The 114,427-nt window shown below is 43.6% G+C and overlaps 1 protein-coding gene, 5 non-coding genes and 1 pseudogene across 6 annotated transcripts; 1 reads left to right on the top strand and 6 right to left on the bottom strand.

Moving 5' to 3' along the window:
• Nucleotides 1-10,801: 10,801 nt before the first annotated feature.
• On the bottom strand, nt 10,802-11,008 carry LOC149461242 (U2 spliceosomal RNA; annotated as a pseudogene).
• Nucleotides 11,009-21,516: 10,508 nt separating this feature from the next.
• Nucleotides 21,517-110,303, top strand: MFRP (membrane frizzled-related protein). Its single transcript, XM_089678575.1, has 13 exons — nt 21,517-21,583; nt 34,379-34,542; nt 38,059-38,161; nt 41,854-41,967; nt 46,981-47,079; nt 86,021-86,228; nt 86,322-86,452; nt 89,116-89,241; nt 94,541-94,766; nt 101,063-101,190; nt 104,961-105,095; nt 105,226-105,353; nt 110,023-110,303. The coding sequence occupies exons 2-13, from the start codon at nt 34,396-34,398 to the stop codon at nt 110,245-110,247; spliced, it is 1,770 nt and encodes a 589-aa protein (XP_089534701.1). The 5' UTR covers nt 21,517-21,583; nt 34,379-34,395; the 3' UTR covers nt 110,248-110,303.
• Nucleotides 60,619-60,752, bottom strand: LOC149461241 (U12 minor spliceosomal RNA). The gene has a single exon (XR_016312929.1). It is a non-coding gene; the product is annotated as a U12 minor spliceosomal RNA (small nuclear RNA).
• On the bottom strand, nt 63,934-64,081 carry LOC149461240 (U12 minor spliceosomal RNA). Its single transcript, XR_016312926.1, has one exon. It is a non-coding gene; the product is annotated as a U12 minor spliceosomal RNA (small nuclear RNA).
• Nucleotides 65,882-66,030, bottom strand: LOC149461239 (U12 minor spliceosomal RNA). Its single transcript, XR_016312928.1, has one exon. It is a non-coding gene; the product is annotated as a U12 minor spliceosomal RNA (small nuclear RNA).
• LOC149461238 (U12 minor spliceosomal RNA) lies at nt 67,195-67,342 on the bottom strand. The gene has a single exon (XR_016312924.1). It is a non-coding gene; the product is annotated as a U12 minor spliceosomal RNA (small nuclear RNA).
• On the bottom strand, nt 71,002-71,149 carry LOC149461237 (U12 minor spliceosomal RNA). Its single transcript, XR_016312927.1, has one exon. It is a non-coding gene; the product is annotated as a U12 minor spliceosomal RNA (small nuclear RNA).
• Nucleotides 110,304-114,427: the final 4,124 nt, after the last annotated feature.

The raw sequence follows: 114,427 nt of genomic DNA, 5'->3' as shown, positions 1-114,427 counted from the left end.
TAAGTGTGGTATTTACATTTGGAATCTATTGCTGTGAACCTACATCATGAGTTCAAAGGAGCTGTCCATGCAAGTGAAACAGACCATTGTAAGGCTTCAAAAAATGAAACAAATCCACCAGAGAGATAGCAGCAACATTAGGAGTGTCCAAATCAACAGTCTGGTACATTCTGAGGAAAGAAGAATGCACTGGTGAGCTCAAAAACATATAAAGGTATGGACGTCCATGGAAGACAACAGTGGTGGATGATTGCAGGATCCTCTCTATGGTAAAAAAAAAGCCATTCACAACATCCAGGAGGTGGACGTATCATTGTCAAAGTCTACAATCCAGAGAAGACTTCACGAGAGCAAATACAGAGGGTTCACCACAAGGTGCAAACCATTCATAAGCCTGAAGAGTAGAAAAGCCAGATTAGATTTTGCCAAAAAGCATCTAAAAAAGCCAGACCAGTTCTGGAAAAGAATTCTTTGGACTGATAAAACTAAGATTGATCTGTACCAGAATGACAGAAAGAAAAAGTGCGGAGAAGGCTTGGAACAGCTCATGATCCAAAGGACACAACGTCATCTGTAAAACATGGTGGAGGCAGTGTGTTGGCATGGGGATGCATGGCTTCCAGTGGCACTGGGTCATTGGTGTTTATTGATGATGTGACAGAAGACAGAAGCAGCCGGGTGAATTTTGCAGTGTTTAGAGATATACTGTCAGTCCAGATTCAGCCAAATGCAGCAAAGTTGATTGGACGGCACTTCACAGTACAAATGGACAATGATCCAAAACACACTGCAAAAGCAACCCCGGAGCTTTTGAAGGAAAAGAAGTGGAATTTTCTGCAATGGCTGAGTCAATCACCTGATCTCAACTCAATTGAACATGCATTTCACTTGCTGAAGGCAAAACTAAAGGCAGAAAGACCCACAAACAAAGAACAACTGAAGACGGCTACAATTAGAGCCTGGCAAAGCATCAGAAAGGAGGAAACCCAGTCTTTGGTAATGTCCATGGGTTCCAGACTTCAGGTAGTCATTGCCAGTAAAGGATTCTCAACAAAATATTAAAAATGAACTTTTTATTTATGATTACATTCATCGGTTCAATTACATTTGAGCCTCTGAAAATGGAGGGACTGTGTATAAAAATGGTTGCGGTTCTTATAATTTGTACTTGATATTTATGTTCAACCCCCTGAATTAAAGCTGAAAGTCTGCACTTCAAATTCATTTGAATTGTTTCATTTTAATTTATTCTGGTGGCATACAGATCCAAAAGCATGAAAATTGTGCCTGCATCCAAATATATATATATATATATACAGTTGTGTTCAAAATAATAGCAGTCAGATATCACTAACCTGATCAATCACTGTTTTTGGTAGATATTGATATTTCTACATGGCAAATAATTTACTAGCAGGTGTAGTAGAGTAATAGAAATCCAACAGACCCAACAATCATGACATGCATGCTGCTGATTCTGTGTAATTGAATCACTAATTGAAAGGGGCATGTTCAAAATAATAGCAGTGTGCAGTTCTATTAGTGAGGTCATTCATTCTTTGAAAAACAGGTGGCAATTATTGCCCTTATTTAAGGAAGGAAGGCAGCAAATGTTGTACATGCTGGTTACAGTGCATTTCTCTCTGACATTCTGAGGAAAATGGGGATGTTCCAGACATTGTTGAGAAGAACAGCGTACCTTGATTAAAAAGTTGATTGGAGAGGGGAAAACATATAAAGAAGTGCAGAAAATGATAGGCTGCTCAGCTAAAATGATCGCAAATGCTTTAAAATGGTAACCAAAACCTGAAAGACGTGGAAGAAAGCGAAAAATTACCATTCGAATGGATACAAGAATAGCCAAAATGGCAAGGACTCAGCCAACAATCAGCTCCAGGAAGATCAAAGAAGGTCTAAAGTTCCCTGTGAGTACTGTTACAATTAGAAGACGCCTATGTGAAGCCAAGCTATCTGCAAGAAGACCCCACAAAGTCCCACTGTTGAAAAAAAGACGTGCTGAAGAGGTTACAATTTGCCAAAGAGTACATTGACTGGCCTAAAGAGAAATGGCGCAACATTTTGTGGACTGATGAAAGTAAGATTGTTCTTTTTGGGTCTAGTGGCCGGAGACAGTTTGTCAGACGACCCCCAAACACTGAATTCAAGCCACAATACACTGTGAAGACAGTGAAGCATGGTTGCGCAAGCATCATGATATGGGGATGTTTCTCATACTACGGTGTTGGGCCTATTTATCGCATACCAGGGATCATGGATCAGTTTGAATACATCAGAATACTTGAAGAGGTCATGCTGCCTTATGCTGAAGAGGAAATGCCCTTGAAATGGGTGTTCCAACAAGACAACGACCCCAAACACACCAGTAAACATGCAACATCTTGGTTCCAGACCAACAAGATTGACGTTATGGAGTGGCCAGCCCAATCCCTGGATCTTAATCCAATAGAAAACTTGTGGGATGACATCAAAAATGCAGTTTCTGAGGCAAAACCAAGAAATAGAGAAGAACTGTGGAATGTAGTCCAATCATCCTGGGCTGGAATACCTGATCACAGGTGCCAGAAGTTGGTTGACTCCATGCAACACAGATGTACAGCAGTTCTCAGAAACAGTGGTTACACAACTAAATATTAATTAACCATTTGCCGCCTGCCCTATGGCCGAATGGCGGGCGGCAAATGTCATCCGCGTTCCGGGTGGATGCCATATGGCGTCCTCCCGCACATGCGCAGATTGCGCTCCTGCAGAGTGGCGCAGCGGCGTGATCTGTCACCGGCCGTGTACCTCGGACACGGCCAATGACAGATCTGAGTATCGGCCCCATTGCCGGTACCATGTGACCTGCTGTGACCAATCACAGCAGGTCACATGACAGTTGTATACAATGGATGGCTTCATTCATGCCATCCATCCTATACTAGTGTCTAGCTGTGAATGGTCACAGCTAATCATATGCACATGTCATGTGATTAGCTGTGGCCAAATCACAGCTAAGCACAAAAAAAAAAAAACCCTGAATGAATCGATGTTATTCAGGTAAATGCTTGCTTATAGCAAAGTAATTCTTTGCTATAAGCAAATTTTGTAAAAGAAAAAAAAAATAATCCTGATCACTTCCCCAAAGTAGTACAATGTTACTATGGTAACATTGTACTACTTTGGTCATAGTAAAATATGAAAAAAAAAATCTTAAAAAAAAGAAAAAAAATGTAATAAAAAATAAAAAAATATATATGTTTTTTTTTCATACTGTCACCAGTCATTGTCCCTGATCACCGCCATGCCAGTTATATGATGACGCTGTACTGCACTGGTGACAATATGTTAAAAAAAAATAGTGAAACAAATTTTTTAAATTTTTTTATTTTCCGAAAAATTATGACAAAAAAATACAACTTCAAAAAACTTGCCATGCCTCTTATGAAGTACGTCGGACTGTCTACTTTACAAAAAGGGGTCATTTGGGGATATCTGTACTGTTCTGACATTCTTGGACCTCAAGAAATTAGATTGGCTGTCAGTACTTCAGGATTGTTTTGATTTGGAATAGAATGTGTAGTGTTCCCAATGCATTTGTGTGTATGGAAAAAAAAATATTAGAAGGATTTTGAGCTTTATTCACTTTTTTTCAACACACTGCTATTATTTTGAACACAACTGTATATATGTTGGACAATAAAATTAAAACACTACATGATTTGCAGGTGTAAAAGCGGCAACATGTTTTGCGTTGAAAGTGGAAGTGATGTAACATTCTTTTGCTTTCACTGTGTGATGAGACACCTAGCTAACAGGTGGGAAGCCTCACTTTTGTCATTCACTGCTGCTAAGTAATACGGAGTCATATCAGAGCTTACTGAACCTCAAAGAAGGCAAATTGTTGGTGTCGCTTAGCTGGTGCGTCTGTGGCTAAAGTTGCCAATATATTTGCCCTGTTGTGAGATACAGTATAAAAGGTTATGATGGCATATACAGTTTCTGGGAAAATGTTGTCTAATAAGCATAAGCACAGTTGCCATGGTCAGCTGACCGAAAGAGACAATAGGACATTGCGCAGAATTGTGACCCTGAATAAGAAAACAACTGCTGCAAAAGTGACTGCAGAGCTCAATCCAGGTCCCGTCAGATGACGTTTTCCTGGAATCTGTATATGCCGTCATAACCTTTTATACTGTACTTCGCGACATGGCAAATAAATTGGCAACTTCAGTCACAGAGGCACCACCTAAGTGGGCACCAACAATTTACCCTCTTTGAAGTTCAGTAAGCTCTGACATGACTCCATATTACTAGCAGCGCACACAGTGAATGACAAAAGTGAGGCTTTCTGCGCTATTATCTAGGTGGCTCATCACACAGCAGAAGTAAAAAAGTGTTACATCACTTCTGCTTTCAACTCAAAAGATATTGTCACTTTCACACCTGCAAATCATGTAGTGTTTCCATTTTTTTGTCTAACCCCTGTATGTACTGTATAGGGCAAATGTATGGTGAGTGGAAATTATGGTGGGGGGCGAGTGTGTCCCCCAGGGCTGTCTTGCTGAGCAGGCTCAGAGCTTAGGCTGGATTTGTCATTGGCAGTGGGAGCTGTCAGACTGCTCAATAGCTGAGAGCAGTGAAAGCAAAGCAAGGAGTGTGTTCTGTGATCTCTGCCTCCCCCTAGAGTGCAGTACCCGGATCTGTGAGTGAACAACGAAGTACTGCAACTTTTTATGGGGGGGGGGGTGTGTGTGTGTGTACGTGTACATGTGTGTTTGTGTGTGTCTGTGTATGCATGTACAATTGTACATGTGTCTGTGTGTATGTACATGTGTGTATCTGTACATGTGCCTGCGTGCATGTACATGTATGTGTGTGTACATGTGTCTATGTGTGTGTGCATGTACAAGTGTGTTTGTGTGAATGTATGTACATGTGTCTGTGTGTTAATGTGTCTGTGTATGTATGTATTTGTGTCTGTGTATGTATGTACATGCGTCTGTGTGTATGTACATGTGTCTGTGCATGTGTATTTCTGTGAATGTACATGTATCTGTGTGTATGCGTGTCTGTACGTGCCTGTGTGTGTATACATGTGTCTGCATGTGTGTGTGTGTGCACAGGTGTCTCTGTTTGTGTGTGTTTGTTGGTGACGAGTAACTCTAAGGCCTGGCTAGTAGCTCAGGACTTGAAATTTTAAGCCCTGTATATATATATATATATATATATATATATATACACACACACACACAGTGCCTTGAAAGAGTATTCATACCCCTTGAAATTTTCCACATTCTGTCATGTTACAACCAAAAATGTAAATGTATTTTATGGGGATTTTATGTGATAGACCAACACAAAGTGACACATAATTGTGAAGTGGAAGGAAAATTATAAATGGTGTTCAAATTTTTTTAATATAAATATCTGAAAACCGTGGTGTGCAATTGTATTCAGCCCCCTTTACTCTACTACCCCTAACTACAATCTAGTGGAACCAATTGCCTTCAGAAGTCACCTAAGTAGTAAATAGAGTCACCTTGTGTGTAATTTAATCTCAGTATAAATACAGCTGTTCTGTGAAGCCCTCAGAGGTTTGTTGAAGAACATTAGTGAACAAACAGCATTATGAAGGCCAAGGAACACACCAGGCACAGGTCACGGATAAATTTACCAAGACATGGCCGTCCACCTAAACTGATAGGCTGGGAAAGGAAAGCATTAATCAGGGATGCAGCCAAGAAGCCCATGGTAACTCTGGATGAGCTGCAGAGATCCACAGCTCGGGTGGGAGAATCTGTCCACAGGACAACTAGTAGTCGTGCACTCCACAAATCTGACCTTTATGGAAGATTAGCAAGAAGAAAGCCATTGTTAAAAGAAAGCCATAAGAAGTCTTATTTGCAGTTTGTGAGAAGCCATGTGGGGGACACAGCAAATATGTGGAAGAAGGTGCTCTGGTCGCATGAGACCAAAATTGAACTTTTTGGCCTAAAAGCAAAACGTTATACAGTATATGGCAGAAAACTAACACTGCACATCACCCTGAACACACCATCTCCACTGTGAAACATGGTGGTGGCAGCATCATGTTGTGAGGATGCTTTTCTTCAACAGGGACAGGAAAGCTGGTCAGAGTTTATGGGAAGATGGATGGAGCCAAATACAGGGCAATCTTAGAAGAAAACCTGTTAGAGTCTGCAAAAGACTTGAGACAGGTGGATGTTCACTTTCCAGCAGGACAACGACCCTAAACATATAGAAAGAGCTACAATGGAATGGTTTAGATCAAAGGATATTTATATGTTAGAATGGCCCAATCAAAGTCCAGAATCTGTGGCAAGACTTGAAAATTGCTGTTAACAGATACTCTCCATTCAATCTGACAGAGTTTATGCTAGTTTGCAAAGAAGAATGGTCAAAAATGTCACTCTCTAGATGTGGAAAACTGGTAGAGACATCCCCAAAAAGACTTGCAACTGTAATTGCAGGGGGGCTGAATACAAATGCACGCTACACTTTTCTGATATTTATTTGTAAAAAATGTTGAAAACCATTTATCATTTTCCTTCCACTTCACAATTATGTGCCACTTTGTGTTGGTCTATCACATAAAATACCAATAAAATACATTTACGTTTTTGGCTGTAACATGAGAAAATGTGGAAAATTTCAAGGGGTATGAATACTTTTTCAAGGCACTGTACATATAGATATGGCATATATTTATTTTAATTGGAAAACATTTAGGGTGTCTTTTGTCACCAGCAGTTGTAGAATGATTAAAGGGGTGAGAATTCTTTTCAGCATGGAATTTATTGTTGTCAAACACATAACCTTGCAGTTGTAAGGTCTGTATCTTACAGTTCTTTATTCCCAAGACTTCCCAAGGTACAGTGGCCATTCCTGTGGATGGAGCACATACTACACCGTGTTCCAAATTATTATGCAAATGATATTTTTCTCATTTACCTAAATAATTGATGTAAATAACAGTCAGCATAATTCTCATGTTATCAACTATTAAGAGTACAATTCACATTTTATTGAACAAACCTCCTAATGATAACCGTATTTTTTTTTAAACATATAAAACTTACAATGACTGTTCCAAATTATTCCGCACAGTAAGTTTCAAAACACTTTATAGGTTGTAAAGAACTGAAAATTGTCATTTGTTGTGTTTGCAGCATATTTACTGAAATCAAAAGCTATTTCAATCAAACTTTTAACAACATTTTAACTTTTTAAACATTTTAACAGGTCACGTTACATTGTAACATAGGACCCCTTATTTGATAGCAGCTTCACAAGTCTTGCATCCATTGTGAGTTTTTGGACAGTTTCTGCTTGAATTTGTTTGCAAGATGTCAGAATAGCCTCCCAGAGCTGCTGTTTGGATGTAAACTGCCTCCCACCCTCATAGATCTTTTGCTTGAGGATGCTCCAAAGGTTCTCAATAGGATTGAGGTCAGGGGAGGATGGAGGCCACACCATGACTTTCTCTCCTTTTATCCCCATAGCAGCCATTGATGCAGAGGTATTCTTTGCAGCATGAGATGGTGCATTGTCATGCATGAAGATAATTTTATTACAGAAAGCATAGTTCTTCCTTCTGTACCAGGGAAGAATGTGGTCAGTCATAAACTCCACATACTTTGCAGAGGTCATCTTTACACCTTCGGGGACCCTAAAGGGGCCGAGCAGCTCTGTTCCCATGATTCCGGCCCAAAACATGACTCCACCACCGCCTTTCTGACGTTGCAGCCTTGTTGGAACAGGGTGGCTGTCCACCAACCATCCACTACTCCAGTGTTTCTCAACTCCAGTCCTCATGGACCCCCAACAGGTCATGTTTTCAGGATTTCCCTCAGATGAAACAGCTGTGGTAATTACTAAGGCAGTGAAACTGATCAAATCACCTGTGCAAAATAATGGAAATCCTGAAAACATGACCTGTTGGGGGTCCATGAGGACTGGAGTTGAGAAACACTGCACTACTCCATCCATCTGGACCATCCAGGGTTGCACGGCACACATCAGTGAACAGGACTGTTTGAAAATTAGTCTTCGTGTATTTTTCTGCCCAATGCAGCCATTTCTGCTTGTGAGCATTGGTTAGTGGTGGCCGAATAGAAGGTTTATGCACAGTTGCAACACCCTGGAGGACTCTACACCTTGATGTCCGTGGCACTCCAGAGGCACCAGCAGCTTCAAATATCTGTTTGCTGCTATGTAATGGTATTTTAGCAGCTGCTCTCTTGATCCAATGCATGGATCTGGCAGAAATCTTCCTCAATGTGCCTTTATCTGCACGAACCCGTCTGTGCTCTGATTCAGCCACAAATCTCTTAATAGTGTGATGATCACGCTTAAGTTTTCATGAAATATCTAATGTTTTCATACCTCGCCCAAGGCATTGAACTATTTCACTCTTTTCAGCAGCAGAGAGATCCTTTTTCTTCCCCATATTGCTTGAAAATGGTGCTCTGCTTAATAATGTGGAACACCCTCCTTTAGTAGTTTTTCCTTAAATTGGGCTCATCGGCCAATCTAATTATCACAGGTGTCCGAGACTGTTTTCAGTGATCAAAAGAGCCCTGACACACAATGCCATCCATGAGTTAAACTGAAAAACAAAATATTTAATCTTTGTGACACTTAAATAGAATTTGCATAATAGTTTGGAACAGGGTGTACTGTTAGTTTATGTTTGTAAGCAACTGCCAGCCGTTGACGTTTTGCTGCAGATGCAGCCCTCTCTCTGTGTCCCCACTTGCTTGTTTTTTGGTGGGGGTACAGAGCAAAGCAGAAAGATTGGGACCATCATAGTATAGGAAACTCTAGTTGGCAGCCGTGGCATTTTGGTTGGCAGTGTTCCTGTGTCAGTAGGACATTTAGCGGTGAAGAGTTCAGTGGGGGCTCGCAGTGTTTGGACTGGACTAACAGTGTAGGCGAAAAACACCAGGCAAATTCCTGATTTGTTATTAGCAGAATCTTGTTGGGAAATTAAGTCTTGACAAGGCTGAGACTGCGCTTTGAAATCCCTTATTAAGTAGCAGAGTTTACCTGCCTGGTTTTCTTGGCAACGGGAAAGGCCTAAACAGACTGTTTGCGTAGTTTCTGCATTTTTCACTTGGAGCCAAAGTGCTCAGTTGAGAACTGGCTGTGCTAATCGCTTGTTTATGTTATGTTTTCACTGAACCACTTTGGGGCTATGGATGGAAATAACAAGGTAACAACATGCACTCTCTACAGTTCTTTTGCTGGTTTGCAAAAAAAACTTAAAGAAAATAATTTTTAAGTAACAAAGGAAAGGAGAGACTTTATAAGGTGTTAACTGAATTTAAACTGGCTTTCACTTTAAGACCTCATGCACAGGAATGTCTAGAGGCTCAAAAGTGCTCAAGCATAAAATTCCTTGTGTTTTTCTACTTCTGGGGAGCAATAAGTGTCCCGTACAACCGGCTACAAAAGTGAATGGCTGTAAGCAGCAACCTTCAATGTTCCTGTGCATGTTTTACCCACATGTGCTTGTACAGCAAAATTGCATGTTCAGGGAAATATGCTCTACAAGCTGATGCTCAAGATCATGAACATTTAAACCAGTACAGTAGCATACAGCCATTCACCTGTATGGCCAGCTGTACTCGATACCTGCAGCTCCTTGGGCATGGCACCAGGAATTTTATGCTTTAGCACTTTTGTGCCATTAAATGTTTGTGTGCATGAAGAGTAACGAAAAAAAAATATTGCTGACTGGTATAATGTGCAGCGGCCTCTAGAGATGCCTTTAAATTCCCGCATCAGCTTTCAGCACACTTTCTTTGGACGCCCAGCCCTTAAGATCAGGCAAAGCTCCAGGTCCTCTATCACTCCCCTATTATTATGATGGCTTGCCTCACTAGTCAGTAGGAAAGTACGGGAGGTGGGTAGGGTCAGGAAAGCTACAAAACTATGGCCAGGTTCATACTTCCTGCTACACTAGGTCAGATGTTTTATGTCACTCCTTCCTCCCCAGGTAAACTGGCTAGTCTTAATATTAGAATAGTAAAATTCTCCTGCACATGAGTGAGAAGGACTATAGGCCACAATCCTGATTGTATCACATGGAATAGATTTTTTTTTTTTTTTTAAGTCCGCAAACGTGTAGGGGTGTGCTTTGTCCTTCCACCGAAGGGGATGGACCTCTACCCTGATCCCCCGGGGCATGAAGCTCCTGACAGGGACAAGGTTCCCATTTGGTCCACCTAGCCAAAAGGCCAGGCGGACCTCCGTTCCTTGTGGCCAGCCAAAGCCAGCCACTCAGTACTTGGCCAGGGGGTTCTCCCGAAGAGAAAACTCCCTAGGGACAGGGGAGGAAGGAATCAAAAGGCCACACATCCTCCCCCTAGACTTCAGGGCAGGCCCAAGGACCCACACCCTCCATCCTGTGAGAAAATAAAACACACACATAAGAGTGAAAGTGAAAAAACGTGGGAGAGTAAATAAATTAGATAAATAAAAAATAAAAAAGTGGTTGTGCCATATTGTGCACAGACCAGGCCCTGAGGCCTGTAGCAAAAATTGCCCCGAACTTAGCCAAAAGGCCTGGTCCTGAGGGCGCTGTGCAGGAAAAGTGGTAAACACAGTGGCCATGTGCCTTTTCACACTGTGGGGTCCCACACCCAGGTGTTACTAAGAGCACCCCTGAGGCGACCACTCAGGGGGCACTGGTTTGCTGACTTTCTGCCTTCCCGTCCCCTGGCCAGACAAGGTAGATCTGCTCAAATCAGGAGGTACTGGGCCCTTCTGGCGTTCCAAAGGGTAATTACTCCCGGGCCCCAACTCCAATGGGCACCACGGTTTCTGTTCCCCCCGTATTAACCATCAGGACCCCCATCATACCAGCAGGGGTACTATACAACCAGTCATCCCCGCAAAGCTATAATGACCGTGGAGCACCCCTGCTGGACACTGATAAGAACAGATACTACACTTAATCTAAGCCAAAAGGTCGAGAAGCGAATAGATGAATATCTATATCTAAGGAATAGATGAATGACGAAAGTAGACCAACGGATATGATAGGCCTTGCTGTTCTCATAGACGACTGGAGTAGTCCAACATGGCAACTGCAAACAAAGAAACAGAGAGCGCACCGACCTAGTGCATTATCCAAGGATCAATTTATTAAGAATAGGATAAAAAATACACAAACATTTCCTGTGAACGCTCACAAAACAAATGTCACTACATGATAAAAGTACGCTGAGACCCAATGGACCCTATAACTCCTGCAGGACCAAGGCTAGGCTGATGCGTTTTCAAGGAACTCCCTCTTCCTCAGAGCCAAAAAACAGGAGCCTATCATCACAATATATACCCAGCTAATCTCAGCATGGTACACCTAAACTCCACCCACATCCCACAACCAGGGGGGAGGGGACAAGTAAATGAGCATTGCTGTAAATAAACACACACATATAATATATATGTATGCATACACCCAACCAATGCATCCACACATGCATACAGAGAACAAAAAAAACAGTGCATAACGCTTTCATAGCGCCAGTCTTGCCTTGGTCCTAAACGGTTCCTTCAGGCGTTATAGGGTCCATTGGGTCTCAGCGTACTTTTATCATGTGGTGACATATGTTTTGTGAGCATTCATGTTTGTGAGTATTTTTTATCCTATTCTTAATAAATTGATCCTTGGATAATGCACTAGGCCGATGCACTCTCTGTTTATTTGTTTGCAGTAGTAGTAGTATATTACACAAAGGTAAACTTTATAGCCACATAAGCATATCAGGGAACTTTCTGGCTTTTTATGTGTTACCTGCTCTCCGGTTTGCAACTTAAATGCAGGAGGCAGATTAGGAACATTCCATTTAATACAGCGGTTCTCAACCTGGGGGTCGCGACCCCTTTGGGGGTCGAACGACGCTTCCACAGGGGTCGCCTAAGACCATCGGAAAACACATATTTCCGATGGTCTTAGGAACCGAGACACCGCTCCTCGCCGCCTCCGCCGCCGCCACCGCCGTCTCCAGGTGTGGGCGGGATGACATGCCGCCCCTGTCATCTGGACACACCTCGAGATCAATCCTCGCCTGTGATTGGCCGCCGGCACTGTAGCTCAGGAGAGGCACACAGGCGGCCAATCACCGGCAAGGAGGTGGAGCTTGGAGAGGAGGAGCCGAGCGGCACCGCGAAGATCGAGCGAGTGAAGAGGAGGAGAGCGGCCGGAGAAGGAAGACATCTGACAGGTAAGTGTCGGTACCATGGGAGAGGGAGGGAGCGAGCGAGCCCAGGCTGGAGCAGGGGTCTGCAAGGTAAGTATCATTGGTGTCAGTGGGAATAGTGCCCCATCATTGGTGTCACTAATACCAATGATGGGGCACTATTCCTCCCACTGACACCAACGATGGGACACTATTCCTCCCACTGACACCAATGATGGGGCACTATTCCTCCCCCAAATGACACCAACGATGGGGCACTATTCCTCCCCCACTGACACCAAGGATGGGGCACGATTCCTCCCCCCACTGACACCAACGATGGGGCACAATTCCTCCCCCCACTGACACCAAGGATGGGGCACTATTCCTCCCCCCACTGACACCAACGATGGGGCACAATTCCTCCCCCCACTGACACCAAGGATGGGGCACTATTCCTCCCCCCACTGACACCAAGGATGGGGCACTATTCCTCCCCCCACTGACACCAAGGATGGGGCACTATTCCTCCCCCCACTGACACCAAGGATGGGGCACTATTCCTCCCCCCACTGACACCAAGGATGGGGCACTATTCCTCCCCCCACTGACACCTATGATGGGGATGGGGCACTATTCCCCCCACTGACACCTATGATGGGGCACTATTCCCCCCACTGACACCTATGATGGGGCACTATTCCCCCCACTGACACCAATGATGGGGCACTATTCCCCCCACTGACACCTATGATGGGGCACTATTCCTCCCCCCACTGACACCAATGATGGGGCACTATTCCTCCTCCCACTGACACCAATGATGGGGCACTATTCCTCCCACTGACAGCAATGATGGGGCACTATTCCTCCCACTGATACCAATGATGGGGCACTATTCCTCCCACTGATACCAATGATGGGGCACTATTCCTCCCACTGACACCAATGATGGGGCACTATTCCTCCCACTGACACCGATGATGGGGCACTATTCCTCCCACTGACACCGATGATGGGGCACTATTCCTCCCACTGATACCGATGATGGGGCACTATTCCTCCCACTGACACCGATGATGGGGCACTATTCCTCCCACTGATACCGATGACGGGGCACTATTCCTCACACTGATACCGATGACGAGGCGCTATTCCTCCCACTGACACCGATGACGAGGCACTATTCCTCCCACTGACACCGATGATGGAGCACTATTCCTCCCACTGATACCTATGATGGGGCACTATTCCCCCCACTGACACCAATGATGGGGCACTATTCCCCCCACTGACACCTATGATGGGGCACTATTCCTCCCCCCACTGACACCAATGATGGGGCACTATTCCTCCTCCCACTGACACCAATGATGGGGCACTATTCCTCCCACTGACAGCAATGATGGGGCACTATTCCTCCCACTGATACCAATGATGGGGCACTATTCCTCCCACTGACACCAATGATGGGGCACTATTCCTCCCACTGACACCGATGATGGGGCACTATTCCTCCCACTGACACCAATGATGGGGCACTATTCCTCCCACTGACACCGATGATGGGGCACTATTCCTCCCACTGATACCGATGACGGGGCACTATTCCTCCCACTGATACCGATGACGGGGCACTATTCTTCACACTGATACCGATGACGAGGCACTATTCCTCCCACTGACACCAATGACGGGGCACTATTCCTCCCACTGATACCAATGACGGGGCACTATTCCTCCTCCCACTGATACCAATGATGGGGCACTATTCCTCCCACTGACACCAATGACGGGGCACTATTCCTCCCCCCACTGACACCAATGATGGGGCACTATTCCTCCCACTGATACCAATGATGGGGCACTATTCCTCCCACTGATACCAATGATGAGGCACTATTCCTCCCACTGACACCTATGATGGGGCACTATTCCCCCCACTGACACCAATGATGGGGCACTATTCCTCCCCCCACTGACACCAATGATGGGGCACTATTCCTCCTCCCACTGACACCTATGATGGGGCACTATTCCTCCCACTGATACCGATGATGGGACACTATTCCTCCCACTGATACCGATGATGGGGCACTATTCCTCCCACTGACACCGATGATGGAGCACTATTCCTCCCACTGATACCGATGACGGGGCACTATTCCTCCCACTGATACCAATGATGGGGCACTATTCCTCCCACTGACACCGATGATGGGGCACTATTCCTCCCACTGACACCGATGATGGAGCACTATTCCTCCCACTGATACCAATGATGGGGCACTATTCCTCCCACTGACACCAATGATGGGGCACTATTCCTCCTCCCACTGACACCAATGATGGGGCACTATTCCTCCCACTGACACCGATGATGGGGCACTATTCCTCCCACTGACACCGATGATGGGGCACTATTCCTCCCACTGACACCGATGATGGAGCACTATTCCTCCCACTGATACCGATGATGGGGCACTATTCCTCACACTGATACCGATGATGGGGCACTATTCCTCACACTGATACCAATGATGGGGCACTATTCCTCACACTGACACCAATGACGAGGCACTATTCCTCCCACTGACACCAATGACGGGGCACTATTCCTCCCACTGACACCAATGATGGGACACTATTCCCCCCCACTGATACCAATGATGGGGCACTATTCCTCCCACTGACACCAATGATCGGGCACTATTCCTCCCACTGATACCAATGATGGGACACTATTCCTCCCACTGATACCAATGATGGGGCACTATTCCTCCCACTGACACCAATGATGGGCACTATTCCTCCCACTGACACCAATGATGGGACACTATTCCTCCCACTGACACCAATGACGGGGCACTATTCCTCCCACTGACACCAATGACAGGGCACTATTCCTCCCACTGACACCAATGACGGGGCACTATTCCTCCCACTGACACCAATGACGGGGCACTATTCCTCCCACTGACACCAATGAAGGGGGCACTATTCCTCCCACTGACACCAATGATGGGGCACTATTCCTCCCACTGACACCAATGATGGGACACTATTCCTCCCACTGACACCAATGACGGGGCACTATTCCTCCCACTGACACCAATGACAGGACACTATTCCTCCCACTGACACCAATGACGGGGCACTATTCCTCCCACTGACACCAATGACGGGGCACTATTCCTCCCACTGACACCAAGGAAGGGGGCACTATTCCTCCCACTGACACCAATGACGGGGCACTATTCCTCCCACTGATACCAATGATGGGGCACTATTCCTCCCAATGGCACCAAGGAAGGGGGCACTATTCCTCCCACTGACACCAATGACAGGACACTATTCCTCCCACTGACACCAATGACGGGGCACTATTCCTCCCACTGACACCAATGACGGGGCACTATTCCTCCCACTGACACCAAGGAAGGGGGCACTATTCCTCCCACTGACACCAATGACGGGGCACTATTCCTCCCACTGATACCAATGATGGGGCACTATTCCTCCCACTGACACCAAGGAAGGGGGCACTATTCCTCCCACTGACACCAATGACGGGGCACTATTCCTCCCACTGATACCAATGACGTGGCACTATTCCTCCTACTGCAAAATTACAGTTATGAAGTAGCAACGAAAATAATTTTATGGTTGGGGGTCACCACAACATGAGGAACTGTATTAAGGGGTCGCGGCGCTAGAAAGGTTGAGAACCACTGATTTAATAGGTGATATAGGCATCTTATCATATGTCAAAAACAACAAAGAAAAATTCTCAGCACACTTGCCAGCCTTCAACAAACCAAATTGTCCTGTCTAACAGTTCGCGTCAAAACCAGGGTTTTGTGTCCACGCATTTGCAAATATATGTGTAAGTTGCAGGGCCACTTCATGCATCCTAGTGTACTGCAGTCCCAACTCTATAAACTTTGAGAGTCTCCAAAGTTGGAGCACCTACAGTAAAGGAAATAAGTATTTGATCCCCTGCTGATTTTGAATGTTTGCCCACTCACAAAGAAATGATCAGTCTAAAAATCAAATGTTAGGTGTATTGTAACACTGAGACAGAATAGCAACAAAAAATTCATAAGAAATGCATGTATAACAAATTGTGCACTGATTTGCATGGTCATTGAAGGAAATAAGTATTTGATCCCCTTCACAAAACATGACATAGTACTTGGTGGCTAATCCCTTGTTGGCAATCACAGAAGTCAGACGTTTCCTGTAGTTGGCCACCTGGTTTGCACACATCTCAGGAGGGATTTTGTCCCACTCCTCTTGGCAGATCCTCGCCAAGTCATTAAGGTTTGGTGGCTGACGTTTGGCAATTCGAACTTTCAGCTCCTTCAACCGATTTTCAATCGGATTAAGGTCTGAAGACTGGCTATGCCACTCCAGGACCTTAATGTGTTTCTTCTTGAGCCCCTCCTTTGTTGCCTTGGCCTTGTGTTTTGGGTCATTGTCATGCTGGAACACCCATCCACGACCCATTTTCAATGCCATGGCTGAGGAAAGAAGGTTCTCACCCAAGATTTGACGATACATTGCCCCGTCCATCGTCCCTTTGATGCGGTGCAGTTGTCCTGTCCCCTTAGCAGAAAAACACCCCCAAAGAAGAATGTTTCCACCACCATGTTTGACAGTTGGGATGGTGTTCTTGGGGTCATAGGCCGCATTCCTCCTCCTCCAAACACGGCTAGTTGAGTTGATGCCAAAGAGCTCGATTTTGGTCTCATCTGGCCACAACACTTTCAACCAGTCCTCCTCTGCATCATTCAGATGTCCAGTGGCAGACTTCAGACGGCCTGGAAATGTGCTTACTTGAACAGAGGGACCTTGCGGGCACTGCAGGATTTCAATCCTTGTCAGCGTAGTGTGTTACCAATTGTTTTCTTGGTGACTGTGGTTCCAACTGCCTGGAGATCATTGACAAGATCCTCACATGTAGTTCTGGGATGATTCCTCACTGTTCTCATGATCATCGACACTCCATGAGGTGAGAACTTGCATGGTGCACCAGAGCTAGGGAGACTGACAGTTGTTTTGTGTTTCTTTCATTTGCGAATGATTGCACCAACTGTTGTCACCTTCTCACCAAGCTGCTTGGTGATAGTTTGGTAGCCCAGTCCAGCCTTTTGTAGGTCTACAAACTTGTCCCTGACATCCTTGGACAGCTCTTTGGTCTTTGCCATGGTGGAGAGTTTGGAATCTGATTGTTTGATTGCTCCTGTGGACAGGTGCCTTTTATACAGGTAACAAAATGAGATTAGCAGCACTCCCTTTAAGAGACTGCTTCTAATCTCAGCTTGTTACCTGTATGAAAGCCACCTGGTAGCCAGAAATGCTGCTGAATGATAGGGGATCAAATACTTATTTCCCTCATAAACATGCAAATCAGTCCATAATTTGTTAGACATGCATTTCTTTTGAATTTTTTGTTGCTATTCTGTCTCTCAGTGTTACAATACACCTACCATTCGATTTTTAGACTAATAATTTCTTTGTGAGTGGGCAAACATTCAAAATCAGCAGAGGATCAAATACTTATTTCCTTCACTGTATATAGTAATAAATAGATGAAGGGCAGGTATGCCTGGAGGGAGCCCACCCCTCTTTAAAGGTAGAGGGATGCTGGACATCCAGCAATATGTAAATGCATTAAAAACATGTTGTTTTGTACAGTCACATACTGATTGCCAGTCTGTAATCTGTGGGCATATGAAAATATTAATGCATTTAGAAAAACTGTATCTGAGGGAGTGATACCTGCACCACTGTAAACATTCTGGCATGCCCTTGACTGCTCCTCATATTCCTTGATTTCAGTTAACACCCTCCTCAGGGACTCAAAAAATGGTATCATGACAGTTGTTTTGGTGTTCAATGGGTTAACTGCATAGTTAACCAACCCCAAAGTTGATCACTTTTAGTATGATTGCAACTAAACAGTGGTCCTCTGAGCTATACAATCTCTCTGCTGGATGAGGCTGAAAGGCTTGAGGCTTGTTACGTATTGGTGGGAGCACAGCTGTGATCTGACCCATGTATTTGTCCTTAATGGTCATACTCATTTGCTCTTTGCGCTCTTTTCCTGTTTCACCTACAGTGAATGCTACAGTCATCCAGGTTACCTGTGCCTCCAAGTGGAAGCTTACCCATGCCAGCCAAGAGGCTACCGCTGCACCCTGTACAAGACGTCAAGCCCAATACTTCCTGCAAGAAGTGTAGTTCAACTCAAGGTTGAACCTGTCACCAACAACATTTGGGGAGTTTTACTTTGTCCTCATCCTTAAAGTGTTACTAAACCCACAACAGGAAAATCAGTCTGTATATCTGTATATGCAGTAAAGCATGCTTGTTATACTCACTGTGGAAGCTAAGGGGTTAATCCTCTGCATTTTTAACCAGGATTTACCCCCCTTCAAGACCAGGCCATTTTTTGTGTTACGGCACTGCGTTACTTTAACTGATAATTGCACGATCATGCAATGCTGCACCCAAATTAAATTTATGTCCTTTTTTCCCATGAATTAAGCTTTCTTTTGGTGGTATTTGATCGCCTGTGCAGTTTTTATTTTTTTTTTGGCTATAAAAAAACCTGACAATTTTGAGAAAAAAAATATTTTAGACTTTTTGCTATTAAACATATCCGGTAAAAAAACGTAAAAAATCAAATGTCGTCATAAGCTTAGGGCAAAATGCATTTTGCTACATGTCTCTGCTAAAGAAAAATCCCAATACATGTAAATTAATTGGTTTACGTAAAAGTTATAGTGTTTACAAATGGCGGTATATATACTGGGATTATTTAAATTTCGTAAAATTTTTACTAGTAATGATGGCGATCAGCGATTTATAGTGGGACTGCGGCAGGCATTCTGACACTGGGGGGAACTGACTTGGTGTCACTGACATGCCCAGCGACACCCATACAGTGACCAGTGTTAAAAAAAAGCACTGACACTGTACTAAGGGCACTGGGCAGGAAGGGGTTAACATAAGGGGCGATCAAAGGATTAACTGTGTGCTGTTTTACTTGTGTCTGCGTGTGTGTGCTTCACTGTAATCACACTGCTTTGCATGGCTGTGCTGTGCACAGCCATCCAAAGCAGTGTGCACGAGCTGCCAGGAAGGAGAACTGTATTGTTTACATACAGTTCTCCTCCCCGTCAGAGAGGCTCAGCAATCACTGGGCGCCAGCAAGTAATCACCGGCCAGGACCCGGTGATTGACAGCTGTGGCTGAGAATGGCAGCGCGGGTAGGGCGCACGCCTCGAGAGTGCCCCCTACCTGGCAATGCAAAATCACGTTTATATATGTGATTTTGCACACCCGTTCTGCCCTGTAGCAGTATATCGGCTATAGGGCAGTCAGGAAGTGGTTACAAATGCTGTTTGATTCTGACTTCTCTGATCCTCCCCTTCTTCCAGTGTCTTCCTCTTATCTCCTGATAAGGCATATGGTGTGGAGACACTCTGCACATGCTCAGTTTAGTGTGTATTGCTAGAGTTTTTTTTCTTGGGAGAGTGCATTTGATCAGCACAGCAAAATGACTGTGTTTCCTTGTTCTGTGTACTGTGGGAGATCAGATAGAGTGAATTCAGGGTCTTGAGTTTAATAACACTTTAAGGGTTTTCCATTTTCTTTTGCAAATGGTTATTCAAATAAAAACATGCCTTCTCTGTTAATCCATTTGTTGCCATCTGTGGAACCAAGAGCAATAAAATCTATTTTATATCTACTGGCAAGACCACTCCACTCCACTCTACAGCAGCGGAGAGGACACAGATCTGTCATTGCTTAGCGGAGATCAGCTGAGAGATCCCCTGCTGAGCAAACAGATCCACCTAGTCTTAAAGGGGCGTAAAACTCCTATAACTAAAAGAAGTCTTGACTATGTCTCATTAAAGTGGAGTTCCACCTGAGAAAAAAACAGTCAGCAGCTACAAAAACTGTAGCTGCTGACTTTTTAAAATACAGCCACTTACCTGTCCCTCGGTCCAGCGGTGTCCTCACCACCTCTGGATTCACCGGATGTCTTCTCTCCCTGGCACCAGCATCTTCAGTGTGAGCACCCAGCTGTGACAGCTTGCGGCTTCACATCCAGGTGCCCACTGCACATGCACAAGAAGCACTGCGCTTTGTGAATGGCCCCGTAGTCTTCTGGGACCCACGTGGGGGGTAAGACAGCTTCCGCTTCCGATCACCTAGGCAATCGAAGTTAGAGTGGGTTCCTGTCAAATTCGGTTACGCCCCCCCCTGCTCCCCAAAGGTGCCAATCCTTAATGGGGAGCGGGGGACAAGGGCTTAAAGCAGAACTTCCCCTTTTGGGTGGAGCTCCGCTTTAAGCACAAATATTTAGTGACTGTAATAGTCTGGATGTGTTGTGCTTATTATCCATATATAGTTATACAGTATATATTGATAACGATGACGAATGTATTTCAATGCCAACTCCACCAGTTAACACACTCACCTTCCTTTCACTTTCCTGTCACTCTATTCAGCCACCAGGAGCCAGGAAGCTAGAATGTAGTATATTTTGTTTTTTTGCGGACTATTGTGATTTGTTTCTTTTGTGACATTTCTTTTGACCTCTACCCTGTATGTATCTTTTTACTTTTGCACTGTGATGTCATTACTATGGAGTGTTGTTGGCGGGTGGGACTTTAGGTTTATTAGCCTGTTCACCTCCCTGTTTTAGTGTTTTGACAAAGAGAGGCTGAGCTCAGTCAAACCGTTGACAATAAAATGCTGTTGCTTTTGATATATCTCCGCTGCAAGACCCAAGAGTGGCTCTAAATCTGTTTTGTATTTTTGGATCTATATGGATATTTCTTCGTGGGTGAACACTCAGGCATCTATCTCATGCATAGAGTGCTGTGGCTACCCTTTCATCTATACAGTGTATATAAATATACACACTAGACAAGTTAAACTGAAAACACAAATCACACATATCAAGCATAACATCCTGTTTGTTTCTTTTTCATTTTTGTAAGTTGTCACTTTATGTAGAAATGTCAAAACTTGTGTCATGTGTGCAAAAGAATCATTAAAAAACTTTAACTGGACACTATTTTCTCTGTACATGCATTCTGCATAATTGTAAACCCTACATCTGAGCAATTTATAATGTGCATATTGTAATGTTATTCCTTAAATAAAGCTTGTGTTTAAAAAATGAATTTAAAGTGCTTGAGGTGGATTTGTTGGCGTTACGGGGAGGGTCACTCACCTGACTCGGATTAAATTGTCTGGCACATTTTCTAGCAGGCCCCCTCTCTGCTTTGGCACTCTGCTTCAAGCTTACAAAGTTTCACAACAGGAAAAAGAAACACTTGGAATCACAACAGGTATGTAATCCGCATGCTGCAGTTTTAGTGCACTGTAATACATGTTAATTCTTTGCAATACTCAACACACAAAACTGTTTTGTTGTACTGTGTAATTCTGTTTAACTGTGTACTATAGGATAACTGTTTTAAAGGGACATGTTATTATGTTGAACTTTTATTTGTTTCTTTTCTATTAATTCTATTATTCACAGTTGCACCTTCAGTAATGTAAATGCATGAACAATACAAGTTGCTGCTTTCATGGTGAAATTGACCACAAAATACAAAACTAAAAGAGTTAACTGTATTACATGAAAATAAATAACAGCAAATTATATAAAACTACCCACACTGGTCCAGACATTGAAGCTCAGCAGTAAATTTTACTGGATGACAGATACAAGTTTTGTGGATGATTAGCTCTGTAGACTTTGCTCGTTGGAAGTGCAGCAGTACAGAAGTGCAGCAGGATAAAAGTGCATAGTTTGAACAGCAGTCTTTTGAAAACAACAGGAGTTTGGAAACAGCTAACTATCTTAGTATTTGTGTTTGAATTTAAGTAAATCTTTTTTAAAAGTCTGGTTTGGTTCAGTGCAGCACTTGTTTGGCATTTGTTTTTTGTGGTGCCCTTTGAAAGCTGGGATGCTGCCCCATTTGTATGCAGATTTCTCGCCTAGGTGATGACATTGTTTGTCTAAATTCACTGGTTAGTGCCCTGCAGTCCGAGATCAAGAGGCTGTCTAAGCCAATTTCTTTTGTTGAGCTGCCCTGCAGAAAGCCACCTCTTCCTAAAAGACTGTACAGGAGAAGAGCAATGTGGACAACTGTTGGGTCAGGAAGACTGAGGCCTCTGGACCATAAACATGTAGCTTTTGGTGTGACGCTGCATAACAAAGGTTGCAAACGCAGCTGTGAGTATAAGAAGGAGGACCCTGACAAAAAATTGCTTTGCCAAAAATAAATGTTTTATTTGAGGTTTCATTCCAGGCAAGTGTTGTGGAAAAGGCTCCTAAAAGGTAAAGCCATCTTCTTGTTGGTGATTCAATTGTAAGAGGTGTTTATTTAGGAAATCATGTGGAAGTGTCAAAGGAAGTTAGATGTTTACTCAGTGCTACCTGTAGGAGAGATAAAAGGCGCATTTTAATAATTGTCAAAAAGCTAGTGAAAGGTGCAATGTTGATGTTGTGCACCTTGGCACAAACGATTTGTCCCGTAATGATGTGTGTTCTGTACAGAAGGATTTTCAGTATTTGGGGCATGATCTTCAACAGTTAGGCTGTACTGTTACATTTTTGGAGGTCTTACCTGTGCATAATGGACAACAAGAGAAAGTACTTTGTATAGCAAAGAGTTCAATGTTTGGTTATAGGATTGGTGCAAAGCTGAAGGTTTTGCTTATGTTAGTCATGATGCTATCAGGTGGTCTGACATTGAGCTGTACAAAAGAGATTGTCTGCATCCCTCACACAAGGGCGCTGTGCTGAGTATGGAATTTAGCAGTTTTTTGGACATGCATTTAAACTGAGAAATGGGGGCAGAGATGTAATTATTGAGGAGCATTTCTGTCCCCAGCAGGTTGAACCAAATGTGAGGGTTTGTGTTGCTAAGGACTGGGCTGATGGGCTGGGCACTTCAGTTAAAGTTTCTGGTGGTAAAGAAAAAGCAGTAGAGGGAGGGCACTCGAGAACAAAACCCATGATGGCCGCTCGGTAGGCGCGCTCCTCTCCCACAGCACATTGGCCAATTTGACAGCTCTCAGGGGGGTCAGCCAGCTGCTCACTGACCCTCCCTGGATCACTGCCTCCCCAGCCGCTCTGATGGTGAAGAAAACCGGGGCCGCCCGTACCTCCAGTGCTTGGCAAGCCACTCCGGAATTTGCAGCCTACTCAACAGAGGCCGCAAATGGATCACTGGACTCGATTTCGGGCCCGCCACTGCCCGCGGGTACACCGGATCCCGCGGATGTGATGGGCACTAAGCCAGGGGCACCCCTGAAATCCCCTGCACCGACCATGCAAGATGTGGAGCTCCTGAATCGTTTCAAGTTGATGCTGCACACCAAGTTGTCCTCTGCTACTTCTAAACTGGCAGAACGCCTCTCATGAGAGCAACCAGACGAACTATCTCAAGTATAAAATCGATGCTGCGGCCATTGGTCATTGAAAGCCATGAGCAGGACCTGTGCAACCTTAAGAAAGAATTGATGGATGCGCTGCTTTGGTTTGAAGATTTCGAGAACCGATCCCGCCGTGGTAACTTACGCTTACGGGGTATTCCGGAATCCGTTACGGATCTCACCTCAACCTCTACTGCCCTGTTTCAGGAGCAGACCTCCGCCATTCCCATTGACCGTCTTGAATTTGACCGTATACATCATGCATTGGGTCCCAAACAGCTGGCGAGGGCTCCAAGAGACATTATTATCAAATTCACCTATTACTGCACTAAGGAAAACATTTTTTTGGCGGCCAGGAGCAACCCAGACCTTAGCTTCCAGGGGCATCATTATCAGCTCTTCTCGGTCCTTTCCCAGATCACTCTGCAGAAGCGCTGCCAGTTTAAGCCCTTCACCTCAGTCCTGGTAAATCGTAGAATCAAGTAAGCATGGGGCTTTCTGTTCTGCCTCACCTTCGACTACCAAAGCCATAGCCACTCATTTGCAGCGCTCGGACGGAGCCCACTTTCTCCTAGAATCCTTGCATCTTATCCCACCGGGAGGTGCTGTACAGAGTCTTTCGCATTGATCTGGATCTCAAGCGGGGCCACCTCATCTGGGGCAGCCTCTGGGAGAAGGCATCTAACTGGAAGAGGGCCCTTCCTCGGACCCCTCTACGGTCGAGTCCAACCTGTTCTTCACTGGGATGAAGTTGTATCCGGGACTTCCTTCGTTGTGCTTCACCGCTGCAGCCTTTTGACGGGACCATGAGTTTGGCCTTCTAGGCATCCCCAATACTGATGATGTTATGTGATTGAGCCCTGCCTGGCCGGCCCCCTTGGGGTTCGGTCTGCGGGTGGGGGATCCCATCTGGACTTGCAGTCTGTGACTTTTTGCCACTGTTGAATACCATGGGTCTTTGCGAGTGGCTGGGTTCATGTTGATGGAACGGACCGATGACTCCCTTGGGCTCTAGGAGGGTGGTTGGTTCAAGTAGGCCCTTGTTTGGTGCTAGGGTGATGACCTTGCTGGGGCGCTGGGGTGGGAGACCGTCTGGGCTGTGGCGTTGGGTTCCTTAGCGGCCTGTAGTCATCTCACTGGAGGGGGCTGGGCCCCTAGCTTGGCTGGGCTTCTGGGAAGGGGTCTCCATCAATAGGACCTACTTCCTGGGGACTCATATATTTACTAATGTGGGTACCTTGTTATGTTATGTTTGTTTTTGATGTATTTATTTGCAGCCATGTGTTCGGTGGTAGAGACACCCCCAACTGGTATCCTTTGAATATAGGATGCATTTCACCATATATGTAATATGGCTATGCCATTGTACATAGTCTCTGTGTTTCCTTTCTCTTTTTTTTTTTTTCCTGTCCTTTTGTTTTTTTCTGGCTTTTCTGTTCTTGGTTTCTGCAGGGTTTCGGGAAGCCATGGACCGGTCGTCCTTGGGAGTGGACATTGTTGGTCGACCTATACCTTTTCTGCTGAGCGGATTACGTCGATCTCACCATGGATTCACGACCTTTGAAAGTACATTCACAAAATATCCAAGGCTTTAATTTGCCTCAGAAGCGGTCTAAAGTTTTTCATCCCCTCAAATCGCAACAAATTGACATGGTATTCTTGCAGGAAACCAGGTTTTCCCAGTCCTCCATATCTTTCACCTCATTATCCCACTTTCTACATGGCCTCGGCTCCTGAGAAATGATGGGGTGTTCTGATAGCCTTCAAACACAATCTCCCTTTTACCTGTGCTCGGAATGTAGTGAACCCCATGGGCAGGTACTTGCTCCTGCAGGGCACCCTCTGGGATCAGGAAGTCACTTTTGTTTCTTATTACGCTCCCAATCTCTTTCAGCACACATTCTTCTGACATCTTTGTACCATCATTTCCTGGCACTCCAAAGCCCTTCTTCTTTTGGGGGATTCAAATGTTACCTTAGATTCTGCTCTAGATAGGTGATAAGCTCGGGGGGACGGCCCCTTCTAACGACTTGGTGCAGGAGGAACACGTGCTCTCTCCTGCAGTCTTCGGGGCTGGCAGATGTTTGGAGGGAACTTCACCCAACTGAGCGTGACTTCACGTTCTACTCAAATCCTCATAGTAGTTTTTGCAGAATCGACCGCGTATTTATGCATGTTCAACAGCTCCCTTTAGTCAGGTGGATATCTATCCCTTCCTCGCCCTGGTCAGACCATGATCCCCTGGTTCTGCTTCTTACACTTTTGGGGTTGACACGGCACCATTTTCACTGGCACATTAACAAGTCCTTATTGACCACCCAGGTCACTGGCCAGCAAATTGAATCTTCCATACAAACTTATTTTATGGAGAACTTGGGATCGGTTTCTTTGGCAGTGCCCCTGTGGGAGGCACATAAAGCCATGGTGCGGGTTCACATTATACAGCTGGCTGTGGCACAGGAGCATCATCTTTCAGACCTTCACTCTCTGCTAGCCTCTGTGGATGTTCGTTGGAAGTCTCACCTGTCCATGGCCCATAAACAAACGCGGGATTCCCTGGTGGCAGATTTGTACTTACTTGCTTCTTCAGAGATGGAACGGACCCTGCGTTGAACCAAACATAAATTTTATACCTGTGCTAATAAACCGGGCCTGATGCTGGCTAAGAAACTCAATTCTATGGGGAAACCCCATAAACTGGTCTGGTTGCAGCTCCCTGCGGGAGGCTACACCTCCAATCCCCAGCAGGTCGTCTCACATTTCGCAGACTTCCTTTCATGCTTATACGCCAAACCGGATCCCTTTCTGGTAGCTCAGGCGAAAGCATTCTTTCAAAATCTACAACTCCCTGGATTGTCTGTAGCGGTGCGGGTGGCCCTTAATGCAAGTGTAACTGTATCAGAAGTGCTTCAAGCTATCAAATCTTTACGGTCCACCATGGCCCCGGGTCCTGACAGCTTTTCAGGTCTCTATTATAAGAAATTTGCAACCCTGCTGGCACCCTTTTTGGCTAGTTATTTTAATGAATTGTGACAGGGTTCTTTGCCTTCTCTGGACACGCTTAGAGCTCATCTCAATGATTCCTAAGACAACGAAAGACATCCAGGAACTGCAAGCCTTTCAGCCCATTTCTCTTCTTAATGATTATCTGAAGATACTGGGCAAGATTCTCAGTCTTCGTATCAATAAATATTTGCGGAGCCTGGTCCACAGGGACCAAGTAGGAATCGTCCCTGGGAGGCAGGCCGGTGATAATGTTCGTAAAAATTGTTCACCTTATACCCCTTTTCCAACAGCGCAAAATTCCAGGATTTCTATTGTCTTTAGATATATACAAAGCTTTTGATTCCCTATCCTGGGAATATCTGCGGTTTGTGCTGTCCTGTTGGGGCTTTGGGGATTCTATCCTTTCTTGGATCCAGGCCTTGTATTCTTCCCCCTCGGCTTCGGTTAAGTATGCAGGGTATTTCTCAGATCCCTTTCCCATTTGGAGAGAGATGAGAGAGGGATGCCCTTTGTCTCCAGAGGTCTTTGTCCTGGCGCTTGAGCCACTGGCTTTGGCGCTCCGGGTGGATTGTAATATATTGGCTTTACCTTACACGGGACAGGAATTTAAGTTTAAACTTTTTGCGGACGATGCCTTCTTGACTATCACTAATGCTTTGACAACGTTCCCAAACTTACAACGCGTCCTTGCGTGTTTTTCATTGATTTTGGGTCTCCGTATTAATTTGGATAAGACTGTCGCTCTCAATATCACTTTGGCCTCAGATTTGGTTTCACGCCTGCAATCCCACTTCCTTTACAAATGGGCTTCCTCTTCCCTGGAATACTTGGGCATTCGCCTGACCCCCACTTATGGCTCTTTGTTTACTGCAAATTATTATCCATTGCTTCGCTCTGTGTCCTCCCTTATGCAGTCTTGTCAATTCCTGAACCTGTCCTGGATTGGACTGGTTAATTTGGTGAAAATTACTATCCTGCCTAAATTGTTGTATTATTTATTGTGACAACACTTCCATGAAAATCCTTCACCCATATGCACTCACCAGAACTCTGGTAAAAACAGGCCTGTAATATCACTCCAAGCTGTGACAGCACCCTTCACTGCTTCCTCCGCATGGGTCTGACCAGAGGCCACCAAAATGTACCTTAATAAAGAGAGCAGGTTACATTGCTTCTTCTCCATCGTGGTTTTTGTTCGTGGCTGGGATCTCCCTGAGCTTTTTTTATTCTCTTCCCCACCACGTAACACACTGCGTCAAACTACACCTCTGCCGCTCCTCTCTCTCTAGTGATATTACAGGCCTGTTTTACCAGAGTTCTGTTGAATGCATATAGGTGAAAGATTTTCACGGAAGAGTTGGCACAATTGGATGCATGTCACTGGTCTACACGTGCATTGAAAATTGTGGACTATTTGATTTTACACAAACTGTTTATATTTATTTGGCACTAAGAACTTTTTTGTAACTTTATTTGGTGTTTATTGTATATATGTTTGTGCATATTATATATTATTATACAGGATTTAGATAGCGCCAACAGTTTGCTCATTACATTACAATATAACGGGAGACAATACAGCACCAATTCAGTTCAATACAAGAGAGTTAGGAGGGCCCTGCTCCTTTGAGCTGGTCATTCGGCTATAGAGCAGTTGGAAAGTGGTTAAAGGTAGTAAACAAAGATGGTTATTAGTAGGCGAAGGAAAATTGTATTTGCTAGGGGCTAATTTATTCTTAAGACTAGGAGCTGTCCTATAGGTGAAATTGGGTTTATTATCTATAACATTCTACAGATGAGGGTAAAATGGACCAATGTTTACGGATAATGCCTTCCATTTTGCGATATCGTTGGTGAAATCTGGTAATGAATCTAACAGAAGTATTAACTTCATTATTGTGAGGTTTGGATGGTTTACCGTGTTGATAAAAGGAAAAAGCTTTTTCCACCAGAGTGGATGGATAACCTTTGTATGAAAATTTGTTTTTGAGTATTTGACTCTGCATGATGGAGTCCGAGGTGCAGTTCTGTCTCAACCGGCAGAACTGTCCCTTGGAAATGTTTTTTATCCACCTGGGATGATGGCAGCTGGTTTAATGTAAATAAGAGTTTCTGGCATGTATAGTATTGTTGGTACAATTCTAAATACAAAAAAGTGTGTCTTTGTGATGGACTGAAGTAAAGGACAGGCTTAAGGGATTGGAGTTACAATGGGCCATGAAATCCTAAACCTGTGTGGGAGTACCGTCCCAGATGATCAGGATGTCATCTATAATGTCCATAATAAACAATATGTGTTGCAAAAGGATTATTGCACCAGATGTAGTTGTCCTCCCAAAAGCTCATGGTCAGGTTAGCATAGGAGGGAGTGAAATTTGCACCCATCGCAGTGCCATGGATTTGGAGATAACAATCATTGTCAAAAGTAAAGAAATTATGTTTAAGGGAAAAGGACATAGCATTGGTGATAAAGGATGCTTGAATAGTAGTGTTGAATGGCAGTGATGTCTACCTCATGTGGTATGGACGTATAAAGTGAATTGACATCCAGGGATACCCAATAATAATTGGGCTCCCAGGTATACGGTGCCAGAAGTTCTAACAAATGTGTGCCATCTCTGATGATGCTTTCAGTGGCCGCTGGTGAAGCTTTAAGTGGCCGCCACAATCGTTCTACCTGGAGGGTTTGTTTGGTTTTTATGGATTTTTGATAAAAAGTAAAAATATGAAGTGCTGTAAAAGTCTCTAAAAAAAGGGGCTTCCTGTTTGTCTATACAGTAATACCATCTTGTAGGGCTGTATTAACTAATGCTGACACCTCAAGTTTAAATTCGGATAATGGATCCTTGGATAATTTTTGATAATTTTTGATATGTATGTGTATTAGAAAGTAGCCTGGAGGCTTCTAGTAGATAATCAGATGTATTTAGAATGACAATACCACTACCTTTGTCTGCTGGTTTTATGATGATGTTAGAGTTATCTGTCAATGTTTTTAAAGCCTCTCTTTCTAGAGTTTAAGTTAAGAGATAGATATCTGGTGCCAGAGGATGATTCACATAATTTAGTGATTTCTGAATAAACTACTCTGTAAAAACTTTCTAGATAAGGCCCCTTGGCATGTAATGGGTAAAAGACAGATTTGGGTCTTAAAGTGGCACGAGTAATAGGTAAAGTGTTGTTTAGATCCTGAGTGCAAAAATCAGAATCTAAATCACTGGGATCCAAAATATCTGAATGGGAATCAGAATAAAGTTGTTCCAGGAGTTCAAGGCATTCCAAATCAGCAGATAAAGGAGAACCAGGAGTGAAACAATTCAGCATGGACTTAGTTCTTAAGTGACTATGTGAAAAAATCTTTTAAGGGAAAAATGTGGACAATTTTATTTAGATCCTTAAAAAGAGAGAATAGATTGGGTAAGGCCTACAGTTGCAAGAAAAAGTATGTGAACCCCTTGGGATTACGTGGAGTTTTGCATGAATTGGGCATAAAATGTGCTCTGAACGTCATCTAAGTCACAACAATAGAAGAACACAGTCTGCTGAACATAATACTACACAAACATTAGATGTTGCCATGGTTTAATTGCACATAACATGTAAACATTGACAGTGCAGGGAGGAAAAAGTATGTGAACCTTTGGACTTAATAACTGGTTGACCCTCCTTTGGCAGCAATAACCTCAACCAAACATTTCCTGTAGTTGCAGATCAGACCTGCACAATGATCTGGAGTAATTTTGGACCACTCCTCTTCACAAAACTGTTTCAGTGTAGCAATATTCTTTGGATGTCTGGTGTGAATCGCTCTCTTAAGGTCAAGCCACAGCATTTCAATCGGGTTGAGGTCAGGACTCTGACTGGGCCACTCCAGAAAGCGTATTCTGTGCTGCTGCAGCCATTGTTTTGTTGAATTACTTGTATGCTTTGGGTCATTGTCCTGTTGCATCACCCATCCTCTGCAGAGCTTCAGTTGGCGGACAGATGGTCGTACGTTTTCCTGCAAAATGTCTTGATAAACTCTGGAATTCATTTTCCCATCAATGACAACAATCCGTCCAGGCCCTGAGGCAGCAAAGCAGCCCCAAACCATGATGCTCCCTCCACCATGTTTTACAGTGGGGATGAGGTTTTGATGTTGGTGTGCTGTGCCTTTTTTTCTCCACACATAGTGTTGTGGGTTCTTCCCAAACAACTCAATCTTGGTTTCATCTTTCCACAGTATATTTTGCCAGTAGTGCTGTGGAACATCCAGGTGCTCTTTTGCAAACTTCAAACATGCTGCAATATTCTTTTTGGACAGCAATGGCTTCCTCCGTGGTGTCCTCCCATGTACTCTATTCTTGTTTAATGTTTTCCTTATTGTAGATGTGTCAACAAAAATGTTAGCATGTGCCAGAGATTTCTGTAGGTCTTTAGCTGACACTCTGGGATTCTTCTTTACCTCATGCAGCATTCTGCGCTGTGCTCTTGCAGTCATTTTTACAGGATGACCTCGCCTAGGGAGAGTAGCAACAGTGCTAAACTTTCTCCATTTGTAGACAGTCTGTCTTACCGTGGACACATGAACATCAAGGCTTTTGGAGATACTTTTGTAACCCTTTCCAGCTTCATGCAAGTCAACAATTCTTGATTGTAGGTCTTCTGAGAGCTCTTTTCTGCGAGGCATGGTTCACATCAGACAGTGCTTCTTGAAACCAGTAAACCCAAAACAGGTGTGTGTTTTTTAAGGGCATGACAGCTGTCAGCAACACATCCAATATCATCACACTGATTGAATCAAGGTTGGCTCACTCCTGGCTCCAATTAGCTCTGAGAGAAGTCATTAAGCTAGGGCCTCACATACTTTTTCCTCCCTGCACTGTGAATGTTTACATGTTATGTGCAATTAAACCATGGCAACATCTAATGTTTGTGTAGTATTATGTTCAGCGGACTGTGTTCTTCTATTGTTGTGACTTAGATGACGTTCAGAGCACATTTTATGCCCAATTCATGCAAAACTCCACATAATCCCAAGGGGTTTACATACTTTTTCTTGCATCTGTATGCTTGAGAAGGGAGCGTGCTTGCCATCCATTGGCTTCACACATGCTCCGAAACACATCACATTGTATGCTGGTCCTCTCCGTGTCATCACGCTGATGCTGACGTTGCGCTCCAAGGTGCGTTCCATCGCCCATCTACTGAGAGAGACACACACAAGCCAGCCAGCTCCCTCCATCCAAAGTCTCCCTAAGCACGGATCGCAGCCCACCCAGCAAGGACTTCTCCTGCCACTTCATCATGGATGACCCTTTTTAAACTTTCACCATGAGAGTTTTTATCTGTTGTTCCTTATACTGCACTTAGAGGCGCTTTTTCTTTTTCATTGTGTCTTACCCAGAGCCTGCTACAGCTACAAGAGCATGCCCTACTGCTACACGGACTCACATACATTGAACTTTAATATGAACTTGAATATGTGCCTTTATTTTGTTCTTTGGCACTTTGATTCTGGGGAATTAGTTGCGCTGATTTTTTTTTTTTTGTTTAAAGTTATGTTAGTGACAGCTAGTACTACCAATTACCTAGCAATAGCAAATGTAGCAGTCAATGTTGCATAGCAAATGTAACCCCCTGCTATAAATGTCTAAGGCAGGATGCTGAAGCCAACACAAGATGGCAGTGTCCTGTAGAACAGTAGCACAGTTTGAGACAAGTGATTTCTCTGAACACTGGGAGAGCCAAGAGAGAGTAAAACACAGATCTCGTGTATAGAAAGGACCAAAGCATGTCCTTGGTAAGGAAACTGCCTCCGCTAAACGCTGATATGTTTGGTGGCCCTGATCCTGCTTCAGTGACATCATCTTGTCTTATAACCTCTCCTATGGCTGGCTTTTACAGTCAAAGACTGTTGGGCAATTTGTGGCGAGACCTGGTGGTTCAGTGGATATTATACCTTGGTGATATGTCTTGACCAAGTCACTTTATTGTAAGTGCAATTTTTTATGATTTATTTAAAATTTTCTATAATATTAAAGAGGTTTAATATGCACTATGCAATTAACTGGTTTTATTTTAATTGCTTGCATTTACATGTTGCCTTTGGATAGGTAAAGAGCTTGCAAAGATACTCAGAGCAGTTTTGGCTCCAGTGAAGCACCGTACATATGGAGAATAAACATGTTTCAACAAATAGAAGGTCTTTGAGGACACAAACCCTCCTGATATGATGTTGAACAAAATGGACATGGCATGGGGGAGATGGTTAGGGATACAAGGCCACATGTGGAAACCCTGGAGACATCATCCCAATGTCAATTGTTAAAGCAATTTGTGCAGACTACCAAAAGCTCATGCATTGTCTTAAACTCAGGTTATATCTCAAACTTGTGTAGTGCTACCCCCCCAGGAGCTGCTTGGTAGATTAGGTTCTGTGTTCTTGCCTCACCTCTGAGAACAGCCTCAGCTCCACTGACACACCAGGTTAAGCAAATGGATACTGTACTGCTACTGGGAACACAAATATAGATATCCTGCACCCAACTAAGGTCTCATATATAAAAGAAGACATCAGACTTGTTAGTGGTAAATGAATCCAATATATTGTCAGAGGTTGCAGTAATAAGCAGTATGCACATAAATGAGTAAAAAAAAGGATTAGTATATTCACAGTCTGCTAGACAATATGTTCACTAGGCTACAGCAACATAGAATGGAGTTCTATGTAGCTAAACTAGAGTAGACCTGGCAATCCACAAAATCAGAAATCAGCAAAAAGTAATGGCATTTGAACCATAAACAGCAATGGTAATACTATGATAAATCCTCTGTAAATAGTAGGCTGTATCCACTTTAGAGTGCATTCTATATGAATGGTAGCAATAAAATTTAAGACTCTCTAAAGAGGGTCCTCTAACTAGACAATAGGCAAAGCTCTTGTGAAGTAGCTATCTGATTAAACAGTCTTTATCCTCAGATATTCAACTGGCTAGCATTGGGGCCTAGTTTTTACAGTGATGCACATGAGTACAGTTCCAGGAAAGTCTCTATTCAGTAAATAATGCTGCTTGACGTCCAATCCCTTTGTGCTCAGTCTCTGCTAGCAGCAACAGTTTATTGGGTGCAGCGTCCTCTCACAAGTCCCAGAGATACAGCAACAAGGGTTTCACTGTTCAGATGTCTGCTCACTTCTGGATCTGCCTGAAGCAACTCTGGTCCTCCACACATGGCCACAGGCTTGTGGCAGATTGATGTGCACACAGGACCAACGATATGTACACCTTGGTCTCCTCACAGCAAAAATAGGGTGCCTCTGTATTCAGCCTGTGAAAAATACAGCTCTCTCTCTCTTATATACCCGGTTCGCATTGGGAATTGTAGTAAATTCATCATAGACTGCCATAGTAGAATTTCTTTCCTGAACTTCATCTCTCATGATTCAGTGCTGCCAACCATCAAGTTTCCTGAGTTCCTTCTGCTTGTGGATGGAGGTGAGGTAGTGTTAACCCATTCAGCTGAAGTCCATTGGAAACGCATAGAGCACAGCAACACAATGTCCTAAAAGACTCTCTCTCTAGTTTAGTACCTGGCTACAATTGTCGTTTCTGTTATCTGCCATTTATCTAAATTTATTATCTTTAAAATAATTGCATGTGTAAGTATCAGCATTGGCCTTGATAGTATTTTTAAACTATTTCTCCCAATAGAATCCTTGTGCATCGTAATGACAATAACTCAGCATATCAAAAGCTGTGTATCTATGCATCATTTAAAGCCGGAACCAGGACCTGGAGATACAATACTGATACAACAAGAACATTCCCTGAGTGAGAACACCTGCGTCTCTCAACATGTGCGCTCTGAGGACGAGGTAAACGATAAGCAGAATGTTAGCCTACAGTTCAAATAACTACTTACTTAATAACCGATCTACTCTCCAAATCCACCTAGCATGCTTTGAAAGCCACCAGTTTTGGTCATTTGATGCCAACAAATACTGTACTGATATATATATATATATATATATATATATATATATTTAAATATATATATATATATATACACATACTTTTTTCCATTGTTTTCTAGCAAGAATTTTTGCTATGAATCCCAAGCTATAGAAGTTTGTTTGAAATATTGCACTTCTAGTGACATAATGGGGTATATTTATAAAAAATGTGCTTTGCGAATGTCTAAACATTAGTGGAAGCATAGTGAATGATACCTACAATGTTTGTAATATGTGTGTAATAGTTTCTTTGGTGCCTTTCCCAGGGTGAGTGTGTCATTCAGTAACATTCAATCCTAAGAGAAAAATAGCCATATGAACATTCAATGTAATGTACAGCGCTGAGCAAACTATTGGCGCTTTATAAATACTGTATAATAATAATAACTATGAGAGTTATCATTCACCAATAGAGAAAAGAGTCTAATACTATAACCTAAGAACATTTGACCAGCAGGGGAAATAATGAGGTAGACATCTGCACAGTCTGAGCAGTCTATGGAGATTCCTGTGCAAACAGCCAAATGAATGGGTGTTCAGCTGTTCAGCTGAGCGATTTCTGACTGATAGGTAAATGTAAACAAACAGCAGGAATAATTAAATAAAATTTGGTATGATTCAGAGGGGGGGGGGGGGGGTAGTGAACTTCCCCTTTCCTGGCCACCCAGGATGCATGCTCGGACAAGGGTCTAGTATGGTTTTTGGCAGGGATCTCTTCCTATTTTTTAAAATTAATTTTTTATAAACCAGTCCCTAATTGTTTATTGCCCATAAGTAAATTCTGCCTAATTAATTACATCACCCCCTACAGCAGGGGTATTGAATTCAAATTCATGGAGATCTGACCAGTAAAGTTTCCTTCCAGCATAGGTATGAACCACATTTTTTTCAGCTCTCTTCCACTATATCACAATCCTTTACATCAGTGTCCTCAGTCCCCCCCCCCCCACACACACATCACAGTCCCCCACTTCACATCAATTTCCCCTTCATGGTAGTGTTCTCAGGCCCCGTGCACATTACCCCCACTTTACAATAGTATACTGAACCCCCTTCACATCACGCACCCCCTTTATTCACAGCAGTGCTCAACCCCCCTTCAAATCATTACCCTGCCCCACAGTACTGTCCTCTGCCCCCTTCACATCCCTCCTCTCACAGTACTGTCCTCTGCTGACTCCACATCAACCCCCAACAGTACTGTCCTCTGCCCCTTCACATCTCCCTCAACAGAACTGTGGCCCCTTCACACACACCCCCCACCACAGCGCTGCCCCCCTCTACATCTCCCTCCACAGTAGTGCCCCCTCTCACATCACAAATCCCCCAACAATAGTGTGTTCTGCCCTCTTCACATCAAACACCCACCCCACAGCATTGCCCCCTAAACATATACCCCCCAAGCACTGCTCCTCTCTTACATCACAATCCCCCCCAATAGTATGCTCTGCCCCCTCATCTCAACCCCCCCTCCCCCACAGCATTGTCCCCCTTTACATCAGCCCCCCAATGCCCTCTTAACATCCACCCTCCCCACACAGCACTGCCCCCCTTCACATCATACACACACAACCAGAGTAGTGTCTTTTGCCCCCCTTCACTCTCTTACCTTAGACAGAGTGGAGAAGAACATTTCAGGAACAAATGTGGGAGGCACAGCATTGAATGGAGTGCGGGAGCAAGAGCTGCCGGGTTAACTTTTTTACTAACCAGCAGGTGATTGGCTGCTATGACCACCCTGCAGCCAATCACCTGCTAGTTAACTTGAAAAGTTACCCCGATAGCTCCCGCACTCCTAAATGGCATGATTGTGGGTCCAGATAGAACAGTGGCTCAGTCCGGATCCGGACTGTGGTCTACGATTTAGTGATGCCTGCTCTACAGGATAGTTGTAACATGACAAAACCCAAAACCTGACATCCCAACCTCTTGATGCCTTGGCCATGTACCAACTCAGACACTTACTAAGAACCATACCAGGTAGAGACTCACTCACTAGACCTACAACTTCATTCAAAGATTTCTACAGAGGTACATTCCTGGCAACCCACCACCTTATATAAACCTCTAATCAACCCTACTAGAGGATTTTACATATGATATAATAATGCATTGTCAATGCATTACTCAAACAAAATCAGTGAATGCGGTATGTCCTCACAAAGTGCTTGTTCGCATCAGTGGCCACTTCAAAAAAAAAGCAGAGTTTATCCTGCACCACTGCACACCACTGCAGAGCTATGGAGTGAACTAAGCTCGTAGGACTCAAGAAAAATTGCCTTGTCTATCCGATGGAACTGCATTAAACGAGGCTGCCCAATGCAGTTGTATGCATATTGTGTGAATGAACCCAAGCAAGTATTCGTATGACTTGGTCAGTACTATTATCTTGCTATGTGCAGAAGATGTAAATGTTCTTTTCATGCTTACTTGAGTTTTTCCATGTATTCTGTTTTCTTCTTCCCACAACCCAAAAAATAGGAACCTCCCAAATTGTATCTAATTTGTTTGTCTGTGTGACAGTTGTAGGGGTGTTTTATCCTATACTATAAGGGGTTAAAGGCTAAGTTCACCTTTTTTTTTTTTTAAATTCCAGCTTCCCAATGTACCCATATACCAATATGCCATTAATGCACTTCTGTTGCAGAAAAGAAAAAGCTCTTTCTCTGTCTTTTAGGACAGGCCTCACCTCAGCCTCCAGTGTGTTCTATAAAAAAACTCCTCCAAAACTTCCTACTCTGCCATGAAGTTTGGTATTTGGGACATGAAAACTGTTAAAAAGAAGCAGTTCACCAGCTGACCTCATTACCAACACCCTGCACCTGTCTTCCCCCTCCAGGAGATTGCTCCTACCCAACTCTGTACTCCCATACAATCATTATCAGTCTATATATCATTGTCTGTTTCCACAAAATACACAGCCAGTGATTGTTTTGTATGGTACCTTCATTTTGCACAGAACGTTCATTTGGCAGAGTGTACCGGAGCTGAGCGATCACATCACAGGAGAGGTATGTCCTTAGAAGTCTGTAAAGCTCACCATACACTATACAATCTGATTCTACAACCTCCTTTAGGCCTGCCATCAGCTATGTAGTGCATGGGCCTGCCTGATTGAATACAGAGTTAGCATTTTTTTAAATTTCAAGCAAAAAGGTGAAAATTGAAAGCTGCCATGGACAAGGTAACTGGGAGATATGCATATTGGGCTTGGGCAGAAAAGACTTCTATTTATGAAAAGTGAAATTCTGCCTGAAAAGGTGAACTTAGTCTTTAAGGACTAGTATGGATGTCCAATGTATTTTGGAAAATGGTAGAATTTGTTGGCTTTATATAGATAAGTAAACACAAAATAAAGTGATCTTCTGTCTCTGATAGGTGATGTTCTGTAACCCTGACTTTGACAATGGAACAGAGTTCATTTCATCAGGAGCCTTTACAGACATAGATTTTGTCACACGATCCTTGCAAGTCAGTACTGGTAAGAAAAAACAACAATTTGACAGAAAAGTAAATTGTCTTACCCATCAAACTGCAATTTGTTTTGCTTTGTCTAGCATAGTAATCCCTTTTTAGAAATCGCACTGCACTGCACGGAATCACATGGTGCTACGGCACTATGCAGTTTAGCGCACATGAAATCGTGCTGTGGCTGCCAATGCACAGGGGTGCCATTAACAATTAAGGGCAGCCCAGCGCATGTGCTACAATGCAGGACATTTATTTGTGTGTTGGGAACACAAGTGACTTTGCAAGCATTCCCCACCCACACAGATGTCAACCTAGCATTACCAAATAGTCATCTGCCTGAAAAAAAGGAAATGCTGGATATAGAGGTGCAGTGGTGTATTTAGGTCTTGTGCTGCCCTAGGCAACACAAAAATTGGCGCCCCCGCAGAGAGAGCCCGACATTGACCAACAACACCCCTGCCTCCCACCAGAGAGAGCCTTCCACTACCACTGCCCCCCATACACCAGCCACCATCCCCCACGGCGAGAGAGAGAAAAACACTCACCTTCACAGCTCCGGACATCCCCAGGAATGAGAGTCGGGCTGTGCATACACCATCATGAAACCTGCAAACTCTCTCGGAACTAAACAGGTTCCCATGCTGTGTGTCCCCCTTCTTCCAAGGGGCAGTGCTGCCTCCCCTGAAAAATGCCACCCTAGGCAAATGCCTTGTTTGCCTTGTGGTAAATACAACCCTGTATAGGTGCATGTGACTCACTCCATGTGACAGTGCTAATCCAATCACCAGGCATCAGTGCTTAACATAGAGAGATTCCCTAGTTCTGTGTAAGTCATAACTTGTGTAAAGTATTCTTTACACGGGTGACTTGTCCCGGAAGCTATAAGCTCCTGCACTGTCAAAGCACAATTTTACTTTAAACTCTAAAATGTAAATATTTCTTAGCACAGTAACAAACTAAAACCCCAAAAGTATGTCAAAACTGTACACTAACCATTTGTTTGAATATTATGTATAATCATATATAATATACATAGAAAATATTTGTAATTCTGTACAACCTTTGTGTCAATATAGCAGTTAACGGCTGTTAAAAGAAGGTCTACAGCTCTGCCGCTTTCTGTGTCATCCGAGTGCCTCCAGCTTGTTCAATAAAACTGGCCATACACTAGTAGAATTTCATTAAAATGTTTCAGTTTAGGATAGTGGTGCACCGAAATGAAAATTCTGGTGCTGAAACCGAAAATACAAAATGCATTTGGCCGAAAACCGAAACCGAAATGCGCAGTTATTAAAAATGAATATACATTTTTTGGAAAAAAATACACTTTGATTAAAAAAACAACAAAAACAATATATACCCCAATTTTTTGTACAATATGAAAGAGGATGTTACGGCGAGTAAATAGATTCCCAACATGTCACGCTTTAAAATTGCACACGCTCGTGGAATGGCATGAAACTGCAGTACTTAAAAATCTCCATGAGTGATGCTTTAAAAATGTCTACAGGTTAGCAGTGTAAAGTTGCAGAGGAGGTCTAGTGCGAGAATTATTGCTCTTGCTCTGACGTTCGTGGCGATACCTCACGTTTGTGGTTTGAACAGCATTTACATATGTGGGCATGGCCTACATATGCGTTCACCACTACATGTGAGCACGGGGGGACGGGGGCACTTTAAACTTTTTTTTTAATTTGTTTAATTTTTTGGGGGGTTTTTTTGCACTGTCCCTTTAAAAAAAGGTTTAATCGCTTTTTTTCTTATCAGAAGAAATGCAGGCATCCCTTGTGATAGAAATAATTAGTGACAGGTCCTCTTTATGGCAAGATATGGGGTCAATAAGACCCCACATCTCTCCTCTGCAATGTAAAGCATTGGATAAAAAAAAGCATTGATCTAGTGCTTTAAAAAAAATGGCCGGAACCAGAAGTGACATCGCTCCAGTCCTTCAAGGGCATAGAGCTGAGTGGAGGCCATCTCTCCTTCACTCATCTCTATGCCCAGTCTCAGGATTGCTCAATGGTTTTTAAGGTAAGGGCTGAGAACTACCGAGTGGTGGCTGGTGGGGGCAGCGGCAGGCGGACAGTGGCGAGGGGCGGGCGGCAGTGAGGAGCGAGGTTTTTCCGGCACCTGCATTGGTGCTTTTTTTTCATGACAGCCGAAAGGGGTGTTTTCAGTCAAAGTGTTTTTGCCACTGACATTTCGGTGCATCCCTAGTTTAGGAACATTCATTCAATTTGGGGAGTCAAATTAACATTCATTTTCAACCACAGTAACAAGACAATTCAAAGGAGCAGGATGGATTATTTTTCTCAAAAAACAACTTTCTAACAGTGATTGCATTTTCATTTGAGAAATTACATTGTAAAATTGAATGTTAAAAGCAAATTAAAATATCGAAAAACATTTGTCAAGTCGTCAAATCTACAAAGAATTTTTGTACGAATATTCTTGTGAATGCTCGTTCTGAAATCTACTAGTGTATGGCCAGCTTAAGCTATGAATAATCATCACTACACTGTCATAGGTCCTCCATCTGGCTTCTGTTACTTCCCACTCAGACGTGTATTTATTAAAAATCTGCATAGCAATTCACACAGTGAAAATGCGTGTACATTTGTTCTGTGGAAATGGGGCAAAAATAATTAGTAGCCTACTTCAAGTGCTGGGCAAATGTTTTATGATACTCAGTGCCATCTAGTGGCCAAATGCAGTATTTTCCATTTTAAATCAATGAAAAACAATCACCAAGCACAATGACCTAACATTTGTTTTCTTTGTTTTTGTTCTTGTTTTTTTTTGCCCCATTCGCACTGAATGAACATACATGGACTTTCACTAGGTGAGCCATTATGCAATTTAAAAAAAAATAAATATACAGTATGTGAATATGTCAGAATGGGTGCACATTACAATTTACATAATAAACACCAGTGTTTTCTAATTCTCATGTGCAGTTTTAAATCTGTTGTAAAATCATCCTAGTTGATCCATCCCCTCCATGTGATGATAGATAGATAGATAGATAGATAGATAGATAGATAGATAGATAGATAGATAGATAGATAGATAAAGTAGAATGAGACAACCACGCTTTGTCAGGCAAGGAAGATTTATTTGCAGTTTTTTTATTTGATTTGTTTTAGAAGGGCACAGCCCACTTTTCTCAAATTTACAGACTAGTAGGCAAGAGGGGAGTTAAATTTTTTTTTTTGCAGCTCTTGGGTGAGATGCTTGTCGAAACCCTGTGAACCTTAATCAGGGTACATCCCACCCTGTACTGCAACACAGCATATGAATATACTACATAACAATACATTTCTAATCAGACAATAAATACATTCACTCAGCCATATGATGCTGAATGTATTGTGTGGAGATGGGAAGTACCCTAACCAAGAAACAACCTACCCCAACATCCACACCATCATATGACCATCTGACAATGGTGGAGCCATAGTTGTTCTTTACCATACTTGCTGCAGCCATGTGCTAGTATCTCAACTTGCTAAAAGAACTATTTACAATAATGTATCCAATGACCTCACATTTTGGTGGGTAATTTATGTTAGCTGGAGTTTTCAGCAAGGGAATTTAAGAGTCTGCGCTGGTCATTGGACAGGTATATGTTTTTCTCTGGTGAAAAATCTGAATCTAGAAGCAATGATCTCAGTGTAATAAGAATAATTGTGCTGTCTTTAGTTTCTCTACAGAGTAGAAGGCCTCATCATAATCGTCTTACTGCACTCGTCTTCATAGCAGTTATCCTGGTTGTTGTGTTGATTTTCAGTCTGACACTTGGAATTGTGATGTCTAGTGAGTATCTTAATTTGGATATATTATTACAATTAGTGACTATTTAACTGTTAGCATAACTTGATTGTAGAGATGCCTGCAAGTGTAAGGCCCCTTTCACATGAGCAAACCAATCGGGTCTGCCTGTCCATATTTCAGGCAGACCTGATCGAACCCTCCATTGTCCTCTATACAGCAGCGGGTCTAAACGTACATGTGTCTGTTTCCACCCGTCTACATGAAATCCACTAAAAAAAGACAGATGGAGATGGCAGTTGGGTGCAAACAGACAGCCATTCCGTTTACATATGACTTCCCATTGAGGAGAGTGAGCTGTGTCTCTGTCTCTTATGCGGACCAGCCATCTGCTTGCACAGTAGGACTCAGCACACATATCCCCCACTGAGCAAGCAGACACCTGGCGGAGTCCGCCCCGAGTGGAAGGGGCCTAAACACACTTCTACAGTGCCACAAGGCTGCTTAATTATAAAGACAAAAGGGGCACCTGCCCTGATCCCACCAGTTTAGGGGCCCACCAGAAGACCAGGACACTACAGCCTTATCCCAAGCCAGTAAATCTGAGGTATACAAGTCTGTAAAGCTTTAACACCAATATGGTACAGAATAATCATAAATAAGGAATCCATATCTGCTATTAAGATTTTAATCCATGTATACATTAATAATAATAGTAATAACAATAAACTTTGCTATATGGGCCTTTTAAATGTATCTTCTTTTCAAAAGAAAGGAAAAGAGGTGATACACATACAAAGGAACAAAAAGGGACAGTTTGATAAGGTCTTGTCTAAAGAAGAAAGTTTTCAGTTCTGATTTGAAATAGTTTAATGACTCTATGAATAGAATTCCAGTGAAGGCTCTGTCCCCTATGCAGTGTATAGACAAGTTTGAGGGACACACAGAAGACCAGAATTAGAGGAGGGGAGTGGGGTGATAAAATTTCAGACAGATAATGGGGTGCTGAGCTGTGCAGAGCCTTATAGGTGAGTATGAGGATTCTGAAATTGATGCAAAGCCTGGAAAGTAGCCAGTACAAGGACTCAAGGATAGGGAATGACTTGCACTAGACCTAGTCAGGATTCTGATAGCCAAATTTCAGACATTCTGTAGTCTGTTTAGTGTGGAACATGGCACCCTAGCAAGTGAAGAATTACAGCTAAAATGTAAAATGCAGTGCTATATGATATAATAAATAAATAAAAGTGACAAAAGTGACTATAAACAGGAGTGAAGCACATAAGATTGAGCGCTATAGAGACCACTATGCAATGAAGTGTCTCTCCAAGCAATAGCAAGGATGGTAGTGACATATATAAATATATAAAGGTGACAATAGTGACAAGCCTGGCATGAATATAGTATAATGCAAGAAAAATAATGAACAAAGTCCAATATATTCCATGAAATATCCGTGCAAGTGACTCCGTACTAAGGTATTGCTGTATGAATGCACTCACCAGAAGCGCATTATAAATGCACATAAAATCGTATCCAAATCCTGCGCGATGGAAGTATGGACCCAGGAAAGGAACTCTGCTGGCTTATTTGCAGCATACAGGGAAGACACCAGACATCAAACACTGGTCTCTCACAGCATACAGGGATAGCGCCAATGGTTCCTCTCCACCATAGATAAACGATGTCAAAATTGATGTGTTTCTCCATGCGGACTCGGTGGTGTGATGTCAGTACAGCAAGGCTCCTCCCTGATGCTTTTTGAAAAACAACAGAATTGGCAGCTGGATAACCAGATGAAAAAAGAAGAAAGCCTAAAAAAGAAAACGAATGCAGCCATCACAAGAAATGGCAATCTGCAATATAAGAAATATTTGTTTTTGGGTTTAATACCACTTTAAACTAGCACCCAAAATCACTCACTGATTTTTCAATTAAACTGAAGCTTTAGTTTGTTACCATCAACATACAGAGTTAAAGGACTGGCTCTACAAAGTTGATCGGGTTGCCAAAAGGCATGATTTGTCACTTTTTAGTTGAAGAAAATATTGAGTATTTCATGTGTTGATGTCACAGACACAGTTGGATAGGTGAGAAAAATTCAAAGTAACAACTGGTTTAGTATGGGCGCATAGATGAGTAGAACCAGCATAGAAATGATAATTAAGACCACATGATCTTAACAGCTGACCAAGTGGAAACATTTAAATTCTAAAAGGTTAGAGACCTGGAAAAGAGCCCCGAGGGCCACTAGACTTAACTGGGCCAATTTCTGGCTGGAATTCACCAAGAGACACAAAGTGATAGAAATCAAATAAGACTTGAAGCATTTTAGAGCAATTTCTGAAGTTCCAGATATGGTTTTAAGGCAAAAAACTACGAGATCATGGCCACAGTGTCAAAGGCAGAACTGAGGTCAAGGAGAATAAAAATAGATAGAGAGCCAGAATCAGAAGCTATCAAAAGGCCATTGGTGACTTTGACAAAGGTAACTAAGGTAACTAAAAGCACCCCAACAAAGACAGGAAATCCTTAGCTAAACTGGAGGACTTTGAGTCAAGGAGTATGTTAAAATAAGTAAGGAAAAAGCTGAGTATACATGTACAGGAAGCCTATAAGTTCATAAGAAAATTTGATGTGACCTTTACTTAAAGCGGAAGTGAACCCATCAATTTAACAGTTTAATTTCCAGCATACTTACTGTCACAACCCGTGTTCTGAACCAAACTGTCAAACCATCAAATGGGTGGTGTCATAAATGATTTTTTAATTTTTTTAAAGTTCGTGGAGGTGTGAAAAATAAAAACCCGTAAGTGAACAAAAAACGTGCAAGTTCAAAACACAAACACAAAAAAGTGCACTTAGGGGTGTGCTTTAATCAACCCCCCAAAGGGGTAGGACCTCTACCCTGATTCCCTGGGGCGCAAGGCTCCTGACAGGGACAAAGGTTTCCACATGGTCCACCTAGCCAAAAGACCTGGCAGACCCCTTTTCTTGTGGCTAACTGAAGCCGATACCAAGTACTAGGTCAGGGAGCTCTCCCAAATAGAGATCACCACCCCCCAGGAACAGGGGAGGAAGGAACCTAATGGCCATGCATCCTCCCCCCAAACTTCAGGGCAGTCCCGAGGATTCACACCCTCCATCCTACTGAAAAAAAAACACACACAAGTGAAGAGTGACAAAACAGTGGAAGAAAAATAAATAAATACATTTGTGATCATGCAATTGTGCACTGGCTAGGCCCTGAGGCTGTAGAAAAAAAATTGCCCTGGACTTACCCAAAAGGCCTAGCCCTAAAAGGTGCAGTGCAGAAAAAGTGTTTGGAACAGTGACCATGTGCACTTTTCACACTTGGGTTCCCACCCCCATGTGTTACTAAGAGCACCCCTGAGGTGACCACTGTCAGGGGGCACTGCTCTGTGGACTCTCTGCCTCCCCAGCCCCTGGCCAGACAAGGTAGACTCATTCAAATTAGGAGGAACTGGGCCCCTCCAGTTTTCCTGGGGGAATTACTCCTGGGCTCCAACAGCCTGTGGGTACCTCGGTTTCTCGTCCAGCTGGTACTAACCTTTAGAGCCCCCATCATACCAGTAGTTGTATTATATGGGCAGCCATCCTCACCTAAAAGCAAGAATGACAGCGGAGCACCCCTACTGGACCCTGATAAGAACAGATACACTTGATCTTAGCCAAAAGGTCGAGCTGATCATATACATAACACCAGAGCAGTTGCAGCTCAAACTGAGGCTGGCTAAGATTATGTATTTTTTTGTCTTTTTTGTCTGAAAATTATAGCAGGGTTTATTTCCACTTTAAACTTTCCTGTATGATGAGCTCATCATTTTATTTCAGTGGATGGTATAATAAAAGGTTTCACACTATTGTTGGATTTCTTTTCCTGCTCCACGAAGATTTCTGAAGTTTTGACGCTTCTGTGAACATTTAAAATGGGAGAAGGTAGCTGCATCTGAAAATGGAATGCTCTTTTGACCCTTTAGATTCAAATGGGTTGTTGGATGGCGAAGCTTTTCTAGTATCATCATGCTGGTGACAGTGAAACCTTCATATTACTGGAACACCGTGGAATGCCATGGACTTGAAAATATTGGCATTTGACTTCGCTTAAGTACATTTCCTAATTTGCATATGTAAATAAGGATGCATTGTTAATCATTTTAAAGCAGAACTAGAATATCTAATCATATTAGATTGTCAGCTTTGCTTCCAAGCGTAGTGACGACGTGCTCTATTCATGCCTACAATGACAAGAGCCAAATAACCTAGCAAAAGCCATGCTACCTATGCTTCACTGTCCATTCAGAAGGCTAGGGGTGAGGATAAGATAAAACTGTATTCCTTAAAGTGTTACTAAACCCAGTACCCTGCATTCAAAATATCAGGTCTCACACAGTACACAAAACATGGAAAAGCAATTATTTTAGAAAATATAAACTGTTACCTTTTCTCATCAGCAGTTAGAGCAGTCATGTGACTTCTTTCAGTGTCCAGTTGAGCACTGGTTAAAGCTTGTAGGAGGAGTTTTCATTCTTTTCTGATTGTCCTATGAGGCTGCAGGACCTCTGACCCTCTGTCTGGACAGTGCTGATTGGCACTGTGCTGATCACATGCACTCTGCTAAGAAAAAAAAAACAGTCTAGCAATACATGCTAAACTGAGCATGTGCAGCTTGCCCCCAAAGCACTGTTCTATCAGCAGATGGATTGGGGACAATAGAAGAAGGGAAGGATCAGATAAGTTAGGATCAAACAGCCTTTTTACACAATATGGAGGATAAACCCCTTAGGTTCCACAGTGGGTCTAACAAACATGTTTCCCTGCATATACAGACTGATTTTACTGTTGTGGGTTTAGTAACACTTTAACTGTAAGTGGTGTCATCTACCTTACTGTGCTGTGTGAGGGGTATGTATAAATCTTAGGAACTGATATATGAAAGTTGGCAAGGTAAACAGTTTCCATATATAAATTTCATCAACAAACTTTAAATATTAAACCAAAACTGTCATTTATAATATGCTTACATTTGTACTATAGGGTATAGGAAGAATGATCTGAAAACAGCAACGCTGACCAATACCAGTGTACTTTCTACTGGAGTCAATGCAGAAAGTGAATTTTCTGAATCTCCTCCTGGTGAGTGAAAAATCTAACTGTAACATGACAAGATATAAAACTTCAATTGTATTTAATCCCCCCCCCCCCCCAAAATAATGTAATATATTTTAGCGTACCTGTCCCCAGATGTGGTGGCTGCATTTGTTTTCTTTTTACTCATTTCCCCCTTTATTTTCACCTCCTAATCCTGCTAATAACATACTTCCTGCCCCTGGGTGGCAATGTTCACCCCTCCACTGTCTCTATGGAAAGCGTCATAGTTGTCATCCACGATGCTCTCCTAATTTGGACTACATATAGATCTTCCTTTATTGTTCTCCATTACAGCTTTAGAAGAATTAGTAATTTACAGAAAACATGGATGGCAGATAGGCAGCACAGTGGCTAAGTGGTTAGCACTTCTGCCTGGCAGTACTAGGGTCGTTGGTTCAAATCCCAGCCACGGCACCACCTGCCAGGAGTTTGCATGTTCTCCCTGTGCCTGTGTGGGTTTCCTTCGGGTACTCTGGTTTCCTCCCACACTCCGAAGACATGCTGGTAGGTTAATTGGATCCTGTCTAAATTGTCCCTAGTATGTGTATGTATGAATGTGAGTTAGGGACCTTAGATTGAAATAAATAAGAATGTCTGGGCTATTAGTTCAGCTCACAGGAAGTGCAATGGACACTACATTTCCTACAAGATTGAGAGTCATTTTCTGTGCTTGCTGAAAATGTGCTTGAAAAAAAAAAAAAGCAAACGTATGCAGCTACCACATCTGTGGACTGGTAAACTGCATATCCTCAAATAATGTGTATAACATTTTCATTTTGGGTTTTACTTGTTAGGGGGGAGGGGGTGAAGAATTGTTGAGAAACAGAAATTTCCCCCATTCCACTAATATAAGTACCAATAGGTCCATGTCATTCCCTTTTCCCCCTTTTTTATTAGTACCCCCCCTTCCATATTTTTAATAGAAAAGTAAAAGGTTAGCCTACATCCACTCCCCTAGTTCTATGACCATTAGGATGCAGCCATTTTTATAGGCCCTATCCTAAAGGCCTTTGTGTACATTATACTACTGCTATATGGAGCTTGAGCCCTTCAGGTCACCACATGGAACTCATCCTATTGAGTTACCTGAACTTTCCTGCACTTATGAAATAAAATGTTATGAACCTGTGTGATGCAGCAGTCCTAACTGTGAACTCATAAACACAAATATGGAATAAGTGGCAATTCAACCATGCATACATCGTGCAAACGGTATAAACCTAGTAACAATCCATATATAATGAGTGAAAAACAGTAAACATCTATAAACTGGTTTTCGTAGACAGTCCCAGAATGTGAAACATAAAGTGCAAACGTGCTAGATTCTTGATTGTGAACTCTGTATTAAAGTGACAGGTGCTCCACTGTGCTTAAACTGGTGCCCCACATGGATTTGCACTCACCATCATCCCATGACCACCTATCTCTAGGATGGTCACTTGCTCTTTGTTGGGACTAGCCCAGTAACAGGGTTGGGTTGGTGACCAATGGTCCTTCACAAGTACTCCACAGTGTTGCTAATGGTAACTGATATATCTCCAAAGGGGCTAGATGGTGTAGCAATCATACCCACAGAGATGGATACGAACCTCCATTTTGGCAAAGGGCAGTCCATCTTGCACAATTATCTCTCTCCCTCTTTCCTCATCCCCCTCCCTCTGTGTGGAGTGACATGTGATCTGGGTAATGACAGAGGTCACAGGCAGCCAAAGCACAGCAGGAGAGCTCCAGAGCTATAGAGCCCCCAACAAAGCTGGGGCCTAGCTGTCTGGTAGCTGTACAATCTGGGATATCGTAAAAGCGTAAACCAAGTCCTTCATGGGAGTTTTGAAAGACATTCCAGAGAAGTAATAAACTAGACACCACATTCAACATCCATTTTCCCCTATGATTTCATATCTTTGAATATGAGAGACTTACATAAAAACCAGGCATATATTCCGATTGGTCACTTTGATACAAGAATCCTGATAGGTTACACCCCTAGCTGGCATATATAGAAAAGCAGAAAATTATATCTCCGGAACCATTCAAGTAGATATGACATGTTCCATCACTAACTATTCCGCAGATGCGACTGATTATTAATATACTAGTGACCAGGCTGGCAAATGCCCCGAGAATAAGTTATGAATCATAATAGCAGTTATGAGAGTTTCTGGTCATAACTTAGGGCTCCACCTACACCTCCCTCCCCAAAAGGAGACAATTGGTTTACTGCTCCAGGGAGGCACCTGGTGGAGATACTAGAAAAGCCAAGCTGAGTTAAGGGAAAAGAATAATTGAAGAGTCTCTCTGTAACATTGAAACTAACAATGGGAGATCAAAGCATCCTTTTGGGCTCATAAGACGTGAAACTGCTTAAACCAAGGCTGACTGGCAAGTACTTTAACCCTTTAAACTCCTTTCTGTTATCTCTTTGCTGTGCTGTTGTTCTCTGTATATTTATATATATATTGGCTACATCTTTTTCTGTAAATATTTTTATTGCACTCTTTTGACCTTTTAGTAATAACTCTTACTTTCTGAAAGTGTTGAACTGTTTCTAAAGCTGTTTAATGCAAATTACGAATTCCTGCCACTGAAGAGCGCTACTGTGGGTGTTTAACCCTCTGTATAACCTGCCTGCGGTGACAGTGGTATACAGACGATTATTTCAACCATCATAGTGTTATTGCTGATATTTCCGAGTTTCCTCTTTCTCTGTACAAAAAGGAGGTGGTGGCAGTGTGAAGGGTTAATTGCGTAATTAACCTGACCCAGGGGTTAAATTAATACCAGAAATCCTCCTCTCCTCCACAGGCAGTAATGCAAGTATCAGCATAAAAATGAAAACAAAAACAGACATCCCATAGTGTAAAACTGTAAACTTTTAATATCAGGAACAAATAGTAAAAATGCAAATCACAAAAAAAGTGCCCATAACCTGGCACTGAGTGTATTCAGCTAAGTTGATTGTGAATGGAAGAAAAAATAGCTGCCGTGTTCAAGCGTGCGTTCTAAGGGCGGAAGTGGCATCATCAAACCTCAATGTGTTTCGACCAATAGATTGTCATCAGGAAGTGCCTGTCTACCAAAACCAGTTTATAGATGTTACTGTACATATACGGCGGCAGGGCGGCATTAACAGGCAAAACCACGTTTTAAAATGTGTTTTGTAAACAAATAGGGGGCGCGCGCAAGGCGCGCCACCACCCTATTTGTCCTGCGGATCACCGCCGCAGATGTCAGTCGCCGGGTCACAGCCGCTCCTTAGCGGCTATGTTCCGGCGATCGGCGGCAAACAGTGACAGAGAGCACAGCTGCAGTAGCTGTGCTGTCTGTCACTTTCTTGTCAGCTCGAGGATGAGCTGATCGAGAAAGAACAGTTTATCTTTCTCGATCAGCCTTGTCCCGCCCAGTACACACCCCCGCCCCCTAGTAAAACACTCCCCTCACTCCTATAACCCTTCCCTGCAAAATAAAGTTAACCCCTTCCTCCCCATTGCCATTAGTACAGTGTCAGTTTTTTTTTTTTTGCACTGATCACTGTATTAGTGTTTTTGGGGATGTCAGTGACCCCAAGTCAGTACCCCCCAATGTCAAAATGTCCGCCGCAGTCCCGCAGTCCCGCCATAAGTCACTGGTCGCTGCCATAAGTCCCTGATTGCCGCTATAATTCGCTGATCGCCGCCATTATTAGTATAAAAAAAAAAACTAAAAATCCCAGTATCTTTCCCGCCATTTGTAAACGCTATAACTTTCACGTAAACCAATTAATTTACACGTATTGTTTTTTTTTTTTAGCAAAAACATGTCGCAGAATGCATTTTGGCAGACATTTATGACTATTGATTTTTGCATTTTTTTTTACTGGACATGTTTTATAGCAAAAAGTCCAAAATATTGTTTTTTTTTCCTCAAAATTGTCAGCCTTTTTTTTATAGCGCAAAAAATAAAAACTGCACAGGCGATCAAATACCACCGAAAGAAAGCTCAATTTGTGGGGAAAAAAAGGATGTAAATTTAATTTATGTACCATATTGCATGACCGCGCAATTGTCCGTTAAACTAGCGCAGCGCTGTATAGCAGAAAAATGGCGTAAATTGCAGTATTTATACCATAGTTTGTAGACGCTATAACTTCCACAAAAAGCAATCAATATACACTTATTGGGATTTTTTTACCAAAAACATGTAGCAGAATACATTTTGGCCTAAATTTATAACCAACTTTGAGTTTATAGCCTTTTTTTGTTTATAGCGTGAAAAATAAAAAGTGCACAGGTGATCAAATTACACTGAAAGAAAGCTCTATTAGTGTGGAAAAAAAGGGCGTAAATTTCGCCTGGGTGCAGCATTGCATGACCGCGCAATTATCAGTTGAATTAGTGCAGCGCCGAGTAGCAAAAAGAGGCCTGGTCATTAAGGGGGGTAAATCCTCTGGAGCTCAAGTGGTTAACTCAATGAATAAACTCACATGTTGAGGAAGTCCGATGAGGAAACCCATTTGAATGTTCCATTTAATGGCGAATATTCATAGGTAGAAAAACTTTAATGTTGTAGCCTCATGGAAAATGCATTCAGGAAGACAGGATACAGTGAAATGATTACAGAGAGAGGCAGGGGGGAGGAGTATACACAGGTACGGTGAGAGAAAGAGCTCAGCTTAGGCAGAAGGAGACAACTTAAAGACACAGAGCAATAATAAACAAGTAATGGTCACAGAGGAATAATAATACATCAAATAGTGAAACACAACAATTGCTGTTTCATTGTACTATATTCAGCTGTACTTTATTCAGTGGAAGTACTAAATAAAGAAATATTAAAAATAGATCTCTGTGAGGCTTGGATGAATTTGTACAATGGAACCATTTATGATGAAGATTGTGATATATGGATATCAACTAGTATAAGTCTGACATAATCTGTTCATTTTACCTGTTTTGCATAAGGCTGTGCAAAAGAGAAATTGTATTAGTTTTTTACTTTCTGTATTCCCGTATGAATAATGCTGTAGTTAACCACACATCTTCTCTAGGCCCCACCTAGGTCACATGGCTTGGTAGCATGGCTTTAGCACCTGAGTTTTGCATTATTTTTGGTGTTTCTTCACTATTTTTTCCTGCAGGCTAACATTGCATGAGTATGTACACAGCAATATTGTGAAACTGTTGTGCTTTCATTTACAAAGTTATCTCCCTCTGATGAAATGTTACAATTTATTTTCATACCTGAGCTCAGAGGAGAACATTTTCACATTGATACATTGTATACTTTTCACTTTCTGGCCAGTGCAGAGTTCCTCTAATTATTATTTTGTACATTTCGGAAATACCACCAGCAAACACTTGGTGGTAAATAACAAATGTGTGTATTTTATAATGAATTGACTTTAATGATTTATCTCATGGTTTTTTTTGTGGAATTTATCTCACTATTTTAACAAATGTGTGGTATTTACCTCATATTCAATATTTTACTTTGATGAATTGACTTATTTCATGCAATATTTCTGAAAAAATGAGTCACGTGACCTTCATATCACATGCGGTAATCTTTAGTGAATTGACCCCAAAGACACTCCCATAATAACAAAAAAAAAAGCAAAAAATAGGTTGTTTACGCAAAGAGCTAGAAACCAGATTTAACCACTAGCCTACTGAGCACCTTTACCCCCTTCCTGCCCAGGCCAATTTTCAGCTTTCAGTGCTCTCATACTTTGAATAGCAATTGTGCGGTCATGCAACACTGTACCCAAACTAAATTTGTATTATTTTTTTTGAGACAAATAGTTTTCTTTTGGTGGTATTTAATCACCACTGGGATTTTTATTTTTTGCTAAACAAACAAAAAAAGACCAAAAAGTTTGAAAAAAGGTTTTTCTTAGTTTTTGTTATAAAGTTTTGCAAAAAAAGTGATTTTTCTCCTTCACTGACATGTGCTGAAGAGGCTGCTCTGATGGACACTGATGAGGCTGCATTGATAGGTGGCACTGATAGCCAGCATAGATAGGCACGGATTTTTTTTTTTTTAAGTCCGCGGAAGTGCGAAAAATGAAAACCCATAAGTGAACAAAAAACGTGCTAGTGCAAAACCAACACAAAAAAGTGCACTTAGGGGTGTGCTTTGTCCACCCCCGAAGGGGTAGGACCTTTACCCTGATCCCCCGGGCACGAAGCTCCTGACGGGGATTAAGGTTCCCATATGGTCCTCCTAGCCAAAAGGCCTGGTGGATCCCTTTCCTTGTGGCTAGCCTAAGCCAGCCACCAAGTACTAGGTAAGGGGGCTCTCCCGAAGAGAAAACCCCCTAGGGACAGGGGAGGAAGGAACCAAAAGGCCACACATCCTCCCCCTAGACTTCTGAGTAGGCCCAAGGACCCACACCCTACCATCCGTGAGAAAAGAAAACACACACATAAGTGAAAGTGAACAAACGTGGGAGAAAAATAAGTTAAATAAATAAAAAATAAAAAAGTGACTGTGCAATTGTGCACTGGCTAGGCCCTGAGGCCTATAGCATAAAAATTGCCCTGGAGTTAGCCAAAGGCCTAGCCCCAAAAGGCGCAGTGCAGAAAAAGTGTTTTGGATCAGTGACCATGTGCACGTTTGTCAGGAATGGACTTGCCAGTAATGGTGGGACTCACCTGCCTTGTGGGCTGCAGTACAAGGGCTGGCCAGCGGGTGCTCCCAGCAATCAGAGACTCAACCCTGCAGCCAGCCAAACACCTGAAGTTGATTATGCAGGTGTATTTAAGGGATGGCCAGACCTGCAGTCTCTGCCTTGGTGTGTGTTTTTCCTGGGCCCTGTATCTTGTTCCTGCATCCCTGTCCCTGTTCCTGTTCCTGTCCCTGTCTGATTCGTTGCTGACCCTGCCTGATCCGAACCTCTGCTGACTTCTCCTGTTTTATCCCTGGCTTGTGACCCCGACCATTCTCTGCCTGACCCCCTGTACCTACCTGCCCGATTGTTATTGACCCGGCCTGCCTGACTACGCTTGCATTGTATGTACTGTTATCTGTGGGTGGTTTGGTTTGGTTCGTTTGCACTGTGTTATGTTTTAGTATTGCACTGCGTTTATGTTTGTATTGTTAGTCTTTAATAAATTATATTGTTTATAACTTATCTGAAGCCTGCGTTTCCCTGCGTCAGTCACATACCTCTGGTCACACCCTGGAGCCCTGACATTACACCAAGGCCAATCCTGACCAGAAGTGGCTGCACAGGGAAGCCATCTTGGCTTGTTGCTGGGAAGGATGGATCTTGAGGTTGTGTATTTGTCGCTGCTGGTTTTTGATGACAGAGAATATGCTTATCAGACTCTGAGGGAGTATACCCGAGATCAACTGCTAGAATGTATACGGATCGCTCATGTTCTAGTAGATCAGGGCACAGAATTCTCTGAGGTGCAGCCATTGATTCAGGTTTGTGCTGAGTTGGTTTCATCTGGTACCCCCGAATGCAGGGATGAATTTTTGCCGCCATTTAGTGCCGACCAGGTAGAGTCCCTGGTATGGTTATTAGAGGATGATGTGGATTGCTTCTTGGAGCATTATGCTGCATGTTCACCACAGGTATTAAGGGATTGTATAAACACAGTGCAGTCTTTGACCAGACAGGCTATGTGTAAGCTGAGCTTTGTTCAACCCATACTGCAGACATGGTCAGACTTGTTGCACCCAGCCTCAGTCAGCTTGCAACGTCATTCCTCCACTCAAGGCACTCTTCCTGCATCCCCGACAGCACCCCCAGTGACTGCCCAGTATACTCTAACTACCACATACCAGTCCTCTGCTCCCACTCACTGCACCTATCCTTTCTTTAACCTTGTAAAGAAGTCCTCTGTAGCAACTGCTCCCTCCTCTGTTCCATCTTCCAGCTCTTCTCTATCCTCAGCTGCTCCATTAATTTGCAGACCTGCGTTTACTTGCAGTGCCCCAGTAGTTAAAACCAGAAAAAAGCGGAAATTCTTTCCAACCAGTACCATCTTGCCAGTATCCAAACCGGTGAGCCTGCCGTCTGAGAACCTGCCTTCCGTGGTTCAGCCTGGTGCCTCGGCACCCGCACTTCAGCCTGATGTCTGTACCCAGCCTAATGTCTGTACCCAGCCTGATGATCCTATCACGCCTGATGACCCAGTGCTCCCACTCACTGCACCTATCCTTTCTTTAACCTTGTAAAGAAGTCCTCTGTAGCAACTGCTCCCTCCTCTGTTCCATCTTCCAGCTCTTCTCTATCCTCAGCTGCTCCATTCATTTGCAGACCTGCGTTTACTTGCAGTGCCCCAGTAGTTAAAACCAGAAAAAAGCGGAAATTCTTTCCAACCAGTACCATCTTGCCAGTATCCAAACCGGTGAGCCTGCCGTCTGAGAACCTGCCTTCCGTGGTTCAGCCTGGTGCCTCGGCACCCGCACTTCAGCCTGATGTCTGTACCCAGCCTAATGTCTGTACCCAGCCTGATGATCCTATCACGCCTGATGACCCAGTGCCTGCTGTCGAGCCAGACGATCCGGTACCTGATGACCCGGTGCCCACTGTCATGCCTGGTGACCCGATGCCCGCTGTCGAGCCAGATGATCCAATGCCTGATGACCCAGTGCCTGCAGTCATACCTGGTGACCCGATGCCCGCTGTCGAGCCAGACGATCCAATGCCTGATGACCCAGTGCCCGCTGTCATGCCTGGTGACCCGATGCCCGCTGTTGAGCCAGACGATCCAGCGCCAGATGACCCGGTGCCCGTCGCCCTGCCTGGGGGCCCGATGCCTGTCGCTCCGCCTGGGGGCCCGATGCCTGTCGCCCCTCCTGGGGGCCCGGTGCCTGTCGCCCCTCCTGGTGGCCCGGTGCCCGCCGCTCTGCCTGGGGGCCCGGCGCCCCGCCTGGGGGCCCGATGCCCGTCGCTCCGCCTGGTGGCCCAGTGCATGCTGCTCCGCCTGGTGGCCTGGCGCCCGCCGCTCCGCCTGGTGGCCCGGTGCCTGCTGCTCCGCCTGGTGATCCGGTGTCCAGCTCGATGTGCCTCTGCCCGGAGTCCAGCTCGATATGCCTCTGCCCGGAGTCCTGCCCGGAGTCCTGCCCGATGTGCCGCTGCCCGGAGTCCTGCCCGATGTGTCGCTGCCCGGAGTCCTGCCCGATGTGCCGCTGCCCGGAGTCCTGCCCGATGTGCCTCTGCCCGGTGTGCCGCTGCCCGGAGTCCTGCCCAGTGTGCCGCTGCCCGGAGTCCAGCCCGATGTGCCGCTGCCCAGAGTCCTGCCCGATGTGCCAGTCTTTGATATCCCGCCAGTTACCAGACCCAGGCGGTGGAACATTTTGCCCAGCTAGGACTGTTTGGAGCGTCCTGAGGCCGCTCCTTGAGGGGGGGGGGGGGGGTACTGTCAGGAATGGACTTGCCAGTAATGGTGGGACTCACCTGCCTTGTGGGCTGCAGTACCAGGGCTGGCCAGCGGGTGCTCCCAGCAATCAGAGACTCAACCCTGCAGCCAGCCAAACACCTGAAGTTGATTATGCAGGTGTATTTAAGGGATGGCCAGACCTGCAGTCTCTGCCTTGGTGTGTGCTTTTCCTGGGCCCTGTATCTTGTTCCTGCATCTCTGTTCCTGTTCCTGTCCCTGTCTGATTCGTTGCTGACCCTGCCTGATCCGGACCTCTGCTGACTTCTCCTGTTTTATCCCTGGCTTGTGACCCCGACCATTCTCTGCCTGACCCCCTGTACCTACCTGCCCAATTGTTATTGACCCGGCCTGCCTGACTACGCTTGCATTGTATGTACTGTTATCTGTGGGTGGTTTGGTTTGGTTCGTTTGCACTGTGTTATGTTTTAGTATTGCACTGCGTTTATGTTTGTATTGTTAGTCTTTAATAAATTATATTGTTTATAACTTATCTGAAGCCTGCGTTTCCCTGCGTCAGTCACATACCTCTGGTCACACCCTGGAGCCCTGACAACGTTTCACACTTGGGATCCCATCCCCATGTGTTACTAAGAGCACCCCTGAGGCGACCACTGAGGGGGCACTGTTCCACGGACTTTCTACCTCCCCGGCCCCTGGCCTGACAAGGTAGGTCCGTTTAAACCAGGAGGAACTGGGCCCCTCTGGTTTTCCAGGGGGAATTACTCCCAGGCCCCAACTGCCTGTGGGCACCTCGGTTTCTGTTCCAGCCTGTACTGACCATCAGGACCCCCATCCTACCAGCAGGGGTACTATACAACCAATCATCCCCACATAGATAGGCACTGATGGCACTACACTGATCAGAGCACTGATGATCAGTTTAGATGTCCCCCTGAGAAATGCTGCTTCCTGGCTCTCTTCTCCTCACACATTTTCAACGTGTGGAGAGGACTGCCGATAACTGACATTTCCTATTTACACTGTGATCAGCAGTGACTCTTTACTTGGGCACGACCTACGGACACAGCGATCATAGATTGTGCACGATGCGTGTACCAGGGGGCATGCGGGGGGTATGGTTCTGAGAGGACATCCATAGATGCCCTCCCAGAACTAGCCTTTTGGCTATAGCGTGGTCAGGAACTGGTTAAATTACAGTTTCATAACTGACCCCAATGACTTCCTATGCAGATTGTCAGCTTTCTCTACAACAGCTTCAATACAGTGCTTTGTGTATTGAGGGACTGGCTTATCTGTGGGTGCCATTTTTTTCCCTTCTATGGTTCAAAGGCCATGCCATACTTTACAACTTAACTACCTGAGTCCCCAGTGCCATTTTAAAACAGCACTGCGAATCTGTGGATTCTGCAAGTCCCAGTGGGAGTTGAGATTGGCAAGACCAGCTGGCTGTGCCAACCAGCATCCATCCCTAAGCCCAGGACCTGGAAGTATCCTCTCCTTGGCTTCTGATGCTTGTATAGATCACTACATAGAAGTTATAGATTATTTATAAAAATGCAAATACTTTATCGGGGTACTTTCTCCCTGTACTGTGATGCAGCACATGAAGACACCACATATCAATACAGTCCAATCACAAAATAAATTGTATTCACTCAGTGGTATGATGCCTAATGGGTTACGTGGAATAAAGTATCCCTATACCACTACACAGGCGTGTGCTGCAGAAATGGATGTAAACACTGTTCATCCACATATTGGGGTGATGCTGCCATGCCAGTGTGGAGGCTCCAGCAGAACTCTTGCAGTCTGTCCAGCCTTGCCAAACAGCAGTAGAACACTACTATAGTGATCTGCTGTTGCATAGCCACATAGAGGTCTGGATGTGGTCTCCTCTGATGAAATGACAAAATGTAAAAAAAAAAAAAAAATTGTAAAAAAAAAATGTAAGGGAAAAAATAAATAAATAAATATATATATATATATATACATACACACACACACACTAAATTTTTCCCTCCAAAAATGAATCCCCTGTTCCTAACAATGATGTCTGGATTATATTTGCATTCACTGCACAGGCATCAAATACTCACATAAGTGAACGCTATGTCATTTGAATTTTTTGCAGTCGCAAATCTACAAAAAAAAAGTGCAGTCTTGTTCCAATGCAAGATAGTCAATGCAAGATAATCTTAATGTTACGATAACAAGTTATGCATAACTGCGTACATCACGATGTAGCACTGAAAGGAGAATAAAGCTCTCCTAAAGTACAACACATATGCTCACTTTGAACTTTTCCATCCTGCTGCATTACACAAAAGTCACACTAATGTGTTATTTTAATCAGCAAACTTTGATGATTATATTTTAGGATAAAAACACTGCTCAAAAAAATGAAAGGAACACTTTGAAAACACATCAGATCTCAATAGGTAAAAATATCATGCTGGATATCTATACTGATATGGACTGGGTAATGTGTTAGGAACATAAGGATGCCCCATTGTTTGATGGAAATAAAAATTATCAACCTACAGAGGACTGAATTCAAAGACACATGAAAATTAAAGTGAAAAAATTATGCAGCAGGCTAATCCATTTTGCTAAAATTTCATTGCAGCAACTCAAAATGGTACTCAGTAGTTTGTATGGCCCCCACGTGCTTGTATGCATGCCTGACAATGCCGGGGCATGCTCCTAATGAGACAACAAATGGTGTCCTGGGGTATTTCCTCTCAGATCTGAACCAGGGCATCACTGAGCTCCTGGACAGTCTGCGGTGCAACCTGGTGTCATCGGATGAACCAAAACATGATATCCCAGAAGTGTTCTATTGCATTTAGGTCAGGCGAGCGTGGGGGCCATTCAATGGTATCAATTCCTTCATCCTCTAGGAATGGCCTGCATAGTCCCGTCACATGAGGCTGGGCATTGTCATCCACCAGGAAGAATCCAGGACCCACTGCACCAGCGTAGGGTCTGACAATGGGTCCAAGGATTTCATCCCGATACCTAATGGCAGTCAGGGTGCCATTGTCTAGCCTGTAGAGGTCTGTGTGTCCCTTCATGGATATGCCTCCCCAGACCATCACTGACCCACCACTAAAACGGTCATGCTGAACAATGTTACAGGCAGCATAACATTCTCCATGGCTTCTCCACTCTTTCACATCTGTCACATGTGCTCAGGGTTAACCTGCTCTCATCTGTGAAAAGCACAGAGCGCCAATGGCGGACCTGCAAATTGTGGTGTTCAATGGCAAATGCCAACCGAGCTCTCTAGTGCCAGGCAGTGAGCACAGGGCCCACTAGAAGACATCGGGCCGCCAGTCCACCCTCATGAAGTCTGTTTCTGATTGTTTGGTCAGAGACATACACACCAGTGGCCTGCTGGAGATCATTTTGTAGGGCTCTGGCAGTGCTCATCCTGTTCCTCCTTGCACAAAGGAGCAGATACTGGTCCTGGTGATGGGTTAAGGACCTACTATGGCCCTGTCCAACTCTCCTAGAGTAACTGCCTGACTCCTGAAATCTCCTTCATGTCCTTGAGACTGTGCTGGGAGACACAGCAAACCTTCTGGCAATGATACATATTGATGTGCCATCATGGAGGAGTTCAACTGCCTATGCAACCTCTGTAGGGTCCAGGTATCGCCTCATGCTACCAGTAGTGACACTGACCCTAGACAAATGCAAAACTAGTGAAAAACAGTCAGAAAAGATGAGTAGGAAAAAAATGTCACTTATAAAACCATTCCTGTTTTGGGGGTCGTCTCATTGTTGCCCATCTAGTGCACCTGTTGTTAATTTCATTAACACCAAAGAAGCTGAAACTGATTAACAGATTTTTTTGAACAGTGTATATGGAAATGTGCAAAGTAAATTAATATTGTTTGGGGAAAAAAATTACAAAAATAATGCAATTTACATTTTTTTATTACGATTTATTCACAAAAAAGCAAGAAAATAAAAATATGTGATCACATTTGCCACCAAATAAAGTCCTGTCTGTCATTCCAAAAAACAAAGTATAATAGATTAGGGTAGACTACAAACCTAAAATATATTATGTACAGAACTGAGACATTTCCAAAATTTTTTAAAAATCTCTGGGACCCAGAAGGAGAAAACACTCTGGAGAAACCAAGTAGTTGATATCTATCCATTATTAAACTGATAAGAGGGATGGGTAGATCTCATCGCCTGAAGATACTGCAAAGTAGGCAGATATTCCAAGGGGAGACCTGTACCCATTCAAAAATTCTTCCCATACTTAGTGAAAAACCAGGTGTCTACCCAGCTTGTTTTTTAATTATTTATGGTGCTTATATAGCGTTGTCAATTTACGCAGCGCTCTACATACATATATTGTACATTCACATCAGTCCCCAACCCTTAAGGGATGTACAATCTAAGGTCCCTAACTCACATTCATACATACACATACTAGGGACAATTTAGACAGGAACCACCAGCAGGGGTGGACTGACAACTCATGGGGCCCCCGGGCAATAGGGGATCATGGGGCCCCTGTGTCCTCACCCACACCCAAAATGAAAAAGCCAATGAAAGGTACTAGGGGCATCTCATGGGGCCTCCTACTGACCTCGGGCAGTGCCCGAGTGCTCAAATGGTCAGTCCGCCCCTGCCCACCAGCATGTCTTTGGAGTGTTGCTGGAAAGCAGAGTACCCGGAGGAAACCCACACAGGCATGGAGAGAATATGCTATATTCCTTACTCATTCGTTTTAAGACTGTATTTCTCAACCTTCTTCCAGTCAGGGCGCCCTTGAAAAGTATTTTAACTCATGAGGCACCCCTGTCCAAGGTTTGGTTCACGTTACTGTGTGGTGCAGAACACATGCAAATTCACTCTCATTCCTGACACGCAAATGCTCTGCTTTTTAGGGGTACCATTAATTCTTAATGGTACCCCATAGATTGGCATTGGTGTTTTTAGTTTGCTGCAAATTTTTTAAAAAGGGCCAGGGACGACTTTCCCTGAATTTCTGCGGGTAGAGCAGCCCACTGAAATGAGTGGACTGCCATACATGCAGTCACACAGATGGGAACCGAGGGCTTGTTCACCTGTGAGGTTGGAGGGCAGTAAGACTACACAGTTGAGCTGCTTTTACCATCCCCAACTGCTCCCCCTTTAGCTTCAGAAGTACAGCTTGGGGTATACACTGCTGGAATTATACCTTTAGGTGAATAAGGTTGCACTACAACCACCCCACAACTGTGTGCATTGCATGTGGTTGTGGTGATGCTGCATTTACGGGGTTAAAATAGGTGATGGGGCGGCAACATATTGTCTCTTTACCACCTGTCAAATGTCTCTGAAAAGCAAACTGAGCAGGGATTGCTTTTCAGAGGAGCAGCAGTCCTTGCTGCTGTAACAGACAAGTCCTAAAAAAGCAGTTCTGAAAGGACAGGAATAGGGGTCAAGATTAAAAGTAACATACATACACATACAAACACATGTATACAGCCCTATAAAAAGGTACAGTAATTCCTTCACACAGCCAGGTAGTGCATTGTAGGGGGAGGCAGAGAGCACAGAAGACACTCCCTTTCCATTTGCTCCGCAGTCTGATGGCTCCCAGTGCCGATATACAGTCTGGCTGGAGATTAGGAGCTCAGGTTTAAATGACAGCCTTTCTCTATCAGGACACCACAGCATCCTGGTTGAAAAAGCCAGGTTTGAGGTATACAGGCAATTTAGTGTTGACAGACCCCTCCCCCCCCCCCCTGTGTTTCACCTCAATCCAAGTTGTGGACAGAAAAAAACCCCTGAAAATTAATAACTATCCTTACATATGTGTATCAATTATTAATTTTTTTTTTACTACAGGACATATGCAAATGACTAGCTTTAGTGAAATAAATGATGGTGTACAGTATACCATTTACATTGTTAAAGTTTTTTTTAATGTTTTGACATCAACGGTATGATGGGAGCCAAGGAGAATGGGCCAAAATGTACAAAACTAGAGCACTCAGAATTTGGTGCAGCAGTGCATGGTAGCCAATCAGCTTTTAACTTCAGCTTGTTCAATTAAGTTTTGACAATAAAATCTGATAGCTGATTGGTTTCTACATAGAGCTGCACCAGATTTTGCATGATCTAGTAAATATCCCCCTAATGTGCCCCTGCTAGCAGCTATAGCCGCAGGCAGTAATTGCACGCTAAAAATATGGCAGGCTGGTTGTACCCAAGTCAATCAATGGATCAACTTGGGTACAATCAGCCTGCTCATAGATGGATTGAATCTTGGGTGGTCCCTGCTGACCCAGCCAAGATTTGATCTGTCTACTGTATAGCCAGCACAAGGTCATTCAACATTGCAAACCTATGTAAAAGTTGATATCATGCTAATTTGTTTGCTCATCAGTTCAAATTAATCATATCTTACTATTACAGTAACAATGTATGCAAAAGTTGTTTTTTTCCCCTGTATATGTTTCAATGCAGCCCTGAAAGGGGAATGCAGCTCTCCTAAAGTAAGCACATATGTTCACTTTGAGCTTCACCATTTATGCTACAATAAAAGTTGCACTAATGCAGTGCTTCTCAAATAGTGGGGCGCCCCCCCTAGGGGGGGCGCGAGGCTCCGTCAAGGAGGGTGCGGCGCGGTGCTGCCGCCGCCCCCCCCCCCCTTCCGACAGAAGGGACACTAAGTACAGGGGTGGGCAGAGGGCTGCTGTCTCTTACCTGGCTCCCACGATGATCCATCCAGGAAGCGCTGCTCCTTCTGTCACTCCGGCCACTCCCTCACTCCTGCCGCTCGGCTCCGCCTCCTCACCGGTGATTGGCCGCCAGAACTGTAGCTCAGGAAAGGTACACAGGCGGCCAATCACGGGCGAGGAGACGGAGCTGAGCGGACCCGTGAAAATCGAGTGAGGGAAAAGCCGGTAAGTGTGCAGTGCAGAGGTGCTGCTGCAAAAATACTATTTACAGTTGCGCGAGGGGCGCGAAATGTTTTCTTCTTCCTAGGGGGGGCATGACAGAAAATAATTGAGAAGCACTGCACTAATGCAACATCATTTTAAACAGCAATCTTTTTTTGGTAAATTAATGGGTCTGTCTAAATTATTTAAATGTATTAGGAAATAAAACCACAGGAACATTTTTTTTTTCATTTGTATTTCCAATAGAATCCAAATAAATAAATTATGTGTATATATTTACTACCAAATTCAAGCCCTGTCTGCCTCCACGACAGAATAGGTATAACAAGTTAGGATAGACTACTAAACCTCAAAAATATAAAGTACACAACTCAGATGTTGCTAAAATAAGAGTTCCGGAATCCAATAGGACTTAAAAAAATAACCCATGTCCGCGAAAAACAGCCGCAATAAAAATAAAGGAGAAGATCAGCGAATAGCAGCGTGATTAGCGGCCAAATATTCGTGCAAACAAAAACTTGGCCAATAAACAACCCGTCTATAACCTACACAACTAGTTCTTTATTATCTATCATTAAACTGATTAGAAATGGGCAGATTTCATCACCTGAAGATTCTGCAAAGTAGGCAAATTCTCCAAACGGAAACCTGTACCCATTCAAAAATTGATCTCATGCATTGCAAGAAACCAGGCATCACCCCAGTTTGTTATTTTCCTTACTCATTAGTTTAAGGCATACAACTATGCCAGCATTGACAAGACCCCCCTGTGCTTCACCTCAATCCAAGTTATGGAGAAAAAAATATATGTAATGAAATACTATCTTTAATTATGTGTATCAATTATTACTCAAAACTTTTGTTCAATTTTTGCCAAAATGAATTAAAAAAAAAAAGATGTGCACAATATTTTTACTACAGAACATATGCAAATGATTAGCTGCCATGAAATACATGATAGCTCCCAGTATGTCATTTATTATTATTATTACTACGAGTTTATATAGCGCCAAAGGGTTTGCTCAGCGCTGTACAATAGGGGGGGACAATACATGGCACAGTACAACAAAGACAGACAGCGTACGAGGGGTAAGAGGGCCCTACTCTTATGAGCTTACAATCTATTATTTACATTGATAATGTTGTGACAACAGCAGGACAATAGGAACAAAGAATAGGCCAAAATGTACAACTGACACAAAGTACAAACAGGTGTATTGCTAACCAATGTACAGCTTATCTAGCTTTTATTTTTACCATGGGGAAGGGGGGGAGTGCAGTGAATGTGGGTGTTATAATATGAGGTGGTTTAGGTGCACATTGTTCTTATATACCCCCAAAATTAATAAAAACCACTGAAAAAAGTTTTTTTTTTTTTTTTTTTTTTTTTAAGGGAAGCCACTAAAAAACAAAAGTGTGCTATAGACAGGACAGCTGCTAAAAGTAATTGCTGACCCTCATTAGTCCAAATTAATTGTATCTTACTATTACAGTAACAATGTATGCAAAAGTTGTTTTTTTTCCCTGTATGTGTTTCAATGCAACACTGAAATGGGAATGCAGCTCTCCTAAAGTAAGCACATATGTTCACTTTGAGCTTCATTGTGATGGGAGTCACTTTAGGTGGGGGCCCGGGGGCCCATAGAACCCAGCTCACCTTGGAAAGGTGGGGGAGACCCCTGTCTCGGCTCCCCATAGTCCTCTTATGTGTAACTCACCCTGTGCCTGTTAGGGGTACAGGGTGATCTGTCCTAATATTGGGGTGGGGGTTGTTGATTGTTTAATGTCACGTGGTTGCATCCCATTGTTGTATTGTGTGTCTTGCTTGGGAGCAAACTATTATGGGATATATATGTGTATTAGCGTGGTGGTGGTGGGTGTCTCCAGCAGCCCTCCTACCTGATGGAACTGTCTGCTGGTGTGAAGTTTGAATACCTGTGTGTCTCTTGTTACTAAATGTAGATTGCCCCACCCTGTGTCATTATGTAGGGAGGGGGGATTGCCCCTTGAGTGTATATATCTTGTATCTGTGTTCAAATAAACTAGTCTACCTTCTGGATTACTTCAAGATTGGTGTCGTCTAGTCTTGTACGGTGAGCTGTGGTGTCTGTTGGCGGTATTTTAACGGAAGTACCCAAGCGCAGTCTGGGTCAGTTCCGTTACATTCACCAATTATGCTACAATAAAATTTGCACTAATGCAACATAATTTTTAGCAGCAGACTTTTTTTGGTAAATATACGGGTCTGTCCAAAATATGTAAATGTATTAGGAGATAAAACCACAGGAAAATTATTTTTTTTATGTGTTCCCAATAGAAACAAAATAAAAATATGTAAATATATTTACTACCAAATTAAAGCCCTGTCTGCCCCCACGAAAAAATAGGTATAGTAGGTTAGGATAGACTACTAAACCTAAAAAATATAAAGCACAGAACTCAAATGTTGCTAAAATTAAAGAGTTCCAGAATCCAACAGGACTTAATTAAAGAACCAACTAGCTCTTTGTTATCTATTATTAAACTGATTAAAGGAGGTAGGCAGATCTCATCATCTGAAGATACTGCAAAGTAGGCAAATCCTCCAAAGGAAAACCTGTACCCATTCAAAAATTGACCTCATGCTTTCCTGAGAAACCAGGCATCACCCCAGTCTGTTATTTTCCTTACTCATTAGTTTAAAGCATATCATTAGAACTTTGTTGACAAGACCCCCCTGTGCTTTACCTTAATCCACATTATGGAGAGGAAAAAATATGTACTGAAAACCTATCCTTAATGTTGTGTGTTAGTTATTACTCAAAATGTTTATTCCCTTTTTTGTTAAAAATAAATAATAATAATGAAAATTTAAAAAAGATGTGCACAATATTGTTACTACAGGACGTATGCAAATGATTAGCTGCAGTGAAATACATGTTGGCCCCCAGTATGCTGTTTACATTGTTAATGTTGTGACATCAGCAGGACAATAGAAGCAAAGTAGAATAGCCGGAAATGTATGACTAGCATAGAGTACAGGCAGGTGTATTGCTATTACTATGGGGAGGGGGTTAGGTGCACACTGCTCGTTTTTTTTTTTAACAAAAGGCAGCTCCAAGAAGAGATGGTCAGTATCAAGTGACTGATATACATTGAACAACCCAAACTTAAAACAGGCCATATGAACAAAAATAATATCCAATAAATCTTTTATAAACATTTTATTTACAGTAACACTATTCTTGAACTAACACTGCACAAAAGAAAAAGTGCATTTTGTTTAGTTGTGTTGCGTTACATTGTCAGAGGAAAAAAAAAATTATTGTTGCAAGATAATATCATGAATAGAAAGCTTTGCAAACCTCTTGCACAGTACTGTAAGTGAACAAGTCATCCAACATTGCAAACCTGTTGCAGTCGTACTGATTTGTACCCTCGTCAGCCCGACTCAATCTACTAAGAATGTTTACAAACTGTTTCCCCCCCCTGTACGTTTCGATGTAGAATGGAGAAATGACGTTCCTCTACAGTAAATGAATAGATCACTTTGAGCTTTACCATTCACATGACAGGTGATAGAATATTGAAAGGCGATATCATTTCAGTCAGCAGACTTTGAGTATGCTGTGCAGTGGGTATGCAAATGACATGCATGTATTGGGGCAAAAATATCACAGGAAAATCCAAGATTGAAAAAAATATATATTATGTATTCTCTCAAAACAAAAAGGGAATACAAATAGAAGTGTTGAAATCTCCTAGGAAATGATAGTCTTAACAATAAGAATGAGCTAGAGAACACTCATCATGTGTAGAACTACAAAGCAATACAATTATTATTCATCTATCATTGAACAGTTTAAGGGAGACGGGAAGATCTCAGCACCAGAAGGTCCTGCAAAGTAGGCAGATCCTCCACAGGGAGACCTATACCCATTCAAAAATTCTTCTCAACAATAGTGAGGAACCAGGTATCACCCCAGTTCATTATTTTCCTTACTCATTAGTTTAAGGCATATAGTTAGAACAGTGTTGACAAGACCCCCCTGTGCTTTACCTTAATCCACATTATAGAGAGGAAAAAAAATCTGTAATGAAAAACAATCCCTAGTAACTGTATGTGTGTCAATTATTACTCAAAATGTTTATTCCCTTTTTTGTTAAAAAAATAAATAATAATAATAAATAATAATTTTAAAAAGATGTGCACAATATTGTTACTACAGGACGTATGCAAATGATTAGCTGCAGTGAAATACATGTTGGCCCCCAGTATGTCATTTACATTGTTAATGTTGTGACAACAGCAGAACAATAGAAGCAAAGTAGAGAGAAATGATTAACATAAAGTACAGGCAGGTGTATTGCTATTACTATGGGGAGGGGGTTAGGTGCACACTGCTCTTGTATTTTTCCCTAAATGGTACAGCAGCCTGCAGCTAACAAAAGGCAGCTCCAAGAAGAGGTGGTCAGTATCAAGTGACTGATATACATTGAACACCCCAAACTTAAAACAGGCCATATGAACAAAAATAATATCCAATAAACCTTTTATAAACATTTTATTTGCAGCAACACTATTTATTATTGAACTGGCACTGCACAGAAGAAAAAGTGCATTTTGTTTAGTAGTGTTGTGTTACATTGTCAGAAGAAAAAAAAAGAAAAAATTATTGTTGCAAGATAATATCACGAATAGAAAGCCTTGTTCGTCCTTAACCGTTTCAATACCGTGCAATTTTACACCTTCCTGCCCAGGCCAGTTTTCAGGTTTCAGCGCTCTCACACTTTGAATGACAATTGCGCGGTCATACAACACTGTAGCCAAACTAAAATTTTATCATTTTCTTCACACAACTAGAGCTTTCTTTTGGTGGTATTTAATCACCGCTGGGGTTTTTATTTTTTGCTAAATAAACAAAAATAGACCAAAAATTTTGAAAAAACACATTTTTCTTTGTTTCTGTTATAAAAGTTTACAAATAAATAATTGTTCTTCATAAATTTAGGCCGAGATGTATTCTGCTACATGTCTTTGGTGAAAATAACCCAAATTAGGATGTATTTTTTAGTTTGTAGGAAAGTTATAGAGTTCACAAACTATGGTATAGATCTGAATATTGATCAATCCTGAAGTACTGACAGCCAATCTAATTTCTTGAGGTCCAAGAATGTCAGAATAGTACAGATATCCCACAAATGACCCCTTTTTGCAGAGTAGACAGTCCGAGGTACTTCATAAGAGGCATGGTGAGTTTTTTGAAGTTGTATTTTTATGTCATAATTTTTCGGAAAATGAAAAAATTAAAAAAATTATTTTCACTTTTTTTTTTTTACATACTGTCACCAGTGCAGTACAGCGTCATCATATAACTGGCATGGCGGTTAACAGGGACACTGACTGGCGACAGTATGAAAAAAAAATATATATATATATATTTTTTTATTATATTTAATTTTTTATTACATTTTTTTTTTATTTTTTTTAAGATTTTTTTTCATATTTTGCTATGACCAAAGTAGTACAATGTTACCATAGTAACACTGTACTACTTTGGGAAAGTGATCAGTATTTTTTTTTTTTTTCTTTACACAATTTGCTTATAGCAAAGAATTACTTTGCTATAAGCAAGCATTTACCTGAATGAAATCAATTCATTCAGCTTTTGGTTTTTTTTTTTTTTGTGCTTAGCTGTGATTTGGTCACAGCTAAGCACATGACATGTGCATGTGATTAGCTGTGACCATTCACAGCTAGGCACTAGTATACAATGGATGGCATCATGAATGAAGCCATCCATTGTATACAACTGTCATGTGACCTGCTGTGATTGGTCACAGCAGGTCACATGGTACCAGCAACGGGAGCCGGTACTCGGACCTGTCATCGGCCGTGTCCGAGGTGCACTGCCCGTGACAGATCCCGCTGCTGCGCCGCTCTGCATTACCGCAAACGGCGCATGTGCGGGAGCACGCCAAATGGCGTGCACCCGAAATGAAGAGGCACATCTGAAGCCGCCAAACGGCCATTGGCCGGGCGGCTAATGGTTAAAAAACAAACAAAAAAACAAACAATATGTATTGCCTTGTATCTAGTATTACTATTACCTTGTTATCTTTAGTAATTAGAAAGTTATTCCCAAATAAACAAAGAATACTGTAAGCAGTTAAAGTGGAGTTCCAGCCTTTTTTTTACTCCATTGAACGACAATGGTCTCCCTCTTCACAGTCCCTTTTGGCAATATATATGTAGATTTATTTTTCCTAAATACCTTTTATTGGTAATTTCTGCCTCCACTTCCGGTCCCAGATGCCTAGGCGATGACATCATCAGGCATTCCCTAGGGCTTCTGTGACATCAGAATCATCTATCCCAGTGTCCTAGGGAATGCCTGATACCAAAATCTCGCTTTATTATGAGTCCGGAAGTGATGCAATCGTGGGGATTTCCTCACACTGCACAGGTGCAAGAGCACTCCATCCTCACACTGCACAAGTGCGAGATCGCTCCTTCTTCACACTGTGCAGGTGCAAGATCGATCCTTCCTCACACTGCACAGGCTCAAGATTGGTCCTTCCTCACACTGCACAGGCACAAGATTGGTCCTTCCTCACACTGCACAGGTACAAGATTGCTCCTTCCTCACACTGCACAGGCTCAAGATTGGTCCTTCCTCACACTGCACAGGCTCAAGATTGGTCCTTCCTCACACTGCACAGGCTCAAGATTGGTCCTTCCTCACACTGCACAGGCGCAAGATCGCTCCTTCTTCACACTGCGCAGGCGCAAGATCGCTCCTTCTTCACACTGCGCAGGCGCAAGATCGCTCCTTCCTCACACTGCGCAGGTGCAAAATCGCTCCTTCTTCACACTGCGCAGGCGCAAGATCGCTCCTTCTTCACACTGCGCAGGCGCAAGATCGTTCCTTCTTCACACTGCCCAGGCGCAAGATCGCTCCTTCTTCACACTGCCCAGGTGCAAGATCGCTCCTTCCTCACACTGCGCAGGAGAGAGATCGCTCCTTCCTCACACTGCGCAGGAGAGAGATCGCTCCTTCCTCACACTGCGCAGGAGAGAGATCCCTCCTTCCTCACACTGCGCAGGAGAGAGATCGCTCCTTCCTCACACTGTGCAGGAGCAAAAACGGGAAGTGCATGCTGGGTAGCCAGCTGCACAATTTCCCGGAAGAATGTCAGAGCGGGCTTCAGGTGCCCACACTTAAGATGACAGCGTTCACAATATGAGGGTGTAGTAAGTAAACGTATTTTTTATATGGAAAGCAAAGGATTACAAGTACAGGTGATCTCAACTTGCATTGTCTAAGCTGCCACTCTCACGTGGGTAAATTTAGAAAAAGAAAATAATTAAACGGCTGGAAGTCCGCTTTCCATACACTTTACGCATGCTGCAACCTCTGGTTTGGAGTCTTGCTATATAACAAAAGTAAATGAACAGAAGAGAAATCCAAATCAAATCAATATTTGGTGTGCCCACCCTTTGATCAATTCTTCTAGGGACACTTCAGAGAAGGCAGGTAGGTTGTTCCAACATCTTGGAGAACAGATCTGTGGCTGTAGGCTGTCCCAAATCCTTCTGTCTCTTCATGTAATCCCAGACAGACTCCATGATGCTGAGACCAATTATTATTCATCTATCATTAGACAGTTAAAGGGGGCGGGAAGATCTCAGCACCAAAAGGTCCTGCAAAGTAGGCGGAACCTCCACGGGGAGACCTATGCCCGTTCAAAAATTCTTCTCATCAATAGTGAGGAACCAGGTATCACCCCAGTTCGTTATTTTCCTTACTCATTAGTTTAAGGCATACCCGGTGACCGCTGAACACAAGAACCCGCCCGAGCTTCTCTCTCACCCAAGTCATGGAGAGGAAAAAAATAATCGCAAAGAAAGTTATTCATTATCTGTAATAATCACTAATCAAACGTCTTTTTTTCTTCCTGTTTTTACTACGAGTGTAAATATAAATAACCCTTGTTACCACAGAATGATTCATTAGGGTGAACACATCAAAGTCTCCAGTTCCCAGCATTCTCCTCATTTGAATACGTCGTGTCGTCAGTAGTTACGTAATAGGACGCTGTGCTAGGGGCGTGCTTTTTTTGGTCGGCCGGCCGTTTGGATGGCAGGCGTGTCGGTGGAAGAGGGAGGGGATTGTTTCGGGGTGTGGAGTGCGGCCGGGTGCCTCCTCATTTGTTCTCTGACCCTCCCAGGGTACAGCGACGTCTGTCATGTATTGCAGCGTCTTCCTGTAACAACAGTGACCGTCCAATGTAAACAACAGAGCCCTGCTCATGTGTGCCATGATGGCGTTTCGTCATCCAGCATGCTGCTCTCTATCGGTGCCCTGTGTGGAATCCCTGTACGGAGCCGGCGTTGTGTATACGGTCCGCTCCGTACGCTCTATAGACCAATCATCACTGACTCCTCAGGCGACGTCATCATTAAAGGAACACTCCACCCTGTGCTCACTGTTCATGAATAGCTCCACATGAATAAAATGGAACAATTGTGGATTTATTAAATGTTTGAACGTGAACTGATATTAAAGGCAGATTTTTTTTTAAAACAAATATTCTACTTCCCTGTCCTGTGTAATAGTTTTGAACAGTGCAGCCCTGATCATCTTCTCAAGTCCCCTGCTGGTGCTCCTGGCCCCTTCCCCCTGCTCAGTGACCCCCATAGCCAAACACTTGATATGGGGACTACAGAGTCACGCTCTATGTGTTCATTCACAGGCAGAGTATTGCTGGGCCCTACCCCTGCTCCCTCCTTATTGGCTCACTAGCCATGATTGACAGTAGCAGGAACCAATAACAAAGGCGAGAGCCGAGCACACTGCTGGATCGAGATGGGGCTCAGGTAAGTTTGGGGGGGGGGGGAGCTGCACACAGAAGTTTTTTTTCCTTCTTGCATAGAATGCGTGAAGGTAAAATCTTGAATCTTTAGGCATCGTTCACACCATTGACGGAAACTGACACTCACATTTCACCTGCAGAGACATCAGTTTCATGTGCGCCTCAATGAGTTTTATACACAGAAACCTGCATGCGATACTAGTGTAGTGTGAACAGGGCACATGGAGAACAATTGATTTTGCTGTGTCTGCAGAAAAACAGAGGTTTCTGTACCATGGTGTGAACGAGCCCTTCCAACCACTTTAACCACTCGCCTACCGGGCAATTTTCGGCTTCATTTTTGCACGGTCATGCAGCACTGCACCCATATGAAATTTTATCATTTTTCTCATATAAATAGAGATTTCTTTTGGTGGCATTTAATCACCACTGGGGGGTTTTATTTTTGCGCTATAAAAAAAAAGTTTTTCTATGTTTCTATTATAAAATTTTGCAAACAGGTAATTTTTCTCCTTCACTGATGTGCGTTGATGAGGTGGCACTGATAGGCAGCACTGATGGGCACTGATAGGCAGCACTAATAAGGTGAAACAGATAGGCAGCACTGATGAGCACTGATGAAGTGGCACGGATAGGCAGCACTGATGAGGTGGCACTGATAAGCAGCACTGATGGGCACTGATAGGCAGCACTGATGAGGTGGCAGGGATAGGCAGCACTGATGAGGTGGCACTGATAAGCAGCACTGATGAGGTGGCAGGGATAGGCAGCACTGATGAGGTGGCACTGATAAGCAGCACTGATGGGCATTGATAGGCAGCACTGATGAGGTGGAAGAGATAGGCAGCACTGATAAGGTGACAGGGATAGGCAGCACTGATGAGGTGACAGTGATAGGCAGCACTGATAAGGTGGCAGGGATAGGCAGCACTGATGGGTACTGATAGGCGGCATGGATAGGCGGCACTAATCAGCACTGATAGGAAGCACTGATAGGCAGCACTGATGGGCACCAATAGGCTGCACTGATGAGGCGGCATTGGTAGGCATTGATGAGGAGGTACTGATGATGCTGCACTGATATGCAGCAATGATGGTCACTGATAGGCGGCATTGATGGGCAACACTGACTGGCAGCGCTGAGCGGCGACACTGACGGGTGGCACTACTGGGGGGCATTGATGGGCACTGGTGGGTGGAACTGCTGCATACTGGTGGGTGGCCATGCTGGGCGGCACTGCAGGGCCCTGATGATCAGTCCCGATCTGCTCTGTGACAGCTGCCAGTTATTGGAAGTACTTTCCTCATGCTGTGACAGTGTGAGGAAAGTGCTGCCAATAACCGGCAACTGTATTTACTCAGTTATATGCTCTGTCATTGGACACAGCTGATCACGTGGTAAAAGGCCGATGTGATTGGTCTTTTACACATCACTTGATCAGCTATATCCATAGTGCACAGCGATCACGGAGATCTGGAGTGCACGGGAGGGTGCATTCTGGGAGGACGTCATATGCCGCCCTCCTAGGACAGGGTAACCACGATGTAGCCATCATTTGGCTATAGCATGGTTAGCAAGTGGTTAACCGGTTCCCGCCCGGCCTATGGCCGAATGGCAGCCGGCAAAAACCCTTGTCGCTCTGGGTGGACACCATATTTCGGGCATGCGCAATTTGCATGCCAGCAGAGCCGCACAGCAGCGTGATCTCTCACCGGCCGTGTACCTCGGACACGGCCGGTGACAGATCTGTGTACCGACCCCCTTGCCAGTACCATGTGACCTACTGTGACCAATCACAGCAGGTCACATGACAGTTGTATACAATGGATGGCTTCTTTTCATGCCATCCATTGTATACTAGTATGGCTAGCTGTGAATGGTCACAGCGATCACATGCACAAGCTGGGCCAATCACAGCCCAGCTGTGTCATGTGATTAGCTGTGGCCAACTCACAGTTAAGAAAAAAAAAAAATCCTAAATGAATCAAAGTCATTCAGGTAAATGCTCGCTTATAGCAAAGTAAATATTTGCTATAAGCAAATTGTGTAAAAAAAAAAACTATATATATATATATATCACTTCCCCAAAGTAGTACAATGTTACTATGGTAACGTTATACTACTTTGGTCATAGTGAAATATGAAAAAAATCTGAAAAAAGAAAAAAGTTATACAAAATAATAAAACATTTATAAAAAATTAAAAACAAATTATCAATTTTTTTTTTCGTACTGTCGCCAGTCAGTGTCCCTGATCACCACCATGCCAGTTATATGATGACGCTGTACTGCACTGGTGACAGTATGTAAAAAAAAATAGTGAAAATCATTTTTTTTTTATTCATTTCCGAAAAATTATGACAAAAAAATTACAACTTCAAAAAACTCGCCATGCCTCTTATGAAGTACGTCGGACTGTCTACTTTACAAAAAGGGGTCATTTGGGGGATATCTGTACTATTCTGACATTCTTGGACCTCAAGAAATTAGATTGGCTGTCAGTACTTCAGGATTGATCAATATTCAGATCTATACCATAGTTTGTGAACTCTATAACTTTCCTACAAACTAAAAAATACATCCTAATTTGGGTTATTTTCACCAAAGACATGTAGCAGAATACATCTCGGCCTAAATTTATGAAGAACATTTATTTGCAAACTTTTATAACAGAAACAAAGAAAAACGTTTTTTGTTAATGTAGCAACCCCAGTGGTGATTAAATACCACCAAAAGAAAGCTCTAGTTGTGTGAAGAAAATTATAACATTTTAGTTTGGGTACAATGTTGTATGACCGTGCAACTGTCATTCAAAGTGTGAGAGCGCTGAAACCTGACAATTGACCTGGGCAGGAAGGGGGTAAAATTGCCCGGTATGGAAGCGGTTAAAGTGATACAAAAGTTTTGTTTTTAAATTTAAAGATGTTACACTCACCTGCTCTGTGCAATGATATTACACAGCACTGTCCTCCTTCATCTGGGTGTTAAGCGGACATCCATGCACATGCACTCCCAAGCTGGGCTGTGTGCAGGACTATGATGTCACCAGGGACCTATAGTTCCACTGGCCTCAGTGTATCCAGTGAGTACAGGAAGAGAGGGGAGCAGTGCTGCAGCTGGGACAGCGCTGGAACGGTCAGAGGAGTCAGGTAAGTTTTATGGATGAGGTGGGATGCATTTAATGGAGGGATTGCATCAAACGGTATTGAACCCGAAAACAAAAATGTAATATACTGCAGCTTACCAGTGCTTAGATGTGGTGGTTGTATTAGTTTTCTTTTATTAGACTATTTCTCCCCTCAGTTTTCACCTGGTGATCTGACCAGTTTCACACCTCGTGTATTAGAGTGCCCCACTCTTGATGAATGCGCACAGGAGGCACCTTTGGACAGCAGCTTGGGGGAGAGGAGTGTTGGACTGACTACAGAGGCATAACTAGAACCTTCAGGGCCCCTCTGAGCCCAGGGCCCTTTACTCCAATCTCGGTCCCTTTATTACGGTCCTGTAGCAGAACCATTTCACATGTTCTGCAGCAGGCTCCCTTCCTGCTGCTTGGGCAGGGTTGCCTCCTTTTCTTCAAGCCAAACCCGAACACTTTCGTGGAGCATGACACATTTCTTGTAGTATACACTATACATATACTTTGTGAATAAATAGCATTTCTAATCATATGGATTTGATCACAAGAGTCCCCCCTTACAGTAAAGTCCACAGAGTTCCCCTTTTACATCTGGATCTGCAGAGTTCCCCTTTACATCTGAATACGCAGAGTTTCCCCTTCAAATCTGAATCTGCAGAGTTTCCCCTTACATCAAAGTCCAAAGAGTTCCCCCTTTACATCTGGATCCACAGAGTTTCCCCTTCACATCTGAATCTGCAGCATTTCCCTTACATCTGAACTCGAAGAGTTTCCTTACACTGTAAGGGGCGACTCAGTAGACTCTGATGTAAGGGAGAGTTTTGAGGACTCTATTTTAAAGGGAAACACTGAGAATTCTGATGTAAGAAGGAATTCTGCAGACTCTGCTGTAAGGGGAACTCTGATGTACGGGGGTTTCTGGTAACCAGAGCCCCCACTTACATCAATGTTTCCTGAATTCCCCTTTAATCAGGGTTCCTACAGCACCCCTTACATCATAGTCAGAGGAGCCTCCCTACATCAGAGTCTGCAAAGCCCCCCACCATCAGAGTCTGCAAAGCCCCCCACCATCAGAGTCTGCTGAGCCCCCCACCATCATAGTCCGCTGAGCCCTCCACCATCAGAGTCTGCAGAGACCCCTACCATCAGAGTCCAAAGAGACCCCCACCATCAGAGTCTGCAGAGCCCCCTACATCAGAGTCTACAGAGCCCCACCCACCATCACAGTCCTTACAGCTCACCTACATCAGAGTCTGCAGAGCCCCCCACCATCAGAGTCCACAGAGACCCCTTCATCAGAGTCCATGGAGCCCCCTACATAAGAGTCTGCAGAGCCACCCCTACATTAGAGTCCACAAAGTCCCCCCCACCATCAGAGTCCATAGAGCCCCCCTACATCAGAGTTTATGGAGCCCCCTACATAAGAGTCTGCAGAGCCCCCCCCCACCATCAGAGTCTGCTGAGCCCCCCACCATCAGAGTCTGCAGAGCCGCCCACCATCAGAGTCCACAGAGCCCCCCTACATCAGAGTTTATGGAGCCCCCTACATAAGAGTCTGCAGAGCCCCCCCCCCACCATCAGAGTCCGCTGAGCCCCCCACCATCAGAGTCTGCAGAGCCTCTCTACATCAGAATCCACAAAGCCCCCCCACCATTAGAGTCTGCAGAACCCCCTACCATCAGAGTTCGCAGAGCTCCCAGCATCAGAGTCTGCAGAGCACCCCCCACCATCAGAGTCTGAAGAGCCACTCACCATCAGAGTCCGAAGAGCCCCCCACCATCAGTGTCCGCAGAGCCCCCCTACATTAGAGTCCGTAGCGCCTCCCTACAACAGAGTCTGCAGAGCCCCCCACCATTATAGTTTGAAGAGCCCCCCCACCATCAGAGTCCACAGGGCCCCCCTACATGAGTGACCGAAGAGCCAACCACCATCAGAGTCTGCAGAGCCCCCCTACATCAGAGTCCACAGAGCCCCCCCACCATCAGAGTCCGCAGAGCCCACCTACATCAGAGTCCGAAGAGCTCCCGACCATCAGAGTCTGCAGATTCCTCCTACATCAGAGTCTGCAAAGCCCCCCCACCATCAGAGTCTGCAGAGCCCCTCACCATCAGAGCCCCCTATATAGAGGGAGATAGCAGAGAAAGAGGGAGGAACAGACGATCGCTGACATCGCTAAAGAGTCTAGAGAACTACCCTGTCACCCGGTGACCTGGAGTGCTTCAGCCAGGAATGAACTCTGCAGGAGGAACCGCAGAACTGCTGGGGAACCCCCATTTACAGTGAAACCACCAGCTACTTGGATATGCCACAGATTGGGTGAGAGAGTCCCAATCTCCAGCCAATTAGGTTGTGACTGACATTCTCTATACAATTACTGACATTGTTCACCAGTTATACAAGTTGCAGCCTAGTTCACCCGTCCTATTAGCAGACACATCTCCAGCATAATCCAGTCATCACAGCCTGCTGCTGCCTCACTGTTTCCTCTACAATTGGCTTACATCCAAACAGGGACACTTGTCATTGTTGCCATTTGCTACTGCAGAGGAATTAACCCATTGTTACCATTAACCTCTGCTCACCCCTTAACCACTTGCCTACCGGTCACTTATACCCCCATCCTGCCCAGGCCAATTTTCATTTTTAAGTGCTGTCGCACTTTGAATGACAATTGTGCAGTCGTGCAACACTGTACCCAAATTACATTTTTATATTTTCACACAAATAGAGCTTTCTTTTGGTGGTATTTAATTGCCATGTAGTGTTTTATATTTTGCGCTATAAACAAAAAAAGCAAACAATTCGAAAAAAAAGGTTTTCTTTGTTACTATTATAAAATTTTGCAAGCAGGAAATATTTCTCCTTCACTGATGTGCATTGATGAGGCTGCACTGATAGACAGCACTGATGGGTACTGAGAGGAGGCACTGATAGCCGGCACTGATGAGCTGGCACTGATTATGCTGCACTGATGGACACTGATAGGTGGCACTGCTGGGCACTGATGGTCAGCACTGATGGGTAGCACTGCTGGGCACAGATGGGTGGCACTGATGGGCACAGGTGAGTGGCACTAATGGGTACAGGTGGGGTGCAAGCAGGATCTCAGTCAGTTCTGGACGTTGTGCTAATCAGTTAACCCTGTATAGATTCAACCTATACGGGGTTAACTGATCTTGCAACCCATAGTGATCCGTGGGATTAGCTTCAGTGGTTTGCAGCATGTAAGGGGTTAACTGTGGCAGCTCTGCTCTAAAGTCGGAGATCGGTTTCTTCGGCCTGAAACCGGCACATGAGCAGTTGCTTCAGGGGATACATATCATCACGGGTTGGGATACTCATTTTACTGCTACACTGGCACCGCTCCATCCTCTCTAGAGGGGTGACACTACGTGTTACCGCACCGGGTGACACCAACCCTAGGGACGCCTCTGGCTCCATGCACTCAGTCCCCTGGGCGATGCCACAAAAATGTAAAGAACCGTGCTGATACTTCTTTAAGATGCTTGAAGCAATTTTATACAGTATCATTTGTGAATCAACTGCTTATGGAAACTGTTTATATAATTTCTCCCATTGTTGGCTTCTATTATTAAAGAACACTAGGAATTGCAGCAGTTTTTAAACTTTTTCAAATTTTTCTGCTGGCTTATTATGGGTTAAAGTGTTAGGTTAACCTTTATAGAAAAAAAATGCAAAGGTGAACTAACATCAAACACCCTCCATACCTCCCCTGGTCCCGCTGTACTTACCTCTGGGGCTGCCGAGTTGTCACACTGACAGTGCTGACCAGTACATGAGAGAACAGCAGGGATTTCAAAGAGCGTTGGAGCAGCTGCAGGAGTGCAGACAGCTCGGCAACCCTGGATGTAAGTACATTGGGGACTGGGGGAGGGTATAAGTGTCTGGTGTTAGTTCACCTTTACATTTTTTTCTGTGAAGGTAAACTAAACCTTTAAGCCTAATGAGGTGTATACCACCTTGTGGCCTTATCTCTGTTATCTACTATTAAATTTTCATTGAGCCACGGGAGTACAGCTATCACTATTGTCCCCGTGCTCCAACACTGGACCTTTGGGTCTCTGATACAGAAGCTGCAGAGTTGTTTGTAGCTGCTCTGCCCACCCCTTCTCTTCTGTTGCACAATCATAGAAGGCTTTGTATTCTGCAAACTTGTTCACAAAAAAAAAAATAAAGCCTGGTGCACACAATCAAAAAATCGTACGAAAACTACTGCGTTTGAGCGATTGTACAATAATCATTAGTACAGTTTTCATCCAAAAATTCTTCTCATATAATACCAGATCGTACGATTTTCATTTAATCAGTACAGTTTTTGTCCGAAAATACAATACAAATATGATACAAAACATGACATCACTTCCGAATTTTTATTCTGTCGTACAAGAATTTGTGTAACTATAGTAACCTCTTCATTTTCAATATGAGACTAGCATGCAAAAAAAAAAAAAAATAGACGATCTTTAGTCTGATATTCTCATCATGTGTATGGGGCTTAAAGCAGAGCTCCACCTAAAAGGGGAAGATCCACTTTAAGGCTTTGTCCCCTGCTCCCCATTAAGGATTGGAACCCTTGGGAAGCAGGTACACGTGACAGGGCCGAGGGGACTCCGGGACCATTCACAATGCGCAGTGGGCACCTGGTTGTGAAGCCGCAATCTGTCACAGCCAGGTGCCCATACTTAAGATGCTGGCGCTGGAGACATAGGATTGCTGCAGTGAGGACACCATTGGATCCCATGACAGGTAAGTGGCTATTTTTTAAAAGTCAGCAGCTACAGTTTTTAGTTTTTCACCAGAGACTGGAGCTCCACTTTAGGTATTCTGTAAATGGACAGCAGAGGGGATGGGTGGGCAGTGCAGCTGCTGTGTAGCAGAGTACATCTCTCCTGTCAGAGGCCTGGGGAGAACTGTGCAGCTCTGAACAAAGTTGAATAATGCCATTGCTATAGTAGGATAGTACCTCCCGGAGCCCAACTGAAAAACTCTCAGAGATGGCACCTCTTGTCCTGCCTTGTTTCTAAGACACTCCTAGTTGATTCAGCCCCCTTTGCATGCACTCTGTTCCTTGTCCTGTGATGGTGGGGAGGAGTATGAATAGCTGGGAGTGTCTTAGCAACATCCTAGCAACAAACTTGGACAGGAAAATGCAATCTCTGGGAGTTTTTTGCCAGGTTTCAGAAGGTACATAAATAGCCTACACCTATAATAATAAGGGCAGCTTGCATATCTGGAAAGGCACCATCAATGCTGAAAGTTATATCCAGGTTTGAGAGCAGCATATACTCCCATCCAGGTGACATATTTTTTCGTGGAAGGCCTTGGATATTTCAGCCGGACTATGCTAAACCGCATACTGCATCTACAACAACCGCATGGCTTCATAGTAGAAAAGTCCGGGTGCTTAACTAGCCTTCCTACAGTCCAGACCTTTCACTAATTGAAACTATTTGGCAAAAAATATGAAAAAGAAGACCGAAGACTGTTGAGCAGGTACCATCCTATATCAGGCAAGAATGGGACAACATTCCCCTCCAAAAACTCCAGGAACAGGTCTCCTCGGTTCCCAGACATTTACAGAGTGTTGTTACCAGAAGAGAGGATGCTACACCATGGTGGACATGGCCCTGTCCCAACATTTTCAGATGTGTTGCTGCCATGAACCTCAAAATTACCTTTTTTATCTTAAAGTGGTACATTTGATATGTTTTCAGTTTTCTGTGGTGAATGAAATATGGGTTTATGAGATTTAAAATTCATTTCATTCTGTTTTTATATAGATATTACACAGCGTCCCCACTGACTTTGAATTGGGGTTGTACTAGGTAGCACGTCTCCAGTGATCTCCATTTCCATCCAAGTCTCGTACCAAGTGGCTGCTCAGCTGGAATGAACACAGGAGTTCGCTGACTTGGCATGGGCGCCATTCAGAGATCACTTTGCATTGTTTCCAATGAATATGAAGCAATCTTTGATTGGACAAGGAGGAGAAGCTAGGCTGTTATATCACAGTCTCCAACTCATCCAATCAAAGAGTGCTTTTATTGACGATATGGAATGTGTTCTCTGACTGGTTTTGATTGAAAAGATACTTTTATTACAGAAGTATAAAAAACAACATGATACTTGTAATCGGGGTACATCTCACCCTATACTGCGACGCAGCGCACCACATTGCAATACAGTTCCAAGCATACGATAAATACATTCAGAAATAAATACATTCGCTCAGCGGTATGATGCCTGACGTGATGTGCGTGGAGGATGAATCCCCCTGACCAACACGTCATGCATAACGCCGCTTACCCCGAAACCATAGCATCCTAATACACAGTACATTTCCTAATATCACTAAGTCATGCAAAAACGAAAACCGAATGTTACAATCTACAATAGGCATCGGGTGTGGGGGGGGGAAGGGGAAAAAAAAAGGGGGAAAACACAGGCCCGAAGCTTTATTGAAGGGACAGAGACACGCAAGGGGGAGTAGGGGGAAGGGGAGATCTTCAGACGTCCTCTTCCTCCTTAAAGTCCATCAAGGTATAGTCTCTGAGCAGACTGAGAATCAGTCTGCGGCAGTCCTCAATGGACCTCCTCTCCCGCTGGTGGATGAGGCGCTTCCTGGCGCACCATAAAGCGTCCTTAAAACAACACAGCACCCGCCAGGCGCCGTCAATGTCCTCCAGAGAAAAAGTTCCACAGAATAGTCCATTCAACACCCCAAAGTGAGTGATGGCTGTCTGTGGTACAAAGTCCTTGAGTTCAGGTTCCAGGGCCCCCAACAGGGCCTGAGCAAAAGAGCACTCCCAGAAAACGTGGTGAGACGTTTCCTCATGGATGATGCAGAAGGGGCAGTGTCTGTATCTGCTCAGGTTCCTGGCATGCATAAATGTCCTGAGAGGCAACCCCCCTTGGATTGCCATCCATGCCAGGTCTTTGTGCCTGTTGGTGAGAATGTTGGAAGAAACATTCCTCCAGACCACCTTGCAGGTGTCTGAAGGCAGGCCTGGAACCGACTCCAAAATGTCGCTTGCTCTGATGAGCTTGTAAATGGTCTTTGGTTTCCACAAGTCAGGCTTGACTCCCTGCAGCCCCTGCTCCCTGATGAACTTGAAGGTATCCAAGTAGTACCAAGGAGTGTCCCAGTTGGGGATGGAACTGTCCCAAGTGTCCCACCCGAGGGACCTCCAGAGAGGCAACAGGAAGAAGCGTGACATTGCGTTCCCGCCAGAGTCCATAATCCTTTTGGGCAAAGTTCTGCGGATGCAGTTGCAAGCAAAGAACACCCTCAGTTGGGTGGCGATGTCGGGCACGCCCTTACCGCCCTTGATGGGTTCCTTGAACATGACTGCCCGCTTCACTCTGTCCATCTTGGAGCCCCAGATGAAGTGAAACACCGCCCTGGTGATGGCCTTACAGGTGTTGACCCGTGGGGGCCAGGCCTGTGCGAGGTACTGCAACACGGAGAATCTCGCTGCGGAGTACCAGTGTCTTCCCTTCGATGGTGAGGTCTCTGAGGCTCCAAAGTCCAAATTTCTGTCTCATCTTGGCTAGTCTCTCCTCCTAAGACTTCAGGGCTGCGCCCTCGACACCAAACCAAACTCCCAGAATTTTCATGAAGTCTGTCTTGATGCCAAAGGGCATGGATGCAGAAGAAAGCAGGAACCACTTTCCGAAGAGCATGACTTCCGACTTCCCGCAGTTGACTTTTGCCCCCGAAGCTTGGCCGAAGTCCTCGCAGGTCTGGACGAGCAGGTCTATGGAGCGCTGCTTGGCACAGAACACCGTCACGTCGTCCATGTAGAGCGAGCACTTCACTTCCCGTCTGTCTGGTCCCGGTGCGGTGATTCCCCCGATCTCTGGATTCCGTCTGATGCATTCGGCGAAGAGCTCTATACAGCAAACAAAAAGCAGAGGTGAAAGAGGGCAGCCTTGTCTGACCCCGGAGAGGACCGGGAAGGGGTCAGTTTTCCAGCCGTTCACCTGCACGGAACTGCAAATATCGTTATACATAATGTCAACGTATGAACAAAACATTTCCCCGAGACCGAACCTGCGCAGGGCTCTGCACATAAACCCATGGGAGACACGGTCAAAGGCCTTTTCCTGATCAAGACTGACCAGGGCCGCGTGCACATGGCGGTCCTTGATGTATTGGACCATGTCCCGGACAAGCGCTAGGCTGTCCGCAATCCTGCGGCCAGGAATGCCGCAAGTCTGATCCGGGTGGATGATCTGTCCGATGACAGCCTTCAGCCTGTTCGCCATGACTTTGGCGAGGATCTTGTAGTCCACGTTCAGGAGAGAGATGGGACGCCAATTTTTCAAGTCACATCTCTCCCCCTTACGCTTGTACAGGACCGTGATCATCCCCTCCCTCAACGAAGGAGGCATCCTGCCCTCCACCACCATCTCCTCGTACAGCTCGAGCAGGTCCGGGCCCACGAGGTCCCACAGCGCTACATAGAGCTCTGCTGGGAGACCGTCGCAGCCCGGGGTCCTGCCCCGCCTAAAGGATTTAGCGGCAGAGTGCAGCTCCTCCAACGTCAAGGGGGCGTTGGTGGCCGACAAACCTGCAGGATCAATAGCGTCAGAGATACCTGACAAGAATCTGTCGGCTGCTGACGTGTTTGTTTCTTTGGGGGAGTAGAGGTCGGAGTAGTAGTCGCTGACCACTTTCATCACGGCCTCCTTCTCCTTCTGGAGTGTTCCAGTCTTGTCGTGCAGCTCCGACAGGGGTGTGAGTCCTGAGTGGAGTTTCCTGAAAAAGAAAGTTACACTTCTCACCTTTCTCTAGATGCTCCACCTTGGCACGGAAGACAATGTGCCTGGATTCTTCCTCAAAGTGCTTTTTCAAGCTCTTCTTGGTGTCCTCCAGGTCTTGCCTCATGTCCCAGCCACAGAGATGAAGGTCCTGCAGGGACTGCAGCTGACGCTGCAGTCTCCTGAGTTCCCTCCTCCTGGCACACACTTGCTGGCGTCCCCTGGCCTGAAAGAAGCTGCGCAGCTTGACTTTCACGAACTCCCACCAGTCGCTTACCTTGGGAAAGAAAGACTTCTCCTCCTGCCAGGCACCGTAGGTTTCCCTGAGCTCCACTAGCAGTTCCTCATCATCCAGCAGGGTGCAAATCAGCTTCCAGGAGCCCGGGCCCGGGGCAAAGCCCTCTCCCAGGTCACCCCGAAACTGAATGGCCCTGTGGTCAGAGAAAAAGCAGGGAACCATGGAGAACGCGCGGTGCCTGACTGCCCTGGAGGTGAGCACAAAGTCAATCCTGGAACGCACAGATCCGTCGGGACGGCTCCATGAGTAGTTCACGGAGCCGCGCCCCACGGATCCCACGGCGTCCTGCAGGGAAGCCTCCGCAATCACCTCCCGGAGCAGCTTCGAGGTGGCATCGAGTTTTACGTACATGCTGGAGCTGCGCCCGTCCTCCTCTATCGGACAGTTAAAATCACTACTGTTCTCGTTGTGACGAGTTGCGTCCGCAGGGTTTGGAAAAGCTCCAGCCGCGTGTTCTTCTCCGGGGAGGCGTACACGTTGATGAGCCTAACGGGCTCCCCCGCCCACGAGCCGTCTATGACCAAAAGGCGGCCACAGACGAGCTCATGGACGGAGTCAACAGTGAAACGTCCTCCCCTGATAAGAACCGCTACCCCTGCAGACTTGCAATCGCCACCCCCAGACCAGTAGGAGGGACCGTGGGTCCACTGGGAGGACAAATGAGTGTACCTCCTCAGAGGGGGAAGGGCGCACTCCTGAAGCATGTAGACATCACTCTGCTGTGTGGAGAGAAAGGTCAGCACAGTCTGCCTCCTAGACGCATCCTTGATGCTCCTCACATTAATGGAAAAGATAGAGATCTCAGCCATCATGGGAAAGAGATGAAGGGGTTAGTCGGCAGGGGCTGTGCTTACCTCCCCTGGAGAGGGGGGGTGACCTCTGCAGCCTGACCAGGGTCCTGGCTCAGTCCGATCTGGTTGAGGACCTCGTTGAGGACCTCATCGAAGTCGGTGGAGAGATCTGGCTCCGACCGGGTCAGAGCCATCTCTTCTTCCACCTCTTCCTCCTCCAGCGTGTCGAGGTCCTCCCCCATGGGGTCGGGACCTGCAGCATTCTGGAGGGCAGCAGGCCGTTTGGTGGTGGAGGAGGGGTCCTCCGCCGCCGGGCTGGCCTGCTCCTTCTTCCGCTTCCTGTTCCCCGCCGCAGAGCTGCTGACGGGGGTGGCAGGGGGAAGGGGCGGGAAATCCTCCTGTGAGAACAGGTCAGGGGGGGGTGGAACCAGGCCCGGGCGGGGTGGGGCAGGAGGGCAAGGGGCAGGGGGGGCAGGAGGGCAAGGGGCGGGGGGGGCAGGGGGGGCAGGAGGGCAAGGGGCAGGGAGACCAGGGTCCGGGGGGGGGCGGCCTCCGACACCGGAGGGGTTGGGGGGGCTGGGGTGGGGGGAGGGGGTGGGGGGTTCCTCTTACCTGGGTCCTTCTGAGGTTTCTGTGGCGGTGTTCTCTGACTGGTGCCTGGGTTGAGCAAGCAACCTCCTGTGTTTAGGAAGCAGCAAAATAGCCACTTGGCCTGAGACCCAGAAGTTAGTGGAGATCACTTGAGTATGGGTGTACTTTTTTCCCGAATACAGTAAAGTCTTGAACGTTTGTCTGCCTTTTCTCCTTAGTGTGTGGTGGATTTCTGAGTGCCTCCGAGGGGATATTAAACTCTCCAAATTATCCCTTTCATTACCCTCCCAACTCTCACTGCTCCTGGATGCTGGAAGCAGGAGAAGGAAGGCTCGTCCAGCTTAAAGTGCAATACTTAGACGTGGAACGCTATGGATTTTGTCATTTCGATTGGTTGGAGCTCAGAGATGGTAACACATCAAGCAGGTATGCTTTCACACAGTAAATGGTAAAGTTGTTTTTTTTTATAATTACTCAGATGAATGAAATGATTCATGATGGCCTTCTCCATTGCTGCAGGTACTGTGGCTCTGTAACTCCCACTACATTTATTTCTAGCTCACATTGGTTACAAGTTGAGTTCGTATCTGATGAGCTTAATGAAGGAGTAGGCTTCTTTGCAAAATATCAAATGATTGAACCGAACCAAGGTATGTCATTTAGCTTTATAAGTAGATTTTACAAATATCTGTGAATTATATTAAAATTAGCCCTGGAAAATGGCAGTTAAAGCAGTATTAAACAAAAAAAGTCTGGTATTTTTCATCTTCCTTTAGTTAACCGCTTAAGCCCCAGGGCAATTCTAACATTCCTCTCCAACATGTAAAAATCTGCATTTTGTGCTAGAAAATTACTTAGAACCCCCAAACATTATATATATTTTTTATGCAGAGGTCCTAAAGCAGGGGTGTCAAACTCCATTTCATCGTGGGCTGTATCAGCATTATGGTTGCCCTCAAAGGGCCGGTTGTATCTGTAAGACTAGATGTCCAGAGCACCCCACCCCCATTACATCAGATGTCAAGAATCCCACACCCTCCCTAACATCACCATGCACCCCCTTTAGGGGCAGAGCTGGAAATCAGAAAGTGCAGGGTCTAGAGGAGGACCAGAGGCGGAGTGGAGTCAGTTACCAGAGTCTGCTGAATGCTTAGACCAGGGGGTGCCGCGACTGCACTGAGAGGTGCAGGATTTGGCAGAGGAGTTCTATTCTCCCCTCTGCTGCTGACTGCTGAGACAAGGTGGGGGCAGAGACAAGGGGGTACCTGCAGGAGAGGTGCAAGGGCCACATGAAATGGCCTGGAGGGCCGGATTCGGACTGCCTTGTGTTTGACACCTGTGCCCTAGAGAATAAAATGCCGGTTTTTGCGCAGCAATTTTTCAAAGTTATATGGAGAAAATACACTTTAACCAATTCAATACCGGGCAATTTTACACCTTCCTGCCCAGGCCATTTTTCAGATTTCAGCGCTCTCACACTTTGAATGACAATTGCGCGGTCATACAACACTGTACCCAAACTACAATTTTATCATTTTCTTCACACAACTAGAGCTTTCTTTTGGTGGTATTTAATCATCGGTGGGGTTTTTATTTTTTGCTAAATTAACACAAAAGACCGAAAATTTTGAAAAAAAAACACGTTTTTCTTTGTTTCTGTTATAAAAGTTTGCAAATAAATAATTATTCTTCATAAATTTAGGCCATGATGTATTCTGCTACATGTCTTTGGTGAAAATAACCCAAATTAGGATGTATTATTTAGTTTGTAGGAAAGTTATAGAGTTCACAAACTATGGTATAGATCTGAATATTGATCAATCCTGAAGTACTGACAGCCAATCTAATTTCTTGAGGTCCAAGAATGTCAGAATAGTACAGATATCCCCCAAATGACCACTTTTTGCAAAGTAGACAGTCCGACGTACTTCATAAGAGGCATGGCGAGTTTCTTGAAGTTGTATTTTTTTTGTCATAATTTTTCGGAAAATTAAAAAATAAAAAAATTATTTTCACTATTTTTTTTTTACATACTGTCACCAGTGCAGTACAGCGTCATCATATAACTGGCATGGCGGTGATCAGGGACACTGACTGGTGACAGTGTGAAAAAAAAATATATATATTTTTTTTATTTTAAATTTTTTATTAAATTTGTTTTCTTTTTTTTAAGATTTTTTTTTCATATTTCACTATGTCCAAAGTAGTACAATGTTACCATAGTAACATTGTACTACTTTGGGGAAGTGATCAGTATTTTTTTTTTTTTTACACAATTTGCTTATAGCAAAGAATTACTTTGCTATAAGCAAGCATTTACCTGAATGACATCGATTCATTCAGGGTTTTTTGGGTTTTTTTTAAAAAACCCCTACATTTTCTTTGTTTCTGCTATAAAAATTTGCAAATAAATAATTGTTCTTCATAAATTTAGGCCAAGATGTATTCTGATTCATTTCTTTAGTGAAAATAACCGAAATCAGTATTTATTATTTAGTCTGTAGGAAAGTTATAGAGTTCACAATCTATGGTATAGATCTGAATATTGATGAATCCTGAAGTTCTGACAGCCAATCTAATTTCTTGAGGCCCAAAAATGTCAGAACAGTACAGATATCCCCCAAATGGTCCCTTTTTGCAAAGTAGACAGTCCGACATTTCATAAGAGGTATGGCGAGTTTTTTGAAGTTGTAATTTTTTTGTCATAATTTTTCTGAAAATGAAGAAATTAAAAAAATTATTTTCACAATTTTTTTTTTTACATACTGTCACCAATGCAGTACAGCATCATCATATAACTAGTGTGGCGGTGATCAGGGACAATGACTGATGACAGTACAAAAAAAAAAATTATACTTTTTAACATTTTTTATTACTTTTTTTCTCTTTTTTAAGATTTTTTTTTCCATATTACACTATGACCGTTGCTGTCAATCAGGGCCAGTGATGAGGAGCGGGAACAAGACCAAGCCTTGTTCTGTGTGTCTTATGGACTCACAGAACAGGGTTTGGGAGCAAGCATGTATGAGTACCCCCAGAGCAAGCGGCTTGCTCTGTGTGCACTAAGCAGGGGGGGGGATGGAGCCCAGAGCGCTGGCAAGGAACCCCAGAAGAAGATGATCAGGGCTGCTCTGTGCAAAACCATTGACATGCTTGTTATTTAAGAAAAAAGCAAAAAAAAAAGAACTTTTAATACCACTTTAGTTTCCTGCGTTCTAGTGGTCAGCGATACATGGCAAGATTGAACGTCTTCTAAAATCTTTTTAATGTGTTTGAGGCACTTATCCGAATGTGGATCTTTGTGTTTCGGTAGGAACCTGTTCCTGGGATGAATTCTTATGTGATAGACGACGTTGTGTCTTGCTTCCAGCCCTCTGTGATGGAATCTTTGATTGCATTGACAGGACAGATGAAGAAAACTGCAGTCAGAGCCAATGGGGTATGTCTCTGACAAACAACCGCATACAAGCAGTCTCCCGCTTGCATCCACACAGTGAGCTGCTGCAAACCTAACTTGTAGTTCACCTTCAAGTGTAAACTATATTTATTTCCACAACTGTAAGGACACAGTGCCAATATTACGTATGACAAGGTGCATATTACCATTAGGAACCACTCGCCCTCCTGAGGATTTACCCCTCCTTCCTGACCAAGCCATTTTTTGCGAAACGGCACTGCGTTACTTTCACTGAAATATGTATACTATGTGTATACCCTGCTGCAAGCTGGCTCAGTACACACAGGGATGGATTTTTTGGTGCTGCAGTTGAGAAAAGCAGCTACGGTAGCGAAGGTCCTAAATCACATCCCTTCCCTCTCCTTCACTGCCATAGTCACATCTCTCATCCCTACAGGACCTGGAAATCCAGTGCTGTGTGTAGAAGCCGGCTTGCAGCAAAGTGTGATCTTTATACTATGCAGCAGCCATCCACACAAAGTTAAACTTGCCAATAACTGATACACTACCTAATATTAAAATCTAACTAAATGTATGGGTATATATTATGACTTCCTTTTTTCTAGGATATAAACCAAGTTTGTATTGATGGTAGCAGTCACAAAAACTAAAAGTGGGAAAATAAAGGAAGAAAAATGCAGATCTGGTATAGTAAATACATTTTAATTGACAAAGTGGCATTGTGGTAGCACCCAAATATGGCAGAGTTCCCCTTTAAACTCTAAGACTAGCAGCCTCTGTTTGCACAGCAAAGTTTTCACTCACCCCCTCCCTTATTTCCTGTGAATAATATGTACCAACTTGTAGCTAGTACCCTTATCTGCAGCTGCTATTCCAAGGTTATATTTTGCAGAGTTTAGAAAGCCCTTTGAGTGCATATAAAGTGAAAGAAGGAATGTATGCATTGTGTCATAATCATTGGTATATACGCTTGTAAGAATTTTTCTATAATTCACTTAGCAGATGAGAGCATGAGCCGTCTGTTAGGTCAAACAGCACTGTTTTAATAAATCACTTGTTTTCCTCAAGTCCGTGTCCGAAGTTCCCTGGTTTGCCAAAATAGCTACTACAGCATAAAATCACTTACATCAAAGCTAACACTGGAGCACCTTTACCAGGACAATCAGGATAGCAGTCAGTCATGTAAACAGCTGTAGTGGTGAACATAGGTGAAACCAGCAGCCACCTTATGCTTCAGAGCAGGACCCACTTAAAAGGTGTACACAATCAGTGTCCACGGGAGCTTCAGTCAGGTCAATATTGGTCAAGCAAGTATAGCACTACCCCCTTAGGAGTTGATAGAGATTTGGGTCCCCTTATAGTCCTGCACGTAAATGGGTCATGGGTTCAATTCCCAACCATGGTGCCTCCTGCATGGAGTTTGCATGTTCTCCCTGTGTTCGCGTGGGTTTCCTCCGGGTACTCCGGTTTCCTCCTACACTCCAAAGACATGCTGGTAGGTTATTTGGCTTCTGTCTAAATTTTCCTAGTTTGATCCCTGGCCATGCGGGATCTCCTGCATGGTAGGGGTTGGGGAAAGACCTGGCAACCTACCCTGTAAAAATAATTGCTAAGAGAATTCATGGAAAAAGTCGCTTACGAGTGATGGTCCATGCAATCGCCAAGGGTCGGATATGACTGAATGGATAGATAGATAGTTCTGCACAGCCAGGCAACACACAATAACTTGCATCCAGGAGATAATAGGCAGTTCTTGAGCTTTGTTTTGAAGTTTTATTAAGGGATTTGAACTTGGATAGGGTAAGGGGTATACGGGATGCCCAATGGAACTGTGAAACTGAGGATAACTTCCTGGAACTATATACAAGTTTTTACAGCAAACAGTCTCTTGTGGAGAGCTAGTCAGCATCTCTGGTTGTACCACCACACACCCCAGGTGAATCCTCCTCTCATCCAGCTATCTGAGGGAAATCCCTGAGCAGGAGATCCAGTGCCTATCACTTTAAAGTAAGACAGTTCTGGGTAGTTGCTAATTTCCCACCAGAATTCTCCTTCCCCTATCTGACCCAGGGGGTGCAGGTCTCCTCACTTAGTCTTTCTCCTGTGTTGCTGCTAGGTTGGTGGCTGCTACCAGGCCTTCTAGCTGGGCCGCTCCTTCCCTGCCTCACAGGTGGTCCTCTCTTAGGGGCCAGTGAACTCCCAAGCTTCCTCCTGCCTGAAGGTGATCCCATCTCCATCTGGGCCCCCTCCCAGACTCCTGCTCTCCAGCTTTACATCCTCATCTTCCACCCAAACTTTCCTCCAACTCTCTCCCTCTGCTGAGCAGACTCAGTTACTCTTAAAGCTGTCCTAGCCCCTTTCCAAGCCTCCTGTTGGGGATTGGCCAGGATCCTCTAAAAATACAGACCAGCCACTCCTCACCTCCTCCAACTGCATCTAGATCCATCGCCAAAGTTCTAGAGCAGGGGAAATTCCAGAAAGCTGGTATGCAGAGCCTCTCAGCTCTGACCTAAATTTGACCCCTCTGGCTATCACACCCAGGCTGCTACTCAGCCTCTAACAATTGAAGCTAGAGCTCCCCCTAGCTACCTAGGAGGGTGCTACAAAAGGTAATGCATTTCTCAAACCTGACGGGAAGGCAACGGAAGACTGCCTTTAAAATCTGATTAGATTATGGTGATGTAAGTAGGTTTATCACATATTTAGATAAGATTAAAAAAGTGTACATTGTGGAAACTGAGAATCATTGTGAATAAAGCTAAAACAATACAAAACATAGTAAAAACTCTATGTGCCAAAACCCATGCAATTGTAAAAGGGGCCTATTGGGGGAAGACATAGTTTATTATAAAAGTGCAGCTGAAAGATACATGTGTTCAGGATATAAATCAAAAAAGTTTCAAACTCTTCTGCTGATGAAGAATAGGGAGGGAATGGATTTTTTTATGTTGATCCTGAAACTATCTGTGGATTTTTGGTGCTTCTGAGAAAAATAGCACTGCCCTGTTCAAGTTTTAAGTATCTTGTGTTCCCCAAAATGACTGCAGACGATTCTAATGATTCTTATTTCCCTCATGAACATGCAAATAAGTGCATAATTTGTTAGGCATGCATTTCTTTTGAATTTTTTGTTGCTATTATGTCTCTATTCTGTGTTGCAATTCACCTACCATTCGATTTTTAGACTGATCATTTCTTTGTGAGTGGGCAAACATTCAAAATCAGCAGGGGATCAAATATTTATTTCCTTCACTGTGTGTATATATATGTGTATATATATATATATATATATATATATATATATAATCTTTTGGGCTCCGTGTGGTGAGCCCTTCCCTTCAGGCTCCTGATTGTGCCATCAATGTCTTGGATGAGTGAGAGGCAGAGGTCCCTGGGCTGCTGTATTGCAGGCTATTGATCAGCTGGTCTTTTAGTGAGTACATGGTGATGAAGGATCCTGCACAGGAAAGGAGCAATGATCTCACAATTATTCTTATTGGACTTTCACTGGAAGGACTTTTTGTCACAATATTGCTTGTGACACTTTAATGAGCACTATTTGTATATTAATATTGATTTACAGTATTTTATTTATTGATTGAATTTGGTAGTCACATTATATATATATATTTAATGCGCTGTACTGTTTTAATTTAATTGATCTTTATAATGTGTTGTACAAAGCAGTATTTTTTATTAAACTTGGCAATACATTTGATATCAGAGGTAGAGTTTATCTTGTGCAGTGGCCTCGGAGGTAGGCTTTAAATACTGTACGTACCTTAAGCCCCCTCTGTAACCTCCAGGGGATAATCCTTTTCATTTAATTAATATTTAAACATTTTACTTTGTGTGATATAGTGATCAGTTAAGGTAGTTGGCAGAACTGTTTTTAGGGGTGATCTCTTTCCATTTGGAATGAGTTCTCTGTGATAGGTTTGAAGTGGTTAACAGATGTTACATTGGTATTTTGATGGCTAAACTCTAAGCCAAGGAACACTAGAGATTCTTTGCTATACATGTGTAAAACTGAAAATAGAATTCTGCAAATAAAGGGATGTGTTCCAGGGGCCCGCCCTGAATGATGAGAATATCATCAATGTTGTGCCCATAAAACAAACAGTATGATGAATAACTGGTTTGTTATTGGGGATGTAGATATTCCCAATACCCCATACTCTCAACTTCATGCCTATTATTGTTTATCACCTTTTACCTGTAGGTAATACTCATCTTGAAGGTAAGTAGCAAAGAACTGATACACAGAATATAACTGGATACTAACATTTATAGGTAAAGTTGATCCAGGGAATATCCGATTGCCTCTCGGGGAATCAGGAAGGAACTTTTTTCCCCAGCAGGAGCAAATTGGATCATGCTTTGCTGGGTTTTTTGCCTTCCTCTGGATCAACTGTGGGTATAGGATTATAACTTTTTTTTTATGGCTGAACTGGATGGACTTTTGTCTTTTTTCAGCCAGACTAACTTTGTAACTATGTAACTGAATAAGCACTGTAAGGCCTGTCTCATGGTGAATAGAGGTTTAGTGAGAGTTTATGTCTAATGACAGCCATGTATGTAATTGAGATTCCAATTGTAGGATTTCAGGGTGTTCAGAAGGATTATCTTCCCCCCAATGCCCCTTCTGGATTTGCATGGTACATATGGGATTTTTCCACATTAGTTTTCCTCCCATTTTTACCATTTTATTTTGTATAAAAAAATGATTTAGCCTTATTTACAATTATTCTCACTTTCCACACAAGTTTAAATTGTAACTTTAGCAAAATGTATGATGTTGGGTCTGCCATGCTAATTAGAGTTAAAGAAGCCCTCTGCTGCCTACTCATCAAGCTTCAGAAAAGGGCAGAGCCCCAAACGCAATGCCTTGTATGGCCAACATCCCCATACACTTACTGGCCAAAAGATTGGTTCACACCTTTTAAGTGGTTTCCGCTAGTCAGGTGGTTTCACCTCTCTTTGCTGCTACTACAGATCTTTACACAACTGGCTGCTATCCCGATTCTTCTGCTGCAAGTGCTCCACTATTAACTTTGATGGAAGTGATTTAATGCTATTTTGTCAATTAAAACTACTTTTACTACACCAAATCTGTTCCCTTCTTCTCTGTTTCCTATGATAGTGTTGGTTCATCTCTGATCTCAAAGAGCTGCAGGACTGTACTGTCCCCTCTCCCCATGATGTCTGGATTGACAGTGAACTAGGATGGACTGACTCCTGATTGCTGCCAACACAGTACTGTGCAACACTTTTTCATTTTTTATAACGGAAGAAAATTCATTTATTTCTTCTCTTTCAGACTGTGGGGGCACTTTAAATGCGCTGCAAGGGTCTCTCTTCTCTCCCAGATATCCTGAACTTTTTCCCAGTAAGACTGTTTGTCGGTGGCTTATCTCAGTATCAGATGGACTGACTATCCAGCTGCAGTTCCACAACTTTAGCCTGGTGTCCCAGAAAGGCTGCAGTTATGACTATGTTGAGGTCCATGACAGTGCTGGATTTGGAATTGCCAGTTTGATGGGAAGGTAGGTAAATTCTGCTAGACAGAACTGTTTGTGGCATGTTTTCTTCTAAAAATACATAGCCATGTAAATGAATCATTTCGAGTTTCTCCTTACAGTTTCTCCACCCAAAAGGGGAAGTTCCGCTTTAAAGATTGGTCCCCTTCTCCCCATTAAGGATTGGCACCTTTGGGGAGCGAGTACCTGAATTTGACAGGTACCCACTCCCACTTCCACTGCGATCACCTAGGCCAGTGGTGGGCAACCTTTTTTTTCAACTGAGCCAAATCTCGCCAAAACCACGATTGAAATTTATTTTGAGAGCCACATTTTTAAAACTGAAAATACATAGGATGGTACACTGTTTTTAGTTTCAATAAGTTTTTATAGTAATTCATCCCCCATAGTAATTCATCCCCCATATAGTAATTCATCCCCCATATAGTAATTCATCCCCCATAGTAATTCATCCCCCATAGTAATTCATCCCCCATATAGTAATTAATCCCCCATAGTAAATCACCCCCCATATAGTAATTCATCCCCCATATAGTAATTCATCCCCCATATAGTAATTCATCCCCCCTATAGTAATTCATCCCCCCTATAGTAATTCATCCCCCCTATAGTAATTCATCCCCCATAGTAATTCATCCCCCCTATAGTAATTCATCCCCCATATTAATTCATCCCTCATATAGTAGTAGTAAGTAAGTAGCAAGTAGTAAGCCAAGTCCCCCCTGTGTCAATTCACTTACCTTTGCTCCGGCGTTCCTCTCGCCGTGTTCCCGCGCCGTTCCAGTCTTCAGAGCGGACTGTGAGAGGAGCCTAGCTCCTCTCACGTTTGTCACGCTGCCCCGCCTACACACATCCTGACAGCCAATCACTGGCTATCAGGATGTGAGTGGCAGCGAGACTGGCCAATCATTGCATTTGAGCGCGCTGCCCTGGCTGTTTTTTTTTTGGATCACGCTGCAGAGTCCCTGCCGCCCGAGAGGAGGGAGGGGAGCGGGCGCCCGGCACACAAGAGCCGCATTAAAGCGTGTAAAGAGCCGCATGTGGCTCGCGAGCCGCGGCTTGCCGACCACTGACCTAGGCGATCAGAAGCAGAAGTTGTCCTTTTCCCCTCCGTCCCCGAAGTCTTGTGGGACACGTGACAGGTCCCAGAAGACAAACAAGAGATCCCTGTGCTCAAATCCATACAGCTAGTGCATGCATTTATCCATCAGGTGCTAAAGGGGTGTAACCACATTAACTCTAGAAATTCTGAAGGACCCTCTGCACACTGGTATATACCCTTTCAAGCAAACTATGCAACAAATAGGGATATTTGGTTCACACATATTGCAATACATGTTTAAGCTGGCCAACTGCGTCAAAGTAATCCCTCTATGGCCAGTCCTACTCTGCCCTGCCTACGCAAGTGCTACTGTGGACACAATGCTAGCATAGGGGAAAAGACACAATGGGGAGAGCTACAAGGTTCAGGTCTGGCTACTGACCCAACAATACAACAAACAAGAGATCCCTGTGCTCAAATCCATACAGCTAGTGCATGCATTTATCCATCAGGTGCTAAAGGGGTGTAACCACATTAACTCTAGAAATTCTGAAGGACCCTCTGCACACTGGTATATACCCTTTCAAGCAAACTATGCAACAAATAGGGATATTTGGTTCACACATATTGCAATACATGTTTAAGCTGGCCAACTGCGTCAAAGTAATCCCTCTATGGCCAGTCCTACTCTGCCCTGCCTACGCAAGTGCTACTGTGGACACAATGCTAGCATAGGGGAAAAGACACAATGGGGAGAGCTACAAGGTTCAGGTCTGGCTACTGACCCAACAATACAACAAACAAGAGATCCCTGTGCTCAAATCCATACAGCTAGTGCATGCATTTATCCATCAGGTGCTAAAGGGGTGTAACCACATTAACTCTAGAAATTCTGAAGGACCCTCTGCACACTGGTATATACCCTTTCAAGCAAACTATGCAACAAATAGGGATATTTGGTTCACACATATTGCAATACATGTTTAAGCTGGCCAACTGCGTCAAAGTAATCCCTCTATGGCCAGTCCTACTCTGCCCTGCCTACGCAAGTGCTACTGTGGACACAATGCTAGCATAGGGGAAAAGACACAATGGGGAGAGCTACAAGGTTCAGGTCTGGCTACTGACCCAACAATACAACAAACAAGAGATCCCTGTGCTCAAATCCATACAGCTAGTGCATGCATTTATCCATCAGGTGCTAAAGGGGTGTAACCACATTAACTCTAGAAATTCTGAAGGACCCTCTGCACACTGGTATATACCCTTTCAAGCAAACTATGCAACAAATAGGGATATTTGGTTCACACTTTGACGCAGTTGGCCAGCTTAAACATGTATTGCAATATGTGTGAACCAAATATCCCTATTTGTTGCATAGTTTGCTTGAAAGGGTATATACCAGTGTGCAGAGGGTCCTTCAGAATTTCTAGGTCCCAGAAGACGACGGGGCCATTCAGGAAGTGCAGAGCTACTCACGCATGAGCAGTAGACACCCGGGTGTGAAGCCACAAGCTGTCACAGCTGGGTGTTCACACTGAAGATGCCGGTGCCTGGAATACAGGACGGCCGGTGAAACGGGCTGCGGCGGGGGCAATGCCTAATCAGGCTACCTATCTATCGGCTTTAAAAAAAAAAAACCCAAAAATGAATGTTGCTGATTGTCAGTAACACATTCTAATGTTTAACAACATGTTCCATCCTGCTGCCATTACTGCCAGTGCAACTAGCAGGATCCTCAGTGTTTCATGGTTTGTGCATTTATGTTGATTGAATAATGCACTGTATACTTATACTGGGGTAAATGCCTAGAATCAATCTGCTAGTAGATTAGGACGTTAGTTTGTCATACATTTCTTGTAATTCCTTCTAGAAGTTTTATTGCACAGTAGGCACAACTCCACCTCCAGCATTTGCGTGCCTTGTGTGGCAATGATGTCTTGTTTGTGTGATACTTAGGCTAGTCATTTAAATAGGGTAGGAGTAGGGGCAGCACCATCCAATTACTTTGGGGAGGGGGGTGGGACAGAAAATAGAAATCCTGCCCTATGTGCTATTGCATTAATGCTGACCTACACTGCATCTGAGCACCACAAACCAAAAACACTGTTACTAAACCCAGGACCCTACATTCACTATATCTGGTCTCCTACAGTACACACAACATGGAAATGCAATTATTTTAGTAAATATAAACTGCTAAATACCTTTTCTCCTCAGCAGTTAGAGCAGCAGTCTTGTGACTTCTATCAGTGTCCAGTTGAGCATTGGTTAAAGCTTGTAGGAGTTGTAAGAGGAGTTTTTATTCTCCTCTGATTGATCTCTGAGGCTGCAGGACCCCTGACCCTCTGTCTGGACAGTGCTGATTGGACCTGTGCTGATCACATGCACACTCCCAAAAAAAAAAAAACTATCAATACACACTAAACTGAGCATATGCAGCCTGCCCCCGAGGCTCTGTTCTATGAGCAGATGGATTGGGGATGGTAGAAGAAGGGGAGGATCAGAAAAGACAGGATCAAACAGCCTTTTTACACAATGCGGAGGATTAACCCCTTAGGTTCCACAGTGAGTATATCAATCATGCTTTACTGCATATACAGACTGATTTTACTGTTGTGGGTTTAGTAGTATTTTAATTCCTTTTTAATATTCAAAGCAAACTCAACCATCCATGCCTCCGTGCTTTATTTTGCACAGAAAACACCCCCTAGCATTTCTGGCCATGGTCATCTTTAGAAAGGGCAGATGGTTCATGTAGCATTCACTTCCTAGAATGCATCTGTGATTAGCTGAGGAAACCCCACCTCCCCTCCTGAAGACCTGGAAACCAGGAAGCAACTGAAGAACTGTAAAAAAAAGTTTAAAACAAGTAAATATGATCTTCATTCCTATCTATTTACTAATACCAGCAGCATAAGGATTACAAATAGTCAATGATGATTGAGAGAGTGAAGTTCCGCTTTAAAGAATGTGTAAACCCAACATTTTATATTCCTGATACGTGCCTGCTGTGCCATGTACTTGTATGAAAAAATATCCTTTTCTGTGTATTGCTTCCTTTGTGTGAAATCCCTGGTATTCCTGCCAGTCCCTCTGCTTTCCTATTAAAAACTGACCACTCTAAGCAGGAGAACACATCGTGGTCAGTTCTATAGCTGTGCTAGGAACGCAGCCTGCTCTCCTCCAGTGATCACACTTTTCCTAACACTCCCCCCCCCTTTCCCATGCATAGCCTATTACGGGGAAGCTCAGTGTGCTGCTGCTCCTCCTCCCCCAGCTCTTATGCAACTGAGAACAGTGGGTATGTGATCAGTTATAAAGATGGAAAAAAAGGTATTTCTGTTTTTATATATCTATACACAAATGTTTTGCCTTTCATTTCTATTTGTAATTGAATAAGTTGTTTTACAAGGTGAGAATTTACAATCACTTTACAGCTGCTTTCACACTGATCTGTTTTTCTTATGCTTTTGCATTAAAAAAAGCGGAAGAAAAACGTTTGACTATGTATTCCTATGGAACTCTTTACACTGATTCACTGCAGGTCAAGTCCTACTTGCTGGATTTTTGGTGCTGGTTTGGCGCGGTAAGAAACCACACCAAAACTCACCTCCCCATTGAAATAAATGAAAAAAGCCAATAAAAGGGAATTATTTGAAATCAATTTATTTGTATTTTCTAAGCTTTTAATCCTAATGTTTTTGGCACTTATGTGATATTTTGTCTTAGGCCCCGTACACATCTAGTAATTTGAGATTGTGGGCGGAATCACACTGCAATGCTGGCAAAACGCAGCACGTGTGTGTTAATTTTTAATGGCAACTAAAAGTGGTACATTTTTGCTGCAATTGTCACGCGATAAATCGCACTGCAATCGCAGCGAACTGTATCACGCAAAGTTCGTCGCCCAGAAAGGAGCAGGAGTTTCTTTTGGGCAACATGCTTTGTGTGATGTGGTTTGCTGCAATTGCAGTGCGATTTATCGTGCAACAATCGAGGTAAAACCAAACCGTGTTTAGGTGCCTTTGAAAATGAATGGCACCGGAACACATGTGCTGCATTTTGCTAGTATTGCAGTATGATTTGAAATTGCAGGATTCCATCTGTGATCTCAAATCACTAGATGTAAACAGAGCCTTATAATATACACACATTCATTATTTTATAAACAAACATTTCATTTGCGACAAATGAGTCCCAAAACAATATGGGCTAGCTAAAGAGAATGCACAGCAGAAGCTGCTTGCAGTGAGGCTAGCTATGTCTGATTAAAACCATAGCTTGAGCTATGGAAGGGTCACTGCTCTGACTCACTTGGATGTGTGTGTGAATTTCAGCTTTAGCTATTGACCTCTATCAAGGTTTGTTACAACAAAAAAATAAAGGTCACAGAGGAAAATATGTGTAAAGGAGCCAAAAATTCCACCTTTTGGCTAAAAATAAGATTTCATAATAATGATGTGCAGTATTTCATAATTAATCGCTCCTCCCATGATATCCTCCTCTCTAGCTCCCTCATCACCTCCTCCCACGCTCACCTCCAGGACTTCTCCAGAGCCTCTCCCATCCTCTGGAACTCCCTACCACAGCATGTCCGGTCAGCCCCCACCCTGTCTGCCTGTAGGTGATCTTTGAAAACTCACTTCTTCAGGAAAGCCTACCCCACCTCCACCTAAGAACTGTACTTGTATCACCTCTGCCAGATCATCCCCCACAGCTATTACCTTTTGTATCACCTCCCCCTTCCTTTAGATTGTAAGCTCAATGAGCAGGGCCCTCCTATTCCTTCTGTACTGAAAGTATTGTAATTGTACTGTCTCCCTTATATTGTAAAGCGCTGAGCAAACTGTTGGCGCTATATAAATCCTGTATAATAATAATAATAATAATAATAATTGACTAAAATATTTAAATTATTCTTTTTTAGTTCTACTCATAATAAAGAAATAAAATATAAAGACAACTACTATATATTCTCCTAAATAGTTATGACTTTCTCAATATTTTTGCCTTTCCTTTTGAACATAGGTATTCCTGGTTAAGGTGGTATAATGCTGGCTTTGCTCCTAAAAGACAGATATACCTGCATGATTTCAACTTAAATACTAATATTTTAGATCACTGTAATCCTTTATGGACAGACCTTTAAAAATGTTAGCTTGTTCTCCTTGAAGTCAAATAACCTCAGTAAATCAGGCAACACAGATTTTACTCTCCCACAGTATACACAATATTATATACTGATCTGTTTATTTAGGTTCTGTGGCTCTGAAATCCCTCCAACCCTTACATCTTCTGGGGCTCAGATGACTATTCTATTTGTGGCCAATACAGTGTCAGATATAGGATTCTTTGCAACATATCAAGCTTTGAATGCTACAGAAAGTAAGTTTATGCTTTTTTCACAGTATCTACTGATTTTTTGTTTTTCTAAATTTCTTTAACCACTTGCCCTCCTAAAGATTTACCCCCCCCCGACGAGACCATGTTTTGCATTACGGCACTGCGTTACTTTAACTGACAATTGCATGGTCGTGCAACGCTGCACCCAAATAAAATTTACGTCCTTTTTTCCCACGCATTGAGTTTTCTTTCGGTGGTATTTGATCGCCTGTGCGACCGACTATTTTGAGAAAAAAACAATATTTTAGATCTTTTGCTATTAAACATGTCCAGTAAAATAATTTCAATAATCAAATTTTACCATAAATTTAGGCCAAAATGTATATTGCTATACTGCTACATGTCTTTGCTAAAAAAAATCCCAATACATGTAAATTAATTGCTTTACGTGAAAGTTATAGGAGTTTACAAATGGCGGTATATATACTGGGATTTTTTTTTTACTAGTAATGGCAGCGATCAGCAACTTATAGCAGGACTGCGGCGGGCATTCTGACACTGGGGGGGGAACTGACTTTGTGTCACTGACATCCCCAGTGACACCAATACAGTGATCAGTGCTAAAAAAAAGTACTGACACTGTACTACAGTAATGGCACTGGGCAGGTTAACATGAGGGGCGATCAAAGGGTTAACTGTGCTGTTTTACAAAGTGCTGTGTCTGTGTGCTTCACTGTAATAACACTGCTTTGGATGGCTGTGCTGTGCACAGCCATCCAAAGCAGTGTGCTCGAGCTGACAGAGAGGAGAACTGTTTTGTTTACAAATAGTTCTCCTCCCCGTCGGATATGCTCAGCAATCACTGGGCGCCGGCGAGTAATCACTGGCTGGGACCCAGTGATTGATATCCATGGCCGCTTGGGTGGGGCGCGCGCGTGCCCCCCAACTGGAGGTGCAAAATCACGTATATATACACACATGATTTTGTGCACCTGTGCCGCCCTGTACCAGTATATCTGCTATAGGACAGCCAGGAAGTCGGTAATATTATATTTTTATTGCCATAATTATTCGATATTCAGAAAGAACAGGGTGTGAACGTGAAGTCTTAATGTCCATATTGAGGGTGACACCAACCGCTTACAGTATTTTAAAAGTAATATACTCATAAAATTCTTTGTGCATTTAACCACTTGAGCTCCGGAAGATTTTACCCCCTTCATTATCAGGCAATTTTTGCTATACGGCACTGCACTAGTTTAACTGGTAATTGCACCGAAATGCAGTATATAAACAAAATTTATATATTTTTTTCACACAAATAGAATTTTCTTTTGGTGGTATTTGATCACCACTTAGTTTTTTAAAAAAAATTTTGCAATACAAATGAAAACATACCGAATTTTTTTGAAAAAAAAACAATATTTTTACTATTTTTTTACTATTTTTACTATTTTTAATATTTTTTTTTTTTAAACTCTAATTTTTTTTTTATAAATTTTGGCCAAAATGTATTCTGCTACATGTCCCAAAATCTCAATAAGTGTATATTAATTGGAACACCTTTGGGATGAATTAGAGCGAAGACTGTGAGCCAGGCCTTCTTGTCCGACATCAGTGACTGACCTCACAAATGTGCTTCTGGAAGAATGGTCAAACGTTCCCCTGGACACCCTCTTAAACCTTGTTGACAGCTTTCCCTGAAGAGCTGAAGCTGTTATAGCTGCAAAGGGTGGGCCGACTCAATATTGACCCTACGGACTAAGACTGAGATGCCATGAAAGTTCATCTGGTGTTGGGACCCTTACTTTTTAATACATTTATAAACAATATAGGGTCTGAGATTAAAAATCCCATTTCAGTCTTTGCAGATGACACCAAGCTGTGCAGTGGAATAATGTCCTTACATGATGTCTCCAACTTACAAGCCTACCGCAATGTACTCGTTAATTGGGCAACTATGTGGCAAATGAGGTTTAATGTTGATAAATGTAAGGTTATGCACTTGGGGGCTAAGAATATGCATGCATCATACATACTGGGGGGGGTACAACTGGGGGAATCAATGGTGGAGAAGGATTTGGGAGTTCTGGTAGAACACAAGCCTAATAATGGCATACAATGCCAAGCTGCGGTTTCTAAAGCGAGCAAAATCCTCTCTTGTATTAAAGAGGTATAGACTCCAGAGAGAGAGATCATATTACCCCGGTACAAATCATTAGTAACACCTCATCTGGAATATGCAGTTCAGTTTTGGGCACCAATTCACAAAAAGAACATTGGGAAACTGGAGAAAGTACAGAGAAGGGCAACCAAACTGATAAGAGGCATGGAGGAGCTCAGCTATGAGGAAAGATTAGAGGAACTGAATGTATTCTCTTGAGAAGAGGAGATTAAGGGGGGATATGATCAACATGTATAAATACATCAGTGGTCCATATAGTGAACTCGGTGTAGAGTTATTCACCCTGAGGTCATCACATAGGAGGACAAGGGGGCACTCTTTATGTCTGGAGGAAAATACATTTAATCTCCAAATACGTAAAGGTTTCTTCACAGTGAGAGCTGTGAAAATGTTGAATAGACTCCCTCAAGAGTTGGTTCTGGCCAGCTCAGTGGATTGCTTAAAAAAAGTCCTGGATTCTTTCTTGTATACACAAAATATAACTTCTTACTATTTATAGGTAAAGCTGATCCAGGGAATATCAGATTGCCGATCCAGGGAATATCAGATTGCCTCTCCGGGGATCAGGAAGGAATTTTTTCCTCTGCAGGAGAAAATTGGATCACGCTTTGTTGGGTTTTTTGCCTTCCTCTGGATCAACTGTGGGTGTAGGATTATAGCTTTTTTTATGGTTAAACTGGAAGGACTTTTGTCTTTTTTCAGCCAGACTTACTATGTAACTATATGAGACTGCTGCTGGGTTTCGTCATTTTGGATGTGATGTCAGCAGCCCTACTATACTTGAAGCTGTCACTCAAGCGGTAATGGTGCATGGAAGCAGCCTAACCATGTATCTCTCTAATTGTTAGTACCTGCTTCTGTCTTGTCCGGTTTCTTTTTGCAAGCATTCCAACACTCTTCTTTTGCCTATTGGTCTGCCCAGTGGTCTCCACTTTCAGACCTCCAAGTAACACTGGCACAAAGTACAGTCACATTTATCGCAGGTGTACATGGGTTGAATGGAGGGTTTGTGGATTGAAATAGATTTTCAGCATGTAGCTCGGGTAGGATGAGATAGGACTAGGTGTGTGCTGGCTTTCAGGAGCTAGAAGTATCTTCAGGGTCTGGAAGAGATGTGCCTTTGAGGGATGAGAAGTTGCTTATGTAATTGGGAGGAAGGCAGACATGTTTGAAGTCCAACCTGAGTGGCAACCATGGCTCCTTCCACAAATACATATAATAGATCTGTTGAGGTTTTGGGATTTTTTTTAACTTTCAGTGATAACAGTAAACAGGACGAATAGAGAGGGAACACAGACAGCAATAAAACCTGGCAGGTGTTCTAATCACTTTTCACTCTAGCCAAACAAAAAAAATGTCTTTAGGTTATATTAAAGCTAAAAAATTAGAGTTAGGACGACCCACCCCAACTCCACTCTGCTTACTTTGCTGGCACATAGGAGCTTCATGACAAGACAATGAGGTATTATGTCAGTAGGGCCATCAGATTAAAAAGATTGAAAATTACTTTTGAAATGATGTTACCATGCTAAAGCTTGGATAAAATATTATTTTGTGGGCTTAAATACACAATTAATTGCTCTTGCAGCATAGTGAAGTGTAGCCAATGTCTTTTTTCTGATGTTAGTTGAATGCAGCTCCATGGATTTGAGATGCGGTGATGGAAAATGTGTATCTCTTCAATGGGCTTGTGATGGATGGCAGGACTGCTCTGATGGAAGAGATGAACTTGACTGTCCTGAGATACCTGATCCTGAATTGGGTAATCATTTTATAATCTGACTATCAGTTAGTTACCTTTTGCTATTTCCAAACCACACACATTTGTTTCTGATATTTCTAATGACAGGCTAGAATTAACTTTGTATTTTATTTTCTTTTTTGTGCTGTAGAGAACCCATGTCGCCCACTGAATGTTCCATTGTGTCAGGGTCTATCTTATTCTCTCACAGTGTTTCCTAATCTCTGGGTGTCTCTTCTGGAACAACCAGCTGCCGGTGATCTGCTCAAAGGATATAAGGTAGTGTGGCTGCCATTTCTAAATCTAACTAATTAATAGTTGTAACTTTGCATACAGATGATCAAAAAATGGAAATTCCACTCAATTGGCTATTTAGCAGAATTGACCCTGTTATTTTCCTTATTACTGGACTGGCAAAAAGTGGTTCACTTACCAGTTCTCTATAGAACAGCACCACCCCCAAGAGGGCTCTATCTGTATGAAGAATATATTGGGGGAGATCTACTAAAACTACTGCACTCACAATCTGGTGCAGCTGTGCATGGTAGCCAGTCGGCTTCTAACTTCAGCTTGTCCAATTAAGCTTTGGCAATAAAACCTGCAGACTGATTGGTTTCTGTGCAGAGATTTTGCACTTTACAGTTCTAGTAAATAATCCCCTTTGTCTGACAAGGTCACAAGATAGCCAGACTCATTGAGAAGATACAGAAATACCATCCATTGCAGTCTGATTCAAGTTTTAGATTTACAAAGGACCATTATGTCTAGTTTTGTGCAGGCCAAAAAGCCATTTATTTAACCTCTGGTGGCTGGATCTAAACAAGAGCTTGCTAAAGTAGTCAGTATTGACCCCCAATAGTCAATTTGGCTATTCAATGGATTAGAAAATGGTTTGGGGTAAAACAGAATCAGTAAATTTCTGGAGTTCAATAAATGATGGAAGGTTAATTGGGATCAATTAATTATTTGAGTTTTCTATAGAGCACCGCACCAGCCTGTAGCCTTGAAGGAGAGATGGCTAGCAGCAAGGCAGTGTTGCTTCGGGATAGATGGCCAGCTGCCAGTGAGAGCAGCCATGAGTTGTATTAGCTGTGTGTTGTCACTAGACTTGTTTACCATCATTTTTGCATTGTGTGTCTGTGACTCTGCAACTTCCCCCGTATAGGGGGAAGGATATACTTACATGCCCACTTCCGATCCTAAAGATACTCCCTTCATTTCAAACTAGGGTTGCCACCTCATCCCTTTAAACCCAAACACATATCAATTACACAGGTTCTGAGGCTGATGAAGGTGGTAATTAAACTCACTTAGTGCTTTATCTGTATTAAATTAGCCACAAAACCTGTGTAATTAATATGAGGTCAGTTTTAAGGAGATGAGGTGGCAACCCTAGTTCAAACACTGTTTGAGAACCTGTGAGTACACCCACCTCAAACTCTGCTGGAGAGCCAGTGAGTTCACTTACAGTACCTCAACTCTGTGAGTACACCCATAGCGAAAAGAGCACTGTCAAAGAACTGGTTGCTTTGCATTTACCAAAAATTCAGCATTGTAACCATAATGACAGCTACTGATAATGAGAGGAAGTGCTGCCATTGTAAACAAGAGTATTTCAACACTTGGATTCATAGCTTCATTTATCAATGAAACAATAACGCCTGTTATATGTAAAGAACTTCAGTAATGGCACTATGAAACCTTCTATATAACTTCTGATTTTTAAAAAGAAATGCTTTGGGGTCAATGAACAAGTTCATGCTTTTGTAAAGAGCACCTTCACCCTAAAATTAATCTCCTCTTGCCCTGCTTCTTTCCACCCTTTAAATTGTATATATATATTTTTATTATATTATTTTAAACATTTATTGTGCTGCAAAGCAGCATTTCTGCATTTGTCAGCTAGACGAGAATGCATCTGGATCACTCCACTCCCCTGCGCATGCTCAGATGTGTTGCAAGGCTTTGGGTCTTGACAGCCCTGTGGCACATCTGTGGCACATCTGCACACGTGGGGTTTCCATGTGCATGTGCAAAGACGGGGATGTTTTGTTAGTTCCATGTTACCCATCTTTGCACACATGCAGAAAATACCCAGCACCTAGGCAGAACACTTTGGAATATCTGTGCACGCGCCATAATGGTGGTGCAGAAGGGTGGAGGAGGAAGCCACAGAAACAGAGGTGTAAGCTCCATTTTATAATGTTGATGTGTTAAAGAGTCTGGTGACCCCTGATCTAAACTGGTCAACTTATAAAATGTCAAGAGGACTGCACAATAGTTTTGTTTTTATGAATTTGTGTTTCCCTATGCATGTGCACTGATTGTGAGCAGCACCCCAACAACCTGTTAAACTAGTGGGCTGTGCAGGGCACCATAGTACACATTTTTTGCATTGTGATTTGTTGCATTAAAAAAATCATGTCCAATTTCTAGTGCATTAAAGCTAAAGTTTAGAGAAAAAAATCTCTACAGGTTTAGTCACGTCACTTACCTGTAATGAAGTATGTCCCCTTGTGCAGGCAGCTGGATTCTGGAGAAATCTTCACTGCAGGGATACCTGTCCTCTTCCTGTCTATGAACTTCCAGCACTGCAGTGGTTTACAGATTCAAATTTTCTGGCAAAACAGCAATACAAATGGTTCAACGGAGACACTCCCCCTCCTCCTCCACTGAGAAAAGCCCTTTCATTGATTAAAATAAAATACAGGATAACTTGTCAGGGAGATAGAGAGGGGAAAGGGGTCCATTCTATGCTAACACACAGTCATTCTCTCTGCAATCTTTCATACACCACAAGGCCTTGTTGTCCAATTTTGGACTGCTTCCCCAGGTGTGTTCCAGCGAATCATACCAGAGGCCATAAATGTTCATTCCCTGTCCCAAGCTCAGAGCTGAGTTAATGAACAGATGGCTACACAGGATGATCATAATGATTCTGCCCCCAGCATGCATGCTGCAATACTCAACAGATGGGTGAAATAAATACCACTGTGGGGGAACATACATTCACCTGTGCTAGGACCCTCAGGCACTCATCCATTGTCAGTGTCACTGCTCATCCAGTCCTTGAGCTGGCCATACATTATACAATTTTCTTGTGCAGTTTCCTTTAGATTTACCTTCAACTTTGTAGTGCAAGGGCCTGCATGATTGCATACAAATTTAATGTGTTTAGGTTTGAGCTCATATTTTATGCTTTGGTAAATCTAAAGGAAACTTGTAAAATGTATGGCTAGCCTTTTGTTGATGTTGGTTTTACAATTTTCATCTGCCTTAATACAAATCAATTTGCTCTTCTAGGAGGCATGTGTGTTTCAGGTGTGTGTTTCATACAGAGTGCAGGATTCAGGGATGTGTTACGTACAGAGTGCAGGATGCAGGGATGCATTACGTACAGAGTGCAAGGTTCAGGAGTGTGTTTCATACAGAGTGCAGGGATGTGTTACGTACAGAGTGCAAGGTTCAGGAGTGTGTTTCATACAGAGTGCAGGATGCAGGGATGCGTTACGTACAGAGTGCAAGGTTCAGGTGTGTGTTTCATACAGAGTGCAGGATGCAGGGATGTGTTACGTACAGAGTGCAAGGTTCAGGAGTGTGTTTCATACAGAGTGCAGGATGCAGGGATGCGTTATGTACAGAGTGCAAGGTTCAGGTGTGTGTTTCATACAGAGTGCAGGATGCAGGGATGCGTTACGTACAGAGTGCAAGGTTCAGGTGTGTGTTTCATACAGAGTGCAGGATGCAGGGATGCGTTATGTACAGAGTGCAAGGTTCAGGTGTGTGTTTCATACAGAGTGCAGGATGCAGGGATGCGTTACGTACAGAGTGCAAGGTTCAGGTGTGTGTTTCATACAGAGTGCAGGATTCAGGGATGCATTACATACAGAGTGCAGGATTCAGGGATGTGTTACGTACAGAGTGCAAGGTTCAGGAGTGTGTTTCATACAGAGTGCAAGGTTCAGGGGCGTGTTATGTACAGAGTGCAGGGTCAGGGATGTGTTACGTACAGAGTGCAAGGTTCAGGAGTGTGTTTCATACAGAGTGCAGGATTCAGGGATGCGCTATGTACAGAGTGCAAGGTTCAGGTGTGTGTTTCATACAGAGTGCAGGATTCAGGGATGCGCTACGTACAGAGTAAGATCAAAGCATCATTCTGGAGGACGGGTGAGGTGCTGCAGTTATGTACAACGTGCAAGGTTCAGGACTGCATTTCATGCAGAGTGCATGATTCAGAAATGCGTTATGTACAGAGTGCAACGTTCAGGTGTGTGTTTCATACAGAGTGCAGGATTCAGGGATGTGCTACGTACAGAGTGCAAGGCTCAGAAGTTAGTTAGATCGCTTACACTTACGTTCTAAAATTTTGATTAACAGCATACAGGAGCTGAGGCAAGAATGGAGGCATCAGATGGATAACAAATGAGTGCAGCTGAGCAGGACCTGCAGCAATGTGAATATCCACTAGGCCAACCTGCGATGTTGGGGTTCGGAGGAGCCAATATGCATTTCAGGGGCTCTGGCCCCTTTTAAAACAATTTACACTTCTTTCCAGATACATGGATGTAGAAATATGTAAGCATTAAAGGAAAGATTAGTTTGTTAATATTCTTACCTCCTTATTGATCACTATATAGAAACTTCAGCCAGATGGCCACTAAAGCATTAGCTTGGTGGTCATGCCAAGTTCGATAAACTATGCAGTACACAGAGCAGCACATGCGCAATGAGGAAACTTAATAGCTATACTATCTAAGGGGTGGGGGATACCCATAGGGTTTTTTTTTTATAGGAAGGTGCTGGAATGCACAGATACTGTATGATAATATATTATGTAGCCTGTTGATCTAACATATGCTGTACAGTTTCCCCTTAGGTTTTCATTAATTATCCCCGTTATTAACATTTACATTTTAAATGATTAAACTATTCTTATTTTCTCCAACAGATCCTCCAGGATCTGCCATGTTTTCCTGCCTTGCGCCCATTACTGTGTGCCCTGTTGGTTCCCAGCTGTTCATCTGATGGTGGAGCTTTACAGCCTTGTCGTTCAGTGTGTTTGAATGCAATGCACTTATGCTTGACCCAAATCGAGCAACTTGGCTTCTCATGGCCTTTCAAGTGTGACCATCTACCACCACGTAGCCAGCAACCTGACTGTGTGATTCCCTGAGCTTAGACTGGCTGTACATGTAAAATATGAAATCAATAAATGCATATTATTTATCAGTCTGAAGTCTTTTTGTCTCAGGTGACACCTTTTTTGAGTAGCTTGGGATGTGTTCCCCCCCCCCTGCCTTATAGGCCCCGGCTGCCTCTTTTTAGAATGAATAAACACAGATTCTCTGTTGTGACATTTAGATATGTATGCACGTCTGTGCTATTTTCCAAACCACATAGAGTAATTTAGTACTTTTTAAAGTGGTATTAAACCCAAACATATTGAAGCTTAACAATTATTAGATGTGGTGGCTGCATTAGTTTTCCTTTTTTATTTTTTTCCCTCTGTTTTCACCTGGAGATCTGGCCAGAAACATACCTGTATTAGAGTGCCCCCATTCTGGATGAAGGAGCACAAGGGGCAACTTAGGACAGCAGCATTGTCAGTCTATACTAAAAAATTGTAAGCCAAACTCCAGCTCACACTTTCTAATCAGTTGCAGCAAACATTTTTTTCCTTTTGGGGTAAAGGTTTTTTTTAATAAATAAAAGCTGATCATTAAGGCGCCCCTGTCAGTGGAAAAAAGGTTGTCTCATCACTGTAAATTGATACATCTGGAAGAGAGCTTGTTCTTTAGAAAAGCAACAGACTTACTGGTTGGATCACCAGATGAAAATAGAAGAAAGAAGGCCTAAATAAAAAAAAAACTAACGCAGTCATCACATCTAAGAATTGGTAAGCTGCGATATAATAAATATTTGCTTTTGGAATTAATACCACTTTAACATACTAAAAATTGCCAATGTGCTTCACTGCTTAGCTGGCTCACACTGTAGCTTGCGATGGATCTGAACAAGGTGAGTGTTAAAAAACACAAAAGTTTAAAGTAAAAGGAATTTATCAAAAGAGGTACAAACAAAATCACTCAGCTATTACATACAATTCCACCGTGACCTCAAATTCCACCTCAAACAACATTTACTAGTTAGAATGCATATTGGATACTTGAATTTTCATCAAGAGAGAACTCAGCCACAAACTGCATATTTATTTTTAAAATCAAAACATCATCTCCTATTTTCTCTGGTAAGCATATACAGTAACCAGGGTAGCAGTATAGTGGTTGTAAACGATGATCAAAGCATATCCTAATGTAGTGTGTACTTTTCTCAATCCAGAGATCATTTTTTGTCTGCTGCCTCATTCCTCTGCTAGCTACTGACAAGTTTTCCTGACACCAAAAGGTAAAAAGGTGACAGGGGAAGGAGCTCCAGCATACAGGCTGTGATTGACAGTCTCAGCTATGTTCCTGTGTGTAGGGGGGTCCCTTCACTCCAATCAGCTTTCACTGAACTCTGCAAAGTGTACCTTCAGCTCACTGTGCTCTGCTTTCTGGAAGCTCAGACAAGCTGTATAAATTCTGCACTTTGATCAGATGTAGAGGAAAGAGTGCACAGATACACAGGTACAACTTATGTAGGAGTATTTGTTTCATCTCTATGTATCACCTGAGACTAGTCACTTTACTGGGTATATGTGAGGGTTTATAACCACTTTAGCCAGCCAGGGGCAGCACAGCCAAGGGTAGCATTGGCAACTATCATCTTGGTTAAAGTATTGATCGTGGCTTAAGTATTGAGCATTGCACTTTGGCTCTGCATCATCTGAATAACTCTTCTCTGTCCCATCACAGGTAAATGTCTGTGCGCAATATCCATCTGTACTATCACCCATGCCATGTATGAATGCTAATTCACCCTGCACTGCTATATGATAAATGTCTGCGAGCAATATCCATGTCACATACCTGGTTGGGGAGCCTGATGTGGAGAGAAGGCATCCTCTTACAACTCCCGCTCAGAGCCCCTGATAGTGGGAACAGAGGGCGCAGAGCCAGGAGTGGCATGAGTGCCGGGTAGATCTGCAGCTGACGGCAGGTAGCTGAAGACCCAGGAGATCTGGATACAGGCCAGGTGCAGATGCAGGAACGTAGGTGCAGCAGCAGGCAGGTATGGCAGCAATCAGGATGCAGGCTTGGTGCAGGACTATGGGTGCAGCGGCAGGTAAGTATGGCTGTGACCAGTATGCAAGCCAGGTGCAGGACCGTGGGTGCAGCGGCAGGGAAGTATGCCTGCCGTCAGGATGCAAACCAGGTGCAGGTAAGTAGATATAGCAGAGTCAGACAAGCCGGTTCATTATTAAGCGAGCAGATCAAGTACAAGGGAGCATGCAAGCAGATGGTAAGGGATAGCCGAGGTCGGTGCAGGCGGAGTTCTTTCTTAGTCAGGTCAGATCAGGATACAGGTAACAGAATCAGGTAATATGTGCAGGGACGTTGTAGACCACAAGGCAATGATTTTACTATTCTGCAGGTTTAAATAGCCCACCTAGCAGTGATGTGCCTCTGCGCATGTGCTCCCGCACGCTCCTGCGCTTGTGCACTTGCACCACCGCGGCCCGAGGGGATCCGTCACCATCACACGGCTGCATGGCAACAGGATCCCTGAAAATCCATCTGTACTATCAACCATGCCATTTATGAATGCTAATTCATCCTGTACTAATTCACCCTCTACTGCTATGGTAATCTATACTGCTTTTAAAATCTAACTGAAGCTGATTCAAAATTATCAGTGTTCTTATTGGTAATCATTACTGCTTCCAAAATCTATAACTCTGTCTCTATTACTGTGGTGTTTATTTTGCTCTTATTGTCTAACCCAAATTTATGAGCTGATCCTAATCTTTACAACTCTGCCCTCCTGCTCTCTTGTTGTCTCTTGTAGTCCTCCTTTGGTGTGAGAAGTTTACCCTGCTAGCCATGTGTCTCTGCTATGCATTCTTAATTGATTAATTGGCAATACCCCCCATCAAACTCATAACTTATAAATTTAGGCTTTCCTTAGGGAAGGCACAGCCAGGGGTAGCATTGGCAACTATCATCTTGGCTAAAGTATTGATCGTGGCTTAAGTATTGAGCATTGCACTTCGGCTCTGCACTTCAGCGAATGCACAAAGCTCAAAACCACAGCAGACAACTTCAAATACTAATCAGACTACAGGTGACCTGTTTCTCCAAGCAGCTCTTTCAGCTCTTACCCAGTCTGCTTCTTCATCTCACCACTCTGTAACATGCGCTCCCTACTCCTCCTTCTCACAGTTGTATCCTCTCTCTTCGAACTCTCTCTCCTTTACCCCTCTTCTCCACCCCACAGCTTATATATATTACCCTCACTCCTGTCTTCACCTTATTACTGTACTCATCAACTCCTGCTAATTCTGAACCCACATACTAATAAAACCTCCAGGACACTGGGACCTGTCCCTCCATATAAGTCATACTCACATATTACCTCTCTTACCCTTCTGCTTTTAACACCTGGAGACATTTCCCTAAATCCTAGACCACTATGTTTTTCTTTTGACCAGTACACCCGGCACACCCTATCCTCTAACAGCAGCCACAATCCACACAATCTGGTTACTATTCCTCTTCTTCCTAGAACCAGCTTCCCCTTTTCCTGTGCTCTTTGGAATGCCGGCTCTGTCTATAACAAACTCACCTCTGTCCATGACCTTTTTATCACAAACTCCTTTAATCTGCTTGCAATTACAGAAACCTGGCTTCATGAATCTGACCTTCCCTCTCCTGCTGCCCTCTCTCATGGTGGTCTCCTCTGGACTCACTGTCCCAGGCCCAGTGGACGGAAAGGAGGTGGAGTTGGAATCCTCCTATTCCCACAAAGCACTTTTCAGGTTCTTCATTCACCTCCCTCTCTGTCCCTCTCCTCATTTGAAGTTCACTGTATTTATCTATTCTCTCCAGTTTCTTTAAGAATTGCTATGATCTCCTGGACCGGTATCAAGCTTCCTTGATGACTTCTCTACCTGACTGCCTTACTTTCTCTCTTCTGAAATTCCCATAATCATTCTTGGTGACTTCAACATCCCTGTTAATCTTAACACACCTGCTACTTCTAAACGCCTAAACCTAACCACTTCTTTTGACCTAAAACAATGGACACATGCTTCTACTCACTCCAATGGTAACTGCCTCAACCTTGTATTCTCCTACCTATGCACTCCTTGCAACCTCACCAACTTTCCTTTTCCCCTCTCTGATCACTCTCTTATTAGCTTCACTGACTCATTGGCTTCCTCCTCCTTGTCTTCCAACTACCAGTTACCCGTA

The sequence above is a fragment of the Staurois parvus genome, unplaced genomic scaffold (genome assembly GCF_062004578.1).
Source record: "Staurois parvus isolate SC_StPar_1 unplaced genomic scaffold, SC_StPar_1.0 ptg000207l, whole genome shotgun sequence".
Classification (NCBI taxonomy): Eukaryota; Metazoa; Chordata; class Amphibia; order Anura; family Ranidae; genus Staurois; species Staurois parvus.
Note: the sequence above shows the minus strand (reverse complement) of the source record. Positions and strands in the feature narration are given on the sequence as shown.

Bases quoted from the DNA above. Each gene is read 5' to 3' on its own strand.
- MFRP (XM_089678575.1), top strand. From the start codon at position 34,396: ATGACAATAACTCAGCATATCAAAAGCTGTGTATCTATGCATCATTTA. The intron at 38,162-41,853 runs GTAAGAAAAAAC...TGCTGTCTTTAG, and splicing joins ATCCTTGCAAGTCAGTACTG to TTTCTCTACAGAGTAGAAGG. The intron at 101,191-104,960 runs GTAAGTTTATGC...TTCTGATGTTAG, and splicing joins AGCTTTGAATGCTACAGAAA to TTGAATGCAGCTCCATGGAT.